This window comes from Chiloscyllium punctatum, chromosome 49 (assembly GCF_047496795.1).
Source record: "Chiloscyllium punctatum isolate Juve2018m chromosome 49, sChiPun1.3, whole genome shotgun sequence".
NCBI classification, from domain to species: domain Eukaryota; kingdom Metazoa; phylum Chordata; class Chondrichthyes; order Orectolobiformes; family Hemiscylliidae; genus Chiloscyllium; species Chiloscyllium punctatum.
In genome coordinates this window covers 46,829,463-46,973,641 of record NC_092787.1, presented here as the reverse complement: position 1 = coordinate 46,973,641, position 144,179 = coordinate 46,829,463, and the positions used below count along the sequence as shown (strand labels likewise).

General features: G+C 44.7%; 1 protein-coding gene across 3 annotated transcripts; it reads left to right on the top strand.

Annotated features, from left to right (window-relative positions):
* Positions 1 to 40,770: 40,770 nt before the first annotated feature.
* LOC140469679 (alpha-(1,3)-fucosyltransferase 7) lies at positions 40,771 to 107,113 on the top strand. Of its 3 annotated transcripts, XM_072566420.1 has the most exons (3): positions 40,771 to 40,885; positions 41,117 to 41,221; positions 102,317 to 107,113. In XM_072566420.1, exon 3 carries the CDS (start codon positions 102,415 to 102,417, stop codon positions 103,468 to 103,470), a length of 1,056 nt encoding a protein of 351 aa, XP_072422521.1. In that variant the 5' UTR covers positions 40,771 to 40,885; positions 41,117 to 41,221; positions 102,317 to 102,414; the 3' UTR covers positions 103,471 to 107,113. The 3 variants fall into 3 exon arrangements, with proteins under 3 accessions (XP_072422521.1, XP_072422522.1, XP_072422523.1); XM_072566421.1 differs by lacking the exons at positions 40,771 to 40,885; positions 41,117 to 41,221 and adding an exon at positions 58,201 to 58,288; XM_072566422.1 differs by lacking the exons at positions 40,771 to 40,885; positions 41,117 to 41,221 and adding an exon at positions 101,828 to 101,914.
* The last annotated feature ends 37,066 nt before the right edge of the window (positions 107,114 to 144,179 follow it).

The window sequence follows — 144,179 nt, the reverse complement described above, 5'->3', positions numbered from 1 at the left end:
ACGACAGCTCCGACTCTATCATCTCCTTGGAGCAGGAGAGGAAAGAGGAATAAAATGTTCAGCCAGTTTAGGGATAGGGAAGATGATTGTGGGAAATTATTCTTCATCAGTCAAGTTCCTGGAGATCACAATGACAGGAAGACCTCCACGTGCCTTTAATTAATGGTCCCATTGGCCCAGTTCATGATTGATTGTTTACAGTGTTGGCAGCATGTTACAGGTGTCGACTATCCACAGAGTCCCTTACTAACATTTACCTTGTTCCATATTTTACTGGCCCTTTCTAAACCTTCAGCTACATAAGGGTGTTGATGGCCTAGTGGCATTATCAATGCATAGTTCATCAGAGACCCCAGTAATGTTCTAAGGACTTGCATCCCAACATGGGTGATGGTGGAATTGGAATTCAACTTTTAAAAATCAGGAATTAAGAGCTGTATCGATTGTTGGAAAACGCCGTCTGGTTCACTAATGTTCTTTGGGGAAGGAAACTGCCATTCTTACCTAGTCTGGACTCGCAGCAATTGAGATTACTTTACTTTGGCCTCTGGGCAATAAATGTACTGCCAGTGATGTCCCCGATCCTGTGAATGAATAAATAAAAATTGACCAAGCCCTTGGATCGAGACCAATCTCTTTGTTATCTCAAAGACCTCAATCAAACTATGTCTCCAGAATTAGGAGTCCATCAGAATAAACTGGACTAATCTTTCGAGTCCAGTGACTCATCTTCAGAACTGAGAGTAGCTCAGAAAAGATGGTATATATTTTGATGGAAGGGGCTTGGGGGGGAAAAGGAGTGAGCGGATTGGTGGAGATGGAGCTCAGAGGGAGAGAACGACAGCTAGGCAGACAAAGGATGGATGATGGTCTGCCAGGGAGAAAGAGAAGCTGAGAATGGGGCCACGAGTAGGTGAGAATGGGTTGGTAGGTGCTGAAAGCTGGCTGCGTCATGGCGTGGCCTGGACTGTGGGAGTGGGGAAAGGACATGGAAGAAAGTGTTCAGGTTCTAAAATTGTTGAACTTGACATTGAGTCCAGAAGGTTGCAGAGCTCCCAAGTGGAAAGTGAGGTGCTATTCTTCCAGCTTACACTGAACTTCACTGGAGCACTGCAGCAAGCCTGAGACAGAGAGGTTGACCAGGGAACAGGGTGGTGTGTTGTGTAGCAGGCAACTGGAAACTCAGGGTCATTCTTACAGACAGAACGTGAGTGTTCTGCATAGCAGTCGCCCTGTCTGTGTTTTGTTTCCCCAATGTAGAGGAGACCACATTGTCAACAGTGAATAGAGTGTGTTGCTGGAAAAGCGCAGCAGGTCAGGCAGCATTCAAACAGCAGGAGAGTCGACGTTTCGGGCATAAGCCCTTCTTCAGGAATGAGGAGGGTGTGCCAAGCAGGCTAAGATAAGAGGTAGGCTTGGCACACTCTCCTCATTCCTGAAGAAGGGCTTATGCCCGAAACGTCGATTCTCCTGCTCCTTGGATGCTGCCTGACCTGCTGTGCTTTTCCAGCAACACATTTTTCAGCTCTGATCCCCAGCATTTGCAGTCCTCACTTTCTCCTAGTGAATAGAGTGGACTAGATTGTGTGAGGTGCAGGTAAAGTGCTGTTTCACCTGAAAGGTGTGTCTGGACTTAAAATGATCATTCTCTCCAAAGATGCTGCCAGACCTGCTGGATTCGGACAGCGTTCCTTGTTTTTATTCCAGCTTTGTTTTAATTTGCGATAAATTGAATATCAGTTTAGCAGCCTCCTTTCGAACCTTTTCCAGGACTGGACAAGGAGCTTGGCAGAATGATATTCAGATTCATCGAAAGTAGGGGCAAGTGGAGGCCATTCGGTCCATTAATCCTGCTTCACTATTCAACACGCTCATGGCTGATGCCTATTACGTTTGACTGCCTCATCCAAATTACCAGTTTATATTGGGAATAACGAGAAACCAAGAATTAAGTCCTGCGGCAGATCACCTTTCACCATCTTCCGATTCAAAAAAGATTCATTTATTTTTAGTCTGTGTTTCCTGTTGTGAATCAATTCTCAAACCACATGCGTAAATTACCACCAACTCTGTATGCTTTGCTTTTGCACACAAACTTGTGACATGGGACTTTATCTAAAACTTTCAGAAAATCCAATTACACCACACCTAACAGTACTAGGTAAAAACAATGACTGCAGATGCTGGAAACCAGATTCTGGAGTAGAGTGGTGCTGGAAAAGCACAGCAGTTCAGGCAGCACCCGAGGAGCAGGAAAATCGATGTATCAGGCAAAAGCCCTTCATCGGGTATCCCTGATGAAGGGCTTTTGCCCAAAATGTCGATTTTACTGCTCCTCGGATGCTGCCTGAACTGCTGTGCTTTTCCAGCACCATTCTACTCCAAAACCTAACAGTACTACCAATCTACTAGTTATGCCCTCCAAAATACTCCAAAACACTATTTCCCTTTCAGAAATCCATGTTGTCTTTATGTGAATCTGTTGGTATTTTATAAGGGCCCTATTATCACATCCTTTATTATAGACTGCAGCATTTTCACGATGACAGATGTTATGCTGACCAGTCTCAATTCTCTGTTTTCTCTCTCGCTCTCTTTTTTTAGCTGGTGGGGCTACATTTACCAACCTCCAATCTGCAGGGACTGTTCCATAATTTGTTGATCTTCTTTGCTTCATGCGGACCTCGTTGTCCCAGCAGTGATTGCAACAATTAAGACTGAGTTCCAGAAGGTACATGTCAGCATTAATAGCAATATGTGGAGGTATCTATTACAATTAGAACAGAAATTTATTGTCACATGTAATTTTACGTGAAAAGTGCAATGAAAGGTTTTATAAACCACCTTCCCACGACATCCACATCAATGACAGAAGTCTTCATAATAAATTAAAAATGTAAAATTAAGACAAAATTCATCACAGTTCAGTGAATGGTTCCTGGGCACAGGGAAAGCCGATTAAGGAACGATGGAATCCCCTGATGATCCAGGAGACAGGATGATACCAACATGCTGGGCTGAGACTGCCACTCCTGGACCACACCATCTACAGGGAAGCTGGACTATCTGGACACTGAAAACAAAGAAGACCTCCATACAGGGGTGAGACCTCCACGCCAGGATAAGACAGACACAAGGGAGACTGACACACTGGGAGACTTACACACAGAGGGAGACTGTCACACTGGGAGACTGACACACAGAGGGACAGACACACAGAGGGAGACTGACACACAGAGGGACAGACACACAGAGGGAGACTGACACACAGAGGGAGACTGACACACAGAGGGACAGACACACAGAGGGAGACTGACACACAGAGGGACAGACACACAGAGGGAGACTGACACACTGAGGGAGACTGACACACAGAGGGAGACTGACACACAGAGGGACAGACACACAGAGGGAGACTGACACACAGAGGGACAGACACACAGAGGGAGACTGACACACTGGGAGACTGACACACAGAGGGACAGACACACAGAGGGAGACTGACACACAGAGGGACAAACACACAGAGGGAGACTGACACACAGAGGGAGACTGACACACAGAGGGACAGACACACAGAGGGAGACTGACACACAGAGGGACAGACACAAAGAGGGAGACTGACACACTGAGGGAGACTGACACACAGAGGGACAGACACACAGAGGGAGACTGACACACAGAGGGAGACTGACACACAGAGGGACAGACACACAGAGGGAGACTGACACACAGAGGGACAGACACACAGAGGGACAGACACACAGAGGGAGACTGACACACAGAGGGAGACTGATACACAGAGGGACAGACACACAGAGGGAGACTGACACACAGAGGGACAGACACACAGAGGGAGACTGACACACTGGGAGACTGACACACAGAGGGACAGACACACAGAGGGCGACTGACACACAGAGGGAGACTGACACACAGAGGGACAGACACACAGAGGGAGACTGACACACAGAGGGACAGACACACAGAGGGAGACTGACACACTGAGAGACTGACACACAGAGGGAGACTGACACACAGAGGGACAGACACACAGAGGGAGACTGACACACAGAGGGACAGACACACAGAGGGAGACTGACACACTGAGAGACTGACACACAGAGGGAGGCTGGCACACAGACAGAAGCTGACACACTGAGAGACTGACACACAGAGGGACAGATACACAGAGGGAGACTGACACACAGAGGGAAGCTGACACACTGAGAGACTGACACACAGAGGGAGACTGACACACTGAGAGACTGACACACAGAGGGACAGACACACAGAGGGAGACTGACACACTGAGAAACTGATTCACAGAGGGAGGCTGACACACAGAGGGAGGCTGACACACAGAGGGACAGACACACAGAGGGAGACTGACACACAGAGGGACAGACACACAGAGGGAGACTGACACACTGAGGGAGACTGACACACAGAGGGACAGACACACAGAGGGAGACTGACACACAGAGGGAGACTGACACACAGAGGGACAGACACACAGAGGGAGACTGACACACAGAGGGACAGACACACAGAGGGACAGACACACAGAGGGAGACTGACACACAGAGGGACAGACACACAGAGGGAGACTGACACACAGAGGGAGGCTGGCACACAGACAGAAGCTGACACACTGAGAGACTGACACACAGAGGGACAGACACACAGAGGAGACTGACACACAGAGGGAAGCTGACACACTGAGAGACTGACACACAGAGGGAGACTGACACACTTAGAGACTGACACACAGAGGGACAGACACACAGAGGGAGACTGACACACAGAGGGAGGCTGACACACTGAGAGACTGACACACAGAGGGAGACTGTCACACTGGGAGACTGACACACAGAGGGAGACTGACAGACTGGGAGACTGACACACAGAGGGAGACTGACACACAGAGGAAAACTGACACACTGAGATACCGACACACAGATGGAGACTGACACACAGAGGGAGACAGACACACACCGGGAGACTGACACACACCGGGAGACTGACACACAAAGGGAGACTGACACGCAGAGGGAGACTGACACGCAGAGGGAGACTGTCACACTGGGAGACAGACATACAGAGGGAAACTGATACACTGAGAGACCGACACACACAGGGAGACTGACACACAAAGGGAGACAGACACACACCGGGAGACTGACACACAAGGGAGACTGACACACAGAGGGAGACTGACACACAGAGAGATTGACACACAGAGGAAGACTCACGCACCGGGAGACTGACACACTGGGAGACTGACACACTAGGAGACAGACACACAGAGGGAGACTGACACACACAAGGAGACTGACACACACCGGGGGACTGACACACACCGGGGGACTGATACACACCAGGAGACTGACACACACAGGGAGACTGACACACATCGGAAGACATACACACACAGGGAGACTGACACACACAGGGAGATTGACACACTGGAAGACTGACACACACAGGAAGACTGACACACCGGGAGACTGACACAGAGAGAGACTGACACACTGGGAGACTTACACACTGAGGGAGACTGTCACACTGGGAGACTGACACACAAAGACTGACACACTGGGAGACTGACAGACCGGGAGACTGACACACAGAAGGAGGCTGACACACTGGGAGACAGACACACACGGAGACTGACATACATGGGGACTGACACACCAGGAGAGTGACACAGCGGGTGACTGACACACTGGGAGACTGACAGACAGAGGGAGACTGACACACAGAGGAAAACTGACACACTGAGATACCGACACACAGATGGAGACTGACGCACAGAGGGAGACTTACACACACTGGGAGACTGACACACACCGGGAGACTGACACACAAAGGGAGACTGACATGCAGAGGGAGACTGACACGCAGAGGGAGACTGTCACACTGGGAGACAGACATACAGAGGGAAACTGATACACTGAGAGACCGACAAACACAGGGAGACTGACACACACAGGGAGATTGACACACTGGAAGACTGACACACACAGGAAGACTGACACACCGGGAGACTGACACAGAGAGAGACTGACACACTGGGAGACTTACACACTGAGGGAGACTGTCACACTGGGAGACTGACACACAGAGGGAGACCGACGCACAGAGGGAGACAGACACACACCGGGAGACTGACACACACCGAGAGACTGACACACAAAGGGAGACTGACACGCAGAGGGAGACTGACACGCAGAGGGAGACTGACACGCAGAGGGAGACTGTCGCACTGGGAGACAGACATACAGAGGGAAACTGATACACTGAGAGACCGACACACACAGGGAGACTGACACACAAAGGGAGACAGACACACACCGGGAGACTGACACACAAGGGAGACTGACACACAGAGGGAGACTGACAGACAGAGAGATTGACACACAGAGGAAGACTCATGCACCAGGAGACTGATACACTGGGAGACTGACACACTAGGAGACAGACACACAGAGGGAGACTGACACACACAAGGAGACTGACACACACCGGGGGACTGACACACACCGGGGGACTGATACACACCAGGAGACTGACACACACAGGGAGACTGACACACATCGGAAGACATACACACACAGGGAGACTGACACACACAGGGAGATTGACACACTGGAAGACTGACACACACAGGAAGACTGACACGCCGGGAGACTGACACGCCGGGAGACTGACACACTGGGAGACTGACTCACTGGGAGACTGACACACTGAGGGAGACTGTCACACTGGGAGACTGACAGACCGGGAGACTGACACACAGAAGGAGGCTGACACACTGGGAGACAGACACACACGGAGACTGACATACATGGGGACTGACACACCAGGAGAGTGACACAGCGGGTGACTGACACACTGGGAGACTGACAGACAGAGGGAGACTGACACACCAGGAGACTGACACACTGAGAGACTGACACACACAGGGAGACTGACACACTGGGAGACTGACACACACCAGTAGACAGACACACACTGGGAGACTGACACACAAAGGGAGACAGACACACACCGGGAGACTGACACACACCGGGAGACTGACACACAAAGGGAGACTGACACGCAGAGGGAGACTGACACGCAGAGGGAGACTGTCACACTGGGAGACAGACATACAGAGGGAAACTGATACACTGAGAGACCGACACACACAGGGAGACTGACACACAAAGGGAGACAGACACACACCGGGAGACTGACACACAAGGGAGACTGACACACAGAAGGAGGCTGACCCACTGGGAGACTGACACTCAGGGAGACAGACACACATGGAGACTGACATACACGGAGACTGACACATCAAGAAACTGATACACACGGAGACTGACATCGGGAGACTGACACAGAGAGACTCTGACACAGCAGGAGACTCACACACTGGAACAACACCGCCATGCTGGGTAAGAGACCAGCTTTTCATCCTTCAAGTGCCCAGGCCTACCTGTTGACCTGGAGCCTCCGCCTGGCCTGCAGGTCCACGCTGAGAGAGTCAGCCAGGAAGCTGTTCCTCGTTTGCTTAGAGAACCTGAGCTGAGGTGGAATTGTGTCTGAAAAGAAAAGAAAACTGAGAAGAAAAAAAGAAAAAGAGCAAAAGTAAAAAGAAGGCAAAAAAAGAGAAAGTAAGAGACTTGGAGTGGATGTGCCCTGTGCTCAGCCCCCCTACTCCGTCTTGCATGAATCAATTAGTGTGATGCTTGTTCGTAATTTGCAATGTTTCACCTGAGTAGGTTATGCTTTAAGCACAGTATTGATTTGTGGTTTCCTCATAGTTGCACTTCTCCAACTACGAAGTTGGCAACAAATTCACAATTTAACGACAATGCTTGATTTGTAGCAACGCTATTACAAATTACTCTGCGATTAAAAGAATTAAAGCAGCGATCTGCATCATGACAAGTTACCATTGAATCTAACGAAAGAGCAAAACGCAAAACCAAAGTGGCCCAAGATTCAAGCAGCAGGTGACCTCTGAGACCAGCTCAAACACAGGGACATCTTGTCTCAGGTTCCTCATGCTGAACACAAGAGGTTTCAGACCCGACTGCATTTGCAGGGGGCATGCTCAGCACTCATGCAGTCACAGCGCCTGGGATATCACTGACTCATCAAAGAATAGGTCCCCTGTGATGCAGGGGAGCAGGACAGCAAATGGGAGGGAAGCAAGCAGGGGTGAGGTGGGGTGGGGGGGTGGGGGGGGGGGGGAGCAAGTGTGGGCCGGAGAGGGAGGTAGCATGCAGGCTGGCGATCTGGGTGCTAAATGGAGCACAAGACAGATTAATAATGGAATCCAGGTTAGATTCACTGCTCATTCCTGATGAAGGGCTTTTGCCCGAAACGTCGATTTTCCTGCTCCTCGGATGCTGTGCTTTTCCAGCACCACTGTAATCTAGACTCTGATCTCCAGCATCTGCAGTACCCACTTTCGCCTAGATTCACTACCACCTTGCCAGTATTAGTTCAAACCACTGTTGTTCGGAACTATGTCTATTCGAATTCTTTGACAAACGTGGGAGCTGCCTGTTTGTAAAAGACACAAAATGGCCCAAATTTAAAAGCCTGCATCAACAGACAAAAATGGCCAGATTTTAAGAAAAGAGCATGCTTCAACGTAAAAAAAGGAATTATTCCAAGGATTAAGAAAACATGTGGAGTTTGTACGTTCTCCCCATGTCTGCGTGGGTTTCCTCCGGGTGCTCCGGTTTCCTCCCACAGTCCAAAGATGTGCAGGCCAGGTGAATTGGCCATGCTAAATTACCCGTAGTGTTAGGTAAGGGGTAAAAATGTAGATGTAGGGGTATGGGTGGGTTACGCTTCGGCGGGGCGGTGTGGACTTGTTGGGCCGAAGGGCCTGTTTCCACACTGTAAGTAATCTAATCTAATCTAATCTAATCTAATCTAATCTAATTATCTGAATGGCAATATTCCAAAGAACACGAATGCAGCAAAAAAAAGATAATAATAAAAAAAATTTGGTAGATTTGTAATGAATGAAACTGTAATTCAAAAACTTTGCAATCACTACATAAGCAATGAATTCTTATCTCATTAGTGATGTGTTCAGTTATAAAAACAGCAGCTAAAGATGTTTTGCAGATATCAGCTGGCTCTTTGAGGCTTTTTGCAATATCCATAAGATCTAATTAAAGGTTCTTAAACTAATCACAGAGGTAGATTTCAACATAGTTATAAAACACGTAAGAGATACCTTGCTGATTAGCTAAAAATTTTAACAATAGAAATTATTATAAAAACTATAATCATTATTAAAATTACATATCTTTATAATAGAATCAACTTTCTTTTAAGAGGAAATGGGATTTTATTCGAGATAGCCAGCACAATGAACAATAGAATGCAAGCAGTCCTTAAAGTTAAACAATAAGGGAATCCAACTTTGAAAGCTCCAAAGGCTTTCAATGTTGGATTACAATAATTAATAAACATCATAAAAATCCCAGCACTGTCCACAGAAGTGTCTATCATTGATCAGGTGTTTAACAAGATTGGTCCTACAGAAGGGCCACAGTACCACATTGTGTATGATCATTGTAATACAAAATGTATTAAAAGACTGCTTTGAGCTGTAAAATCAGAGCCCGTCATTTATCTCTCTTCTGATCTGAGTCGAAAGATACGAAAATGACTGAGTTTTCATGTCAAAGCCAGATTCGGTGAAGATCCTTTGGTCCTCTCTCGGCATTGCATGCCTGTTATCCTGTGTACCTCCTGAATCTTCAACCCTGGTTGGGGGAATCTCACTCCTACAAGAGATACAGCCAGTCATGGTGAATGGTAAAGGGGTTCATTACACACTGCATAGTTGCTAGTTTAATTACATTCTGAGATACACAAGAGCCCATGTTAAGACCTCAGGCTATACTCAAGGATAGGCATAGGTTACTGTTACTAAAGCACTCTGCTAACACACAAACAACAACTGCCGAAATATCTGAATGCCATTGTTTGGCTCATCCCAAGAACAGCTCTTTCCATCCTATAGTGCAGGAGTTACCTTGCTATCAGTTAACCCTTTCAGTATTAACTTATTTTAGATTCAGTCAGGGGATGTGGACATCACTGGCTCAGCCAACATTAATGCCCATCCTTAATGACCCAGTTAAGGGTTAACAACATTGCTGTGGGTCTGGAGTCACATGTAGGCCAGACCAGGTAAAGATGGCAGATTTCCTTATCTGGACATGAGTGAACTGGACGGTTTATTACAAAAAAGACCAAAAAACACTGGGACACTGTTAATTTGAAACAAAAGCAGAAATTTCTGGAAACAGTCTGCAGGCCTGACAGCATCTGTGGAGAGAAATCAGAGTTAACATTTCAGGTGAAGTGACCCTCCTGGTTTATTACATGCTCTCCATCAGACTATCTTAGGACTTCAAAGACCTCCACATTTTATTGGATACAGTTACACCTTCTGCCACGGTGGAGTTTGAACCCAAGTGCACAGGCCATTCCTGGATTACTAGCCCAGTGACATTACTGCTATACCACTGCCTTCCTGAAGGGGCTTGTTACAACAAGCAGGATGATGGGTAAGGTGGCAAACTAATATTGAGAAGGGCACTGAATCCAGCTTTGAGTGGGGCAGTGAGTGAGCGGCAGGGGGAAGTGTTCATCCGGGGTACTGTGCACATGCCTGTGGGCAGACTGGCCACCAACTTCCAGTTCCAGACTTTGATGGTATTGTGCTCCAGAGTGCTGATTGGAGATACAGCCCTCCAGACCAGGTAAAGAGGACTGCTTCAGCAAATCCGGTATCCACATTCGGTTTACCCTGTCAGTTCTCGAGAGTCTGATACGTTGGGTGGGCATGAGCCTGTGCCTGAGATGGGTGCAGGAATAATTGATGCCCATTCAGCCTTCCGAGACTGGGCCCTGCAGAGTATTAACAAGGACTTACTGTTGTAACCTTTAGAGAACCTCATCAAACTCCTCACTCACATTCCTCCCAGCAGCAAAGCAAAACAGGAACATTCCTCACATTTACTAATAAAATTATATCTAACATAAATTTCTTCAATTAGATTGTGTTCTGTGGACAATGAAATGTTACTCAATAGTGATGCCTGCGATATGAAAACAGTAAAGTAAATTTGAAACAAAATAGGTTCCGCTAAAACTATTTGCATTTTTTCCACCTCACTTCCCAAAACTGTCAGAACAGATGCAGAACCTTCCAAATTGTGATATGATAACCAATCTAATAAAAGTAATTCATATTTATATCGCCCACTCACACGTTTGTTCATGTCATGATCACGAGTCAGAACTCTGAAGTATCATGGACATTATTAACTTGCAATTCTTAAATGAGGTTTTTTGAGAAAAGAGCTGGTGCAGGCAGAATGGCTGTGGATTTAAGTTGCTTCCTGAAGACAGAGAGTTCATAGAATGACACACGATACCTACAAACAGAACTTCAAACAATGGCCCTTCAAAAGATTCAACAGGAAAGTCAGTACACACTGAACTGTAATTCCTTGTAACGGCAAGGGAAATGGGGTTCTGGTGAGGCCACACTTGGAGCACTGCATACAGTTTTGGTCTCCTTACTTGAGAAAAGATGTACTGGCACTAGATGGGGTGCAGAGGGTAACAATGTTCAATAAAATCATGGCTGATCTGTTCATGGCCTCAGCTCCATAACTGTGGCAGCACGGTGGCAGTGGGTGGCACGGTGGTTAGCACTGCTGCCTCACAGCGCCAGAAACGCGGGTTCAATTCCCGCCTCAGGCGACTCTCTGTGTGGAGTTTGCACATTCTCCCCGTGTCTGCATGGGTTTCCTCCGAGTGCTCCGGTTTCCTCCCACAATCCAAAAATGTGCAGGTTAGGTGAATTGGCCTTGCTAAATTGCCGGTAGTGTTCGGTGAAGGGGTAAATGTAGGGGAATGGGTGTGGGTGGGTTGCACTTCAGCGGGTCGGTGTGGACGTGTTGGGCCGAAGGGCCTGTTTCCACACTGTAAGTAATTTTTTAAAAAAGTAATCTTAAAAAAAAAGCCCTTAGTGCTTTTACTGCTCAAAAAACAAATACAAAAGGAATTCAGAGGCTATGAATACTGCGGTGAGTAACTCACCTCCTGACTCCCCAAAGCCTGTCACCATCTACAAGGTACAAGTCCCGGATGTGATGGAATACTCCCCACTTGCCTGGATAAGTTCAGCTCCAACAACACTCAAAGAGCTTGACACCATCCAGGACAAAGCCTCATGTTTGATCGGCACCATATCCATAAATATCGACTCCCTCTATCAATGACGCTCAGTCGGTTTGGTAGCATCTGTGGAGAGAGAACAAAGCTAATCTTTTGAGTCCTGTTTAACTTGAGAATGAGTCATACCAAACTTGAAGCATTGACTCTGTTTCTCTGTCCAAAGATGCCACTTGACCTGCTGAGTTTCTCCAGCAAAGTTTGTGTTTGTCTCATACAAACATTTTATATAATTATTGCATTGTTCATAGAAAATTAATTTAAGTCAGATTCATGCAATCAATGTGATAAATATTTTGAGCTTAATTGGAGTATAACATAGGATATGATAATGTTCAAGGCTATGGGGAAATGGGGGCAAATGGCAATAAGTGCTGCACTGCAAGAATTAGCTATAAATTCATAGGGATGTACAGCATGGAAACAGACCCTTCAATCCAACATGTCCATGCCAACCAGATACTTCAAATAAATCCAGTCCCATTTGTCAGTTTTTGGGGCATATCCCTCCAAACCCTTCCTATTCATATACCCATCTAGATGCCTTTTAAATGTTGTAATTGCACCAGCCTCCATCACTTCCTCTGGCAGCTCATTCCAAATACCCTCTGCATGAAAACTTTGTCCCTTAGGTCACTTTTAAATCTTTCCCCTCTCACCTTAAATCTATACCCTCGAGTTTTGGACTCCCTATCCTGGAAAAAAAGGCCTTGTCTATTTATCCTATCCATGTCCCTCATGATTTTATAAATCTCTGTAAGTTCACCCCTCAGCCTCCGATGCTCCGGGAAAAACAGCCCCAGTCTATTCAGCCTCCCCCGATAGCTCAAACCCTCCAACCCCAGTGAGATCCTTGTAAATCTTTTCTAAATCCTTTCAAGTTTAACAACATCCTTCCTAGAGCAGGGAGACCAGAATTGAATGCTGTATTCCATAAGTGGCCTAGCCAATGTCCTGTACAGCTACACCATGACCTTCCAACTCCTCAATTCAATAATTCTGGATTAGTGGTACTGGAAGAGCACAGCAGTTCAGACAGCATCCAAGGAGCAGCGAAATCGACATTTCGGGCAAAAGCCCTTGATGAAGGGCTTTTGCCCGAAACGTCGATTTCGCTGCTCCTTGGATGCTGCCTGAACTGCTGTGCTCTTCCAGCACCACTAATCCAGAATCTGGTTTCCAGCATCTGCAGTCATTGTTTTTACCTCCTAATGACCAATAAGGGCAAGTGCACCAAATGCCTTCTTCACAATCCTGTCTACCTGGGATTCCAACTTCAAGGAACTATGAATCTGCACTCCAAGGTCTCTTTGTTCAGCAACACTCCCCAGGACCTTACCATTAAATGTATAAGTTCTGCTCTGATTTGCCTTTCCAAGATGCAGCACCTCACATTTATCTAAATTAAATTCCATCTCCCCAATGCCTTTGCCCATTGGTCTGATTCTATCTGATAATACAGTATCCTTATATAAAGCTTTGATAAGTAAACAGATAAGTGGCTTAATTCACTGACAGGATGGTGCTGTCAAGGCAATAGTGAGATACAGCGTCAGCACAGTGCCAAGTGTGTAGAATGGAAGATCATATCAAACCACATGACCCTTTCCTTGCTTTCAGTGGGTGGCATTCCAATCATGCTCAACCAGTGCTTGCTTGCAAATTCCACACTATTCCGAGCATTTACAATTCTGCTACTGGACAATAATTACTGAATAATCCTGACTGTGCTCGGAATTACACAGCAAACCAACTTGAAATGATCAGTTAGGCTCATTGTGTGATACTTTTACACAAAGACCCATAGGGTCATAGAGCACGGAAACAGACCGTTCAATCTAACCAGTCCATGCAACTAAACTACTCCCATCTGCCTACTCCTGGCCCATATCCCTCCAAATCTTTCCTATTCATGTACTTATTCATGTTTTGTAAACATTGTAACTTTTACACATCCACCACTCCCTCAGGAGTAACACCCTCTGTGTAAAAGTTTTGCCCGTCATGTCTTTATTAAATCTTTCTCCTCTCACCTTAAAAATGTGCTGCCTGGTCTTGAAATCCCCCATCATAGGAAAAAGACACCCACAATTAACCCTATCTATACCCCTCATGATTTTATAAACTTCAAGCAGACCAACTCTCAACCCCCTGCACTCCAGTGAATAATATCCCAGCCTATCCAATCTTTCTTTATAACTCAAACCTTCCATACCCAGTAACATTCTGGCAAATCTCTTCTGAAGCCTCCCTAGCTTAATAACCACCTTCCTACAGCTGGGCGACCAGAACTGGACACAGTACTCTACAAGAGGTCTCACCAATGTCCTGTACAACTTCAACATGATTCCCAATTCCTCTACTAAAAGCAATGAAGGCAAGCATGTCAAACACCTGTTTTACCACCCTTTCTATATGTGATGTCAACTTCAAAATTATGTGTGTTCACATTCTGTTCTTTATGGTAACATTTGTTTGTACAGTGCACCTTTCTCCATTGAGAATAAGGTCGTAGAGACTCCTAATCCCTATTGGGGAAACACCCTGACCAATCACAGTCTACCTGCCTGGTTGACAACCTTTCAGCTAAGTTAAACAGTTGACAATTCCTACTGCATCGATCAGTTGTTTATGGTTTGGCTGTTCTACCTCCTGCTCTGACATTCCTGATGAAGTGCTTACACTTGAAACGTGAGTCTCCTCCTGCTCCTTGGATGCTGCCTGACCAGCTGTGTTTTTCCAGCACAATCACATTTGAGGTCTTATGGTGCAATGTGTAGTATCCCTGTCTCTGAGACAGATATACCATGGTCATGTCCCGCTCCAGGACTTGGTGGTCAGGGGTATTGTTTCCTGGGATGTGGGCTAGCATTTGTTGCTTGTCCTTGAACTGAACAGCTTGCAAAGCCATTTCAGAGGACAATTCAGAGTTAATCATCTTGCTGTAGGTACATGTCCATATAAACAAAGTGCATTATGATTGTTCTTTAACTTGCTTATCAAAGCCTTTTGCTGAAACATATATGTTGCACCAAATAGAATAGAAGGTGCCTCTGAAAACGTAATAAATCATTCAATGACATAATAGTTTGAGGTAGAATAGGAGAAAGTGAGGACTGCAGACGCTGGAAATCAGAGTCAAAACGTGTGGTGCTGGGAAAGCAGGTTTTTATAAATACATTAAGGACGAAACAGTAACTAGGGAGAAAATAGGACCCCTCAAAGATCAGCAAGACAGCCTATGTGTGGAGCCACAGGAGATTGGGCAATACTATACGAGTATTTTGCATCAGTGTTTACTGCGGAAAAGGACATGGAGGCTATAAAATGTGGGAAAATAAATGGTGACTTCTTGAAAAATTTTGATATTATAGAGGAGGATGTGTTGAAATGCATAAAAGTGGACAGATCTCCAGGACCTGATCAGGTGTACCCTAGAACTCCGTAGGAAGCTGAAGAAGTGATTACTGGCCCTCTGTTGAGATATTTGTATGATCAATAGTCACAGGTGAGGTGCCGGAAGGCTGGAGGCTGGCTAATGTGGTGCCACTATTTAAGAAGGGTGGTAAGGAAAAGCCAGGGAACTATAGACCGGTGAGCCTGACATCGGTGACGGGCAAGTTGTTGGAAGGAATCCTGAGAGACGGGATGTACATGTATTTGGAAAGACAAGGACTGATTCGGGATAGTCAACATGGCTTTGTGCATGGAAGGTCATGTCTCAAGAACTTGATTGAGTTTTTTGAAGAAGTAACAAAGAGGATTGATGAGGGCAGAGCGGTGAATGTGATCTATATGGACTTTAGTAAGGCATTCGACAAGGTTCCCCATGGGAGACTGGTGAGCAAGGTTAGATCACATGGAATACAGGGAGAACTAGCCATTTGGATACAGAACTAGCTCAGAGGTAGAAGACAGAGGGTGGTGGTGGAGGGTGTTTTTCAGACTGGAGGCCTGTGACCAGTGGAGTGCCACAAGGATCGGTGCTGGGTCCACTGCTTTTTGTCATTTATATAAATGATTTGGATGTGAACATAGAAGGTATGGTTAATAAATTTGCAGATGATTGGAGGTGTAGTGGACAGCGGAGAAAGTTACCTCAGAGTACAACGGGATCTTGATCAGATGGGCCAATGGGCTGAGGAATGGCAGATGAAGTTTAATTTAGATAAATGCAAGGTGCTGCATTTTGGAAAGGCAAATCAGGGCAGAACTTAAACTCTTAATGGGAAGGTCCTAGGGAGCGTTGCTGACCAAAAAGACCTTGGAGTGCAGGTTCATAGCTCCTGAAAAGTGGAGTTACAGGTAGAGAGGATAGTGAAGAAGGTGTTTGGTATGCTTTCCTTTATTGTTCGGTGTGTTGAGTATCGGAGTTGAGACATTGCAGCTGTATTGGACATAGGTTAGGCCACTGTTAGAATATTGCATGCAATTCTGGTCTCTTACCTGTCAGAAGGATGTTGTGAAACTTGAAAGGGTTCAGAAAAGATTTATAAGGATGTTGCCAGGGTTGGAGGATCTGAGCTACAGAGAGAGGCTGAACAGGTTGGGGCTGTTTTCCCTGGAGCATCGGAGGCTGAGGGGTGACCTTATCAAGGTTTATAAAATCATGAGGGGTATGGATAGGATAAATAGACAAGGTCTTTTCCCTGGGGTAGGAGAATCCAGAACTGGAGGACGTAGGTTTAGGATGAGAGTGGAAAGATATAAAAGGGACCTAAAGGGCAACTTTTTCATGCAGAGGGAGGTGCATGTGTGGGATGAATGGCCAGAGGAAGTGGTGGAGGCTGGTACAATTACTACATTTAAAAGACTTAAGGATGGGTATATGAAAGGTTTAGAGGGATATGGGCCAAATGGGAAATGGGACTAGAGTTGGCTGGTTGGATACCTGGTTGGCATGGACTCTATGACTCTAAGTCCATATAACCTTCTTAAGAACATCCCACCCAGACACACCCCCTATCCTATCCAATCCCTGTATTTCCCATGGCTAATCCACCTAGCCTGCACACTATGGTTGATTTAGCATGGCCAATCCATCCAACCAGCACATCTTTGGACTGTGGGAGGAATCCAGACCACCTGGAGAAAATCCATGCATACACAGAGAGAATGTGCAAACTTCACAGGAAGTCACCCGAGGCTGGAATCAAACCTGAGTCCCTGGCAGTCTGAGGCAACAGTGTTAACCCCTGAGCCACCATGAATGCACTTTGAGTTTGAAAAGTACTATGTAAATGAAAGTATATCATTCTAAAAGAGAGAGAGAAAATAGAGAGCATCAGTGAGGCAGAATAATCAGAAACGTACTGTTGTCTTTCCTTTTCAAGGAACTGAGTGGGTATTTTCAGTATTGCTTGATTTATTTAATATTCCAGTACATACTTTTATTTTCCTCTTCATCAAGTACACATAAAATTGGCCATTAGTTATCTAGTTACAAAAGCTAATTGTCATCCCATTGTATTTTAGCCATTAGTGTTGCTAAGTCTATTTCCTACTTGAGATGTATAAAGTGGACAATAGCCAGGATCTTTATGTCTTTCTTTACCTCCTGGCAGTTTGATTTGTTGACAGGATATCTGGGACAAAATTTATGCTGTAACCTTCCATTTCTATATCCATTGTCTTATGATTTCCTGGTATGACCTCTTGCTGAAAATGTGTCTTGAAGGATTGTTCTCCATCGATATGCATTTTTATGTATTTTGTATGAAGCCACTGCACTTGCCTTTTACTGTGGGAGTATTGCATTGACCAGCTATTCAGATCAGCCCAAATGAGCTATCATGGCCAGTATAAGACTGGTACCGCTGACATTGCAGCCCTCCCTCAGTACTGCACCACAGTGTCAGCCTGGATTGTGTATTCAAGTTTCAGAGTGCTACAGCAAAGTGCATACTTCTAAAGTTAGTGAGGAAGATAACATGAACAATTTAATTTGAATTGTTCCTGGGAGTGGGATGACACTAATGAGGTAGAATTTGTTTGTCATTGCTGCTTACTCTGAGAATAGCAAGAGAAAAGCATCAGGTCACTGCGAGTCATAGAGTCATACACAGGGAAACAGACCCTTGTGTCTAACTCGTTCATGTCGACCAGATAGCCTAAATTAACCTAGTCCCATTTGCCAGTATTTGGTCCAAATCCCCCTAAACCCTTCCTATTCATATACCCATCCACATCCCTATTAAACATCATAATTGTACCAGCCTCCACCACTTCGTCTGGCAACTCATTCCATACACGCACCACTCACTGCGTGAAAACTTTGCTCCTTAGATCCCTTCTAAATCTTTCCCTTCCTGCCTTAAACTTAGACCTTTTAGCTTTAGACTCCCCTACCCTGAGAAGAAGATCTTAGATAGTCACCCTATCCATGCACCTCCAGATTTTATAAACCTCTGTAAGGTCACCCCTCTACCTCCAACGCCCCAGGGAGGATAGGCTCAGCCAATTCTGCCTCTCCCGACAGCTCAAACCGTCCAATCCTGGCACCATCTTTGTAAATCTTTTCTGCACTCTCAATTCTAACAGCATCTTTCCTGTAGCATTAATGAACCAACTAAACTAGACTATAATTTGCAGTCATTTCTTCTGTTTCCAGCTCATACATCACCAGATTCATCGGCTTTACTCCTGGACATCTGATGTAATGGCACAGTACTGTTACCAACAGGTTACGGTAACCTTTTACTTGCTGTGTCAATCTTGTTGCCCCCTGTGGATTTATGAATCAATCTCCTGAGCAATTGGATTCTGCAGGTAGGCCCCCTTCACCAACAGTGCAGATAGAATTGAGATCCTGAAAATTGGCACTCTGATGTCAAGATGTTATTGGGTCAGGGTGGGTAGAAATCCATGTTGGCAGCATGGAAGGTGACCATGGTACTTACCATATTCTTGCTGAATCTTTGTCATGTGCTCAGTCCTGAACCCTGTGTCTTAGAGTCATCAAGTAATATCCTCTGCTTCAACTCTCTATCACAGTTCCTCTTCAACAATAAAATGGCTGCTACCGTGGACAATTCTTGTGATAAAGAGTTGAACAGTCCGCCACCCTTGGATATGCAGGAAGTTGAGAAGATAACTTGGATCAGGAACATAGAGTCATAGAGCCATACAGCATGGAAACAGACCCTTCAGTCCAACCAGTCCTTGCCAACCATAATCCTAAACTAAACTAGTCCCAACTATCTGATCCTCATAGCCCTCCAAACCTTTCTTGTTCCTGTACTTATCTAAGTGCCTTTTAAACAAAACTGTGCCCACATCCATCACTTCCACATGAATAACTCTCTGTGTAAAATATTTGTCCCACATGTCTTTTTAAATCTGTCTCCTCTCACCTTAAAAATATGCCTCCTAGTCTTGAAATCCCTTCATCCAAGGGAAAAGACCCCTTCCATTAATCATATCATTATCACTTATGATTTTATAAGGCTTTATAAGGTCAGCTTTCAACATGGCCCTCCATATGTCACTGTAGACATTCCTTGGAAAAATGGACTTCAACCCAATAAACATTGGTAGTTGCATTATCAAAGAGTTATGCTCCAGCAGGAATGGGACTATTCACTGATTATTTAACTGCTCATTCACAGTGAAGCAGCCACCAAGAGCACTCAGATAACCCGCAGACCTAAGCTGAGAGGTATCAGGGAACAGGCAACTCAAAGAAAAGTCAAGCAACACCCCTGGAACTCAATCGTGGTGTCAGTACTAAACCATCAACATCTTATAGAGTGTGAAAGTAAAATACTGCAGATGCTGGAAATCTGAAACAAACGCAGAGAATTCTCCAGCACCTTTTGTTTTTTTTTATAGAATCCCTATGGGAATTGGTTTAGCTCAGTTGGCTGGATTGTTGGTTTGCAGAGCAGTATGATGCCAACAGCATGGGTTAGATTCCCATCAGTGGTTTGAGGTTACCATAATGGACTCATCTTCTCTTGCCTGAGGTCTGATGGCCCTCAGGTTAAATCACCCTGAAATCTGTTATGAGAGTTCAGTCCCTATGGTCTGGTAAGACTATGGTGACACAGCAACTACAGAATCCCTACAGTGTGGAAGTAGGCCATTCAGCCCAATGGGTTCACACCGACCTTCCTATCTCCCTACCCTATAACCCTGCATTTTCCATGGCCAACACTCCTCACATGCACGTCTCTAGACACTATGGGCACAGCCAATCCACCTAATCTGCACATTGTTGGACTGTGGGAGGAAACCCATGCAGACACAGGGAGAATGTGCAAACCCTACATAGCCAGTCACCCAAGCCTGGGATGGAATTCAGGTCCCTGTTGCTGTGAGGCAGCAGCACTAACCACTGAGCCACTGTGCTGTCCACAAGAGGCTTGGTTTAGAACAAGGAATGTAACTGGATGAGTCACAATTACATTGGAACTAGAAACCAAGACAAATGCTGGGCACTGGATGGTAAGTAACTAACTGTGAAAGGACATTCTCAAGAAGGAAATAGGAGGGTGAAAAGGGTATCTGAGATAACCTGGCAGAAAAGGTTAAGGATAATCCAAAAAGATTCTGCAAGTACATTAAGGTCAAAAGCATAAGTAGAGAATTGGACCCCTTAAAGATCAACAAGATCATTTATGTGTGGAACCATAGGAGGTGGGAGAGATATTAAATGAATATTGTACGTCAATGTTGACTGTGGATACAGAAATGGAAGTTAAGGAACTTAGGGAAATAAATAGTGATGTCTTAAAAATAGTCCACACGACAGAAGAAGAAGTGCTGGAAGTCTTAAAAAATATAAAGGTAGATAAATCTCCAATACCTGGTCAGGTGTATTCCAGCACATGGTGGAAAGTTAGAGAAGAAATTGTGAGGCCCCTAGCAGAGATATTTGTATCATCTTTAACCAAGGGTGAGGACTGGAGGGTAGCTCATGCTGTGCCTGTATTTAAAAATGGCTTTAAGGAGGAGCCTGGGAATATAAACCAGTGAGTCTGACAGCAGTGGTGGGCAAGTGTTGGGCTTCTGAGAGGTGGGATGTACATACATTTAGAAAGACAAGGGCTCATTAAGTATAGTCAGCATGGCTTTGTGCATGGGAAATTGTGTCTCACAAACTTAATTGAGTTGTTTGATGACATAACCACAAAGACTGATGAAGGCAACGTGAGAGACATTGTCTACATGGACTTTAGTAAAGCATTTGACAAGGCTCCACATGGGAGACTAATTAGTAAAGTTAGATCACATGAGATTCAGGTAAGCTTACCAACTGGATACAAAATTGGCTTGATGGTATGAGAAGAGAGTAGTGGTGGACGGTTGTTTTTCAGGCTGGAGATGTGTGACCAGTGGTGTTCCATAGGGATCGGTACTGGGTTCACTTTTGTTTGTTGTGTATATAAATGAGTTGGATGAGAATTTAGGAGGCATGGTTATTAAGTTTATGGATGACACCAAAATTGGAGGCATAGTCAACAGTGAAGAAGGTTTTCTAAGACTACTAACAGATATTGACAAGTTTTGATTGTGAAGTGGCACGGTGGCTCAGTAGTTGGTGCTGCCTCACAGTGCCAGGGAGTTTGGTTCAGTTCCAGCCTCAGGTGACTGTCTGTGTGGAGTTTGCGCATTCTTCTCATGTCTGCATGGGTTTCCTCCAGGTGCTCTAATTTCCTCTCACAATCCAAAGATGTGCAGGTTATATGAATCGGCCATGCTAAATTGCCTGTGATGTTAGGTGCATTAGTCAGGGGTAAATATTGGGGGGGTGGGGTATTCTTCAGAGGGTTGGTGTGGACATGTTGGGCCTGTTTCCATACTTATAGGGAATCCAATCTAAAAGTGGCAAATGGATTTTAATTTGGATAAATGCAAGGTATTACATTTTGGTAAAACAAACAAAGGTGGGGTTTATACAATTAATGGTAGGGCCCTGAGCAGTGTTATTGAACAGGGAGACCGAGGGATTCAGGTACATAAGTGTTTAGAAATTGCATCATAGGTAGACAGGATGGTTAAGAAGGTGCTTGGCACTTTTGCCTTCATTGCTCAGACCATTGAGCATAGGAGTTGGGACGTTGTGTTGAGGTTGTACATGACATTGGCCAGGCTACTTTTGGAGCACTGTGTACAGTTCTGGTCACCCCCTGCTTTAGGAAGGATGTTATTAAATTGGAAAGGGTTAAGAAAAGGTTTACAAGGATGTTGCTGGGACTGGAGGATTTGAATTATAAGGATTGGTTGGATAGCCTGGGCCTTTTTTCACATGGAGTGTAGGATATAGAGAGGTGACCTTATAGAGGTTTATAAAATTGTGAGGGACATGGATAAGGTGAATAGCAAGGCTGAATTCCCTAGGGTGGGGGAGTTCAAAACTAGGGGCCATATTTTTAAGGTGAGAAGAGAAAGATTTAAAAGGGACCTGAGGGGCATCTTTTTCACACAGATGGTGGTTCGTATGTGGAACAAACTGCCAGAAGAAGTGGTAGATGCAGGTACAGTTATAACATTTAAAAGACATTTGAATAGGTACATGAGGAGGAAAGGTTTAGAGGAATCTGGGCCAAATATAGGTAAGTAGGCCTAGTTTCGTTTTGGAACAGGGTCAGTATGGACGAGTTGCATTGAAGGGTCTGTTTCTGTGCTGTGTGACTCTATGACTCTATAAGTTCCACTACCCATAATGCTTAAGTCAGGAGTATGGTGGGATATTAATGGCTTGCCTGAACGGATGCAAGCACGACAACATTTAAGGTATCTTGGCAGCATCTTGGACAATGCACTGGACTGATAGCAGCAGCACCGAATTTAATGCCCACTACCACCACCAGTCCATGGTGCAGTTTGTACAATCTCCAGGAGGCGCTGCAGTATCACACGAAGGTTAGTTCTGCATGACTTTCATCCCCTGTCACCTTTGTCATGAGAAATACAAGAGCATCAGTATTGTGGGAACACTGTCATCTGGACCTGCCCCTCTAAGTATCTCTCCATCCTGAGCTCAATACATTTATTGCCATTATCTTTTTTGTACACTGGATCGAAATAGAATCATTGAGTTGTACAGCACAGAAACAAATCCTTCAGTCCAACTCATCCATACCAACCAAATATCCGAAAATAATCTAGTCCCATTTGGCCCATTTCACTCTAAACCATTCCTAATCACATACCCATCCAGATGTCTCTTAAATGTTGTAAGTGTACCAGCCTCCATCATAATGAATACTTTGCTTCAGTATTCACTCGTGAGAGGGGCCTTGTCATTTGTGAGGACAGTGTGAAACAGGCTAACACATTCAAACAGATTGATATTAAGAAGGAAGATATGCTGAAAATTTTGAAAAACATGAGAACAGATAAGTCCCCTGAGCCAGACGGGATATACCCAAGGTTATTACGGGAAGCAAGGGAAGTAATTGCTGCTCCTTTGGTGACGATCTTTGCATCCTCACTATCCATTGAAGTAGTGTCAGATGACTGGAGGGTAGCAAATGTTATTCCCTCATTCAAGAAAGGGAATAGGGATAATCCTGGGAACTACAGACCAGTCAGTCTTATGTTGGTGGCGGGTAAATTATTGAAGATGATTCTGAGAGATAGGATTTATGATTACTTGGAAAAGCATAGTTTGATTAGAGAGAGTCAGCATGGCTTTGTGAGGGGCAGGTCATGCCTCACAAGCCTTATTGAATTCTTTGAGGATATGACAAAACACATTGATGGAGGTAGAGCAGTGGATGTGGTGTATATGGATTTTAGCAAGGGACTTGATAAGTTTCCCCAAGTAGGCTCACTCCGAAAGTAAGGAGGCACGGGATACAGGGACATTTGGCTTTCTGGATACAGAATTGGCTGGTCCATAGAAGGTAGAGGGTGGTAGTAGATGGAAAGTATTGAGCCTGGAGCTCAGTAACCAGTGGTGTTCTGCAGGGATCTGTTCTGGGACTTCTGTTCTTTGTGATTTTTATAAATTACTTGCTGTTGATATAAATGCTGGTGGAGTTGTGGGTACTGTGGAAGGCTGTTGTAGGTTGCAACGAGAAGTGGCAGATGGAGTTCAACCTGAAGTGATTCATTTTGGAAGGTCGAATTTGAATGCAGATTACAAGGTTCTATGATTCTTGACAGTGTGGAGGAACAGAGGGATCTTGGGGCCCACATCAATCGATCCCTCAAAGCTGCCATCCAGGTTGATAGGGCTGTTAAGAAGGCGTACACCGTGTTCACTTTCATTAGCAGTGGGATTGAGTTTAAGAGCTGTAAGGTTATGCTGCAGCTCTATAAAGCCCTGGTTAGACCACACTTGGAATATTGTGTTCAGTTTTGGTCACCTCTTTATATGAAGGATGTGGAAGCTTCAGAGAAGGTGCAGGGGAGACTTACCAGGATGCTGCCTGGATTGGAGGGCATGTCTTATGAAGAAAGGTTGAGGGAGCTTGGGCTTTTCTCATTGAAGCGAAGAAGGATGAGAGGTGACTCAATAGTGGTATACAAGATGATGAGAGACATAGATAGAGTGGATAGCCAGAGATTTTTTCCCAGGATGGAAATGGCTAACACAAGGGGGTATAACATTAAGGTGACTGATGGAAGGTTTAGGGGAAATGTCAGAGGTGGGTTCTTTGCACAGAAGGTGGTGGGTGTGTGAAATGTACTGCCAGCAGTGGTAGGAGAGTCAGATACAATAGGAAGCGACTCTTAGATAGGCACATGGATAACCGTACAATGAAGGGTATGTAAGTTAGTTTGATCTTAGAGTAGGCTAAAGATTGGCACATCAAGGGCCAAAGGCGCTGCACTATTTTATGTTTTATGTCCCTCTGGCAGCTTATTCCGTACACGCACCACCCTCTGTGTGAACAAGTTGCCCCTTAGGTCCCTTTTAAATCTTTCCCCTCACCTTAAACCAATACACTCTAGTTTTAGACTCCTGGAGAAAAGGAGCTTGGCTATTCATCCTATCCATGCCCCTCATAATTTTATAAACCACTGTACAATCCCCCCTCAGTCTCTGATGCTCCACAGAAAACAGCCCTAGCCTATTCAGCCTCTCCCGATAGCGCAAACTCTCCAACCCCAGTAACATCATTGTAAACTCTTTCTGAACCCTTTCAAGTTTCACCGCATCCTTCCTATAGTAGGGACACCAGAATGAAATGCTGTATTCCAAAATTGGTCTGTACATCTGCCACATGACCTCCCAACTCCTATACTCAATGCCTCTTTGCAGATCATTTCAGAGACCATCTCTGGGACACCCGCACCAACCGACCCCACTGCCCCGTGGCCTCCTATACCAATAAAGGCAAGCATATTAAACGTCTTCTTCACTACCCTGACTACTTGCGACTCTACCATCAAGGAACAATGAATCTGCAAACCAAGGTGACTTTCTTTGACAACACTCCTCATGTCCCTACTTATGAGTATAGTCCTGCCCTGATTTACCTTACCAAAGTGCAGCACCTCACATTCATCTAAATTAAACTCTATTTCCCATTCTCGGCCCATTGGCCCATCTGATCAAGATTCCGTTACATGGTCTTAACAATCTATATGGAAATTGTTGTGATACTCTTATGCTCAAATAGACAAGGTTATTCAAATTCAATGCGCTGAACAAACTAGACCAGGCTGCAGACAATGAGATCTGTAGGTCAGCATGAAACAGAACGTAGGAGAAAGTGAGGACTGCAGATGCTGGAGATCAGAGTCAAGAGTGTGGTGCTGGAAAAGCGCAGCAGGTCAGGCAGCATCCGAGGAACAGGAGAGTCGACATTTAGAGCATGAGCTCTTCATCAGGAATGAGGCTTGGCAGCCAAGGGAGCTAAGAGATAAATAGGAAGGGAATGGGGCTAGGGGGAAGGTAGCTGGGAAAGCAATAGGTAGATGAAGGTGTGGGGTGAAAGTGATATCTCAGAGAGGAGGGTGGAGTGGATAGATGGGAAGGAAGATGGACAGGTAGAACAGTTCAAGAGGGTGGTGCCGAGTTGGAAGGTTGGATCTGGGATAAGATAGTGGGAGGGGAAATGAGGAAACTGGTGGAATCCACATTAGTCTCATGTGGCAGAAGATAAAGCGTTCTTCCTTCAAGTGGTGGGTGGTTAGGGTTTGGTGATGGAGGAGGGCCGGGACCTGCATGTCCTTGGGGGAGTGGGAGGGGGGGGTTAAAGCGTTCGGCCACGGGGCAGTGGGGTCGGTTCGTGCGGGTGTCCCAGAGATGTTCTCTGAAATGATCTGCAAAGAGGCATCCTGTCTCCCCAATGTAGAGGAGATCACATTGAGAGCAACGGGATACAGTAAATGACGTGTGTGGAAGTGCAGGTAAATCTCTGAAGCTGTGGAAGGCTCCTTTGGGAAAGAGAGGGACATGCAGGTCCTGGGGCTCCTCCATCAGCAAACCCGAACCACCCACTGCCTAGAGGAAGAACGCCTCATCTTTTGCATTTGGGACCCTCCAACCACATGGAATCAATGTGGATTTCACCAGTTTCCTCAATCTTCCAACTCGGCACCATCCTATTGACCTGTCCTACCTGTCATCTTCCATCCCATCTATCTGCTCTATCCTCCTCTGCGACCACCTTCACCTCCACTTCCATCTACCTATCGCATTCTCAGTTTCCTTTCCCCCAGCCCCAACCCCCTCCCATTTATTCCTCAGCCCCCTTGGCCCACAAACCTCATTCCTGATGAAGGGCTTATGCCCGAAACGTCGATTCTCCTGTTCCACGGATGCTACCTGGTTGGCTGTGCTTTTCCAGCAACACTCTCTCAACAGAGAACAGAAAGTATTACTTGTGGAAAAAGCACAGCAGGGACTTAAGTGTTACTGGGAATATAGCAAGTCATTAAGATGGTTTTTGAGCAGAGGAAGAAAGAAGCAACAGGAAGTCTGAAGTAAACCACATTGTCAAAACTATTGAGCTTTCTCAAATTCCCTGAAACAAAAGACTGCAGGAAGCAATCGTTTGCACAATAAGGAACATACCACGTGCAAAAAAACAGAAGCAGATCACTACCAGTAAACACAATGATTTAAAAAGCAATCCAAACCATCGAAAGTGTTTAATTTTCAGAGAGGGGAGGAAGGATGTGCTTTGCATTTTAACAGTAAGAGAGGGACTGTCTGTTGTTACTTGGAATCAAACAGGAAGTGTGCTGTTTGCTTGCCAGTACCTTAATAAGATCTTGTCAAATAAAGGCCAGTTGGTGTTTCTCGGCAATTTCTGCCAGGCCAAAGGGAAACTCATGGGCTGAATCCCTGGGATGTGTGAGGCTTTACTGGTCAATGAGGGTATGTCTTCCACAACCCAAATTTTAAAAAAATCATTCCTGGGGCATCAGTGCGATGTAAAGCTGTGAATAATTTACACTTGGAACAGAACTCAAAATAACAACAACAAGGCAATGGACAAGAATGGATACTGAGAAGACATGGCACGAGTGTGACTGTTGCAGAAGGAAGAGTTTATGAGGAATGAGGTTTTTTGATGTTCCTCAGAATTGGCATTACAAAGTTATAGAACGAAAACAGACCCTTCAGTCCAACTTTTACGTATCGATCAGATATCCGAAATTAGTCTAATCCCATTTGCCAAAATTTGACCCTTTTCCCTCTAAACACCTCCCATTCATATATGCATCCAGATGCCTTTGAAATTGTACCAGCCTCCACCACTTCCTCTGGCAGCTCATTCCTTATACTCACCAGTCTCTGTGTGAAACAGTTGCCCCTTAGGTGCCTTCCCTTTTAAATCTTTCTCCTCTCACCTTAAACCTATGCTCTCTAGTTTTGGATTCCCCTACCCTGGGGAAAAGCCCTGGCTATTCACCTTATTCATGCTCTTCATAACTTTATAAACCTCTGTAAGGTCACCCCTCAGTTGCCGATGCTCCAGGGAAAATAGCCTCAGCATATTCATCCTCTCCCAAAAACTCACACCCTCCAACCCTGGCAACATCCTTGTAAATCATTTCTGAACCCTTTAATGTTTCGTAACATGTTTCCGATAGCAGGGAGACCCAACTGAATGCAGTATTCCAAAGGTGACCGAACCAATGTCCTGTACAGCCACAACAAGACCTCCCAACGCCTATAGTCAATTCATTTACCAATAATGGCAAGCATACTAAATGCCTTCTTCACTAGCCTGTCTATCTGCAACTCCACTTTCAAGGAACTGTGAACCTGCAACCCAAGGTCTTTTTGCTCCACAACACTCCCAGGATCTTGTCATTAAGTGTCTAAGTCCTGATTTGCATTTCTAAAATGCGGCATCTCACATTTATCTAAATTAAACTCCATCTGTCCCTCCTTAGCTCGCCAGTCCATCTGATCAAGGTCACATTGTACTCTGAGATAACCTTCTTCGCTACACCAACAATTTCTTTTGTCATCTGCAAACTTACTCACCATACCTCCAATGTTCATATCCAAATCATTTATATAAGTGATAAAAAGCAATAGAGCCAGCGCTGATCCTCATGGCACACCACTGGTCATAGTCCTCCAGTCTGAAAAGCAACTCTCCACCACCACCCTCTGTCTCCTACTGTTAAGGTAGTAATCCAAATGGAGTTAAGAAAGGGCATTCCAGCGGCAAATACCTTGAGTGTACTCAATGACTAAACATCCATCGTGCTCCAGGGTATCTGAACTGAAACCGTCCTCCTGTATCTGAAGAATTCCTCCTAATTTCAGCCTAGCTCTGACTTGGAAATTCTGGAACTCCATCCAGGAGAACCTTCCTTGGTGTATCAACCCTGCTGTGCTCTGTCAGAATTTGATATGATCGATATCAAATAATTAAGAGATACCTGAGGGCAATCATCGAGAGATGAAAAGTTATATGGCCTGCAAATGAAAAATGACGGAAATATGCAATGATTTTTGAGCTTCTCGTAAGTACATGAAGACCCGGCCGTGAAGTGTAAAGCAGTTGATCTCAAAATGAGAACAGGCAACTGGGTGGGGGTATGGAAAGGGGCTTGATTGCTCAGTACATTACGGCCTAAAACCAAAGATTGAAAATCTGCAGGTGAACCACAACTGAGATAATTCAAGTTCTCAACGAGAACAGACATTGAGTATACAGCAAGACCATTATGGTGGAGAAATCATACTTCTCAGTGCTGTTATGGTGAGCTACCCATCGGATTATAGAATCACTGAATGTTTATAGCACAAAAACAAGCTATTCAGCCCTTGGCGTGTTCGCTGGCTCTCTGGAAGAGCAAATCAATTCATGCCAAACCCACATCTGCACCCTGTAACTTTGCACTTTTTTCTTTTTCAGATAATATTCCAGTTCACGCTGGAATACCTCATTTGAATGAAAATGTCAGTTCTCAGTTTGCCATTGCTCCTTTTAGCCAATTACTTTAAATCTGTCTTTACAGAGGGAGAGACACAGGGAGGAACAGTGGAGGAGAAACAGAGAGGGAGAAGCAGAGACTGCAACACAGAGAGGGAGATGTAGAGAGGGGGAAATAGAGGTGGAGAAGTAGAGGGGGAAAATAGGGGAAGTAAAGGGGGAGAAAGAGATGGGGAGAAATAGAGTGGGAGAAACAGAGAAGGAGGAATAGATGAGGGAAAATAGAAAGGGTAAAGGGAAGTGGTGAAACAGAGCGGGAGAAACAGTCAGGGTGACATGGACAGGGAGAAAGAGGGGAAGAAGCAACTACTGATACTGTGCACTGGGCAACAAGTGTGAGTTAGAATTACAAGCATAAAGTGTACAACAAAGATTTCTAGAATATGCAACCAGCCCAGATCAGGTGAAATCCTCACTGACCATAGAGAAGGAACAGAGGGCAGCTTCGATTCATGTACAGCACACCAAGTATACCCAGAGAGCATGAGAAGAGCACTCTGACCATGAGGCTTGTGTGGTGATAGTGAATAACCACAATCAGGAGCAAGACAGCCAAGTTGTCAAACAAGTGCATCAGAGAACAAGGTGCATCTCTCCAGGCAGCTACATAATCACCAGCTCAGGACATGTTGTCAAACGTGAAAGCATTACATTGACATTTGAAATATTACACAGATCAATGCTACTTAATTGTGTTTGTATAAAAATCAAATTGATGACATCTACCTGTGTCCAACCATCTGTTTGGAATAATCAGAAGTCAAAGGGAGATGTTGGTTTTTACCTCGATGTCATTACATAAGTATACCTTTAGGAATCATATTCATGAAATCATCGTTGTTTCATGGCTTCTAACCTGAGGGTGTCAAAGTCTTGTACTCGATCTTACACTGGGATCAATTGAAGCACGATACACTGGTATATTTTAATAACTTAATGTCAGCATAGACACATACGCTATCTGCAGAATACAGGGTATACTGTTTGGTTACAAACAGTTAATGATAATAAGTGCCCATCGAATTCTTCCATACCACGACATCCCACATCCAATTTCTTATTCCATGGAAATAACAGTAGCATTTCCATTTCAGGCAAGTTGATAACATTTCTTTGGAGTCAAACTGGATAAATTCTGGAAAAGGACCACAATCTGGTGCAGCTGCTGGAAGATCAGGAATATAACCCAAACCCTTAATACTCAAAGCAGCCTCGACATTCACTCATGTTCCTCAGTAACATGGACAGCAATGCTATAGTTTACAAAGGCCTTCTTAGTGACTATCGGATAGTCAAACCTACATGTTATGTTAACAAGTTCATAGTAGCTACATCTCAACCTTGTTTAATTATATTTGAATGACCTGTTTGGAGTACTCTTTGAAGTAATGTTGACCATTTATTCTTAACCACACATTAAATTCTTTATCCCTTTCATGCTTTCACCTGCTGGATGTGAGGAGCTTTCAGTGTCTGAAATAGATCGTCATTACAACTGGTGAGAAGGAAAAGCATCATGTTCCCAAGGAGGGGATGAAGAAAAGCAGCAGAAAGCTGTAAGTGAAGGACAGCAACAAGAGGATGAAGCCAAAGTGATGAATCAGGTTCATCGACACCAGCATCTCCTCGAAGGCCATGAGAATCATGAACACATTCATCAATGATATTTTCAAGCAGCTTGTGGGGAATGCTGCCTGTCTGGCCCATTGAATCAGGAGCAGTGCCATCAGCTCCAGGGAGATCCAGACTGGCGTGTGTCTGCACTGCTCGGGAAACTGGTCAAACTTGCCATGTCCCGTGGGGAGAAAAATATTGGAATATATATTTCCAAGTCAGGATGAGTGAACTTGCCATTGATGGTATTCCCATATATCTGTTAGATTTGTTCTTCTAAGTGCATAATGGCACTGTCTAAGGAGCCTTAGTGAATTTTTCAGGTGTGTCTTATAGATAGTACACACTGCTGTTACTGAGCATTGGTGATGGAGTGAGTAGAATCTTCTAGGAGAAAGTGAGGACTGCAGAAGCTGGAGATCAGAGCTGAAAAGGTGTTGCTGGAAAAGCACAGCAGGTCAGGCAGCATCCAAGGAGCAGGAGAATTGATGTTTCGGGCATGAGCCCTTCTTCAGGAATGAGGAAAGTGTGCCAAGCAGGCGAAGTAAAAAGGTAGGAAGGAGGGACTTGGGGGAAGGGCATTGGGAATGCGATAGGTGGAAGGAGGTTAAGGTGAGGGTGATAGGCCGGAGAGGGGGTGGGGGCGGAGAGGTCGGGAAGAAGGTTGCAGGTTAGGAAGGTGGTGCTGAGTTCGAGGATTGGGACTGAGACAAGGTAGGGGGAGGGGAAATGAGGAAACTGGAGAAATCTGAGTTCATCCCTTGTGGTTGGAGGGTTCCTAGGCGGAAGATGAGGCGCTCTTCCTCCAGGCGCCGTGTTGCTATGGTCTGGCGATGGAGGAGTCCAAGGATCTGCATGTCCTTGGTGGAGTGGGAGGGGGAGTTGAAGTGTTGAGCCACGGGGTGGTTGGGTTGGTTGGTCCGGGTGTCCCAGAAGTGTTCTCTGAAAAGTTCTGCAAGTAGGCAGCCTGTCTCCTCAATATAGAGGAGGCCACATCGGGTGCAGCGGATGCAGTAAATAATGTGTGTGGAGTTGCAGGTGAATTTGTGACAGATATGGAAGGATCCCTTGGGGCCTTGGGGGGAAGTGAGGGGGGAGGCGTGGGCGCAAGTTTTGCATTTCTTGCGGTTGCAGGGGAAGGTGCCGGGTGTGGAGGTTGTGTTGGTGGGGAGTGTGGACCTGACGAGGGAATCACGGAGGGAGTGGTCTTTTCGGAACACTGATAGGGGAGGGGAGGGAAATATATCCCTGGTGGTGGTGTCTGTTTGGAGGTGGCGGACGTGACAACGGATGATACAATGTATATGGAGGTTGGTGGGGTGGTAGATGAGGACCAGTGGGGTTCTGTCCTGGTGGCGATTGGAGGGGCGGGGCTCAAGGGCAGAGGAGCGGGAAGTGGAGGAGATGCAGTGGAGAGCATCGTCGACCACGTCTGGGGGGAAATTGCGATCTTTGAAGAAAGAGGCCACCTGGGTTGTACGGTATTAGAACTGGTCCTCCTGGGAGCAGATGCGGCGGGAGACGAAGGAATTGGGAATATGGGATGGTGTTTTTACAGGGGGCAGGGTGGGCGGAGGTGTAGTCTAGGTAGCTGTGGGAGTCGGTTGGTTTATAGTAAATGTCCGTGTTGATTCGGTCGCCTGAGATAGAAATGGAGAGGTCTAGGAAGGGGAGGGAGGAGTCTGAGATGGTCCAGGTAAATTTGAGGTCGGGGTGGAAGGTGTTGACAAAGTGGATGAACTGTTCAACCTCCTTGTGGGAGAAAGATGCAGCGCCGATACAGTCATCGATGTAGCGGAGGAAAAGGTGGGGGGTGGTGCCAGTGTAGCTGCGGAAGATGGACTGTTCCACATATCCTATGAAGAGGCAGGCATAGCTGGGGCCCATGTGGGTGCCCATGGCTACTATCATCTCCCAGACCATCCATAACCTCATCACCTCAGGGGATCTCCCATCCACCGCCTCCAACCTCATAGTCCCACAACCTCGCACCGCCCGTTTCTACCTCCTGCCCAAAATCCACAAACCTGACTGCCCCGGCCGACCCATTATCTCAGCCTGCTCCTGCCCCACCAAACTCATCTCTGCATACCTCGACACGGTCCTGTCCCCCTGACTCAAAGCCCACTGCTTCTTCCTTTCCCGCCGTACCAACCCGTACTCTTCCACTGACACCCTCCTTCGACTGACTGAACTGGTCCTCACCCTGAACAACTTCTCTTTCCAATCCTCCCACTTCCTCCAAACCAAAGGAGTAGCCATGGGCACCCGCATGGGCCCCAACTATGCCTGCCTCTTCGTAGGATATGTGGAACAGTCCATCTTCCGCAGCTACACTGGCACCACCCCCCACCTTTTCCACCGCTACATCGATGACTGTATCGGCGCTGCCTCGTGCTCCACAAGGAGGTTGAACAGTTCATCCACTTTACCAACACATTCCACCCCGACCTCAAATTTACCTGGACCATCTCAGACCCCTCCCTCCCCTTCCTAGACCTCTCCATTTCTATTTCCGGCAGCTGAATCAACACAGACATTTGCTATAAACCGACCGACTCCCACAGCTACCTAGACTACACTTCTCCCACCCTGCCCCCTGTAAAAATGCCATCCCATATTCCCAATTCCTTCGTCTCCCATCGCATCTGCTCCCAGGAGGACCAGTTCCAATACCGAACAACCCAGATGGCCTCCTTCTTCAAAGACCCCAATTTCCCCCCAGACGTGATTATCGATGCCCTCCACCGCATCTCCTCCACTTCCCACTCCTCCGCCCTTGAACCCCGCCCCTCCAATCGCCACCAGGACAGAACCCCACTAGTCCTCACCTACCACCCCACCAACTTTCAGATACATCGTATCATCCGTTGTCATGTCTGCCACCTCCAAATGGACCCCATCACCAGGGATATTTTTCCCTCCCCTCCCCTATCAGCATTCCGAAAAGACCACTCCCTCCGTGACTCCCTCTCAGGTCCACACCCCCCACCATCCCAACCTCCACTCCCAGCACCTTCCCCTGCAACCGCAAGAAATGCAAAACTTGTGCCCACACCTCCCCCCCTACTTCCCTCCAAGGCCCCAAGGGATACTTCCATATCCGCCACAAATTCACCTGCAACTCCACACACAACATTTACTGCACCCGATGTGGCCTCCTCTATATTGGGGAGACAGGCCGCCTACTTGTGGAACGTTTCAGAGAACACCTCTGGGACACCCAGACCAACCAACCCAACCACCCCGTGGCTCAACACTTCAACTCCCCTCCCACTCCACCAAGGACATGCAGGTCCTTGGACTCCTCCATCGCCAGACCATAGCAACACGACGCCTGGAGGAAGAGCGCCTCATCTTCCACCTAGGAACTCTCCAACCACAAGGGATGAACTCAGATTTCTCCAGTTTCCTCATTTCCCCTCCCCCCACCTTGTCTCAGTTCCAACCCTTGAACTCAGCACCGCCTTCCTAACCTGCAATCTTCTTCCTGACCTCTCCGCCCCCATCCCCACTCCGGCCTATCACCCTTACCTTAACCTCCTTCCACCTATCGCATTTCCAACGCCCCTCCCCCAAGTCCCTCCTCCCTACCTTTTATCTTGGCCTGCTTGGCACACCTTCCTCATTCCTGAAGAAGGGCTCATGCCCGAAACGTCAGTTCTCCTGCTCCTTGGATGCTGCCTGACCTGCTGTGCTTTTCCAGCAACACATTTTCCGCTCTGATGGAGTGAGTAGATGCTTGCGGACTTGATGCAAATCAAGCCCGTTGATTGGTCCTGGATGGTGTAGATTCCCTACAGCGTGGAAATAGACCCTTCAGCCCATCAAGTCCACACTGACCCTCCGAAGAGTATCGTACCCAGATCCATTTCCCTCTGATTAATGCACTTAACGCTACAGGCAATTTGGCATGGCCAATTCACCTGACCTGCACATCTTTGGACTGTGGGAGGAAACCAGAGCACCCGGAGGAAACCCATGCAGACACGGGGAGAATGTGCAAACTCCAGACAGGCAGTTTAGAAGGATGAGGGGGTGATTCTGATTGGAACTTAACAGAATACAGAGAGGCCTGGATAGAGTGGATGTGCAGGAGATGATTCCATTAATAGGAGAGACTGGGACCTAAGGGCATAGCATCAGAGTAAAGGAACAGCCCTTTAAAACTGAGATGAAAAGAAATTTCTTCAACCAGGGGGTCGTGAACCTGTGGAATTCATTGCTGCAAGCGGCTGTGGAAGCCAAGTCATTGAGTGCATTTAAGACAGAGAAAGATAAGTTCTTGATTGGTAAGGGGGTCAAGGGTTACAGGGAGAAGGCAGAAGAATGGGGTTGAGAAACATAGCCGTGGAGCAGACTCAATAGTCTGAAGGGCCTAATTCTGTTCCTAAATCTCATGGTTTTATAGTCTGATTAGATCAGATTAGATTAGATTAGATTACTTACAGTGTGGAAACAGGCCCTTCGGCCCAACAAGTCCACACCGACCCACCGAAGCGCAACCCACCCATACCCCTACATTTACCCCTTACCTACACTACGGACAATTTAGCATGGCCAATTACACTGCTCATAACCAAATCGCTTAGTCGCTCAGACTTTGAAGTGCCTGCGAATGTAATGTACATATATACCAGGAATATTAACGAATGACTGTTGAATCTTTCAGTACTATGTTGTCCAGGGCTAGCTCTTACATTACAGGAGTTAACAGAAGGAGTACTGCATCATGACAAATACCTTGAAGTTAAAAAGCCACTATAGACTCCATTCTTTTCTCTGTCATCTGACTGAAGTTGACTTTGACCACCCATGTCTATAGTCTTATCCTTAAAACATCAGATGACCTTCCAGTCACATCACCATGATCACCTACTCCCACATCTGTAACATTGCTCAGTCTTGTATCCAGTCACACGTCACCCACTGTTAACACATCCACATAGGACTTTGTTCCCACATTCCACCCTCTGTTAACTTGAGATCTTCTAAATCTCTGCTACTTGCCCATCACACTGCCCTATTTCCCCATCACACTGTAGTCAATGAGCTACATCAGGACCTGACTGAGGAGCACTTTGATTTTAGAATTCTCATTCCTGATTTCAAATCCTTCCACTTGTGATGACCTGACCCTTGTTTCTGCAGTGCCCCCTTCACCTTTCAATCCTCTGAGGTAACCTATACTCCTCTCTTCTAATCCCTGATTATAATTGCTCCATCGACAGTGACCATCTGTCAGTTATCTAACCCCTAAATTCCTTCCCTAAATTTCTCCACTTGTCCTCAGGGACAACCTTTAACACCAACTCTTTGTCTACGCTTTTACCTGATGTTCCCTTTATGAAGCAGTGTTAGAATTTGCTTGGTAACACTCTCAAGACGAGTCTTGGTAATTTTACAACAATGAAGGTGCCCCATATTTTCAAGTTGTTGCTGAGTTGGCAGGTTGGTCACATGCACAGTTTTAGCATAAAATTAAAAGCTGGCACTTCACTGCCTTATTGAGGGAATGCTACACTATCAGAGACGCACACGCTGCATGTGACATTAAGATCCTCTTCTCTTCTCAAATCCAGGTTATTACGTTATTATTTAGATCTCAAGCCACCGTTTAAAGAAAGGCTTTGGGAGTTTGTGTCGTTTTCCTGGTCAAAGCTGCAATGATACCTAACAAAAGATGACCTGATCATTTAGTCATTATCTGTTTGTGAGCCTTTGCTATGCATACCTTGGCAGTTGTGACTGTGAGACCGTTACATGTAGGTGCAGAGGTAGGCCATTCAGTCTATTGAGTCTGCACTGCCAATCAACGAGATCATAACTGATGAAGCAATCCTCAACTCCACTTTCCTGCCTACTTTGCTCAGTTGGCGTGGCAGCTCAGTGGTTAGCACTGCTGCCTCGCAGCACCAAGGACCCAGGTTTGATTCCAGCCTTGGGTGACTGTGTGGAGTTTGCACGTTCTCCCCATGTCTGCGTTGGTTTCCTCAGGGTGCTCCGGTTTCCTCCCACAGTCCAAAGATGTGCAGGTCAGGTGAACTGGACATGCTAAATTGTCCATAGAGTTCAGGAATGCATAGCTTGGGTGTATTAGTCAAGGGAAATGTCGAGTACGAGGCTAGGAGAGTATATTAGTGTGAACTTGCTGGGCCTCCTTCTTTAAAGGCTGCAATTTCACCTTCCACGTGGTTGATGATGCCCTACAGTGCATTGAGTGAATCCTTAGAAGAGTACAAAGAAAGTAGGAGTATACTTAAGAGGGAAATCAGGAGGGCAAACGGGGACATGAGATAGCTTTGGCAAATAGAATTAAGGAGAATCCAAAGGGTTTACAAATATATTAAGGACAAAAGGGTAACTAGGTAGAGAATAGGGCCCCTCAAAGATCAGCAAGGTGGCCTTTTTGTGGAGACACAGAAAATGGGGGAGATATTAAATGAATATTTTGCAACAGTATTTACTGTGGAAAAGGATATGGAAGATATAGACTGTAGGGAAATAGATGGTGACATCTTGCAAAATGTCCATATTACAGAGGAGGAAGTACTGGATGTCTTGAAATGCATAAAGGTGGATAAATCACCAGGACCTGATCAGGTGTACCCGAGAACTCTATGGGAAGCTAGAAAAGTGATTGCTGGGCCTCTTGCTGAGATATTTGTATCATTGATAGTCACGGGTGAGGAGCCGGAAGACTGAAGGTTGGCAAATGTGGTGCTACTGTTTAAGAAGAGCGGTAAAGACAGGCCAGGGAACTATAGACCGGTGAGAACCTGAACTCAGTGGTGGGCAAGTTGTTGGAGGGAATCCTGAGGGACAGGATGTACATGTATTTGGAAAGGCAAAGACTGATTCGGGATAGTCAACATGGCTTTGTGTGTGGGAAATGATGTCTCACAAACTTGATTAAGTCTTTTGAAGAAGTAACAAAAAAGATTGGTGAGGACAGAGCAGTAGATGTGATCTATATGGACTTCAGTAAGGTGTTCGACAAGGTTCCCCATGGGAGACTGATTAGCAAGGTTAGATCTCACGGAATACAGAGAGAACTAGCCATTTGGATACAGAACTGGCTCAAAGGTAGAAGACAGAGGGTGGTGGTGGAGGGTTGTTTTTCAGACTGGAGGCCTGTAACCAGTGGAGTGCCACAAGGATCGGTGCTGGACCCTCTACCTTTTGTCATTTACATAAATGATTTGGATGCGAGCATAAGAGGTACAGTTAGTAAATTTGCAGATGACACCAAAATTGGAGGTGTAGCGGACAGCGAAGAGAGTTACCTCAGATTACAACAGTATCTGGACCAGATGGGCCAATGGGCTGAGAAGTGGCAGATGGAGTTTAATCCAGATAAATGTGAGGTGCTGCACTTTGGGAAATCAAATCTTATACACTTAATGGTAAGGTCCTAGGGAGTGTTGCTGAACAAAGAGGCCTTGGAGTGCAGGTTCATAGCTCCTTGAAAGTGGAGTCGCAGGTAGATAGGATAGTGAAGAAAGCGTATCGTATGCTTTCCTTTATTGGTCAGAGTATTGAGTACAGGAGTTGGGAGGTTATGTTGCGGCTGTACAGGACATTGGTTGGGCCACTGTTGGAATATTGCGCGCAATTCTGGTCTCCTTCCTATTGGAAAGATGTTGTGAAACTTGAAAGGGTTCAGAAAAGATTTACAAGGATATTGCCAGGGTTGGAGGATCTGAGCAACAGGGAGAGGTTGAACAGGCTGGGGCTATTTTCCCTGGAGTGTCGGAGGCTGAGGGGTGACCTTATAGAGGTTTACAAAATTATGAGGGGTATGGATGGATAAATAGACAGTCTTTTCCCTGGGGTCGGACAGTCCAGAACTAGAGGGCATAGGTTTAGGGTGAGAGGGGAAAAATATAAAAGAGACCTCGGGGCAACTTTTTCATGCAGAGTGTGGTACGTGTATGGAATGAGCTGCCAGAGGATGTGGTGGAGGCTGGTACAATTACAACATTTAAGAGGCATTTGGATGTGTATATGAATAGGAAGGGTTTGGGGGGATATGGGCCGGTTGCTGGCAGGTGGGACTAGATTGGGTTGGGATATCTGTTCGGCATGGATAGGTTGGACTGAAGGGTCTATTTCCATGCTGTACACCTCTATGACTGTATGACTCTATTTCTTCCACTTCCCGCACCTCTGCCCTCAAACCCCACCCCTCCAACTGCAGCAAGGACAGAAACCCCCCCCCCCCCCCCCCCAGTCCTCACCTTCCACCCATCAACCTCTTTATACATCACATCATCTGTCAACATTTCCACCACCTACAAACAGACCCCACCACCAGAGATATATTTCCCTCCCCTCCCCTAGCTGCTTTCTGTAAAAATCTTTCCCTCCATGACTCCCTTGTCAGGTCCATGCTTCCCCCTGGCACCTTTCCCTGCCACTGCAGGAATTGCAATACTTGCACCCACACCTCCATCCAAGGCCCCAAAGGAGCCTTCCACATCCATCAGAGTTTTACCTGCACTTCCACACATGTCATTTACTGTACCCATTGCTCCCGATGCGCTCTCCCCTACATTAGGGAGACAGGATGCCTACTTGCAGAGCACTTCAGAGAACATCTCTGGGTCACCCATACCAAACCAATCCCACCGTCCCACAACTGAACATTTCAACTCCCCCTCCCACTCTGCCAAGGACATGCTAGTCCTGGACCTTCTCCATCGCCACTCCCTAACCACCTGATACCTGGAGGAAGAACGCCTCATCTTCCACCTTGGGACCCTCCAACCCCACAGCATCAATGTGGATTTCACCAGTTTCCTCATTTCCCCTCCCCCCACATTATCCCAGTTCCAATCTTCCAACTCGGCATCACCCTCATGACCTGTCCATCTTCCTTCCCACCTATCCACTCCACCCTCTTCTCCGACCTATCCACATTACCCCCACCTCCGTCCACCTATCCCACTCTCAGCTACCTCCCCCCCCAGCCCTACCCCTTCCCATTTATCTCATCACCACCCTCGGCTCACGGCCTAATTCCTAATGAACAGCGGTTGCCTGAAACATCGATTCTCCTGCTCCTCGGATGCTGCCTGACCCACTGTATTTTTCCAACATCACACATGACTCTAACTTCCAGCATCTGCAGTCCCCACTTTCGCCTTGTCGGGCCAGATGGCCTGTTTCCACACTGTGGGGACTCTACGATTACAACATTTGTGTTCTAGCTGGCTGGCTGTAAATCATTTTGAGATGAACTCGGATTTTGAAAGGCATTAAATCAATGGAAGTCTTGTTTTACCATTCTGAATTGTTTCCAGCCATTTAATTTGCAGTGAGACCTCTCTGAACGCCATCTGTTTTACAATAACTGCCTGGGTGGACCTGGATCCTTCCTGGCTTGGAAAACCATGATTTTCTTTTGCATAAAATGTGCCTAGAGATTTCCCTCCACCCACTCTCACTTTATGCTTGGAACATCTGCGTGAGTGGTTGTTCTTTCGACAGTCAGGACCAGAGGGTGACGGGCGGTCACTGAACGTGCACGGGCAGCTGCATGAGGTTTATAAAAACTTGCAGCAGTTTCACTGTCTGCATTTGACAGACTGAAGAGCTTCGATGTGTTACATTTCCTGAGGCAATCACAGAAGGTAAGTATTCACAGTGAAAGTTCAAGAACAGTGTCCTCCACTGCCAATTTACTTTACTAAAAGTAGTAGTCACTTCTTATCAGAGCAGTTGAGAATCTAGCTTAGTTTTCAAATCAGCTTGGAGATTTAAGTGCCATGTCCTATCTCACTCTATATTGAGCTGAGACATTGGGCAACGGTTATTTCTGTCTCACAGTAAAGATTATTTCTACTGCTTTTATTTTCAAACAGGATTACTCTTCGGTGCAGTACACCTGAATGTGACCAGCTTCTGAACAGTTCATTGATGAAGTTTCGACCTGACAAACCTGATGAGCACTGACCACGTTTAAAGAAGTAAGTCTTTTCAGGAAGAATGCTTCAGTCTCCTCCACTGGCCTCACCGGTAGCACAGTGGTGTCTCAAAGCATTTGTCGCAGTTGTGCATTTATATTTCAATCCAGGGACTCCAGCATCACACTGACAGGGTGCTGCATTGCTCGAGGTGCCAGTCCTTTGAGTGAGTTATTAACATGAGGCTTAATTTGCCCTTTCAGTTGGATATTAAAGATCTCAAGGGCTTTGCATAATGTCCGGGCTGCCAATTATCCCTCAACAATCACAAGGCAGATTATGCGATCATTATCTCACTGCTGTTTGTGGTACTTGACTGTGGGGACTCTGTGTTTTCTGATGTATTAAAGTCCAGAGTGATTTGCAAAGACCTTGAGATTGAATAAGTGTTATATCAATGTTTTCTTTTCCTTCCAAAACACACTTTGGGGGCAGGCCATCTAACAGAAAGTCTTTGTATTTATGACAGGGAGTGTCAATTAGCATAATTTATACTGGAAAGCATTGCAGGATGTGTTCCACAAGACATTAGTAGCAGAAGTAAAGACAGTGTATTGGATGTAACCTAATGACATGAGTTGTTAATTGTTTAGGATGTAGACAATTTGTAGTAGCAATAAAAGGAATGTACTCAGACTGGGATACGGTGATGAATGGTGCTCAATAGGATCGACACAGGGACCCCAGCTCTCATTATGCACATTTTCTCTTGGGTCAAAGCTGATTTGTGATTTAGAATTAACTTCAATGTCATGTGCACTCAAGTCCAGGGATTAGTACAGGGAAAAGTGTACAATGTCACCATTCCCAGCACCATCTTAGACACAAGGGTACCTAGGTACAAAAATAGAAAAATAAAGTAATAAGTTTAAAAAATTATCACTCCAGTACTTTTTAGTATAAAGTAGAAAAATTAAATTAGAAATTAAACAGATTTGCTTGTTGATATAACACTCCTTCTTTGTTCAGTAAATCCTGGAATTAGATTTGAACATAGACCTTCTAGTCCAGAAACAGGCGCATTGCTGACTGAGCCCCAAGACTGACTTGAATCGATGTGAATAACTTGGTTAAAAGAATAGAGAGTTGTGCATCCTAATTTACAAATGAAACTGCACCAGTGGGTACGGTAAGTTGTGTAGTTCGGGAAGATATCTATATCAGCATTATATCTCAGTTGGGCAAAGCTTTTTATTTTGGGATACCGAAAGGTATGATTCAACAATTAAGAAATTGTACATCCTGAATGATAACATGAAATTAAGGAGGAAATTGTGAAAAAGAGGAAGAACCTGCATTTATTCGGCACCTTTCACAACTGCAAGGCATCTTATGGCATTTAATAGTCAATTAAGTTATGTTGCAGCATTGTCTTAGTTGGGATTGGGAAGCTAGTTTCTAAATGCAGGAATAAAAATAGTTCATCAACGTTGGCATTTGACTGAGGGATAAATGTTGAGTAGAGTATTCTCAGTATTGCCAAGGATTCTTTTATTTCATGGTGAACTTAGGCTCTTGATTTACTGCCTCATCCAAAGGAGGAGTTAAAGGTAATTTATCAGCAGGCAGAAAAATAAGGAACCAATCAGTGTGTCTTGCTAATAGAAGCAATGGGTATGGCTGAAGTTTTAAGTCTCCATTTTTTAAAAGAATTCTCACCATTGTATTTGAAACCTGCCATGGTATTCCCACATCCCAATTCTCTGCAACTCCCTCTGTCCTGCTACCGTTAGAGATACCTACACTCCTCTAATTCTGGTCTCTCGCACAGCCCTCGTTTCATGGGTCCACCAATGGCAGCTATGCCTTGGGTTCTCAAACCCAGCTCACAGCTTTCGGATAAGGATATTATGGATTTAAAATAGGGACACTGACCAAACCTAAGGAGGAAATAGACAGATTTTTAATTCATAATGGGTTGAAGGGTTATGAAGAAAAGGCAAGAAGGTGGAGTCAAAGCCGAGGTGAGATCAGCCATGATTGCGTCAAATGGTAGAGTAGGCTTGAGGGACTGAACGAAATATTCGTGCTCCTAAATCTGATGTTCTTAAATAGTCTGGGATTCCCTCATCATCCTCCTGCTTTTCTACACATTTGAGATACTTCCTAAAACCTAATTCCAATGAATATATTGGTCCTGAGATAACTTGTCTTTGAAGTTCGGGATGCGTACCTTAACATGCCACCTAAGTATTCAGGAATTATTGGTTCATCTCTTCCTGAGATGGCGATTTCCCTCCCCCAGCCCGAGGCGATGAGAAAATTCCAAATTGGTCAATGCCCTGACAGAGTCCATGTGCTCCAGGTAGGAGAATCCAGCCTTGAACCCCAGATGGAAGTGAAGGAGGTTAAGTGTTATCTGCTGGGGGGGGAGGTTCCTGGTGTTGGGAATGATGTGAAAGGGCTGAGCAGGAGGGTTCGGAAATGTGATAGGGAAATGGCTCTCGGAGGCTAACCCATTAGCTCCAGGTCTTGCTCAAATCAATACAGATCCTGAGAACCACGATCTCGCACGGACTGACAGACAACCTTTCCTTGATGTGGAGGCCAACTCTTTGTCACCTTGCCTGGAAACTAAAAGACTGGTGAGCCAGGCAGGATGGGCCCTTGAGGAACTGTTAATTTACAGCTTAGGTATCTCAATTGGCATCAGGCCAAAAGATGGACCATTGGCCTTTCCATCCAATACCTAAATGATGAGGCAGTGGTGCTATGGACCAGACCAAACCCCCTCAAAATCTATTCAGAAGATAGTCTCGATCTTAACTTTTTTTTTATTTTAAAGATGAATGTCAGGCATTGGATTCCAGATGCAATTTGATTGGTCAAACTACTCAACTTTAAGTAGAACACTATTTTTTACATGACAGTTAAAATACAGACAAAATAAAAAGAAAAGAAAAGAATTGGCTTAACTGTAACTCTGTCAAAATGTCTTTTCTTAAATATACTTGTATTGAAACATAGGTTTTTTATATTACAACAAATACAAAACAATACAAAGAAAGAACAAAAACATTAAAATCCCAAATCGCACTCATGTACAAATGTATAAAAACATATAACATATTTTAAAAACCCGTCCAACTACTTAAACTAAATAAATAATAACTAACAACAAACTAATCAATAATAATAATACAGCTCAGCAAAACAATATCGAGAGCATTAATTTTCATACATTAATATGTTCACAGCTCCCTGTCTCTGGATATTAGACTTGTCAAACACAATTGTTATGACTATATAAAAACCCTTATTAGTGTCATGATATGGAGTTGCCAGTATTGTACTGGGACATACAAAGTTAAAAATCACCAACACCAGGTTATAGTCCAACAGGTTTAATTGGTAGCACAAGCTTTCAGAGAGCCACTCCTTCATCCACAACTTCCTGATGAAGGAGCGGTGCTCCGAAAGCTAGTGCTTCCAAATAAACCTGTTGGACTGTAACCTTATTAGTGTGGCAGACAAATCTGTGTCCAGGTATTCCAAAAAGGGCCACTACATCTTATAGACATTCTCAGTTTTATGGAGTACCACACTTGTAAGAAAATCCAAGGGGATATGCTCCATAACAATCTTACGCCAATCCAACAAACCTGGAGGGTTTTCAGACACCCAACCTAACAAAATACCCTTTCTTGCACAGAAAGTGGGAAGGTTGAAAAGATTTTTCTTATGCACATCTACAGGGAATATGCTGGGCAGGCCAAGAAGAAGAGAGATCAGGTCCCCCTCCACCCTTACACCCAAAATTCCCTCCATTGCACCTGCCACAGCTCTCCGATATGTTTGGAGCCTGGAACAGGACCAGAGACAATGGTAAGAGTAGTCTTACTCACCTTGCATTTGGAACATGTTGAAGATACGCCTGGTTTAAATTTTGACAAACGATCTGGAGCCAAGTGGATCCTGTGGAGAACCATCATCTATAAAGCATGGGTCCTATTGCAAATTGTCATCTACTGTATCCGTTGTACCCAAAGTGGTCTCCTCTACATCGGGGAGACAGGATGCCTTCTTGTAGATCATTTCAGGGAACATCTCTAGGACACCAGCACCCACCAACCCCAATGTACCATGGCTGAACACTTCAACACCCCTTCCCAATCCATCAAGGACATACAGGTCCTGGGCCTGTTCCACCGCCAAACCGTTACCACCTGCCTGGAAGAGGAACGCCTCATAATCAGCCATGGGACCCTGCAACCACAAGGGATTAATGTGGATTTTAACGGCTTCCTCATTTCCCCTCCCCACACATTATCCCAGTCCCAAGCCTCCAATTCAACACTTCCCTCCGGGCCCATCCATCACTGCCCCCTCTGACCTATCACCTTCTCCCTCACTTTCATCCACCTATCGCTTTTTCAGCTACCTTCACCCCCTCCCCCCCCAAGTCCACTCCCATTTATCTCTCAGCCCCGTCCATAAGCTTCATTCCTGATGAAGGGCTTCTGCCCAAAACGTCGATTCTCCTGCTCCTCGGATGCTGCCTGACCCTGCTGTGCTTTTCCAGCAACACGCTGTCAACTCTGATCTCCAGCATCTACAGTCCTCCCTTTCTCCTGTAAGAAGCACGGTGCTCCAGGACTTCCCCTGTTTTAAGAATAAGAGAGACATTGACCTCTCCTAGAGATGGCGGGAGATGATCATGACTGTACAAGGCATTGATCATTAAGCATCGGGCCTGTTTATAAATTCTTTATAGAATTCACTGGGAAGTCCATCAGGACCAAGTGCCTTTCCACTCTGAAGCTGCTTCACAGCCTCCTGTTCTCTTGCTCTGATAAGGGGGCATTAAGGGTTACACACAGGAGCTCCAGATCCTTGAAAAAGGATTCCATCTTGGACGCCCATCCTCACAACCATCAGATTGGTATAATTCAGAGTAAAATCTCCAAAATGCCGCATTAATCTTTTAAAAATCACCGGTTAGGTTTCCAGCACCTTCCCTAATTGACGTGATGGCTTGAGGGGCACTCTTTTTCTTGGTGAGATACACTTGGTACTTGCCCAACTTGTCACCATGCTCAAACAGCCTTTGTTTTGCAAATGTGAGCTCGTTCTTTGCTGTCTGCGTGAGCACGGAATTCCATGCAGACTGCAGCTTGGCCAACAGGGGCCTGCCAAAGTAGGCCTTCTCGGCTGCCTTCAACCGTGCTTCGAGGAGACATTGTTGCTCCTCCTTCTGCCACTTCCTACTGGCAAAGTAGGAGATAACTAACCCCCTGGCATAGGCTTTGGCAGTTCCCCAAAGGACAGACAGGCGACTTAAGCCCGAATTAATGTCTAGGAATGCCCTGAATTCCCTAGAGAGGTACTCCATAAACTTATTATCCTTAAGGATAAAAGAATCCATTTGCCAGTGCCTCGGGCCCACCATAGCATCCTTAATCTTAACCAACAGGTACACTGGAGCGTGATCGGAGATGGTAATATTACCAATCATACAAGATGCCACCAAGTCCAGGGTTGTCATGTGGGTCAGAAAATCATCAATCCTGATGGGGCACCTGTGTGGATTGGAAAAAACCACAAAATCCCTGCCTGTAGGGTGGAGACGCCTCCAGATGTCCACCAAACCTAACTCCACATATATATCCACTAATTGTTTAGTTTGTACAGAGGGTATCGGGAGGCCTTTGGGCAACCTGTCTACCATGGGATCCATAAGACAATTAAAATCACCCTGATGATAATATGCCAAGATTTGAAGCTGATCAATTTAGAGAACGCATCTACCAGAAATGTGAGGGGATGGGCCAGAGACCAATAAACATTTAAAACACCATATTCTTCCCTATTTATCAGGGCTTTGAGGATTACGAACCTCCCGTGTGTGTCTTTAACACACTCTCATAACTTAAATGGGAGATTTCTCCTAACTAATATAGCCACTCGCCTACTTCTGGTATTAAAAGATGAAAAGTAAACCTGATCAAAGCAATTCTGCTGTAGTTTCAAATGCTCCCTATCATCCAAGTGCATCTCCTGCAATAAAGCAATATCTACCTTTTCCCTTCTAAGACTCGAGAGTACCTTTTTCCTCTTAGTTGGTCAGTGACACCCCATGATGTTCCAGGTACTCAATTAAGGAAGTCATTAGCCATAACCTTCTGCAGCAACATTTAGATTCCAGAGAGGAGGAACTTGAATTATAAATCACCAAGTCTTAGTGTCAGAAGATGCACAGAACATTAAAACTACACAAACTGAAACCACAACAGTTAACAAACTTACAAAGCGATCAAAGACTATATAGGGGCACTGGATATGGGAACACATCCCCTGCCCAAAGGGGGCATCTACACTAGAGCGTGATCAGAGATCCAGCTTCCCATCCCACTGCCAAAACAGCAGCAGGACATTTAAATACCTGAACTGGGCATAAACTTCCCATAAGTAGGCATCTAGCCATCCCAACCATTTTCCCTCCGCCTAGCTAGAGCCACACCAAAAACTCATGCAACAAAAAAAAGCACCATCAAATAACAATGTGAACAAAGTAGTTTAAAAAGAATAGTAAGTAACTATACCCATCCCTTGACATAGCTTAACTTAGAAGTTAAAGGTAAACAGCCCAGCCACCCCTTAGCACAGTTTAAACCAGATTATTACCAAAAGGAAAGAGAAAAGAAAACCTCACGTGGACTTCCTCTTTTTTAAAACAAATAGTGACATATCCAAACAATGCTACTATTTGTACATACTAAATTGCTCAGACTAAGTTAGTTGGTCCACAAAATCACTTGCTTTCTCTGACATGACAAAGAGATGTTCAGGTCCATTAAAGGTAAGCCATGGCACCACCGGATACCTCAGGGAGTACTGGATCCTGAGCTCCCTCATTCCTTTCTTGATGCCATCATAGGAATTCCTTTTCCCAATTACCACCGACGACAATTCCTGGACAAACGTCACCTTGGAGCCCTCATTAAGTAGGGCCTGCAGATCCTTCCCCTGGATTCTGGAAGCTTTCGTGATTCTCTGCTTATCACTAAAATGATGGAACTGCACCAAGATAGGACGAGGACATTGGTCCGGCCCTGACCTCTGCGCTATGACCCAGTGAGCCCCCTCAATCTTCGGATTTCCCATTCCAGCCTCCAAGTTAAGGGATTTTGGCAAACACTCCTCAATAAATTCCACTGGTCGCTCACCTTCCTTACCCTCGGGCAGACTGACGATACAAATATTTTTTTCTCCTGCCTCTTTCTCAAGGTCATCAACCTGGTCAAGCAAATTATGGACCTGTGTGTCCAGGGCCTGGATCACCATCCTTGGAGGGATCGGTATCAGCTTCCATCACTGGGACTCTGCCTTCCATCTCCTCCGTCCTTTTCCCAAGGTCTCCCAGCTGCTGTTCATGCTTCTGCTGTGCAATAGAGACCAGGGCCAGCTTCTCCCTGATCTGCTTACCCAGTATCTCATGAGATTTTGCGAGCTCCGTTACCAGGGCCTGGTAAGAAATTGAGTCCGAGGCTGACCTCGGGTGAACCCGCTCCCTTCTTTGGCATGCCTGAACAGTGAAAATAGAGGTAAGTATTTTTTTAACAGTTTCCTGGGCCTCTGCGACCTTTCCAGTGTCTCAGGATATTGCGATGACCCGGGTAGGGTGGGTTAGGGCTTTGTCCTGCTTGTGATGTGGTGCAGAACTCTGCAACACCATCTTTCTATCAAAATATTTAACAAAATAATTATATATACATATATATTAACTACTCTAATTAACTGTTCCAATATATTAACATCCTATAAACACAGCCTTAGCAAAGGCAAACTCAGTAAAATAGATTGTCTCACGTGCAATTCAGCAAAAGGAACAGAACCTCAGCTTTTAGCTGTTACACGAGAGGAATAAGTACTTCCACATCCAGCTTCAAGGCCCCAGGCATTGCAGAAAAGTAAAGCCTGGTGTTGTGGGAGCTTGACCCCACCCAGTCATGCCGCTTCTATTGTTCCAACATAAAAACAAACCCAAGGCCTCACAAGCTGTTCACTTTTTTGGATTTAAGCAGACTACTCGAGACCTGTACCTCAACCTTCCTTCATCAAAAAAAAGTCAAAGTACTCCTTTTAAGGCCATAGTACTCTCACAGGAGGAAAGGGAGTAAGGGTTGGTATCTCCCCTGTCAACCCACACGATTATGTGCCCATCCTGCCATCTTCCCCATTGCTTGTCAGAATGGGAAAATACTAGCTGTGTGAATGACTGTCCAAATTTGTTAGAGAATGCTCCTTTGAAATTCCAGGGGACATTTTACCACCTTTAAAACAAAGGCTATATAAATCCAGGTGGTTGTTATTGCTGAAGAAGTAACAGGAAGCATTAATAAGGGTTGTATGCTAATGACTTGGAGAAGATCTTTTAAAAGGCGTTTGATAAAGTACCATGGAATAGGTTGGTTAGCAAATTTAACATTTATGGAATTTAAGTGGTGCAGAACTTCTAAAAAATCGTCTTAAAAGCAGAATCTCTAAACTGAAAGAGGGTCAAATTCAATCAGCCATTGACTGGATCAATGGGCTGATTAGCCTACTCCATTCTCCATGTTCCTATGGCAGAGGATTCAATCAGAAAACAAGCAAACAAAAGACTATCCTAGTAAACTTATCATGGGGTAATGGCAATAGAATCATACAGTCATAAAGATGTACAGCACGGAAACAGGTCCTTCATCCATGCTGACCAGATATCCTAACCTAATCTAGTCACAATTGCCAGTATTTGGCCCATATCCCTCCCAACCCTTCCTATTCATGTACCCATCCAAACATCCCCAACCTATTCAGCCTCTCCCTATAACTCAAACCCTCCAACCCTGGCAACATCCTTGTAAATCTTTTCTGAACCCTTTCAAGTTTCACAATATCCTTCGGATATGCAAGAGACCAGAATTGCACACGATATTCCAAAAGCGGCTGAAGTAATGTCCTTTACAGCCGCAACATGCCCTCCCATCTCCTATACTCAGTACTCTGATCAATAAAGGAAAGCATACTAAATGCCTTCTGGACTATCCTATCTACCTCTGTCTCTACTTTCAAGGAACTATTGCAATCCAATGTCTCTTCGATCAGCAACAATCCATTGGATTTTACCTTTAAGTAGACAAAAGTGAGGACTGCAGATGCTGAAGATTAGAATCAAGATTAGAGTGGTTCTGGAAAAGCACAGCAGGTCAGGCAGCATCAGAGGAGCAGGAAAAATCAACATTTTGGGCAAAAGCCATTCATCAGGAATGAGACTGGGAACCTTGCATGTGGAGAGAACCACACTCTTGACTTTTACCTTTAAGTGTATAAGTCCTGCTCTGATTTGCTTTTCCAAAATGCAGCACCTCGCATTTATCTAAACTAAACTCCATCTGCCACTTCTCAGCCCATTGGCCCATCTGATCAAGATCCAGTTGTAATCTGAGGTAACCTTCTTCGCTATCCACTACACCTCCAGTTATGGTGTCATGTGCAAACTTACTAACTATACCCACCATGTTCACATCCAAATCATTTATATAAATAATGAAAAGCAGTGGACCCAGTATTGATCCTTGTGGCACACCAATGGTCACAAGCCTCTAGTCTGAAAGGTAACCTCCACCACCACCCTCTGTCTTCTAGCTTTGAGCCAGTTCTGTATCCAAATGTCTAGTTCTCCCTGTATTCCATGTGATCTAACCTTGCTAATCAGTCTCCCATGGGGAGCCTTGTTGAATGTCTTACTGAAGTCCATATAGATCACATCTATCATTCTGCCCTCATCAATCCTCTTTGTTACTTCTTCAAAAAAACTCAATCAAGTTCTTGAGACATGATTTCCCACGCACAAAGCCATGCTGACTATCCCTAATCAGTCCTTGCCTTTCCAAATACATGTACATCCTGTCCCTCAGGATTCCCTCCAACAACTTGCCCACCGCCAATGTCAGGCTCACTGGTCTATGGTTCCCTGGTGTTTCCTTACTACCTTTCTTAAATAGTGGCACCACTTTTGCCAACTTCCAGTCTTCCAGAGCCTCACCTGTGACAATCGATGATACAAATATCTCAGCAAGGGACCCAGCAATCATTTCCCTAGCTTCCCACAGACTTCCAGAGTACAACTGATCAGGTCGTGGGGATTTGTCCACTTCTATACATTTCAAGACATCCAGCACCTCCTCCTCTGTAATATGGACATTTTTCATGATGTCATCATCTATTTCCCCACATTCAATACCTCCCATATCCTTCTCCACAGTAAATACTGATGCAAAATACTCATTTAGTATTTTCCCCCCTCTCCTGCGGCTCCACACAAAGGCGGCCTTGCTGATCTTTGAGGGGCCCTATTATCTCCCTAGTTACTCTTTTGTCCTTAATATATTTGTAAAAACCCTTTGGATTCTCCTTAATTCTATTTGCCAAAACTATCTCATATCCCCTTTTTGCCCTCCTGATTTCCCTCTTAAGTATATTCCTACTACCTTTATACTCTTCTAAGGATTCACTCGATCTATCCTGTCTATACCTGACATATGCTTCCTTCTTTTTCTTAACCAAACCCTCAATTTCTTTAGTCATCCAGCATTCCCTATACCTACCAGCCTTTCCTTTCACCCTGACAGGAATATACTTTCTCTGGACTCTCGTTCTTTCATTTCTAAAGGCTTCCCATTTTCCAGCCGTCCCTTTACCTGCGAACATCTGCCCCCAATCAGCTTTAGAAAGTTCTTGCCTAATACCGTCAAAATTTGCCTTTCTCCAATTTAGAACTTCAACTTTTAGGTCTGGTCTATCCTTTTCCATCACTATTTTACAACTAATAAAATTATTGTCACTGGCCCCAAAGTGCTCTCCCACTGACACCTCAGTCACCTGCCCTGCCTTATTTCCCAATGTGTAGGTCAAATTTTGCCCACATACTGAATCAGAAAATTGCCTTGTACACACTTAACAAATTCCTCTCCATCTAAACCCTTAATACTGTGGCAGTCCTGGTCTATGTTTAGAAAGTTAAAATCTCCTACCATAACCACCCTATTATTCTTTCAGATAACTGAGATCTCCTTTCAAATTTGTTTCTCAATTTCTTGTTGACTATTAGGGGGTCTATAATACAACCCCAATAAGGCAATCATCCCTTTCTTATTTCTCAGTTCCACCCAAATAACTTCCCTGGATGTATTTCCAGGAGTGACCTCCCTAAGTACAACCATAATAATATGCCTTATCAAAAATGCCACTCTCCCTCCTCTATTGTCCCCTTTCTATCCTTCCTGTAACCTTTGTATCCTGGAACATGAAACTGCCAGTCTCTTTAAGGAAATGATTTATCAGCCACAGGCTAAGTGGTTTTGAGCAAGTTGGGAAAACAGGGAAAAGAAAACTAGAACTCAGTGAATGATGGGGAAAGCAGAGATTTTTAAAATTTATTCTTTGAATGTTGGTGTCACTGATAGGGCAGCATTTGCTGCTCAACTAATTGGCCAGGGGCAGTGTCAGTGGTGGCCAGTGATGATATAAACTTAGGCAGAATTCCAGACAGTGTCGATAGCATAACATTACAAAGGGATATCCGTGAAAGGGCAAAACTGTGGCAGATGAAGTTGTTTAGATTAGATTAGTTACAGTGTGGAAACAGGCCCTTCGGCCCAACAAGTCCACACCAACCCTCTGAAGACCAACCCACCTGGACCCATTCCCCTACATTTACCCCTTCACCTAACACTACAGGCAATTTAGCACAGCCAAATCACCTAGCCTGCACGTTTTTTTTTGGACCGTGGGGGGAAACCGGAGCACCCAGAGGAAACCCACGCAGACACAGGGAGAATGTGCAATCTCCACACAGACAGTTGCCTGAGGCAGGAATTGAACCTGGGTCTCTGGCGCTGTGAGGCAGCAGTGCTAACTACTGTGTCACCGTGCCGCCTCAATGTAAGAAAGTGTTAGGTTATCCATGTTGGACCGAGAAAGGACGCTTTCTAAAGGGTAGGAACTTAAGTACAGTGGATGTCCAAAGGGACTTGGGGGTTCAGGTGTGTTCATCTTTAAAATGTCATGACCAGCTAAAGAAATAGTCAAGAAATCTACTGGAATGTTAGCACCAATATCGAGAGAGCTTGAGGAAGATATGCTGCAGTTATACAAAACTCTGGAAGATCCCACTCAGAGTACTGAGAGCAAATATGGGTACCACACCTTGGGAAGGATATGATGGCCTCGGAGGTAGAATTAGAATTGGAATCCCTACAGTGTGGAACCAGGCCCTTCGGCCCAACAAGTCCACACCAATCAAGGTTGACAAGAATGATATGTGGACTTCAGGGGTTAAGTTATGAGTTAGACAAATTAGGCCTGCTTTCTCTAGAATTTAAAAGATCAAGGGGAAATTTGATCAAAGTTTTTAAAATATTAACAGGAAGAGACAGGGCAGATAAAGATAAACTATTTCTGCTGGTTGGGACTTTAAATCTGAGGCAGATAAACCTTTGTTTGGCAAAGGTTATCTGTCTCAGATTTAAAATTAATAGCATCAAGTGCTGCTTGTGGAAGGAAGTTCTAAACATCAGTCACCCTTTTTGTGTAGAAGCACTTCCATATGTTTCTGCTGAACAGTCTGGCCCTAATTCTCAGACTATGTCCCTGGCTCTAAAATCCCAAAGTGTTATGGTAAACGAGTGATGTTTTTCTCAGACTGGATGAGAATAGACAGTGTTGTTCCTCAAGATTCAGTTAAAAACCATTAAATTGTATTTAAAAATGAAAAGATTATTTGAAAATTGGAATATGTAGGAACGGTTCGAAATTTGACAATACCAAACCTGGCAATGCGGCAGACAGTGAGGATTATCAATCAACAAAAGGAGGAGTTAGGCGACAGTGAGGACTGTGGATGCTGGAGATCTGAGTCTAGATTAATGCGGTGCTGGAAAAGCACAGCAGGTCAGGCAGCATCCGAAGAGCAGGAAAATTGACAAAAGCCTTTCATTAGGAATGAGGCAGGGAGGCTCAGGGGTAGAGAGATAAATGGGAGGGGGGGTGGGGCTGGGGAGAAGGTAGTAAGAGGACTTAGACAGGCTAACATAGTGGTCAGCAAAATGACAAACTGAATTTAATACAAGGAAATCTGAGGTAATGCATTTTTGCAGAAGGGATAGAAAGAGTCAATATAATCCGGTCAGGCAGAATTTGATACATGAACTAGCTTTTTATATGTTATTATAGGAAGGAGAGACAGTTTAAGATTTTCAATCACCCCGCTAGTGAGTCTTCAGTAACCATGGTAATTAATTTTATAGCCATCAAAGTGATTGACGAAGTCATGTGACCCACACTCAGGCTTGCCCACTGCCTCCACTGCTTCCCTCCTCCCCCACCCCCCCCCCTACATTTGTAGATAACAGCAGACTTCACGTTTCATTTGGGGTAATGCCAGACACACCAAGCAGGATGTTTAATGAGCTCAGTGTTGCTGCTCGTTGACTGTAGCAGCCCCTCGGTCAGAGTGGCTGGCATAGGGTTCGGGATTGGGTCACCTTTCTGTAAAAACAAACTCCAACTGTTCGAGATTTTGACGGCTCATAACTTCTTCATCATTTCTCAGCAATGCCCAGAAATGAATAAAGAAGAAGTTCTGGTCACCCCATTTCAGGAAGGATGTGGGCATCTCTGACGAGTTTTATTAGAGTGGTTACAGGGATCTTAACTTTCTGGTAGACTGGAGATGTTGTTCTCCCGGTACCAAAGAAAATCAAGTGGAGATTTGGCAGAATTTGACAAGATAGACTAAGAAAAGCTATTCACATTAATGGATGGTACAAGGACGAATAAATGCAGACTTAAGGTTTTGGGAAAGAAATATGGGGCGAATATGACCTAGACCATGACAATGAATATGCTGGAAACAACGATGATGAATGATTTGACAAAGAAATTGGTTAGGTATTTCAGGGAAGTCAATTTGCAGTTTTTCTGGATCGAGCGAGGGAATAGGATTGATCTATGGTGAGCTGACAAATGCTAGACAACTTCGTTCTGCATTGTAATCTGACAGTAAATGACTCTATGGCATAAAACCTGGAAGTGTAGTAGGTTGGGAGGATGTCCAGGGTGAGGCAGGTACATTAACAACTTTTAAAAGGCATTTGGACAAATTCATGGAATAGAAAGTTATAAAAGGATATGGGTCAAGTGCAGGGAATCGGAGTTAGCGTGGATGATCATTTTGGACGGCACAGACCAGTTTGGGCGCAAGGGCCTGCCTCCGTGCTGTAAGACTCTATGACTCTATAACTCTCTGACAGTAGCAGAATAGGGCATCATTTGAAGTAATGAAATGGGCAGATGCATGGCAGATTAAATGTCATCGAGAGTCAAGAGTGTGGTGCTGGAAAAGTACAGCAGGCTAGTCAGCATCCGAGGAGCAGGAAAATCAAAGTTTTGGGCAATAGCCCTTCATCAGGAATGACATTACTGTCATCCAGAGACAAGTGAAGTGTTACCTATAGAGAGGACTAGTGAGAAGAGGCAATGTAAACTAGGTGGAAGAAAACGTTTTGTTTTACAGAAGAGTCAAAAACCAAAGGGCACAGATAATTGAGAAAAGACTCAGAGGATGAAAAACAGAAATCTTTTTATGTATTAACTTGTTAGATTCTGAGACACACCATCTGCAAGTGCAATGAAGCAGATACAATCAAAACTTCGTAAAGGAAATTCGATATATACTTAGAAATGAAACAAAAATCATCACCATTAGAAGAAACAGTGGATTGTTACTAATTAGAATTGCTTTTTCAAAATGCTGACACACATACAAGGAGCTAAATGAGCTCTTCCTGTGCAGTAAGATGCTACAATTCCAGCAGCTTGCATAGTTATTGCACGTACCTCACCATCGTGGTTTAATGCTTTTACATGATGCACAGATGCTTATAATCTATTATTGGGGCAATAAAAACAGGGTCTCTTTGTGTGAGAGTATTGCACCATTGAGCAGTGGGAGCCTTCACATCAGCCATGATCTCACTGAATGTAAAACAGGCATTGAGGGGCGATATGGCCTACTCCTGTTTCTCTGTTGTTATTTTGTTTGGCGCTGTGTCAGGGTGACTGGATGATGAGTCACACTGTGTGCACTTTCCAAAGACTGCATTTCACAGGAGCCTGGGAGCTGGTTCATTCATTGCCTTCTGTGCAAATGGTTTCTGCTCACAGAAAAATGAAGTGACTGAGCACTCACCACACTCACACACCCAGTGCGAAAGTCTCGAAACCTACTAGATTGGTCATTTAATTCTCACACTTGATACCAGCCTCTTGATGCAACTGTTCCACTCAGAATTTGGTTGTGGCAGGAGGCATCGGGAGGACAGTGGAAATACTTTAAGGAAGTCCTCAAAGAGGTCAAACATCCCCTCCAACTTATGGGAAACCTAGGCTTATGTCTGATCAAAATCAGGAAGCTTCATTCAAGGGAGGACTGAACATTGTAAAAGACTTGGCTGAGTAGCCAGACCTGTTGAGTTTCTCCAGACTTTTCTGCATTTATTTTTGAAAATTAAGAGACTTTGTCAGGAATTTTCAAAGTACCTCTCATTCAAGAGTCTCCTATTTCATTTTGGGAATGCTAAATGTTGCCTCACACTCCTGGTGTTACAGTAGTTCAGGATAACGGTAAGAGACCAAAGCTACTGAAACTGTGCAACACCTTCCAACTAATTGTGTTGGGATCTATGCTTCACTAATCCATTGGTGTCACTGCAAGTCATTCACCTCAATGGACAGCCTGACGGGTCAATGATAAATTTACTCATAGATGCAATGCTGGAAGAAATTTCTGTCTCTCTGGAACAAATGCTGGCAAATGGGATTAGATTAATGTAGGATATCTGTTCAGCATGGATGTGTTGGACTGAAAGGTCAATTGCCATGCTGTACATGTCTATGCCTGCTCCCCACTTCATGGCATGGCTGACTCATAACAACATAAGGAAACATGCACAGCTCAACAAAACAAAGGGTTAGTTATTTGAAACATATAGAAACCAACACTGAGACAGACAGCTTTTTGATGGACAAAGGAGTCAAGGTCAATAAGGGGAAGGTAGGAAAGGGACGTTGGGCCACTCTTGGATCAGCCATATCTTACTGAATGGCACAGCAGGCTTGAGGGACCGAATAGCCAGTCAAGCTGCTATTCCTTCTGTTTTTCAGGTGTTGCTGTTGAGAAGAGGATTATTAGACCTTTACTCTAGGAATAACTGGTGAATGTGTGTGAAAGGCGGGATGTTATATTGACCAATGTGCGCTCCAGGCTGCCTATTCGGAGATGCATGGATTTCCGATTCCGGACACTGCTCCCATGCACAGCTTTCGGATGTCAGCATTGCGTCAGGAGAAATTACAGGGAATATCACTAGTGTCATCAGATCTGAGTCTGTAAGATTCAGCAGAAGGTCCCCCCTCACCATGTCTTATAAATAGCTGTCTCGAATGAAGCCTGAGAATGTTCACTCACAACCGTGTAAATCTCACACTGCTCCATACTGCAGTGGCAGTTGCAGTTGGGTGATAGTGCAATGTAGGTATTATTGCATTGGCTGTCAGTTTCAGACCATGTACAAAACTCATTTTGGGTGACTTCACCAGGGCTAGTATTAAGGAAGATTGATGCAATCCAGATATGTGCCCATTCATCCATGTCCAATCTTGACCTTCAGTGTGACCTCTAACTGTAAAATAATGTATATTCAATGCAATAACACATTTTTATCTAGGTGCCTCATCGGCTATTCACACATAAACTACTGCCTCTCCGCTCCCCCCACCCAACCCCTGGTTTAGTTTGTCAGAAAGAAATTCTCCCTTCCCCCATTGCTGTTCTGTATGATTTCGAAACACTGACTTCCTCCTCGCTCTGAAATGTCACAAGATGCTTCTTCACGTCATAGCCAGCCATGATCAGCATCTCCGTCGCACTTGACGAGAAACTTCAAATGCCATCAAAGGTAACAAGAAGTCAGGTCCCAGTCTGACCCACTGGTCATGCCCATGTATCGCCGACCAACAGTGAGTGTGGTAGGTCAATTCATTTTCTCTCTTTCTTTATCCTGCGCTCTGAACCCTTTTTGTTTGTTCCAAGAGATCAGAGTAAAATAAGAGGTTCCCCAGTGTGCAGAAAGTGCTGAGTAAACAGGATGGAACACTAGGACCTTCCAACTGATTGGTGCCTGTCATCAATTCTCAGTCCATATTGCAATGGTCAAATTGCAGTAGATATTGGTGTTATTGTGCTCTCAACTTCAGTCTCTGGGCCAAAAGTTATAAGGAGATGAGAATGGATGTTGGCATCATCTCAGCTACTGCCCTATTCACTCTTGGGTAGCAACTGGTAACAAAGTCACAGGTTCAGACATAGCTGCTTAGGAAAGACCTGGGAGAGTTACTGAGCAACTGACAGGTCCTTTTACTACCAGCTACTGCTCATACCCAACCATGCACCTTGTCAGTATAGATCTTCCTAACAGAGCTGAGCATAAACTCATTGGATTAGTAGCTGATGTTTCCAATGTTGATGATACTGAGCATCTGCTCATTACCCCGCTGTTCTGGAATAAAACATCTATTTTGGAATGTGTGCAAGATGTTTATTGAACATGCAAACAGGAAACAAAAATGCCTTTGCCTTTAGGGCAGTGCCATTGAATGTGGTTTTCGCACCCGCTGTTCCCCCAAGCCTCAACCTAGGTCAGGAGCAATGTCAGAGAGTGGGGGGATGTGAGTCCCTCCATGACAGGATACTGGGCTTCAGAAGGACTGACAGACCCCAGTATTTGAGGTGTCCACAGTCAGGCACAATTACATCATGCATTATAACTACTGCCTCCATCTGACATCAGGTACATAAGGAGATGTCAGGACACACCGCAGGCAATGTTTCTGAACAGAGAGTGTAGGACATTGCATGGAGTTTGTGATTGCTATGGAGCAGGTATATCTCTCTGTCTCTCTCCCTCTCTCACACACTCTCTCCAGTGAGAACACCAGGGCAGCAATGGAGAATGGAGGAGTTAGAGCAACAACAAAGTGATAGTTTTCAATCACAAAGGAGAATGTGTTCTCAATCTGACAGGAATCCATGCTGGCAGGTGTCTACTGAAGGGGTGAAAGTAGGGGGCAGAGCCCCAACATAAGGGGCAGCAGATTTAGGACTGAGTTGAGGAGGAACTTCTTCACTCAAAGGGTTGTGAACCGATGGAATTCCCGGCCCTGTGAAGCAGTTGACGCTACCTCGTTGAATGCTTTTAAGGCAAAGATAGATATATTTCGAACACTAAGAGGATTAAGGGTTATGGTGAACTGAGTCCATGAAAAGATCAGCCATGATCTTACTGAAGGGGGGAGCAGATTCGATGGGCCAAATGTCCTGTTCCTGCTCCTATTCCTTATGTTCTTATCAACTCAAAGAATCCTCATGCAAAAGCAGTGCATAAAGATGCCTCACTTTAGAAATAGGCCTTGCTGCATAACCACTAGTTTCAGTTTGTGCCTCATCTCCCTCCTCCCGGGAGCTGGGAATGAACTTGGATCGGGAGGGAAAGTTAGCACTAACAATATTGCAAGGACAGGAAGCGAGGTTGGGCTGAAAGACTTCGAACAATTAGGATCTGAACAAAACCACAGAACGTCCAAGAGGCTAATTGCATTAATCAAGGGAAATGTAGAGTAATAGGGTAGGGGAATGGGTCTGGGTGGGTTACTCTTCAGAGGGTCAGTGTGGACTTGTTGGGCCAAATGGCCTGTTCCCACAGCGTAGGGATTGTATGATTCAATGATTCTATGGCTATCTCAGGATTACTGCGTGTAATAAAGACAAACTGTTGAAGGGTAAATACAGTCAAGAAGTTAAACGTGTGGCTTAAAGATTGGTGCAGATGGAATGGGTTAAAGTGTGTGGGAGACTGACACCAGCACTGGGAGAGAAGGGAGCTGATCTGCTGGAGCGGGCTTCAATCGCACCACGCTGGAACCAGTGTCCTGGTGAATCAAATCACTAATACTGTAGAGAGGGCTTTAAACAAATTGAGGAGGAAGGTTCAGAAAGGAGAGTGTAGGCCTTCAAAGCAAGAGGTATGGTGACACTGCAGGTTAATTATTTTTATAATCATAGCCAGAGTGGGGCAACAAAGGATGAGTGTACAAGTAAAAAGAAAAACTGTCAGCAGAGCCAAAGGGGAAGAAATGGTTAAAAGACAAAATTAATGGCTCTATTTAAATGCACACAATATTCAGAAGAAAATAAACAAATTAATAGTGCAAATTGAGGTTTATGGGTATGATGTTAAAGCAACCAAGCAGACATGGTTATAAGGAGACCAAACCTGGGAACTAATTATTCAGCAATTTCATATAGTCATGAATCATAGAATCCCTACAGTGCAAAAGATTAGATTACTTACAGTGTGGAAACAGGCCCTTCGGCCCAACAAGTCCACACCACCCCGCCGAAGCGCAACCCACCCATACCCCTACATCTACATCTACCTCTACCCCTTACCTAACACTACGGGCAATTTAGCATGGCCAATTCACCTGACCTGCACATCTTTTGGACTGTGGGAAGAAACCGGAGCACCCGGAGGAAACCCATGCAGACATGGGGAGAATGTGCAAACTTCACACAGAGAGTCGCCTGAGGCGGGAATTGAACCCGGGTCTCTGGCGCTGTGAGGCAGCAGTGCTAACCACTGTGCCACCGTGCCGCCCACAAAAGGAGGTCATTTGGTCCATACTGACCCTCCAAAGAGCAGCCCACCCAGATCTAGCCTCCTACTGTATCCCATAACCCTACACTTACAATGGCTAACCCACCTAGCCTACACATCCATGAGCAATACAAATTATTTCAGCATGGCCAGGGAGGCTGTTCAGAGGGTCAGTGTGAACTCAATGGGCTGAATGGCCTACTTTCAGACTGTAGGGATTCTACAATTCTAATAAATGATGTCAGAGTAACAGTCCTGGGGGCAGTACACATAACATGTTGCAATTATCCTTCAGTTGGAAAGTGAGCAATTTGGGTCAGAATCAATTATGCTAAACTTAAATATCGATAATTACATTGGGACGAGAGCAAAATTGGCTGGGGTGAACTGGAAAAGGCATTTAGGAATGAAGACAGTTCAGGAACAAAGACAGACATCTAAGACAATAACGAATCACTCAGAATAACCATATATCCCAGTGGGAGCAAAGATGTTTAGGAAGGGGATAAACTGACCATAGTTAACCAAGAAAGTTAAGGATAGCCTCAAATTGAAGGAAAAAAATACAATTTTGCTAATATTAGTGTTAAACCTGAAGATTGAACAAGTTTAAAATCCAACAAGCGATAACTTTAAAAAAGGAGAAAATAAACATTAAGGCAACCTTACAAGTAACATAAAAACAGATAGTAAGAGCTTCTTTAAAATATAAAAAGGAAGAGAGAGCTCAAAGTAAGTATAGGTCCCTTAATTGAATAAATACTTTGCATCACTCTTCACAGTGGAGGCCACTAATGGCATTCCAAAAATACTCAAGCTGCAATAAATACAGTAACTATCACTAGAGAAAAAGTGTGAGGGAAACTAATGGCATTAAAGACCAATAGGTCCCCTGGTTTGATGGGATACATCCTAGAATATTTTTAAAAAGTAGCTTCCGTGATAAGTGATTCAGTGGGTGCACTGGTCATAATCTCCCAAGAGTCCTTATATTCTGGAAAAGTGCCAGAGGATTGGAAAATTGCCAACATACGAACTTTATTGAAAAAGGAGGAAGATAAACAGTTGGTAACAATTAGAAATACATAATACAATCAAGCAGAGTCAACACTTCATGAAGAGAAATCATGCCTGACAAATTTAATAAAGTTCTTTGAGGAGATAACAAGTGGGATAAATAAAGGAGAATCTATAGGTGTAATATATTTAGATTTCCAAAAGGGGTTCAATAAGTTACTGCAAACAATGCTAACCAGTAAGAGTCCATGTGTTGGGAGTTGACATGGATAGAGGATTGACTAACTAATAGAAGACAGAGTTGGAAGAAAGGAGACATTTTCAGATTAGCAAACAGGAACCAGTGAAGTGTCACAGAAATCAGTGCAAGAGCCACAATTATTTTCTATATCAATCACTTGGATGAGGGAAGTGAATATACTTTTGCCGAGTTTGCGGATGACCCAGGAATAATTGGGAATGTGAGGATGACACAAAGAGTCTGCAGAGGGATATATACAGGTTAAGTGAACAAGTGAAAACTTGGCAGATAGACTATGATATTGGAAAATGTGAGTTTAGGAAGGAAGAATAAATTACTATTTAAATACTATCTAAATGGTGAACGATTGCAGAACGCTAGAGAACAGCAGGATCTGGGAATCCTGGTGCATGAAAAGTTATTATCCAGGTTTAGCAGGTAATAAGGAAGGCAAATTCCTTCAGAATTACTTCCAATAAGTTTCCTCCAACATCGAGGTTGACTGGCCTGTAGCTTCCTAGTTTACCCTTTGCTCCCTTCTTGAATAATGGTATCACATTGGCTGTCAATTGAGATCTCACCTGGGGCCAGAGTAGAATTGAACATTATTGTCAGCACGCCTGCTATTTCCTTCCTTGCCTCACTCAAGGCCTGGTTAAAACTAAACAAATGCATGAGTCAGACAATAGTGGAACATTTGAATACTCTGGCTTTGACTGTCCTACCTTTCCCTGCTCTTGGAAATGTTCTTTGACTGTATCTGAACTAACTCCTCTTTTGCCCGAAACATCGATTTTCCTGCTCCTCGGATGCTGTGCTTTTTCAGCACCACTCTTTATAATTCTGTCTGGCTACCATTCATTCCAATGGTGCTGGGAGAGATCCTTCCTCAATAAGTCCTTTCTCAATTACAGATTTCTAGCTTGGATTTCTTCTTGTCTTTTTCTAAAGCCAGTCTAATGATGCTACCTTTCCTGTCCCCTAAACATCCCCAGACTGACACGCAACACACTTCATACCCCAAAACCAGCTCTAGTGATGCCTCTTTCCTCACTTAGCCAGAAATGTAACGATCAAGAATTCTTCTGAATATGCTTCAGAAATTCTACTTTGTATTTGGCTTTATGCTATGGTAGGAAGAGCACAGCAGTTCAGGCAGCATCCAACGAGCAGCGAAATCGACGTTTCGGGTAAAGGCTTTTGCCCGAAACGTCGATTTCGCTGCTCGTTGGATGCTGCCTGAACTGCTGTGCTCTTCCAGCACCACTAATCCAGTATTTGGTTTTCAGCATCTGCAGTCATTGTTTTTACCTTTATGATTTGGTAGTCCTAGTCTATATCAGGAGAAAGTCAGGACTGCAGATGCTGGAGATCAGAGTCAAAAAGTGTGGTGCTGGAAAAGCACAACCAGTCAGGCAGCATCTGAGGAGCAGGAGAGTCAACGTTTCGGGCAAAAGGCCTTCATCAGGAACAGGCTAAATAAAGTTTTCCAGGATCATTAATCTACAGCTCTTACAATTTTCCTTTAAGGTATATTCTGCTATATCTTTCCCAGTAGTGAAATGGTAACTCTTGGCTGGAACCAAATAGATTCTGTCCTTGACTGGTCAGGACATTCTCTCTCTTTAGTGCTGTCAAATGCTCCTGACTCAATATGACATCGAGAACAAGACCTTGACCTTTGGCACTCACACTGTCCTGCCAGAGTTGCTTACTATGGAGCACCTCAACAATAACCCAGAACATCCAGTCACCTTTCATTTTAATTCTCCACCTCATTTCATGCTGACTTATACACAGTCAGCCTCCTGTCGTATTCTACGGAACTCAAAGTAATCTTGAGGAACTGACTTCATTTGGACATAGCATTTTAGACTCAACACAGAGTTTGATCATTTCTGAAAGTGGTCACTGCCCATTTTGTTTTGATTTTCCTTTATCGATTACAGTGTTACTTGCAGCGTTTATTTTGAGTCAGTACCAGTTCATCATTCTGCTATTCACACTTCCCTTTTCATTCATTTTGTAGAATGTGGGCTCCGTTGGCTGGGTCAGCATTTATTGCCCGTCCCTAGTTGCCTTTGAGGAAGTGCTGGTGAGCTCCTTTCTTGAACAACCTGCTGTGGGTTGATCCACAATATCATTAGGGAGGGAATTCCAGGATTTTGACCCAGCAACAATGAAGCAACAGTAATATATTTCCAAGTCAGGATGGTGAGTGGCTTGGACGGGAACTTGAAGGTGGTGGCGTTCCCATACATCTGCTGCCCTTGTCCTTCTGGATGGAAGGAATCGTGGGTTTGGAAGGTGCTGTCTGAGGATCTTTGGTGAATTTCTGCAGTGCATAGTACACACTGTAGATAGTATACACTGCTGCTACTGAGCATCGATGGTTGAGGGAATGGATGCTTATGGATGTCATGCCAATCAAGCGAGCTGTTTTTTATCCCAGATGGTGTCAAGCTTCTTAAGTGTTGTTGGGGCTGCATCATCCAGACAAGTGGGGAGTATTCCATCACACTCCTGACTTGTGCCTTATAGATGGTGGATAGGCTTTGGGGAGTCAGAAGGTGAATTACTCACCGCAGTATTCTTAGCTTCTGACCTGTTCTTGTAGCCACTGTGTTTATGTGATGAGTCCAGTTGAGTTTCTGGTCAATGATAACCCCAGGATGTTGATAGTGGGGGATTCAGTGATGGTAACACAGTTGAATGCCAAGGAGCAGTGGTTAGATTGTCTCTCAACTATAATGGTCATAGTCTGGCATTTGTATGACATTAATGTTACTTGCTGCTTGTCAGCCCAAGCTCGAACATTGTCCAAATCCTGTTGCCTTTGATCGCGGTCTGCTTCAGTATCTGAGAAGCCGTGAATGGTGCTGAACTTTGTGCAATTATTGGCAAACGTCCTCACTTCTGACTTTACAATGGAGGAAAGGTCATAGATGAAGCAGCTGAAGATGGTTGAGCCTTGGACACCATGCTGAGGAATTCCTGCAGAGATGTCTTAGAGCTGAGATGACTGACCTCCAACAACCACAGGCATCTTCCTATGTGTCAGGTATGACTCCAACCACTGGAAAATTTGCACACCCACCATCCCCCCAACCTCCCGATATCCAGTGATTCCAATTTTGCTAGGGCTCCTTGATGCCACACTCAGTCAAATGCAACCTTGATGTCAAGACCAGTCACTCCTACCTCCATTCTGTAATTCAGCTCATGTGTCCAGGTTTGAATCAAGGCTATAATGAGGTCAGGAGCTGAGTGACTCTGGTGGAACCCAAACTAGGCATCATTGAGCAGGTTCTGGATTAGTGGTGCTGGAAGAGCACAGCAGTTCAGGCAGCATCCAAGGAGCTTCGAAATCGATGTTTCGGGCAAAAGCCCTTCATCAGGAATAAAGGCAGTGAGCCTGAAGTGTAGAGAGATAAGCTAGAGGAGGGTTGGGGTGGGGAGAAAGTAGCATAGAGTACAATGGGTGAGTGGGGGAGGGGATGAAGGTGATAGGTCAAGGAGGAGAGGGTGGAGTGGATAGGTGGAAAAGGAGATAGGCAGGTAGGACAAGTCCGGACAAGTCATGGGGACAGTTACTGAGCTGGAAGTTTAGAACTAGGGTGAGGTGGGGGAAGGGGAAATGAGGAAGCTGTTGAAGTCCACATTGATGCCCTGGGGTTGAAGTGTTCCGAGGCGGAAGATGAGGCGTTCTTCCTCCAGGCGTCTGGTGGTGAGGGAGCAGCGGTGAAGGAGGCCCAGGACCTCCATGTCCTCGGCAGAGTGGGAGGGGGAGTTGAAATGTTGGGCCATGGGGCAGTTTGGTTGATTGGTGCAGGTGTCCCGGAGATGTTCCCTAAAGCGCCCTGCTAGGAGGCACCCAGTCTCCCCAATGTAGAGGAGATCGCATCAGGAGCAACGGATACAATAAATGATATTAATGGATGTGCAGGTAAAACTTTGATGGATGTGGAAGGCTCCTTTAGGGCCTTGGATAGAGGTGAGGGAGGAGGTGTGGGCGCAGGTTTTACAGTTCCTGTGGTGGCAGGGGAAAGTGCCAGGATGGGAGGATGGGCCTGGTCAGGTCCACGCCCCCCTACAACGACTCCTAGAGTGCTTTAGGGAACATCTCCGGGACACCCGCACCATCAACCACACTGCCCCGTGGCCCAACATTTCAACTCCCCCTCCCACTCTGCCGAGGACATGGAGGTCCTGGGCCTCCTTCACCGCCGCTCCCTCACCACCAGACGCCTGGAGGAAGAACGCCTCATCTTCCGCCTCGGAACCCTTCAACTCCAGGGCATCAATGTGGACTTCAACAGTTTCCTCATTTCCCCTTCCCCCACCTCACCCTAGTTCTAAACTTCCAGCTCAGCACTGTCCCCATGACTTGTCCAACCTGCCTATCTTCTTTTCCACCTATCCACTCCACCCTCCTCCCTGACCTATCACCCTCATCCCCTCCCCCACTCACCCATTGTACTCTATGCTACTCTCTCCCCTCCCCCACACTCCTCTAGCTTATCTCTCCACGCTTCAGGCCTCACTGCCTTTATTCCTGATGAAGGGCTTTTGCCCGACATGTCGATTTCGAAGCTCCTTGGATGCTGCCTGAACTGCTGTGCTCTTCCAGCACCACTAATCCAGAATCTGGTTTCCAGCAGTCATTGTTTTTACCTCATTGAGCAGGTTATTGCTGAGCAGGTGCTGCTTGATAGCACTGTTGATGACACCTTCTATCACCTTACTGATGGTCGAGAGTAGGCCAATAGGGTGGTAACTGGCTGAGTTAGATTTGTCCTGTTTTTCTTGTCCAGGGCATACCCGGGCAATTTTCTACATTGTCAGGTAGATGCCAGTGTTACAACTGTACTACAATAGCTTGGCTAGGGGAGCAGCAAATTCTGGAACAAAAGTCTTCAGTACTATTGCTGAAACTCTGTCAGGGTCTGTAGACTTTGCAACATCCAGTGTCTCCAACCATGTCTTGATATTATGTGGAGTGAATCAAATTGGCTGAAGACTGGTACCTGTAATTCTGGGGACAACTGGATGAGATAAATATATCTTTTATTTCTTTATTTATCCCGCAACCACTTTTTTTGGGTCTGAATCGTTAAATATTTTAACATTTACATTCCATTTTACAGGCCTTCCCTTTTTCCTTATTTCCCTAATTCCATATCCTCCCTCAATCCTTACACTTGCTGAAAAATTATTTAGAACATAGAACATAGAACAATACAGCACAGAACAGGCCCTTCGGCCCACGATGTTGTGCCGAACTTCTAACCTAGATTAAGCACCCATCCATGTACCTATCCAAATGCCGCTTAAAGGTCGCCAATGATTCTGACTCTACCACTCCCATGGGCAGCGCATTCCATGCCCCCACCACTCTCTGGGTAAAGAACCCACCCCTGACATCTCCCCAATACCTTCCACCCTTCACCTTAAATTTATGTCCCCTTGTAACACTCTGTTGTACCCGGGGAAAAAGTTTCTGACTGTCTACTCTATCTATTCCTCTGATCATCTTATAAACCTCTATCAAGTCACCCCTCATCCTTCGCCATTCCAACGAGAAAAGGCCGAGAACTCTCAACCTATCCTCGTACGACCTACTCTCCATTCCAGGCAACATCCTGGTAAATCTTCTCTGCACCCTCTCCATAGCTTCCACATCTTTCCTAAAGTGAGGCGACCAGAACTGCACACAGTACTCCAACTGTGGCCTAACCAAAGTCCTGTACAGCTGCAACATCACTTCACGACTCTTGAATTCAATCCCTCTGCTAATGAACGATAATACTCCATAGGCCTTCTTACAAACTCTATCCACCTGAGTGGCAACTTTCAAAGATCTTTGAACGTAGACCCCAAGATCCCTCTGTTCCTCCACCTGACTAAGAACCCTACCATTAACTCTGTATTCCGCATTCTTATTTGTTCTTCCAAAATGGACAACCTCACACTTGGCAGAGTTGAACTCCATCTGCCACTCCTCAGCCCAGCTCTGCATCATATCTAAGTCCCTTTGCAAACGACAAATGCCCTCCTCACTGTCCACAACTCCACCTATCTTCATATCATCTGCAAATTTACTGACCCACCCTTCGACTCCCTCATCTAAGTCATTAATAAAAATTACAAACAGCAGAGGACCCAGAACTGATCCCTGCGGAACTCCACTTGTAACTGGGCTCCAGGCTGAATATTTACCATCTACCACCACTCTCTGCCTTCGACCGGTTAGCCAGTTTTCTATCCAATTGGCCAAATTTCCCTCTATCCCATGCCTCCTGACTTTCTGCATAAGCCTAACATTCCCCCAGTTTCCTAGTGGAAGGTCACTGATCTGAAACATTAACTCAGGTGGACAATGGTACTCAGAGAATCATAGAAGCCCAAATTGTAGAAGCAGGCCATTTGGCCCATCAAGTCCTACCAGCCCTCTAAAAGGCATCCCACCTATTTGATGTCTGCATTCCCCATGCCTAACTGACAGGTCGCTGAACACCATAGCATGGCCTATCCACTTAACCTGCATATCTTCAGACTGTGGGAGGAAACCCACACAGATACTGGGAGAACGTGCGAACTCCACACAGACAGTTGTCCGAGGGTGAGATCGAACGCGGGTCTGAGGCAGCAATGCTAACCACTGAGCCACCAATATGTCTCCTTTACTGCCTATGGAACAGTCTAACATTTCTTTCTCAGTGCTCCTCCTGAAACCCTGTGGTTCTAAGCCAAACATGATGTTGTGGATTTGGCTCTGATTGAGTTCCCCAAGCAAACCCTCTCTCTTGACCAATGTTTCGAACTGAACGTGAGTCAGATGAGTCATGTACTCCTGGCCTTTCTGTATTCTGTAGCTGCCAACCCTTCACTGCCTGCACAGCCTTAAGCTGTCAGGTGACCTCATCCAACAAGATGCTGTAGATAGACACCCACAGTGACACCAGCCCAACCTCCAAACCCAGAGCTCCCTTTGCTGCAACTGACTACATTTCCCATACATGTTGTTTCCCATGAGATGATGGGCTTCTGGAGTCCCCACAGTGGACTGTAGTGACCTACCATGCTTACTGTCATTATATCATTGAGAATGAAGAGACGTACAGGGTGACTCCCATATCTGCCGAATCCTTTTCCACGGTTTCACTTACCTGTGGTTTACCACAGCCGAAACATATTACAGAGAACATTCCAGCAGCCGGGATCAGGGAAGCTACGTTGCCCACTTAAATGAAGGGGTTCACATCTATTCGTGGTTTCAGGTTTCTGCGGTAGGCCCTGGAACGTAACAGGTATGGGGCGGGGGGGGGGGGGAACCACTGCAAATTCAAAGTATTTATCTGCAGATTTATATAGTTCTTAAACCTGTCCGAGTTCACCAATCCTTTGTGTTGAAACCATGTTTCTTTTTCACCTTGATCGCTGACTTTCACATTTCTTCTGATGCTGATACTGAACACTTTCAACTCTCCCACTATTACATGATTGCCTCCAGCACAGTTCCCTCAGGCTCTCTGTCTCTGACTTATGCTGATTCCCTTCTGCCACTTTGACATGTTACACTCCAGTGCTGTTTTCTACTCAAGCTTACATTGTCGGCTGTATTTTTCTGGTAAGTCAGGACTCATGAAAGGCACATGACTTTCAGGGATAGTAGATGTTCACACTGATCAGAAAATGGAACAATGTCCACTGACCACTCTTTGACTTTGAAATCAGTAGCATTCCAACAGGAAGCAAACTAATGGTCGGAATTGCGCATAATTAGAATTCAAGCCAGCTGATGACCCAGAAACCAAGATGCCTAGCCTCTCTTTGTCGAGAAAGTTTATGGACTTCCTCAGTCTCACAGCTCTGTGGTGTCACAGCTGTCCCCTGTCTATATAAGCTCAAAGACATCGAAGAGCAGCCACTGATTTGCTGAATTTTAATGACTGTAATGAAACGTAACAATGTGACTGACAAGGAGAAAGTGCGGACTGCAGATGCTGGAGATCAGAGTCGAGAGTGTGGTGCTGGAAAAGCACAGCCGGCCAGGCAGCATCGGTGGAGCAGGAGAATCGACGTTTCGGGCAGGAGCCCTTCATCAGGAATATGACTGACCAGACATTAACATGGTGTCCCAAAATGGCAAAGGTTCTAAGGAGGCACTGAAGAGATTCTGAAAGAAGTGCACAACCCCATTAATAAATGATGAGTTAAATGCAAAGAAACACACCAATGCCTTGAGGCACTGTAGGACATTTTATGCCGCATTTGGATCCTGTTTAGGTCATCGATCTTGTGGCAAGTGTTTGGAAAGTGGTGCATGGGGTCTATGTGGTGTTAACTGTATATAATCACCATTCCCCTGCAAGAGAAGCATCATCTCCCTACCCCCAAAATTGTGCCCTTTATAGCTAGCCATTTTGGCTCATTCCTGCTCCAATGAATCATGTTCAGTTCAGGAAGCATGTCCAATGCTTGGTAGGCCATTGCCTTCCCTCAGAAACATTGGGTGGCTGGGTCGGTATTGTCTTATGTTTAGACCTTGCAGCAGGTCATTTGGCTAAAGTGCTCTGTTTGTAAACAAGCAAACTTTTTCTTACTTATTAAGTGAAACATTTTAAAGAATTCTTGGAGTGGGATGTGGCAAGGCCAGTATATGTTCGCCATCCCTAACAGTCCTTGAACTGAATGACTTAGTAAGCAGTCCAGAGGGCAAATAAGAGCCAACCATTATGCTGTGAATGTGAAGTCAGATGTCTACCAGACCACATTATGGTGATAAAGGGAATTGGTGAACGAGGTGTATTTTTACAACAATTGGGGGCAGCTTTATAATTCCAGATTTATTCATTTCAGCAGCTGTTGGGATTTGAACCCACATCCCCTGAACATTGACAGTCCATTGACTGTGTTATCATCTTCCCCTCTTCAAATGCTTGGTTGATTCAGCATGTAGCTCGCCAAGTCATAGAGTCATACAGCATGGAAACAGACCCTTCACTCCAACTAGTCCACACTGATCATGTTCCCAAACTATACTAGTCCCACCTAAAATTATAGAGATGCACAGCACGGAAACAGACCCTTCAGTCCAAATCGTCCATGCCAATCAGATATCCTGAATTAATCTAGTCCCATTTGCCAGCATTCGGCCCATATCCCCCTAAACCCTTCCTAATCATATACTCATCTAGATGCCTTTCAAGTGTTGTAATTGTACCAGCCTCCACCACTTCCTCTAGCAGCTCATTCCATTCACACACCACCCTCTGCATGAAAAGTTGCATGCCTGTTTTATATCTTGCCTCATGACTTTAAACCTATACTCTGTAGTTTTGGATTTCCCCTACCCTGGGAAAAAAAAACCTTGTCTCTTCCCCTTATCCATGCCCCTCATGATTTTATAAACCCCTATAAGGTCAGCCCTCAGCTTTCAATTCTCCATGGAAAATAATTCCAGCTTCTTCAGTCTCTTGCTCCAGCTCAACCTCCCAGCCCTGGCAACATCCTTGTAAATCTTTTCTGCATCCTTTCATGTTTCACAACATCTTTCCTATAGCAGGGAGACCAGAATTGAGTGTAGTGTTCCAAATAGCCTAACCAATGTCTGTCTGCACTTGGCCCATATCCCTCCAAACCTTTCCTATTCATATACTTATCCAAATATCTTTTCAATGTATTCGCATTCTTTTTTAAGTTTTTTTTGGACTAAAGAAGTTCTAAAACATGATTCAAAATTTGAAAAATCTTATGCTTCTGATATATAATAACCATAAGAAACCGACACGAATGCCTCCATCTCAGAGGCAGCTACAAGATCCACACTACTATCAGGAGAAAGTGAGGACTGCAGATGCTGGAGATCAGAGCTGAAAATGTGTTGCTGGAAAAGCGCAGCAGGTCAGGCAGCATCCAAGGAGCAGGAGAATCGACGTTTCGGGCATCAGCCCTTCTAATCACACTACTATCAGTCCACCATTTTCTTATCTCATTTGACTCATGTTTCAAATCCTTGCCCAAAGCCTGAAATTTCAGCCTGAGTTACACTGAAAACAAAAAATGCTGGAGATCACAGAGGGTCGGGCATCTGTGCAGAGAGAGCAAGTTAACGTTTTGAGTCTAGATGATTTTTCATCAGATTTGTTTCATGTGATTTCCAACATTTGTTGTTTTCAGTATGAATTCCAGCATCTGCAGTAATTTGCTTCCTACATTCAGGCTGAGCTTTAGTCATGGTTAGACAAGTTGTGACACACCTCTGGACCAGGTGTGACCTGAACCCAGACTGTCTGGCACAGAGGAAGGCACACTACCACTGTTCCACAGGAGCCCTAGTAATAAGGAAACTGCAGTATCTTGAAATTATGTCCAGGTTAACTGTTTGGAAGTCAGCTAAGTTCACACTATGACACCACCAGCAGTGACAGTGGTGTTTTAGCCTGTTATACACTTAACTCCCAAAGTGAGGAAGAAAGCACTGGAATTGTATTGTGTTATCCACAATTATGTTTTGCATACGCTTAGACAGCTGACTTGTGTTCCTGATCTATTGCACATTATCTCTGAGAGAAAGTGTACCAAAGTTACGATGTGCCAATAACAATGTATTCCTTATGTAGCATTTTCCAAATATCTTCATAAACACACTCCAAAAGAACACTTATATTTGAGTAGAAATATTGACTGCAGGAAATTGCCCACTCTGTGTACAATGTGGTTGACAGCTAATGCCAAAAGGAAGTTTTCTCCACTTGTCCAAGATAGTCTGTAATTAGCTCCTAATTCTTCATTTAATGGCAGGGGCCTGACCTGCGATGTGTGAACAACAAGTTATTGTGAATTAAGCAGACTTTATTACGGACCTGATAAAATATACTGAACAAAAGGCAGCAGTGAAGATGGTGTGGAAATATAATCCTTAGGGTCTAGACTCCCAACTTGTTGCTGGAGGTGATGACATCAGAGAATCCCTACAGCGTGGAAACAGGCCATTTGGTCCATACCGACCCTCTGAACATGACCCTCCCTCCCTCCCTCTGACCCTCCCACACAAACATGCCCATATCCCTGTAACCCTGCATTTCCCATGGCTAAATCACCTAACCTGAATATCCCTGGACACTATACGCAATCTAGCAAGGCCACACAGAGAGAATGTGCAAACTCCATACAGACAGTTGCCTGAAGATGGAATTGAACCTGGGTCCGTGCTGCTGTGAGGCAGCAGAGCTAACCACTGAGCCACTGTGTTATCCCCCAGTTTCTCCTTCCTTTTTCGACACTTGAATTCATCTCTAAGATTGTCTGAAAGAAGGCTTCTGCTTTCCAACTTTTACCTTCAACACCTCTAAATATATCTGTGGTATAGTTTGAAATTACAGGGCCATGTTGGCTGGGTTTGAGTGCCACCTGGTGGCACTTTACCTCCATAGTCCTTCAGCTCTTTGGGACATCTATCCTGACAATGTGTTCACTCAGACCCAGACTCCAAGGGCTACACTCCTTTGGAAAGATAACCTCTCCCTGTTCAGACAATGCTGCATTCTCTTAGCAATATCTCCTGCAGTCCACACACTTACCAACAACGTGCGAACTTAACACTGACACATCAGTAACTATTCACACAGGGCTTAAGTTAATTAAAACATGTGTTGCATCGTCATAACTTTTGGCAAGATACGGGGAGAAAGAAAGCACTTCATAATCCATGTAGAGATACTTCAGGCTACAGTTAATCAGACAGGGAGAGCTGTGGGATAATTCCACCCCCCATTCCTTTTCTCAACTCTTGGCTGACCACAACAGGATGTACTTTACTGGAGTATATTAACCCCTTGACTGTAAAGACAAGACTCAAACAGGTATCTTGTAGGGTTATAAGTAATGGAATGATAAACACTTATTTTTCACGGTACTTGAAATGTCATCATCATCATCAACAGCCCTTTCAGATGAGGATGACTCTCTTCCCCTCTCAGAGTGAGTCTTTAGGTGGTTGCACAGACTGATGGGGCTGTCACAGGCTCTGTTCCACTTGGAGCAGAAGGTGGTCATGGGAAGGGGTGGGTGGGGTGTTGCTATGGCAGCACACTCCTTACGTTGTTTTCCCCTGACTTCTCCTTTATCCTGATGGCAAGTCTCAAGGTGCTCAATGCCTGCCCAAATGCAGCTCCTCCACTTTGGGACGGGTCTTGAGCCAGTGATTCCCAGGTGTCTGTGGGAATGCTGTGCTTCCCCAGTGAGGTCTTGAGGGTATCCCTGAATCACTTCCTCTGTCCACCTAGAGCTCACCTGCCGCTTCGGAGCTGGGATAGAGCACCTGCTTGGAGAGTCCCATGTCAGTAATGCGGGAAACTTGCCCAGCCCATCACAGCTGATCCAGAGGGGTCAGAGCCTCATTGCTGGGGGATGTTGGTCTGGTCAAGGATGTTGGTGCTTGTGCATCTGTCTTTCCAGCAGATTGGCAGGATCTTGCATAGACAGTGCTCGTGGTACTGCTCCAGCACCTTGAGGCATCTGTGTAGAGCCATATAAGAGGTTAGGAACCACCACAGGTCTGTATACCATCTGCTTGTGTAAACCCAGCAACACTCGCTCCCTCCATACACAAGAACAGGTGGTCTATAAAGAGGCAATGTCCAGTTAAATTGTGAAAAGGTTTAAGAACAAAGGTCACCTCTAATCATACCTCACATTTGTAGTCTAAACATTGAACACCTAAAGGAATCTCTGCTCTGAAGAAGAATGAAGATTGAAGTGATGGATTCACATTGGTTCATCCCAAACAACAGTGAACTTCTGACTTCCTAGTTAAAGTTGATTGAGCCTCTGTGGTGAAAAGTATACTCTGGCTGGTATCAAACAGGTCCCAGAATTCTCCCTTATATATCATAGCGACTTGCTGAGATGCCCTTCAGAACTGATAAATTTCTTATCACAGGCCAGTTTCAATCATGTGATGATCATATTGATGTGTCCCATTATCCACTGAAGGGATTGAGGACAGATGTGATTGACACACAATGGGGTTAAATTTGATATCCTATCAATATCCCAACTGCGAGTAGCCTTTTAATTAGAATCCCTATTGTGTAGGCTATTTATCCCATCAAGTCCACACCAACCTTCCAAAGAGTTACCCACCCAGATCCATTCCCCTACCCCATTGCTCTACATTTCCCCTGACTAATGCACCTAACCTACACACCCCCAGGTGCTATGGGCAATTTAGCATAACCTGCACATCTTTGGACTGTGGGAGGAAACCAGAGCACCCGGAGGAAACCTACACAGACACGGGGAGGATGTGCAAACTCCACACAGACAGTCACCTGAGGCTGGAATGAAACTAATATCCCTGATGCTGTGGGGCAGCAGTGCTAACCACCGAGCCACCATGCTGCCCCTGAATGTCGTTATTTGAAATTACACCTTCAAGGGTCTAGGAAATCTTGGCAGGCATTGTCAGTTTAAACCTTTTCCACTGGAATTGTGAGGATTGTCAGCCAGTACCTGAGACAGCTAATTACATTTTAAGTACATTTTTGGAAAAATGTTCAGACATGTTTGTCTCTGCCTGTACAGTATTCAAACAAGAATTCACCTGGCTTTTTAGGAACCCGTTTGTTTCGGTAAATTGTAAAAGTAAGTTGTTCCTCTTTTTAATACATTTTATGAACACATAGTGTGACCATATTAGAGGTAATAAAAATACATGATCCTTGCTTAGCAAAATGAAGGCAAGACTAAAGGCTGGGGTAAGTTTCAAGTCAGGAATGGTCACTAGCTCGTGCTCATTTCGAGGAGCCTCAGTTGGAACAAGGACCTGGAAGAAAACGAAAGGTAATTGTCAAACCCAGGCACAAACTGTTCCAAGCTTGAATTCTGTCAGCCTTTGCTTATCAAAACGTTTTCCTATAGATATGCCTGATGACAGTCGCTCAACTCGGACAGCTTAACCAGCCTGCATTAAAAGAATTATAAAAGCAAAGTTAAAAATCGCACAACACCAAGTTATCATCCAATAGGTTATTTTGTTTCCCTGCTGTGTGGAAACAGGCCATTTGGCCCATCAAGTCCACACCGATGGAGTAGAAGATTATAATTCTGTGTCTTACGATCTTATACTCCGCAACCACCTGGTGAAGGAGTGGTGCTCCGAAAGCTAGTGATTCCAAATAAACCTGTTGGACTATAACCTGGCGTGGTGCAATTTTTAACTTTGTACACCCCAGTCCAACACTGGCATCTCCAAATTATAAAAACAAAACCTCACGTGAGTGAAACTTTCAAAAATTGATCAAATCATCAAAGTTTTCCCCTATATAAAATCCTGTCTTTGGTTATTCAAAGGCTTGGGACTTTGTTACACAAAGGAATATGTTTCTCCTTTTGTCATTAACCCACAGCCTCACTAAAATTAAATCCAAGTATAACGCTTACATAATATGAAACCACAAAACTGGAACTTCCTTCTCCGCAATTTCATCTTTGTGCCGTTTAGTTGGACTTATTGATTTCCTTCTTCCTACATCGGGGAGTTTCAGAATTATGTGAAGACAAGTTATTTACTACCCTGCCCCTTATAACATTTAACCTCAAGGGTCTGACCTCTAACAGAACACAGTTCCCTGGATACAGGTTACTCTCTGAACCAAGGCTCACTCATTCTAAGTCATTGACAATAGGTGGCGGTGAACAGCAACTTGAAATGCTGCAGTCCATGTGGTGGTTGTATATCCATAGTGCTGTAGGGAGGAAGTTCCTGGTTCTTGATTCAGTGACAATGAAGGAATAGCAATTGCTTCCAAGTCAGGGTGGCATTTGACGTGGAGGAGAATCTGAAGATGATAATGTTGTTCCCACAAACCTTCTGCCCTTGTCTTTTTTGGACCTTAAGATTAGGCCAGTTGGAAGTTTTGCTGAAGGCTTCCCCTTGGAAAGTTGCTCAACGTATCCTGTAGCTCAAGATTACAGTGGTACTGGAAAAGCACAGCAGGTCAGGCAGTATCCAAGGAGCAGGAAAATCAATGCCTTTGGCAAAAGCCTTTCATCAGGAATATATCCTGTAGATTATACACATGTCAACTAAGACATGTGAATGGTGCAAGGCGTAAAGGTTTAAGTAGTCTCATCCTAACTCAATGACATCTATATTCAATTCCCTCAACTGTGGCTTTCATCAGACATCTATGTAGTGTCTTCCCTAACTCAAAATCATGAAATACTTGCTGTACCCATAATGGCCACCCTGCTAAGTTATACTGAGAGTCCATCAGGTTTACTGAAACATATACTGCTGAGGAATATTGACTACCTAGATATATTTCCCAATTCTCAACACTACTCAACGCAACATTACAACCATTCTCTGTGGGACGCATTTTCTCCTAAATTCTCTGTTAGATTGATCATTAACTCTCTTCTACTTATGAAATTTATGACTTTTCTTTCCCTGACAAGTGCCTTGCGAAATAATTCCACAGAGGCTGGTCTCCTGTCACCAAGTCACCCTTTATTCACATGTGATACATCCTTAACATTGATCCAGCTCCCTCAGAGCCAGCTCTCAGAGTGTCAGGTTGTCTGACACCCCTGTTTTTATTTTTTTTTACTTTGTTTTTCTTTTGGGTCCAGTATTTGACAGAAGGATCAAATGAGTCAAGCTTCCCAAATAATAACATAATTCCAGAAATGCTTCCCCAAATCAAAGACAACGTTTGCAAGCAAATTTCTTCAGGAGCTTGCCTTTCTCTCGTTACCTCTGAAATAAATCTTCAAAGGCCAGTATTCTGTCACCTAGTCACCTTTTATTTCCATGTGGGGACTCATTGACACGGATCCAGCTCCCTCAGAGCCAGATCTCAGAGTGAACAGTATGTCTGACACCTCTGTTTTTAATCTGTCAGCCAGGGCTCCCTGTTTGGACCAGGTTGACAGCCCAATCAGAGAACTCATCTTCTATGAGGTCCACCTGGCTGACCTCATTATAATTGCTACATCCTTGCTTCTCTGAGACAGAGGGCGTAGGCTGGGTCTTTTCCTTTTGTAGCTCTTCCTGGGGTGTCTTAGCACCTGTTCAGGTTTCTCTGACTCAAGGCTGCGTTTAACACACACGAGCTCATCTCTTCCCACCGAGAGCACCTCAGAAGAAATTCACTCTCTTCTTCAGATAGCAAAGGTGTCTATGCAGACACATCCATCATGCCCATCTCAGATTCCGAGGTCTCTTCAACGGGTTCCGCCAGACTTTCCAACTGTTCCAAGGAGCCAAGCCCATTTTGTCCCTGTGCTGTTTGCGAGTTTGCAGCTTTTATGTGGTCCATGTTCCTGTTCAGGATCATCAGACCTCCCCAACCTTTAAACGTCTCTGGACCTGACAAGCCTCTTACCCAGGCAGGGTCATTTCCATGGTTCCTACACCAAGCTTTATCTTCTGTGTAGTAAACTGCCTCCCTCGTTTGGAGTCTGGGGTGTGGTGCTGGAAAAGCACAACAGGTCAGGCAACATCTGAGGAGCAGGGGAGTTCACATTTCAGGCAAATGCCCTTCATCAGAACCTTCATCATGGTGTCCTGCATTAGCATTCTAGATGCCCCATTTCACCTCTCCCCCCCAGGTCCAGGGAGGTCAGGTTTTCCCTTGATGTCTTCTCCCCATTAGCAACTCTGCTGGAGCTATCCCTGCAGTTGAATGAAGGGTGGTCCTGTAGACAAATAGGAACCGGGACAGTTTGGTATCTGGTAAAGCTGTGGGCTGTTGTTTCAAGCCTGCCTTCAAACTTTGGACTGCTCTTTCTGCCAGACCATTGGACAATGGATGGTATGGAGCTGTCCTTATTTGTTGAATGCCATTCGGTGTCGGGAAATACTCAGATTCCCTGCAGGTAAATGATGGCCTGTTATCTGTGACCAACGCCTCCAGGAGTCCATGTCATAGAATCATAGAGATGTACAGCATGGAAACAGACTCTTTGGTCCAACCCATCCATGCCGACCAGATATCCCAACCTAAACTAGTCTCATTTGCCAGCACTTGGCCCATATCACTCTAAACCCTTCCTATTCATATACCCATTCAGATGCCTTTTAACTGCTGTAATTGTACCAGCCTCCACCACTTCCTCTGGCAACTCATTCCATACATGCACCACCCTCTGCATAAAAGGGTTGCCCCTTAGGTCTCTTTTATATCTTTCCCCTCTCACCCTAAACCTATGCCCTCGAGTTCTAGACTTCCCACCCAATGGAAAAGACCTTGTCTTTTATCCTATCCATGCCCCTCATGACTTTATAAACCTTTTCAAATCTTGCCTCTCCCACCTTAAGCCTATGCCCTCTAGTCTTTGATTCTTCTACCCTGGAAAAAAAACTCATGATTTTATAAACCTCTATAAGGTCACCCCTCAGCCTCTAATGCTTCGGGCAAACAGCCCCAGCCTATTCAATCGCTCCCTCTAGCTCAAATCCTCCAACCCTGGCAACTTCCTTGTAAATCTTTTCTAAATCATTTCAAGTTTCACAACATAGCCATTGGGGACATTTAAGCACTGCTGGACATGCACATAGATTGCAGTGAGTTGAGGGGTGCATAGGTTAAGTTACTATATTTTACATTAAGATTAAATCTTGGTACAACATCGTGGGCCAAAGAGCCTGTCCTGTGCTATATTTTTCTATGTTCTATGTTCTAACATTCCTCTGATAGGAAGGAGACCAGAATTGCACACGATATTTCAGAAGTGGCCTAACCAATGTCCTGGATTAGTGGTGCTGGAAGAGCACAGCAGTTCAGGCAGCATCCAACGAGCAGCGAAATCAACGTTTCAGGCAAAAGCCCTTCATCAGCAATAAAGGCAGTGAGCCTGAAGCGTGGAGAGATAAGCTAGAGGAGGGTGGGGGTGGAGAGAGAATAGCATAGAGTACAATGGGTGAGTGGGGAAGGAGATGAAGGTGATAGGTCAAGGAGGAGAGGGTGGAGTGGATAGGTGGAAAAGAAGATAGGCAGGTCGGACAAATCCGGACAAGTCAAGGAGACAGTTACTGAGCTGGAAGTTTGAAACTAGGATGAGGTGGGGGAAGGGGAAATGAGGAAGCTGTTGAAGTCCACATTGATGCCCTGGGGTTGAAGTGTTCCGAGGCGGAAGATGAGGCGTTCTTCCTCCAGGCGTCTGGTGGTGAGGGAGTGGCGGTGAAGGAGGCCCAGGACCTCCATGTCCTTGGCAGAGTGGGAGGGGGAGTTGAAATATTGGGCCATGGGGCGGTTTGGTTGATTGGTGCGGGTGTCTCGGAGATGTTCCCTAAAGCGCTCTGGTAGGAGGCGCCCAGTTTCCCCAATGTAGAGGAGACCACATCGGGAGCAACGGATACAATAAATGATATTAGTGGATGTGCAGGTGAAACTTTGATGGATGTGGAAGGCTCCTATAGGGCCTTGGATAGAGGTGAGGGAGGAGATGTGGGCGCAGGTTTTACAGTTCCTGCGGTGGCAGGGGAAAGTGCCAGAATGGGAGGGTGGGTTGTAGGGGGGTGTGGACCTGACCAGGTAGTCACGGAGGGAACGGTCTTTGCGGAAGGTGGAAAGGGGTGGGGAGGGAAATATATCCCTGGTGGTGGGGTCTTTTTGGAGGTGGCGGAAATGTCGGTGGATGATTTGGTTGATGCGAAGGTTTGGAGGGTGGAAGGTGAGCACCAGGGGCGTTCTGTCCTTGTTACGGGTTGGAGGGGTGGGGTCTGAGGGCGGAGGTGCGGGATGTGGACGAGATGCGTTGGAGGGCATCTTTAACCACGTGGGAAGGGAAATTGCGGTCTCTAAAGAAGGAGGCCATCTGGTGTGTTCTATGATGGAACTGGTCCTCCTGGGAGCAGATACGGCGGAGGCGGAGGAATTGGGAATACGGGATGGCATTTTTGCAAGAGATAGGGTGGGAAGAGGTGTAATCCAGGTAGCTATGGGAGTCGGTGGGTTTGTAAAAAATGTCAGTGTCAAGTCGGTCGTCATTAATGGAGATGGAGAGGTCCAGGAAGGGAAGCACGGTGTCAGAGATGGTCCAGGTAAATTTAAGGTCAGGGTGGAATGTGTTGGTGAAGTTGATGAATTGCTCAACCTCCTCGCGGGAGCACGAGGTGGCGCCAATGCAGTCATCAATGTAGCGGAGGAAGAGGTGGGGAGTGGTGCTGGTGTAATTACGGAGATCAACTGTTCTACATAGCCAACAAAGAGACAGGCATAGCTGGGGCCCATACGTGTGCCCATGGCTACGCCTTTGGTCTGGAGGAAGTGGGAGGATTCAAAGGAGAAATTGTTAAGGGTGAGGACCAATTCGGCCAAACGAATGAGAGTGTCAGTGGAAGGGTACTGTTGGGGACGTCTGGAGAGGAAAAAATGGAGGGCTTGGAGGCCCCGGTCATGGCGGAAGGAGGTGTAGAGGGATTGGATATCCATGGTGAAGAAGAGGCGTTGGGGGCCAGGGAAACGGAAGTCTTGGAGGAGGTGGAGGGCGTGGTCAGGCTTGTGGATCTTGGGAAGGAGGTAGAACCGGGCAGTGCGGGGTTCCCGGACTATGAGATTGGAAGCTGTGGGTGGGAGATCTCCTGAGGTGATGAGGTTCTGTATGGTCTGGGAGATGATGGTTTGGTGATGGGGGGGTGGGGTCATGGTCGAGGGGGCAGTAGGAAGAGGTGTCCTCGATTTGGCATTTGGCTTCAGCGGTGTAGAACGCCTCATCTTCACCATGGATATCCAATCCCTCTACACCTCCATCCGCCATGACCGGGGCCTCCAAGCCCTCCGTTTTTTCCTCTCCAGACGTCCCCAACAGTACCCTTCCACTGACACTCTCATTCGTTTGGCCGAACTGGTCCTCACCCTTAACAATTTCTCCTTTGAATCCTCCCACTTCCTCCAGACCAAAGGCGTAGCCATGGGCACACGTATGGGCCCCAGCTATGCCTGTCTCTTTGTTGGCTATGTAGAATAGTTGATCTTCCGTAATTACAACGGCACCACTCCCCACCTCTTCCTCCGCTACACTGATGACTGCATTGGCGCCACCTCGTGCTCCCGCGAGGAGGTTGAGCAATTCATCAACTTCACCAACACATTCCACCCTGACCTTAAATTTACCTGGACCATCTCTGACACCTCCCTCCCCTTCCTGGACCTCTCCATCTCCATTAATGACGACCGACTTGACACTGACATTTTTTACAAACCCACCGACTCCCATAGCTACCTGGATTACACCTCTTCCCACCCTATCTCTTGCAAAAATGCCATCCCGTATTCCCAATTCCTCCGCCTCCGCCGTATCTGCTCCCAGGAGGACCAGTTCCATCATAGAACACACCAGATGGCCTCCTTCTTTAGAGACCGCAATTTCCCTTCCCACGTGGTTAAAGATGCCCTCCAACGCATCTCGTCCACATCCCGCACCTCCGCCCTCAGACCCCACCCCTCCAACCGTAACAAGGACAGAAAGCCCCTGGTGCTCACCTTCCACCCTCCAAACCTTCGCATAAACCAAATCATCCGCCAACATTTCCGCCACCTCCAAAAAGACCCCACCACCAGGGATATATTTCCCTCCCCACCCCTTTCCACCTTCCGCAAAGACCGTTCCCTCCGTGACTACTTGGTCAGGTCCACACCCCCCTACAACCCACCCTCCCATTCTGGCACTTTCCCCTGCCACCGCAGGAACTGTAAAACCTGTGCCCACACCTCCTCCCTCACCTCTATCCAAGGCCCTAAAGGAGCCTTCCACATCCATCAAAGTTTCACCTGCACATCCACTAATATCATTTATTGTAACCGTTGCTCCCGATGTGGTCTCCTCTACATTGGGGAAACTGGGCGCCTCCTACCAGAGCGCTTTAGGGAACATCTCCGAGACACCCACACCAATCAACCAAACCGCCCCGTGGCCCAACATTTCAACTCCCCCTCCCACTCTGCCAAGGACATGGAGGTCCTGGGCCTCCTTCACCGCCATTCCCTCACCACCAGACGCCTGGAGGAAGAACGCCTCATCTTCCGCCTCGGAACACTTCAACCCCAGGGCATCAATGTGGACTTCAACAGCTTCCTCATTTCCCCTTCCCCCACCTCATCCTAGTTTCAAACTTCCAGCTCAGCACTGTCTCCTTGACTTGTCTGGACTTGTCCGACCTGCCTATCTCCTTTTCCACCTATCCACTCCACCCTCTCCTCCTTGACCTATCACCTTCATCTCCTTCCCCACTCACCCATTGTACTCTATGCTACTCTCTCCCCACCCCCACCCTCCTCTAGCTTATCTCTCTACGCTTCAGGCTCACTGCCTTTATTCCTGATGAAGGGCTTTTGCCCAAAACGTCGATTTCGTTGCTCGTTGGATGCTGCCTGAACTGCTGTGCTCTTCCAGCACCACTAATCCAGTATTTGGTTTTCAGCATCTGCAGTCATTGTTTTTACCTAACCAATGTCCTGTACAGCCGCAACATGACCTCCCAACTCCTGGACTCAATACTCTGACCAATAAAGGAAAGCATACCAAACACCTTCTTCACTATCCTATCTATCTGTGACTCTACTTTCAAGGAACTATGAAACAGTACTCCAAGGTCTCTTTGTTTAGCAACACTCCCTAGGATCTTACCATTACGTGCATAACTCCTGCTAAGATTTACTTTCCCAAAATGCAGCACCTTTAAATTAAACTCCATCTGCCACTCCTCAGCCCATTGGCCCATCTGAACAAGATCCTGAGGTAACCTTCTTCATTGTCAACTACACCTCCAATTTTGGTGTCATCTGCAAACTTACTAACTATACCTTCTATATTCACATCCAAATAATTTTATATAAATAATGAAAAGCAGTGGACCCAGCAGCGACCCCTGTGATGCACCACTGGTCAAAGGTCTACAGTCAGAAAAACAACCCTCCATCACCAACCTGTCCTCTACCTTCGAGCCAGTTCAGTATCCAAGTGGCTAGTTTCCCCAGTATTCCATGAGATCTAACCTTGCTTACCAGTCTCCCATGAGGAACCTTGTCAAATGCCTTACTGAAGTCCATATAGGTGAAAATGAGGACTGAGATGCTGGAGATTAGAGTCAAGAGTTTGGTGCTGGAAACACACAGCAGGTTAGGCAATATCTGAGGAGCAGGAAAATCAACATTTCAGGTAAAAGCCCTTCATCAGGAATTTCTCTGATGAACAGCTTTTGCCCAAAATGTTGATTTTCCTGCTCCTTGGATACTGCCTGATCTGCTGTGGTTTCCAGCACCACACTTTTGACTGAAGTCCATATAGATCATGTCCACTGCTCTGTCCTCATCGATCCTCTTTGTATTGCAAGCATGTGTGCAGTTTTTCTCCCGTCACCCCAGTGTTTGACGAATGAATTCAGTGTGCGTGTCCAGCCACTTTGAATGGGAATCCACAATGTCTCAGAACATTGACCCCATAAAAGGCACTCAAAGTGAATGGTGTACCCTGCCATTCCCACGAATGTGGAGGAGCTTCGGCAGTAATTTTTGTTGGCACTCTGGGCACTGCCCCGCCAATGTGGCTATGTCTGCATCCAATCCCAGCCACCAGAGATAACATCTCACCAACATCTTCATTTTGGAAACCCCTGGATGACCCCGGTGTGGTTCAGCCAATATCTGGCAGTGACCTTTGCTCAGGGCAATCACTCTTGCTCCCCATAATAATATGCCATCCTCTACAGTGATCTGGTCTCTATGGGTCCAAAAAGGTTTCAATTCTGGTTGTTTACCCCCATCACCACCAGGTGTTTCAGTTTTGCCAGGATTGGATCTTTCTGTGTCCAAAGTCTGATATTGTCAGGTGTGACGGAAAGTGTGCCCAGAAAACTTAAAACCATTACAGATTCTTCCAATGGTGGGACACAGCTCAATGCATCTGCATTTGCTACTTGGCCTCTTGGATCGTGTTCCAACTTGTAATTATACACACTGAGTAATAAAGCCAACTGCTGAATTGGCCTGAGACAATGGGCAGCACTGCCTTGAACTCTTTATGTAGACCTGTCAAAGTTTGTGGTCTGTTATTATCACAAATTTATGTTCATAAAGGTATTGGTGGAACTTCCAGACTCCAAATATAATCTGCAAACTTTTCTTCTCTATCTTGGCATATTTACGCTCTGTATTAGCTGAAGTCCACCCATACGCTATTGGGTGTTCCTCTCCATTGAGCCATTAATTCTACCCCAATGCAGTACAGGAAGGCAACGCATGTTAATACCAGGTATTCTTTGGGAACGTAGTGTGCCTACACTTGAGAGGATGATAGCTGTTTCTGCATTCCCCTGAAAATTATGATTTGGAGGATTGGGCCTTCTTTTAACAGTTGGTGGAAAGGTACAGGATGGAGGTCAGGTTATGTATGAACTTTTAGGAGAAAGTGAGGACTGCAGTTGCTGGAGATCAGAGCTGAAAATGTATTGCTGGAAAAGTGCAGCAGGTCAGACAGCATCCAAGGAGCAGGAGAATCGACGTTTTGGGCATGAGCCCTTCTTCAGGAATTTCCTGAAGTGCCCTTTCCTGAAGAAGGGCTCATGTCCAAAACATCGATTCTCCTGCTCCTTGGATGCTGCCTGACCTGCTGCGCTTTTCCAGCAACACATTTTCAGCTCTGTATGAACTTTCCCTAATAATTCACCAGCCCAAGGGAAGACCTGAGCTCTGGCACAGATGTGGGAGCTGGGGCCCCTTTGATCACCCTCACTTTATCGTCCAACGGGTGTAATCCAGTCTTACCAACTCTGTCGCCCAGGTACGTCACTTCGGGTGCCTGGAATACACATTTTTCCCTTAAAGCACAGATCCCCCTTGGAAAAACCTCGAAGGACTATGTCTAAGTTCTCTAAGAGCTATTTATTGGTCTTCCCTGTTATTAGCAGATTATCTAGATAAATGGTGACCTGGAGTAGACCTTGCAAACTGTTCTCCATCGTCCACTGAAAAAGTGCACAGGCAGATGATGTCTCAAGTGGCACTCTCATACATTGGCACAAACCCTTATGGGTATTAATTGTAGCATACTTCTGGGAGTCCTCAACTAATCACAATTGCAAGTCCACATGGCTCATGTTCAGCTTCGTGAAGCTCAGCCCCCCACTGCCAGCTTTGTGTATAAATCATTTATGTGAGGGATTGGGTATTTATCCAACTGTGAGAAGCGAACCCATCCGTCAGGCTTCACAACCTTTCTTACACAGACAGTGGTTCATGTGTGGAATGAACTTCCAGAGGAAGTGGTGAATGTGGGTTCAGTTACAATGTTTAAAAGACATTTGGACAAGTACGTGAATAACAAATGTTTGAAGGGATCTGGGGCAGGACCAGGCAGGTGGGACTGGTTTAGTTTGGAATTATGGATGGCATGGACTGGTGAGAACGAAGAGTCTCTTTCCGTGCTGTATGATCCGATGATCTTTACTCTGAAAGAGAGGAAACCAGGTAGACCTGTATTAAAACAGCTGGAAAATCACTTTAACCAGAGCACCTGATCTATTGTTTGAGTTATCAAACGTATTTTTAAAACTAGGCGCAACAATCGAATGACTACCTTGATCTCCAGCATCTGCAGTACTTTGACTATATTTTAATGATCAAATTCGAAAATTGCCAGAAGTAAATTATCATTTAGACTCAAGTTGTTGAAATCAGACTTGAACGTGCACACCCTTCCAACACACGTGAATGATTCACGGTGAACAAACAAAATATTGCAACTTCTGAGACTCAAAGAAACATCTACAGTCTGGAAGTAGGCCATTCAGCCCATCGGGTCTATACTGACCCTCTGAAGAGCATCCCATCCAGACCTGTAACCCTGCATTTCCCATGGCTAATCCACCGAGGCTGCACATCTCTGGACACAATGGGGCAATTTAATGGCCAAACTACCTAACCGGTACATCTTTGGGAGAAAACCAGAGCACCTGGCAGAAACCCAAAAAAGATATGGGGAGAATGCTCAAAACTTTACACAGTCACCCGAGGCCAGAATCAAAGCTGGGTTGTTGGTGCTATGAGGCAGCAGTGCTAACCACTGAGCCAATGTGCCACCCTAAGGTGAGAAAAGTAGGTTAGATACGCAAGAACAATTGTATAGAACGTAAATAATTGCAATTGAAAAATAAGGTGCATTTGTATACTGAAAGATTTTATCTAACGGTGTGAAGTTATCTCTCTGTCATCGGTTATGAGTTGGGGAGGGGGTTATTTGTGAAGTTAGTGTCGGTTGAACTGGGTGTGTCATAGGTAGGAAGTTGGGGCTTCAATGAAAGACTTGTTATTTTCAAAGTGACTCAGTTCGCCGAACGGCACAGGAGGCCATTCAACCCATTGTGTATGTGCCCGTTCTCTGCAACGGCAACTGAGCAAATCCCACTTCGTTGCTTTTTCCTCCTCGATACTCTTTAGCACTCTTTATGATTGACCCTGTCTCCGGTCAGTCTGCCTCCTGCAAGTAAGTGAGAAGTACCTGGAGATGAGACACAAGGAGCAACAAGAGCTGACAAGACAGAAGGACCATCTCAGTGAACCCTCTGGACAGGCACCATTCAACAATTGTCCACTATTCCCCTCCACCCAGGGCACCCCTGCACTTTTGTGCCTGTCTCTACGTCTGCCATATTTATGTGTAAGGGGCATTTTACAATGGGGCTAGAATTTTAACTTGTAGCATGACATAGAATAGTTCTTAATTGTTTATCTGTATCTAGAATCTATTTACAGTAAATGCTCTGTATCCACCACTCCCAAATGCGCTAACCCTCATCAAAAAGTAAATAGCAACAAAATTCAACATCCATGGGTAAACTCGCGCATCCGTATTTTTTAACATATTCTTGAACAAGCTCCGCACTCGCGAATTTCATCATTTGTGGGTGTTCTCAGGAATGGAACCCTTGCGTATATAGAAATGACTGTGCTTGTAGGAAATAGTAATCCTTGATAATGATGGAAATCTGGTCCCTGCTCTCTGTCCACCTGTGTCTAAAAATCAGGTAAACTGGGGAATTTTATCTACTTACATGACAATTCCGGGAAAAGCAGGCTTGATTTCCAGTTCCTTACCCCGGAGGAACATAACAGAAGTTAGGGAATGTGATGGAAACAAAGTGGAAGAAAGGATTAAGTTGTGGAAAGTTTACTGACAATGGGTCGTGAGGTGGGTGAAAATTGAGTGAGAGAGTGGCAAAGGATTTCGAGGGGGAAGAGGAAGGAAAGTTAAGCGTTGCTGGGTTTGGAGTTGGAGTGATGCAAGGTGAAGGCTGGAATGGGACAGTGGGGCTCTCTCATCACTGAGTCCAAACCATGAAGGTCCGTACTGTCCATACTGACACTTCAATGCAGTTCTGTGTGGGCACTGAACTGTTACAATGAGATGGTTTAACTAGGATCCTGATGCACTTTCAAGTGTCTGGAAGAGATCACCTGGCAACATTTCAAACAACAGGGGAGATTATTGTCCTCGTCAACATTCATCTCCTACCTCCCTCCCTCCATCAGCAGGAACATTTGAAACGAAAGCACTTTATTTTTAATATTTATTCTACTTTCATGCATTAAAGAGATGTTTGGATTTTTTTTGTCTTGTCCAATATGTAGAGGAACACCCACCATTCCCTCAACCCCCTTCCCCTCTACACCCCAGTCTCTCAAACCCCTCCCCCTCCCATCCCCAGCTCCTCAACACATTCCCCCTGGACAGCCCATTCCCTCCCCTTCAAATCCCAGTCCCTCAATCCCCTCCCCTTCAAATCCCAGTCCCTCAATCCCCTCCCCTCCACAGCCCAGTCCCTCAATCCCCTCTCCTCCATAGCCCAGTCCCTCAATCCCCTCCCCTCCATAGCCCAGTCCCTCAATCCCCTCCCCTCCATAGCCCAGTCCCTCAATCCCCTCCCCTCCACAGCCCAGTCTCTTGAACAGCTCCCCCTCCACACCCCAGACTCTCAAACCATTCCCCTCGACAGTCCATTTCCCCCAACACACCCCAAATCCCAGTCCCTCAACCCCCTCCGCTCCACAGCCCAGTTCTTCAAACCCCTCCATCTCCACACCCCTGCCCCTCAAATCCTGCCCCTCAACAGTCCATTCCCTCAACATCCTCCCCCTCCAAATCCCAGTCCCTCGAACTCCTCCCCTCCACAGCCCAGTCCCTCAACACCCTGCCCCTCCATAGCCCTGCCCTTTAAATATCAGCTCCTGTGGTGATCTGTTATTCAATGTGTTGAAGCTTATTTATTTCAAGAAAGCTGATAGCAGATAACAAGCGTTGCTTTCAGACAAAACAGGAAAATAACATCATCCTCAAGTTCAGATTGACCTTTGGGTGCTGCAGGAAGACTCTGCATGCCTGAATGCTCTCTGCATGTTAACAAGCTCTGTAGCTTCCCTCTCTTATCAGTTGTCACTGTGTCTTCTGTGCTCTGTATCCATGAAGTTCCTGAGTTTAGTATGCCAATTGGTGAGTATTCCTGGGTATATTCCACACCTTGTCCACCTCTCCCAAGTCAAACCATTTGTTAGCTAATATATCCACCGTTGCTGTTGTAAACTAGAGGTTAATTGTATTTAAATGGAGTCCAAGTTCATATCTTTATAGAGTCAGAGAGTTGAAAACTTCAGTTCTTTTCACTTAACTACGCTCCATAAAACTCATCACTTATCTCTTCCAATATCTTATTATATTCTCCATCACTTATTCCAGCAAGTGTAACTAACAGTTTTAAGCTTTCAGCGAATCGATAAGCAAAATGTGTGTGTAATTTTAACGCAATTGACTTTTTGTCTTCTAAATTTCTACCACTTGATATCAATAACACTTGGAGCCATAGAGTCATAAAGATGTACAGCACGGAAACAGATGCTTTGGACCAACCCATCCAAGCCCACCAGATATCCTAACCTAATCTAGTCCCATTTGCCAGTATTTGGCCCATATCTCTCTAAACCCTTCCTAATCATATACCCATCCAGATGCCTTTTACATGCTGTAATTGTAACAGCCTCCACCACTTCCTCTGGCAGCTCACCTAACCAATGTCCTGAACAACTACAACATGACCTCCCAAATCCTATGCTCAATGTTCTGACCAATTAAGGAAAGCTTATCAAACACCTTCTTTACTACCCTATCTACCTGCGACTCCGAGTGGCAAGGTTATGTTTCATTGCAATAGTTTCCTGATTTTGTAAATTGCACATTCTCCGATTTTCCAAATACAACAAGAGCTTTGTGATTTTCCATATCCAGTTCCACCTGTGCTTTCTTCTTCAATGGTGCATTTCATGATAATTAGATGTTACGGTCACATGTACTCAAGGAGAGGGATACAGGAGTACAGTGAAAGGTGTACAATGTCACCAATCTGGGGAGATGATGGCCTAGTCATATTATCACTGGACTGTTAATCCAGAGAGGAGAAAGTGAGGACTGCAGATGCTGGAGATCAGTTTATAAGACCATAAGACATAGGAATGGAAACAAGGCCATTCGGCCCATTGAGCCCACTCCACCATTTAATCATGGCTGATGGCCGTTTCAATTCCACTTACCCTCACTCTCCCCGTAGCCCGTAATTCCTTGGAAGATCAAGAATTTATCAATCTTTGCCTTGAAGACATTTAACGTCCTGGCCTCCACTGCACTCCGTGGCAATGAATTCCACAGGTCCACCATTCTCTGGCTGATGTAATGTCTTCTCATTTCCATTCTAACTTGACCCACTCCAATTTTAAGGCTGTGCACATGTGTTAGTTTCCCCACCTAACAAAAACAACTTCCCAGCATTCACCCTTTCTTAGCCACGCATTATCTTGTATATTTCTATTAGATCTCCCCTCAACCTTCTAAACTCTAATGAATACAATCCAAGGAGCCTCAGCTGATCATCATATGTTGGGCCTATCATTCCAGGGATCTTCCGTGTGAATCTCCATTTCAGAGATTCCAGAAACCTCATTCCTGATGAAGGGCTTACGCCGACACGTCGATTCTCCTGCTCCTCTGATGCTGCCTGACCTGCTGTGCTTTTCCAGCACCACACTCTCGACTTAGTCCAGAGACCCATGTAATGTTCTGGGGACCCTGAGTTTGAATACAGCCATGGCAGATGATGGAATTTGAATTTAATAAAAAGTAATCTGGAATGAGAAGTCTAATGATGACCATGAATCCATTGCCGAAAGTTGGGCAAAACCCATCTGGTTTAATAATGTCCTTCAGGGAAGGAAGCTGTCCTTCTTACCTGGTCTGGCCTACATGTGACTCCAGACCCACAGCAATGTAGTTAACTCTTAACTAACTTTTGGGCAATTAGAGACGGCCAATAAATGCTGGCCATCTTAGCAATGAATGAATAAAAAAGAATTCTCCTGCGCCATCTTAAAATGCAAAGCCAGAATTTAATAAGAGACAAGAGAAGAAATGAAAGAAACAGAGCCAAAAGAAAAATGTCCAGATCTTAAACTCTTTGTCCAAAAGAAAACGTAAGGTCCTGGGGAGTGTTGCCAAACAGAGACCTTGGGTTGCAGGTTCATAGTTCCTTGAAACTGGAAACAGAGGTAACAGAACAGTGAAGGAGGTGTTTGGTGTGCTTGCCTTTATTGGTCAGTGCAGCGAATATAGGAGTTTGGAGGTCATGTTGCGGCTGGACAGGACACTGCTTAGGCCACTTTTGGAATATTGTGTGCAATTCTGATTTCCCAGTTATAGGAAAGATGTTGTGAAACTTGAAAGAGTTCAGAAAAGATTTACAAGGGTTGGAGTTGCAGGCAGAGGCTGAATAGATTAGATTCCCTACAGTGTGGGAACAGGCCCTTCGGCTCCACCGACAAGCAACCCACCCCCCTACACCTAACACAATGGATAATTCACCTGACCTGCACATCTTTGGACTGTGGGAGGAAACCAGAGCACCCGGAGGAAACCCGCACAGACAATGTGCAAACTCCACACAGCCAGTTGCCTGAGGTGGGAATTGAACCCGGGTCTCTGGTACTGTGAGGCAGCACTAGTAACCACACCACCCCATAGGCTGGGGCTGTTTTCCCTGAAGCATTGGACACTGAGGGATGACCTTTTAAAGTTTATAAAATCATGAGGGGCATGGATAGGATGAACATCCAAGGTCTTTTTCTCAGAGTAGGGGAATCCAAGACTAGAGGGCATAGGTTAAAGGTGAGAGGGAAAGATTTAAAAGGGACCTACAGGACAACGTTTTCACACAGAGTGTGGATCATGTATAGAATGAGCTGCCAGAGGAAGTGGTGGAGGCTGGTACAATTAGATTGTTTAAAAGGCATCTGGATGGGTATTTGAGTACAAAGGGTTTAGAGGGATATGAGTCAAATGCTGGCAAATGGGACTACATTAATTTGGGATATTTGATTGGCATAGATGAGTTGGATTGAAGGGTCTGTTTCCATGCTGTACATCTCTATGACTCTAAAAGGAAAAGTCTGATTTTAAAGTCTTATCTCCCAGGGCCTAGCCCTGGCCTAGAGTTTAACCCAGCCTTCTCCTGGGATATGCTCCACTGATCGCCTTTGGTACCACCGGTGCCGCCATGTATCACTGGAACGTGCTGCCTGTGTTGCCGCATCTACTGAGCATGCTCAGGAGGCCAGGCCAACCCTGGCCCTGCCAAAGATGCCAAGAAAGGATTTCAGTGAGAGAAAGAAAGAATCAAAGAAAAAGAGAAAAAAAAAGAAACAAAGAGAGCAGATGGAAGCAAATGAGCACTAGGCCAGGAGCCCAAGATGCAACTTCACCGCCATCTTGAAAAGATTTTAAAAAATAACTATAAAACTACATTATAACTGTCCTAATAAAATTACTGATTCTGGTTATTTTACAAGGAAAGTTTCTTCTCTCAAAAACATTAGTATGTTGTCATGTCCAAATTTGACCTCTCAAATCCCTGAAATTTATCCCAAACCTTAGTAGCATTTTCACTAGTCTATTCCATTAGATGTGAATCCACTGTCGAATATGGCACAGTTGAAAGTATCTGCCACCAACACAGTCTTCACTGGCCTGAAACTTCTTGTGAGAAGCAGGAGACAACAGCTTCGCTTCACTTGGAGGTCGCCACTGATGATGTTACCTATCCAGGTAATGAAACGTCTGGATATCAAACCTACAGCTCAGCGAGCAAATCTACACCCTAAACTTCTTGTGACCAATACAGTGTCCTCTTATAATGGTACCTGAAGCATTGATTGACGACATGTTGTTGTCATTGTAGTTTATTCTCTTATTGTAAATCCCAAATTCACTTTGCTTCCCACAATCATCAAATGTACTTTTGCCCTTATTTCGATCAATTATAGTTCTTCTTTTGTGCTGTCACCTGTGTCCTGGTCTAGAAAAATTAATTAGCATTACACCCTCCATTTTTTGTTGTATAGCTGAATATACCATTTTGAGTTAGGAATGCTGCTGGGAAGATATGCTTTCCTTGGAATTTTTGTTCCGATGCTTGTTCCAGCAGCATATTCTTCCACAAATATAACTCCCGACAAAATTAAAAGTCTGTTCATTCTTGATAGTTTAGCACAGTCAAGTAAGTTAAATACTATCAGAGAATAGAGAATTTCCAAATGAAATTTCTGTAGTCTTGACAGACGTACATTCCAGGTGTAGCATAGTGGCTCAGTGGTTAGCACTGGTGCCTCACAGTGCAAGGCACCCAGGTTCAATTCCAGCCTTGGGCTTCTGTCTGAATGGAGATTTGTACATTTTTCCCCGTGTCTGAATGGATTTCCTCCGGGTGTTCCAGTTCCCTCCCAAAGATGTGCTGGTTAGCTGGACTGGCCATGCTAAATTGCCCACAGTATTCAGGGGTGTGCAGGCTTGGTGGACTATCTGTGGGAAATAGAGGATTATAGGGTAAGGGGGTGGGTCTGATTAGGATGTCCTCCAGAGAGTTGGTGTGGACCCAATGGCTGAATGGTCAGCTTCCACTCTGCATGGATTCTATGATTATGGACTATATCATGGTACTATCTTCAGTCTTTCGAAACCAATCAAAATCTGACCATGCTTTGTAACTGGTCGATAAATCATCTTTCTGATAAATGTATCCATGAAAGTTAACAATCTTTCCAAAGTTTCATCTATATTTAAATAATCAGGCCCAAATCCCAAAAACAAACTGTTTCTTATCCTGCTTCTGTATTTTAATGGAGGTCACACTTCTTTTCCACTTTATTAAAGCAGTAACTGAGAACTACATACTTCAACTGTCCATGAGGCAGAACACCGGAAAGCTGGGGCGAGGGTTTCCCCAACACTTTTCCCCAACACTTTTCATTTCGGCTCAACCCATCCTCTGCTCCTATTGTTATTCACTTGAAGATGACTGGATTTAAACAGAGTCCAAGTCTACTCTTCAGAGGGAGCTTCGTTTCAGTTCAGTCATCACACTCCATAAGACGCACACCTACCACTTCTGACGTTGTGCCTTCCAACACCAATTGGAAAGCAAAAACACTCACAACCCAATTAGATGATGCTTGCCTATCAGCCAAACATGCTGTTAGTCTCCATTTTCAATACTTGTATATCTGTTAAATGCAAAAAGGCTAAAGAAAATTGCAAAATGAAATCTTTTTTAATGTCACTGGGTCATTTTGACAAAGCGTCGCACACAGCAGTGTCCTGGAGATTTCTCAGGTCAGTCCTGGAGGACTCAGAAGCTGTCTTTGCCAACTGTAGTTGCATTTCTCTTTTCACTGGGCAATTGCAAACAGCAGAGGACCAAGTCCCTGAGTATGAAGTACAGGTCAACAGTAACATTTCCTGCATGGAAAAATGCGGCAATATTCAGCAGGACTGATAGCATCTGTGGAGAGAGAAACCGATGTGAATGAAGTCGGTGACTTTTCGTCAAATGTTGCAGGGTTCAATGGGGAGGGTGTGGGGCAATGCGACTAACTGGGTTGCCAGCATAGACTCAATGGGTTGAATGGCCCTATTAGCTGGATTCCCTGGGTAAAAGAGATGTGGTGCTGGTGTTTGTGAAGTGAGTGATTGTGTAGAAGCTTCTCAAAGCATTCGGTAACTTACCATGGGAGTACATGGGAGTAAGTGTGGGATGTGCACATTCCCCTAACTGTAGACTGATAGACGGGACCTCAAACAGGCTTCAGGCCTCTCATACAATCGTGTGAAAAAAAGAGCAGGAACAGGCAGACCACAAAGGCCTGGTGAGCTCCAAATCCATGGGACAAAGCTCAAAGGCTGAAACAACTGGATCCTAGTTTGATGATTGAGAAAGGAATCAAACAGTGCCCATAGAGGAGTCAGCTCTGGGGTACTGTACGGAGGTCTGAATACAAATAAAATCTTTCATGAAGGAACAGCCAGCACTCAACCTCCCAACAGCAACTTGTGTTTGTCAAGATAATGTAATGGAGTTTATCGATAAACAAATCATTCTGAATATTGTATTTGGTGAGGCCACTTTTGGAATACTATATTCAATTCTAGTTTCCCTGCTATAGGAAAGATGTGGTGAAACTTGAAACAGTTCAGAAAAGATTTACAAGAGTGTTGCTACGGTTGGAGGATTTGAGCTATAGGGAGGCTGGGATTGTTTCCCCTGGAGCTTCGGAAGCTGAGGGGTGACGTTATGGAGGTTTATAAAGTCATGATGGGTATAGACAGTGTGAATAACCATAGTCTTTTCTCCAGGGTCGGGGAGTCCAGAACTAGAGGGCATAGGTTTAGGATGAGAGGGGAAAGATATAAAAGAGACCCAAGGGGCAATTTTTTCACACAGACGATGGTGCATGTGTGGAATGAACAGCCAGAGGAAGTGGTGGGGGCTGGTACAATTACAACATTTAAAAGGCATCTGTTTGGTTAAACATATAGGAAGGGTTTAGAGGGACATGGGCCAAGTGCTGGCAAACAGGACTAGGATATCAGGTCAGCATGAACGAGTCGGACCAAAGGGTCTGTTTCTGTGCCAAACATCTTAATGATCTTTAGATTTTTAGAATGACTCAAGAACATGCCTTAGGCTTATTGACAGGATTAAAGCACACAATATCACAGTCAAATAACTGTCAAAGGAAAGAAACTGGAACTGACAGTCGATAGGTATCTTTCTAAGAACAATAACCTGATGAGTAACAAAATTAGTTTCACCTGCATTCCACCTTTCCCCACCTGCCTCCCCTGCCAGCCAAACATCAGGAATATTGCTGTTTTCGAGTAGGAAGCTCAGTCTGTGTTAAAACATTAGCCACCACCATACTATAGGCTCAAAGTGGCCAAAAGTCCTTTGGTCTCGCTGGCATAACATCAAATCATTTACAAAGAGGTTAACTGTGAAAACAACTGTCTGCCCACATGACATGGCCAGATGAGTAATGTAGTTTCCTGCTTCTTTTTGGTTCTGAGAGAGTACCTGACATCAATCGTTGATGGTAAGGATGGTGTAGACAGAGTGGGGTGTGTGTGTGTGTTCGTTAAACAGCAGAGGCCTGTAGCGGCACACTTGGTTGGGGATTGCAATGCCCGCATGATACAGGAGGTCTGTAAACTCTGGAGTCATAGCAGAAGAGGAAGCTGTGGTCAGGAGCTTACTTTCCTCACATTGCTTCCTTTAACGCTGTAGGAATAGGCCAGGCCCTCCAAATCCCTTAAGCCTGCTCTTGCACATCCCAGCTGATCTGTACCTCGACTCCATTTACACAAAGCATTAACTCTGCTCCTCTCTCCACAGATGCTGCCAGACCTGCTGAATTTCTCCAGTGTTGGTTTCACAGTATTTGACCTTTCTCTATTTGCCTGCCCTTGTTCTATTATCCTTACTACCCTTTGGCAGTAAAAGCTATTGATTTGTACAAAGCATTTACAGCACAGACACTGAATATTCTTCCCAACTGGATGACATTTTCTCTCATGCAAATCTGACAGTCAGTCTCAATTCGTGCAGCTTTGATGCTGATGGTTTGGGAGTTCTGGTACGCAAGCTATACTGAGTGGAGAGATGGTGTACAGGAAGAGGATGTTGGCGTTCCTGCTTCAGGAGGCTAACCTCTGGTTGAGTGTATTTTCAGCAGCTTGGAGCAGTAACATTTCTTATTCATTCACGGGATATGGGTGTCACTGACCAGGCCAGCATTTATTGCTCCTTCCTGATTGCTCAGAGAGCAGCTAAGAGTCAACGACATTGTTGTGGGTCTGCAGTCACATCTAGGCTGAGGGTGGCATTTTCCTTCCCTAAATGAGTGAACTTTTTTTCCCTGACAATCTGCAACAGTCATCATTAGACTCTTAATTCCAGATTTAATTTGAATTCAATTTCCGTCATCTGCAGTGGCAGGTCTACAGAACATTATTTATGTTTCTGGATTAACAGTGATAATAATGGGTGGCACGGTGGCACAGTGGTTAGCACTGCTGCTTCACAGCGCCAGAGACCTGGGTTCAATTCCCGCCTCAGGCAACTGTCTGCGTGGAGTTTGCACATTCTCCCCGTGTCTGCGTGGGTTTCCTCCGGGTGCTCCAGTTTCCTCCCACAGTCCAAAAATGTGCAGGTTAGATGAATTGGCCATGCTAGATTGCCCGTAGTGTTAGGGGAAGGGGTGGGTTGCTCTTCGGAGGGTCAGTGTGGACTTGTTGGGCTGAGGCTTGTTTCCACACTGTAAGTAATCTAATAATATCGTTAAGTCATCACTTCCCGAAAGCAGTGACAGGTCCCCTATCATCCAATGAGGCAGCTATGATGTATGGGTGAGTGTGTACTCCCTTTGGCGTGCATATTTTCTGAAGAGATTCAAGCTGCAGAGCTCAACCCTAAGTTGAAAATTCCTTAGCTCGGTGGTAGATGCCATTTCAAACATTGTCCACGGCGTATGACCATTTCCAAAGTGCATAGTCTTCAAGGTTTGTTACACCTGCAGTGGAAAGTGCAGAAGGGGAAATGCAAATGGATGCTCAGGTTTCCAGCAAGGCCCATGGGGAATTGCTCATTAATTTCCCTGTGAGGATTGTTGAGTATGAGTTCCCTTGGTAACAGGCAATGGCCTACCCAAGTGGAGCTCATCACCTGAGCCCTTCATAAAGCAGACCCAATGGACAGAAAATGCATCTTGAGTTTCTAACATCATCGGCTACTTGGGGTTATTTTAGAGACATCCACAGAGGGTAACCTGGTTCTCACATCAGCTACCCACCCAGCATGTGGGTACCATGCCATTGATAGTGAAATGATGCTCCTGCTCAACAAATCACAATGGGTGTCTGTGCTAGAAGGCCACTGGGAGCTAACACAGAAGACTCCATGCCCACAATGGGCCCATCAGTGGTGTTTTGCCCTCCAGGAAAACAGCCACTCATTGAAAACTCTGTCTCTGAAGTAACTCCATTCACCCAACTGGAAAGGAATGTCATTTATCACAAAACACCAAAGTAGAGCCACTTCTCGAGGTGTATAAAGGCTAGGCCCAGCTCGGGGGACACAGTTCTACAGACACATCTCTGACTCTGATTTATTTTCGCTTTCTATCCAGAAGTGTTACACACACGCATACAACAAATTGCCTTTTCCCCATCACTAGATCACTATGACTCTTTTTTTTGTTTTTAACTATCATCTGCCGCTAGCAAAATTGGATATTTACACGTAAATATTACAGGCAATGCAAGTCATCAAAAGTGAGGCCTCATGGAAGGGGCTAAATTAAATTGGAATTGCAGAGGGAAATAAAGCACTGCATCCCCCATGGCACCCAACTCTCTCTGAAAGCATCATGGTCTGCTTTAAAGATATTTTCTTAATCAACATCTTTCAACAGTGGTAGGAATACTACCACTGCACCATCAGAGACTTCAGTGGGTTTACTTTATTTTTGTTGTTATAAATGAACCTGTTCAGACACGTGTCTGGGGCAGGTGGGACTGGAACTCAAGCCTGCCTGGCTCATCAAATCCCTACAATGTGGAAACAGGCCCTTTGGCCCAACAAATTCACACTGACCCTCCGAAGAGCAATCCACCCAGACCCATTCCCCGACCCTATATTTACCCATGACTAAAGCACCTAACTTATGTATCCCTGAACACTATGGGCAACTTAGCATGGCCAAATCACCTGACCTACACAGCTTTGAACTGTGGGAGGAAACCGGAGCACCCAGAAGAAACCCACACAGACACGGGGAGAACATGCAAACTCCACACAGAGGCTGGAATCAAAGCCAGGTCCCTGGCACTGTGAGGCAGCAGTGCTAACAACTGTGCCACCCTAACCAGCATGGAAACAGACCCTTCGGTCCAACTAGTCCATGCTGACCATATTCCCCAACTAATCTAGTCTCATTTGCCTGCATTTGACCCATATCCCTCCAAACGTTTCCTATTCAGATATTGATCCAAATGTCTTGTAAACTGTACCTGCATCCATCACTTCCTCTGACAGTTCATTCCAAACATACTTGGCCCATCTCATTTCTTAGAATCAATTCCAAAAGTGCATCCTTTCTCATTGGACTGGACATATGTTTCCTAAGGAATTTTTCCTGAACACAGTCAGGTGACGTAAAGTGATAGACATTCAGTCTACACCCAGTGAGCCATTATTTCTGAATATGAAGTTGCTGTGGTCCCATTTGAGAGGATCAACCCGCAGTGGTTTAATCAGAGGGTCACTGCACCTCAGACAAAGAGGAAGGTTGAGAAGGAGAGACTTTCAGGATAGCCTCAGATGGTGTTAGCTGTTAGCCTCACTCTATCACAAACTAGCTATTCAGCCAACTGAGCCAACTGCCAACCATGCAAGGCCAGTAGAAATGGAGTGAGCAGAGTCATTGCTACAGAGGAAGCAAAGGCAGCTCCATCCTAACCTCCATAAGAGCATTAACCAACTTGTCTGGACTGTCCCTTTCCTGCTTTATAAGGCAAGGTATAAACAGTCCGGAGTGTGAGTCAATGAGATAGTGTAGAAAGGCAAGTTATGTTGTTAGGCACTAACCTGTCACACTCATAACTGGTAATGTTCAATAGTTAAATGCAAAAAGGGAAATGCTTCCCTTGGCATTGCACTGACGCAATTTAAAACATAATAATAACGTGCTTTGGTACATTTTCTTTTTGTTGTTATAGGCCTCAGTTTGAGGCAGTTTCTAATCAATGGCCCAGTCCAGAGATTTTGCCCAGTTCAAAAAATATTCTTGTCCTGTCTAGTATTGACTTGGTGACTGCCCCTTTAACTCAGGTCACAATGCATGCTGGGAGGGATGGGTGAGAGGGATGAGACAAACTGATTTCAATCTTTACAGGAAGAACAAGAAATGATCGTTTTCCTGAACACAGTCAGGTGACATAAAGTGATAGACATTCAGTGTAAGAAACAAAAATGCTACGTGTATATGAATATAAAAGGTGTCCCAACAGATTAGCTCTGAGTTAAATTTAACCTTTTTGTTTGTTTTCCATTAGGAAGTGGATAAGTATTTCAATATATTGTTTAATAGTTTAAGCTTACAACAAGGTCTACTGTGTTCTGCAATTGTTAAATGCTGGAAAAAAGCATTTGATGTAGCAGCTTTCATGAACTCTACCCAGAGGCACTTTGCAACAAATGAGATACCTTTTGAAGCATATCGTTGTTATAATGTGGGAAATATGGCAGCCATTTTGTGCATAGGAAAATCCCACAAAAACAGCAATGTGATAGCAACCAGATAATCTGTTTAGTCATAAATATTGACAAGAACCCATGAAGAACTCTGCTGTTGTAGTTCAAAAGAGTACCATGGTATCTTTCATGTCCTGACAGTTTAATGTCTCATCTGATTGGCAGCAGCTCTATCAGTGTAGCAACGTTTCAGCGCCGCACTAGAGCATCAGCCTGGACTGTGTTCTCAAGTCACTAGAGTGGACTGTGAACTCACATCCTTTTGCCTCCAAGGTACCAGGACTCCCAGCATAGCTGCGAATTTGACTTAGCACCCCAAGATAATTGCAGTTGCAAGCAAATGAAATGAGATTGCCGCAGAAGATCTGCAAGGCACAGGTTGCAGAAATGGAATTGAGGTCTTAAGGACAAAATAGCCGCTCAACGCGTGAACTTGATTTGAGTTAGCCAACAGGTTCAGAGCAATTGAACAGGCCACCTTTCCATCAGCCGAGACCAAGTCCTGTGCGGGTGGAGTCAGGATGTGCCAATAAAATCAGGCTGAGATACAAAATGTTGGCAAAACTTAGAATGAGATGTTTCCTTTTCAGTCAAGAATGTAATCGTCATTGCTGATTGCAATCTTGAGATGATTCGATTTGAATGTTGGGTGAAAGCAAGACTATCTTGATGGCTCTGTCGCTGTCAGACCCGCTCAAGAAGGAAGGTTGTTCCAGTACATCATGTGTAAACGGATTTCAGCCAGCGCAGTAGTCATAATGCTGTACTCAGCACAGCCCCGTACTTTGGCCAATTGAGGAAGTGAATTGGGAGAGGAGAAATAAAATGAGCCAGGGACCAAAATGTTTGGTTGAATCTGCTCCCAGCATCAGGACAGGATGGGACTCAGCAGTGATGCCTCTGTGATGAAATTGCTTGAGTTCAGTTATGATGATTGCCCTCTTGTGTGAGGACACTTGAGGTGCTTGGAGCTGATTCCCAACCGAAATGAGGTAGGAGTATGGGTTTAGAAAAGAGAATTAATTGGACTGTGAGGTGGGGAGCCGACAGAAAAATCTGCTCCATTCTGCTTTCACTCTTTGACTTTCAGGGTCACTTCCACGTTCATTCGTGATTAATTTACAAACTAGATATTTGCTTTTATAAGTCAATTATTTGTTCCCTCTAAGCTTCACAAATGTTTGTAATGGACATTGTGAAGGTTGTGGTTATAAACAGATAAACTGAGCTAAATATGTGTTGTGTGAAGTGATCAATTAGTCTTAATGCCAATCTGAACTCTGGGTGAACTATGTATAGTAACTGCACTTCCTTTGCGTACTCGCTGAGTTGAGAAACTGGCACTTTCAAAGGCACAGCAAATTAACCACTGTCTCCCTGATGTGTTCTTACAGACACAGCTCACAAGCAGTTCATACTCAGCAGATGTCGGTTCGAAGATTTCGACAAGATTTAGCCTGCTGTTGCTTTTCCCTCATTGGCAAATCGACACATGGCAGTCTTGCACTTATGCACATTGAAGACTGGCAAAATCCTGGCTCCGCTAGTGGTGGTTTTGTACTTGCTGCAGCTTCTGATTAACTGTTACATCAGCCAAGTGATCTGGTCTGGGAAAAACTACAAGAAGATTCCAGAGCCTCTCATCATCTTGGTTTGGCATTGGCCTTTTCATGGAAACTCCACTCTGAGGGAAGATGCTTGCCCAGATTTATATGATGTTGCCAACTGCATTCTCACACACAACAGGTCCATGTTTGATCGTGCAGATGTTGTTGTGTTTCACCACAGGGAGCTCCAAGTCAAAAGCTCCAGCCTACCACAGCTGGCCAGACCTCCCAACCAGAAGTGGCTCTGGGTTTCTTTGGAATCACCAACCAACACAAAGAGGATCCATCCGTTCAATGGTCATTTTAACTGGACTATGACCTACAGGACAGATTCAGACATCTTCATCCCTTATGGAACCCTCCTACCAAGGAAACAAAGTGACCAAGTGACCAACTTCTTAATGCCAAGGAAGTCTCACCTTTCAACATGGGTTGTTAGCAATTACCACAAGAATAGTCTGAGGGCAAAGGTGCATGCCAATCTGTCCAGGCACATGCCAATCGATGTCTTTGGGAGAGCAGCTGGAAAATTCCTCCCCAGCGAAATGCTTTTGCCAACGATCTCTCGCTACGCCTTCTACATGGCCTTTGAAAATTCCATCCACACGGACTACATCACGGAGAAGCTGTGGAGAAACGCTTTCATGGCAGGGTCCATTCCTGTGGTGTTGGGGCCTCCACGTGCAAACTATGAAAGGTTTGTCCCACCGGATTCCTTCATTCACGTGAATGACTTTGCATCCAAGAAAGAATTGGCCAGGTTCCTAATGGATCTGAGGGAGAACAGCACTCGATATGAGCAGTATTTTAACTGGAGGAAAAAGTTTGTGGTCAAGCTGAACACAAACTGGACAGAGAGATTCTGTTCCATTTGCACTAACTTTTATAGCCTTCCTCCGTCAAAAGTATATCATAATTTACATGATTGGTTTCACCAGTGATAGACTTCTTTTCAATCTACCTCATAGAGCGACCGCTATTTCTTTAAATCAGTGGGTTAAAGAATTATTGCTGCTATTTTTAAATGTTCCTCTTTTGATGTTTTAGATCATTGTCTTCAATTGCTAAATTGTTCATTTGGAGAGGGTGCTGGGGAGCAAGGAGGTTTGAGGGACATCAGTGAGTGGAGGATTTACAATAATCCTTACAGCAGAGCAAGGTCATGGGAGATTCAAAGGCAGTGCTCAAAATTACATGCAGTTTTTGATGAGTAGATCAAGAGAAATATCTCAGTTTTCAGCAACCAAGGGCTACAGACTTAGAATAATTGACCAAAGAACTGGGGGCAAGCTAGATTAATTTATGCAGTGCGTTGTTCTAATTTGAAAGATTGACACAGATTGAGCAGTAATTTACAAAAGGGGAAACGGATATGCCCTTTCAGAGGAAAACGAGATTATTGATTTATTATTATCGCATGCACTGAGATACAGTGAAAAGTATTGTTTTGCATGCAGATCATAAACATGTCTGGGCCATAGAACAGAATGCAGAATATAGTGTTACAGCTACAAAGAGGTGCAGAGAGAGATCAGCTTTAATATTTGATGGACTGCGAAAAGCCTGGATAGTTAAAATGCACCAAATGTTCTGGAATATTCTTATGACTTTCACAAGAACCCAATTCTTGTCAGGTTAGCCAGCACATATTAGAATGTAGGCAGTGTTTTGATGAGTATTTGAAATGATCAATGAATTATTTGGACGGAGATGCTTCTAGTGAATCCTTTCCACTTTTCAGAACTAGATGCAAATTCAACAACTAATTGTGTAGGTAACATTTAATACTTATTACCGAGTAATTCGACTGGTTTTACCAGTCTTGGTACTGCCCAGTGATCTGGAGTGAAAAGCAGCACATTGGGTGGCTGCTGAGAAAGATCTGGGTCAGGCTTACATCCGATCTCCCACCTGACCACATCAAAGCAAATGAACTGCCTCCTATCATAATGAAAGCTGAAGCACTGTGCGTGTGTGTGTAAACTGCCGGATGTTACCACCCAACAAGGAATCAAACCCCAATATGAAGTAGCACTTGCAAGAGGCAAAGAGAGAGAATGTAGTGGGATGGGGATGGATGTTTCTATTTGTGTGGTGTGGGCGATGCAGAGGAGGCTGATACCTTGGGATGAGAGGTGTGAGAAGATAGCAATGTAATCTTTCTCCCTATACTATTCCAACTGTAGTACAATATCAGATTAGCATATCAAATCATCATTCTATCAAAGTATTAATATATAATCAGCATTCACAATATTTAAAGTCTCGCCTGAAGTCTATATGTCATATTTTACAGAATTGACTGCATGAATCACTCTAAGACAGTGTTTCAAACTTGAATTTGTATTTTTTGACAACTTTTTCTTGAAGGATATTTGTTAAAATGTAAATTTACATGTTGGTGCTGGTAATATTTTCTGATTTGAAGTAAGATCTAGTGTAGAGTGTTACTCTGCAGGCATACTGACTGGACCGCCAGTTCCTATATGGCGTGAGGGCTCACTGACCTTTATATGAGAACCCCCCCCCTCCAAGAACTCCAGTGTAAAAGTCTGCAGTGGGAGAACTTGTTAAAGAGATTTTACCTGGGCTCACTTGATGACAAGTTCAATGCAGATCATGTCTCACAGGATCATGAGAGAGATGACAAGAACTGGTGAATGTAAGTGTAATTATGGGTTTGTCTGAGGTATCGAGCTCAAAACACATTATTGGTGCTCACTCCAGAGAGCTGGACCAAGTATCTGGCTGATGACATTCTTACCTGCCAGCTCTTGGCACAGATCAAGGGTCAGTGTCCCTTCGCTGTTGGCTCCAGAGGAAGTGTGTGCTGGTCTCAGACACAGACTCATACAGCACAGAAACAGACCCTTCAGTCCAACCAGTCCATGCCAACCATAATCCCAAACTATCTCGTCCCACCTGCCTGCGCTTGGCCCATATCCCTCCAAATATTTCTTAGTCATGGACTTATCCAAAATGTCAAAATGTCCCCACATCCATCACTTCCTCTGGAAGTTCATTCCACATACAAACCACTCTCTGTGTAAAAGGATTGTCCCTCATGTCTTTTTTAAATGTTTTTCCTCTCACCTTAAAAGTCTGCTCCTAGTCTTGAAATCCCGCACCTTAGGGAAAAATAAGCTCGCCATTCACTTTATCCATACCCCTCATGATTTTATAAACCTCCATAAGGTCACCTCTCAATGTCCTGCACTCCAGTGAAAAATGTCCCTGCCTATCCAGCCTCTCCTTATTACTCAAACTCTTCAATCTCGGCAACATCCTGGTAAATCTCTTCTGAACCCTCTCCAGTTTGATAATATCTTTCCTAGAACAGAAAGACTAGAACTGGACACAGTTCTCCAGCAGAGGCCTCACCAACATTGCAATTGACCAATTGGCTTAGGGGGAAGTGACGGCAAGTGCAATAAGAAGGCAACCAATGGGACAGCTCCTTATCATTACACAGTAACTGCAACCCCATTCCCTTAGTGCAACCATTCCACCTCATTCCCTCCTCACCACCCCCCAACCTATCTCACACCCCATTGCTACAAAAGCATCTATGAGGGCCAAGGGAAGATGGGATGAAAGCCAATACCCCACTGTCCCCAAATTGACGGGCCTATACCCAAGGTAACAGAAGTAGACCATTCAGCCCCTTAAGCCTGATCTGTTTCTTATCCAAATTTACCCACCTTAGATATGTAAACCAGGTCTACAGCTGCATGAATCTTAGTTTGGCAATGTGCAGTTGACTCCCTGCCTCAATAGGCTTTAAAAACACAGGCCCAGATTGCCGTCGTCCATCATGCAAAGGTTTCTTTCTGCCTTCAACCTTAAATGGTCTAACTCAAACATTGGGACTCCCTAACTGCAGAAAATTGTTTCTCTTCATCTATTCTATCAGAAAATTCCAAGTGTGGAGACGTTGGTGTTGGACTGGAATAGACAATGTCTGAAGTCGCATGACACCAGGTCATTGTTCAATAGGTTTATTTGAAATCACAAGTTTGGAGCGCTGCTCCGTCATCAAGTGCTGACTTCATCTGGTGTTGTGTGATGTCTGGCCAAATAATTCAAACACCTCAATTTGATCTCACCTTAACCTTCTGTACCCAAAACTATAAAATGCCAAATGTGTGCAACCTGTCATCATAACTGAAAACTATTACCTCCACTTTCATTGGTCAGGGGACCAAACAATCGTATAGAATCCATGTCCCATCACTCTCCCCGAACAGGCTCTACAGCCCAAGTCAATGTGGCAGCACCTACCCTGGCACCTATTGTACTGCACACTCAATGCCCAGCGACCTTTACTGGCAAACAACATGGGAGGGGGTTGGATCCTAATTCCAGTGCTATACTTTTAGAGTGTGCTATAAGGTTGGGGGTGGGGGTGGTGCTCTGACATTGTGTTCATTGAGGGTGCATCTGACCTGCTGCTTGTGAATGTGAGATCAGTGACTGTGTACTGCGATCCCTCATTGATGTGGTTGGAATGTTTAAATCTCTGTATTGGTGCAATTGTTTCACTCAGTATTAAGTATACAGTATCAAATTTAGGAACAATGTTGTATTGAATGAAAAACAAGTACATTTAAATAAAAAATACATATGATACATTTGGGTGTTATTTACTCTGCGTGTTTCCTTTCAACATTGACCTGGAGTTGGACAATAATAATATTTCCTCTTCAGTGTTAGACATTCCCTCTCACCCACACTCTCCAGTTCGCATTGTTCACTGGACACCTCTCACACTTCCCATATAATTTGGCCAATCTTCATGAGTCAGCATTGACCACAAAAGTGGAGGGGGATTCGTGTGCAGTGATAACACCCCTTTCTTTGGGTCAGAAGGTTCCAGTTTCATCTCAGGATGTGAATGCTACAGAAAAGCATCATGATACGTCTAAAGAGGTCAATTTTTTTTAAAAAAAGGGATGCACTACAAAATTTGAATATTTAAGCTGAGACGTCATCGGTACTTGACCTCCTGCTATCTCGGTCTAGAGCTGTGCTGTGGGAGATTCTCCTGATTGGCTGAAGGTTGAGGTTGATGCATAATGTTAAGTCAGGACGGAGGGAGCTCCATAGCTGATTGTTGGAGTTCCTGATATAGGCAGGCCTGATTCAGTCCATCAGCGTTTTATCCCTCACCTTAAAAACCATGAAAATCACCCAACTGGCAAAACAAAAATAGACAACAGCAGTTTGAAATATGAAGATAACATTGACACCTACCAGCTGTTTCTACAAGTTACAAGTGGAGCACATTATAGAGTCATAGACATGCACAGCGTAGAAACAGACCCTTCGGTCCAACTTATCCATGCCGACCAGATATACCAAGCCAATTTAGACCCACCCAGCACCCAGCCCATATCCCTCCAAACTCTTCTTATTCATATACCCACCTAGATGCCTTTTAACTGTTGCAATCGTGCTAGCCTCCACCACTTCCTCTGGCAGCTCATTCCATACACCTATATTATTCCATACACATGAAAAGGTTGCCCCTTAGGTCTCTTTTATACCTTTCCCCTCTCACCCTAAACCTATGTCCTCTAGTTCTGAACTCCCCCACCCCAGGGGAAAGACTTTGTCTATTTATTCTATCCATGCCCCTCATAATTTTATAAACCTCTATAAGGTCACCCCTCAGCTCCAGGGAAAACAGCCCCAGCCTGTTCAGCCTCTCCCTGTAGCTCAAATCCTCCAACCCTGGCTACATCCTTGTAAATCTTTTCTGAACCCTTTCAAGTTTCACAATATCCTTCCGATAGGAAGGAGACCAGATTTGCACTCAGTATTCCAAAAGTGGCCTAACCAATGTCCTGTATGGCTGCAACATAACTTCCTAACTTCAGTACTCAATACACTGACAAATAAAGGAAAACATATCAAACGCCTTCATCACTATCCTATCTATCTGCGACTCCACTTTCAAGGAGCTATGAACCTGCACTCCAAAGTCTCTTTGTTCAGCAACACTCCCTAGGACCTTACCATTAAGTATATAAGTCCTGCTAAGATTTGCTTTCCCAAAATGCAGCACTTCTCCTTTATCTGAATTAAACTCCATCTGCCACTTCATTAGCTTTAAGAGTGCAAGGCTATCATATCAGATGTCATCCATTGATTTGTCACTTCACTGGGTGATGCTGTAATCCACAAGACGTGATTCTCAGGAAACCCCAGATATAATTTTCAGCCATGGCATTCCTGCGATGTGTTTCCCTCAACCCCCTGGTATCATCATCTGGGGAAAGGGAGATTGTCCCATTTTTAGCAATCTGGCCTATCCCAGCAAAACTGAATGTGAAACGAAGCACTTCCTGAACTTACTCCCCAACGGAGATTGTCGTACGGCCACTCAGCATTAAGTGACTTGCTCGGCCTTTTTGTTTAATCTTAGCAGGACTTCTACACTTAATGGGAAGGTCCTAGGGAGCGTTGCTGAACAAAGAGACCTTGGAGTGCAGGTTCATAGCTCCTTGAAAGTGGAGTCGCAGGTAGATAGGATAGTGAAGAAGGCGTTTGGTATGCTTTCCTTTATTGGTCAGAGTATTGAGTACAGGAGTTGGGAAGTCATGTTGCGACTATACAGGACAAAGATAGTATTACAGCGGTGGAAAGGAAGATGGACGAAGATTTGCCATCTGAGGTAGTTTGGGTTGAGGTTAGGAATAGGAGAGGTGAGGTCACCCTGTTAGGAGTCTTTTACAGGCCTCCTAATAGTCCTAGAATCGTTGAAGAAAGGATTGCGAAGATGATTCAGGAGAAGAGTGACAGTAATAGGGTGATTGTTATGGGAGACTTTATCTTTCCTGATATTGATTGGGAAAGCTATAGCTCAAGTTCGTTAGATGGGTCAGTGTTTGTGCAATGTGTGCAGGAGAGTTTCCTGACACAATATGTAGATAAGCCAACAAGAGGTGAGGCCATACTGGATTTGGTTCTGGGTAACGAACCAGGCCAGGTATTAGAACTAGAGGTAGGTGAGCACTTTGGGGACAGTGACCACAATTCGGTGATTTTTACTCTAGTGATGGAGAGGGATAAGTGTGTACTACAGGGCAAGAGTTATAGCTGGGGGCAGGGAAATTATGATGCGTTGAGGCATGACTTAGGATGTGTGGATTGGAAAAGTAGATTCCAAGGCAAGAGCGTAATTGATATGTGGAACTTGTTCAAGGAGCAACTATTGATTGTCCTTGATAAGTACGTACCTATCAGGCAGGGAGGAAGGGGTCGTGTGAGGGAGCCGTGGTTTAATAAGGAGTTGGAATCTCTTGTTAAAGGGAAGAGGGCGGCCTTTGTAAAGATGAGGCGTGAAGGTTCAATAGGGGCGATTGAGAGTTATAAGGTAGCCCGGAAGGACCTGAAGAGAGAGCTAAGAGCAGCAAGGAGGGGACATGAGAGGTCCTTAGTTGGTAGGATTAGGGAAAACCCTAAGGCTTTCTATAGGTATGTTAGGAATAAAAGAATGACTAGGGAAGGAATAGGTCCAATCAAGGATAGTAATGAGAAGTTGCGTGTGGAGGCTGAAGAGATTGGGGAGGCGCTGAATGAATACTTTTCGTCAGTATTCACTCAGGAACAGGACATTGTTGTCGATATGAATACTGAGGCACGAATAAGTAGAATGGATGGCTTTGAGATATGTAGAGAAGAGGTGTTGGAAATTCTGGCAAGGGTGAAAATAGATAAGTCCCCTGGGCCTGATGGCATTTATCCTAGGATTCTCTGGGAAGCAAGGGAGGAGATTGCAGAGCCATTGGCCTTGATTTTTGTGTTCTCTTTGTCGACAGGAGTAGTGCCAGAGGACTGGAGGCTAGCAAACGTGGTTCCCTTGTTCAAGAAGGGGAGTAGGGATAATCCTAGTAACTATAGGCCAGTGAGTCTCACTTCTGTTGTGGGCAAAGTCTTAGAGAGAATTGTAAGGGATAGGATTTATGAACATCTGGATAAGAATGATGTGATCAAGGATAGTCAGCATGGTTTTGTGAAGGGCAGGTCGTGCCTCACAAACCTTATTGAATTCTTTGAGAAGGTGACTAAGGAGGTAGATGAGGGGAAAGCGGTAGATGTGGTATATATGGATTTTAGTAAGGCGTTTGATAAGGTCCCCCATGGTAGGCTACTGCAGAAAATACAGAGATATGGCATTGAGGGTGAGTTGGAGGTTTGGATTAGGAATTGGCTCTCTGGAAGAAGACAGAGGGTAGTAGTTGATGGCAAAGGTTCATCTTGGAGTGCCGTCACTAGCGGTGTTCCGCAAGGATCTGTTTTGGGACCATTGCTGTTTGTCATTTTTATAAATGACCTGGAGGAAGGGTTAGAAGGTTGGGTGAGCAAGTTTGCGGATGATACGAAAGTCGGAGGAGTTGTAGACAGTGAGGAAGGATATGGCAGGTTACAGCGGGATATAGAGAAGCTGCAGAGCTGGGCAGAAAGGTGGCAAATGGAGTTCAATGTAGCTAAGTGTGAAGTGATTCACTTTGGTAAGAGTAATAAAAAGATGGATTACTGGGCTAATGGTCGGATACTTGGTAGTGTGGAAGAGCAGAGGGATCTTGGTGTCCATGTACACAGATCTCTGAAAGTTGCCACCCAGGTAAATAGTGCAGTGAAGAAGGCATATGGCGTACTGGCTTTTATTGGTAGAGGAATTGAGTTCCGGAGTCCTGAGGTCATGCTGCAGTTGTATAAGACTCTGGTGCGGCCGCATCTGGAATATTGTGTGCAGTTTTGGTCGCCATACTATAGGAAGGATGTGGAGGCACTGGAACGGGTGCAGAGGAAGTTTACCAGGATGTTGCCTGGTATGGTAGGAAGATCCTATGAGGAAAGGCTGAGGCACTTGGGGTTGTTTTCATTGGAGAAAAGAAGGTTTAGGGGTGACTTGATAGAGGTGTACAAGATGATTAGGGGGTTAGATAGGGTTGACAGTGAGAACCTTTTTCCACGTATGGAGTCAGCTATTACAAGGGGGCATAGCTTTAAATTAAGGGGGGGGTAGATATAGGACTGATGTTAGGGGTAGGTTCTTCACTCAGCGAGTCGTAAGTTCATGGAATGCCCTGCCAGTAGCAGTAGTGGACTCTCCCTCTTTATGGGTATTTAAGCGGGCATTGGATAGGCATATGGAGGATAGTGGGTTAGTGTAGGTTAGGTGGGCTTTGATCGGCGCAACATCGAGGGCCGAAGGGCCTGTACTGCGCTGTATTCTTCTATGTTCTATGTTCTATGACATTGGTTAGGCCACTGTTGGAATATTGCGTGCAGTTCTGGTCTCCTTCCTATCGGAAAAATGTTGTGAAACTTGAAAAGGTTCAGAAAAGATTTACAAGGATGTTGCCAGGGTTGGAGGATTTGAGCTGTAGGGAGAGGCCGAACAGGCTGGGGCTGTTTTCCCTGGAGCGTCGGAGGCTGAGGGGTGACCTTATAGAGGTTTACAAAATTATGAGGGGCATGGATAGGGTAAATAGGCAAAGTCTTTTCCCTGGGGTTGGGGAGTCCAGAACTAGAGGGCATATGTTTAGGGTGAGAAAGGGACGATATAAAAGAGACCTATGGGGCAACTTTTTCACACAGAGGGTGGTATGGAATGAGCTGCCAGGGAAAATGGTGGAAGCTGGTACAATTGCAACATTTAAGAGGCATTTGGATGGGTATATGAATACGAAGGGTTTGGAGGGATATGGGCCGGGTGCTGGCAGGTGGGACTAGATTGGGTTGGGATATCTGGTTGGCATGGACGGGTTGGACTGAAGGGTCAGTTTCCATGCTGTACATCTCTATGACTCTATGACACATGTGATGTGGACATCTATGGTTAAGCCAGCATTTATTGCCCATCCAGAGTCACCTTTCAGTTTCAGATGGCAGTGGGTCATTGCTGTGGGTCTGGAATCACATGTAGGCCAGACTGGGTAAGGAAGGCAGATTTCCTTCACTCCACGACATTAGTGAATCGCTGAAAGTTTCACACTCATTATCACTGAGAGTAGATTCCATGTTTCAGGAATTTCGAAATTCCCACCTGCTGCCCCGGTAGGATTTGAACTTACATCCTCACAGCATTAAACTGGGCCTCTGGATTACCATTCTGGTGAAGTTATCACTACATCACAGTCTACAACCTTACCTTTGTTGATTATCACGCTAGCTGAGGGTCTCACTCTAGGCAGATGGAAGGTTTATGTAACAATTGAAGTGGTGATCTGATGTCCATGGACACCGCGACAAGATCAAGGCTAAATATCAGGGGGAGTCTCACCCCGATTACAGTCCATGAGCATACATATCAGACTGGATACATCTCAAACTGGGTACATAATCAGAATAGATACCAATCAGAGCGGGTGTATATAAAATCATGAGGGGCATGGACAGGGTAAATAGACAAGGTCTTTTCCCTGGGGTGGTGGAGTCCAGAATTAGAGGGCATAGGTTTAGGGTGAGAGGGGAAAGATTTAAAAGGGACTTAAGGGGCAACTTCTTCACTCAGAGAGATTGCATGTATGGAATGAGCTGCCAGAGGACATGGTGGAGGCTAGTACAATTACAACATTTAAAAGACATCTGGATGGGTATATGAATAGGGAGGGTTTAGAGGAATATAGGCCAAGCGCTGGCAACTGGGATTAAATTAATTTAAGATATCTGGTTGGCATGGATGAGTTGGGCTGAAATATCTGTTTCTGTGTTGTACAGCTCTATGACTCTATGACTCTATATCAGAGCTGAAACATATCAGAGTGGATACCTGCTGACTGGCCAGAAAAGGCTATGATAAGTTTGAGAAATAAATTTGAAACAACTCTGATCCATCATGACCTTGGTACCTGATCGTTTCTGGCCTCATCATCCCCTGACAGAGTCTCCCCTGCAGCAGCCTCCTGCCGGGAGAGTCTCACTCCCCCTGCTGGTCAGGTAGGATGCTGCAAATTTTCACGCTCGTACCAACCAATGGACCCCTGGCTGTCCCTGCCCCTCAGTGCTTCAGGATTTACCTACACTGTTCCTGCCACCCCTCGCTTCTTGCAGCCAACATCAAGATTCACAGACTCAAACATCACAGAGGTGGCCACTCAGCCCATTATGCCTGTACTGGCTCTTTGAATAGCTATCATTCGACAAAGTCCCTCATGGTAGGCTGGTCCAGAAGATTACGTCACGTGGGATCCACAGTGAGTTGGTAGATTTGATGCAAAGTTGGCTTGATCATTGTTGTGTTGGAGTGTTTTTCTGACTGGAGGTAAATGACCACTGGGGCTCCGTATGGATCAGTGCTTAGATATCTGTTGTTTGTAATACAAATGACGTGGATGATAATGTAATTGGACTGATTAGTAAATCTGCAGATGACAGGATAGTCAGTGAAGTTGTGGATAGTGGGGAAGATTATCAAAGAATACAATGGGAATTAGATCAGCTGGAACGTTTGGCAGAGAAACAGCAACTGCTGTACAATCCAAACAAGTATGAGGTGATGCAGTTTGGGAGGTTAAACGCAAGAGGAGTGTATATAGTAAATGACAGGACCCTTAGGAGCATTGATATACAGAGGGATCTTTGGGTGTAAGTCTATAGCTTCCTGATAGGGACAGCAAAGTGGGTAAGGCAGTAAAGAAGGTGTACGGCGTGCTTGCCTTCATAGGTCAGGGCATTGAGTATAAAAGTTGGCAAATCAAGTTGCAGTTGTATTCAGTTAGGCTACATTTGGAATACTGTATGCAGTTCTGGTTGCCGCACTACAAGAAGGATGTGGAGAGGGTGCAAAAATGGTTTGTCAGCTTGTTGCCTGGGTTGGAGAGATGGGACAAATCAGATTGTTCTCTCTAGTGTATCGGAGGCTGAGAGGTAACAGGACAGAAGTATGAAGTGAAAGGCATTGATAGGGTGGATAGACAGAGACTTTTTCCCAGGTGGGAAATGTCAAATATGAGGGGGTGCAGGTTTAAGATGAGAGGTGAACATTTAAAAGAGATGTGAGAGCCAAGTCTTTTATGCAGGGGGTGGTGGGTGCCTGGTATGCATTGTCAGGGGAGGTGGAAGAAGCATGTGTGATAGCAACGTTTATGAACTGGTTAGACAGATACATGAACAGGCAGGGAATAGAGGGAGTCAAGATTACAGTGGTGCTGGAAAGGCACAGCAGGTCAGGCAACACCCGAGGAGCAGGAGAATCGACGTTTTGGGCAAAAGCCCTTCAAAGGGCTCGTGCCCGAAGTGTCGATTTTTCTGCTCCTTGGATGCTGCCTGACCTGCTGCGCTTTTCCAGCACCGCACTGATCTTGACTCAAATCTCCAGCATCTGCATTACCCACTTCTGCCTCGGGAATAGAGGGATATGAACCACGTGCAGGCAGATGGGATTAGTTTAGAATGGCATCATGGATGGCATAGACATGGTGGGCCGAAGGGATTGTTGATAGGAAGCTCGGGAAGAGAAGGTGCTAATGGGGACGATGAGTAGGTGAAACTGGGTTGGCTGTGCTATTTCATGACAGGATCCATGGTCCTGGGGGTTGGGTAAAAAACATGGAAGGAGGTGTCTCAGATTATTGAATGCAATATTGAGTCCTGAAGGCTGCAGGATCCCCAAGCAGAAAAGGAGAGGGTGTTCTTCCAGCTTGCAAGGAACCTTCTGGAGCAGGGCAGGACAGGAGGAGCACCGGCCTGGCCCTCAGTGTCTTTGCACTTGTTCTTAATTACAAGATGATTCTCAGCAGCGTGATCAGCAAAATTGGGAGACTAGACAAGCAATAGCCTAATATAATCATACTCACGGAATCATACCTTACAGATGTGACGATGCTGTCACTTTAACAAGGTTATTTTGTCCTTGCTTTTTTTAAGAGAGGATGGAAAGGCAGAGGCGCTGAGGAGTCGAGGAAGAGCCTGGTTTAGCAATGGTAGGGGAGAGGCCAGTTCTCCCAGTTCAGCTTTTTATTCTGGTGTTATTTAGCTGCGGCAGTCACAAGGTCCAGGAAGGTTGCAGATTCAGCGACTGATTCCTGACCTACTTTTTCTCTGAAATCTCTTTGGATGTTGTTCCCTCCTGCCTGTAAGAGTCTGTGTTTGAATTTACCCTTTTGCCAAGATGCGCGTTTATGGGATGTTACTGAACTGGAACAGTTCCTTAGTTAATTTGCTGTGTTGGGTCGGTTAAGTTTCCCAACGGTTAAGTTATTCTAAATTCCATTTTCTTTTGTTCAGGTTTCAACTGTAGTGTTTAAATAAATTCTGTTTTGTTTAAAGCCGAGTGGTTTGACCAGCTGCATCACACCTGAAACATCCACTTCACATCTACCTTTAAAATAAGAAAATGTTAGGGTCTGGGTTACCTTCTTAAAATATTTTGAGGGGGGGTCTGTCCTGGTCCATAACAGTCTGGGGGCTTTTGTCGAGATTGATTCTATAATTCCAATCTGGGTTTAGGATCATTGGACTCAAGGACAGTGAGTGGTAGGTGTTAGTGTATTTTGTTCTGGGTGTTGGACTCAGTTGGTTTAAGCAGTTCCTTGGAGTAGTAATGGTTCTTTAGGTCATAAGAGTTTTCTGGGGGGGGGGTTGGAGGAAGTTTGAGGGGTTTACAAAAAGTGAGCAAGGCAAAGCTGCTGGATTGTGGCTGACAAGATGGAGTTCAGGTTGCCTTCAGCCGTGACAAAAAGGAGACAACGACAACGACAATGGCTCAGCCTTTACATTCGCTAGAAATGCCATCAGAATCGTTGGAAATGACCAGAATTCAATTGCAGATGAGGCAGCTTGAAGATGAAAAAGAACTGAAACTGTTTGCAGTGCGGTTGAAAGCAGAGGATAGGGAAAAAGAACACATCACCCAGCAGAACCAAAGGAAAATGAATGAATCACTTTGGCACAACAAAAAGAAAAGGAGAGGAAAGCTCTAGCAGTGGAAGGGGAGAGAAAGAAAGAGTTTGAACTTCATAAATTGGCACTTAGACAGGAAAGATGTGGTGCTGGAAAAACACAGCAGGCCATGCAGCGTCCGAGGAGCAGGACAATCGACGTTTCAGGCACAAGCGGGCTTATGCCCGAAACATCGATTCTCCTGCTCCTCGGATGCTGCCTGGCCTGCTGTGTTTTTTCCAGCACCACATTTTTCGACTCTGGTCTCCAGCACCTGCAGTCCTCACTTTCTCCCGTTTCGACAGGAAAGCCAGCTTAAAAGGATGAGGTGAAAATAGAAGGTCGGCTGAGTGAGGAAGAGAGTCAGGATGGGCAGCTCCTTCATAACCAAAGGCCCTGTGGGGATCTGTTTAAATATATCTACGCACTGCCTAAATTTGATGAGAGGGCTGTAGAAGCCTTTTTCATCTCATTTCACAAAGCAGCTAAACAAATGCAGTGGCCAGTGACCAATGTGAGTTTGGTTGATCCCAAACAAAGCTGGTAGGCAGAGCTCATGAAGTATTTGCATCACTATCAGATGAGGTATCTGGGGAGTATTGAGCAGGCAAAGAAAACCATCTGAAATCAGATGAGCTTGTGCCAGAAGCCTACAGACAGCATTTTAGGAATCTCAGGAGGGACCCTGGTCAAACCTAAATTGAGTTTGAAAAGATCAAAGAAAATAATTTTGGTAGGTGGGTAAGGGCATTAAAAATAGATCAAAGATATGACGCTCTTAGAAAGACTATTATTTTGGAAGAGTTCAAAAATTCACTTCCTGAGGTAGTGAGAACTCATGTGGAACAGCAGAAAATAAAATTAGCAGCTGAAAAGGCTGACAGTTATGAGATAGTTCATAAATCAAAGTTTGGCTTCCAACCTCAATTTCAATGTGTGAGGGATAGAAATTGGGGAAAAGAGAAATCCTCAGGAAGTAAGGGAACAGTAGATTTCGCTGAAGATCATAAGGATAACTCATCACAGGGTAAAATGTAAACCCTTGAAGGGGATACAGAAGTTAAAAAGCTCCGGTGGTTTCACTGCAATAAAGTAGGCCACATGAAGTCATGGTGTTAGGGGATTTAGAAAAAGCACTGAGAAGACAGTTGTAAGAAAACAGGATAAGCCAGTGAATTTTGTTGGAGTGGAGTGGTAACAGAAACCACAGTGGAAGCTAAAAAGCTGCACCTGGATGTAAAATTGGTTGGAGGTTGGTTGAGGAATAAGTGCCAGATCTTCTTAAACCATTTACATACAAAGGTGAAGTTTACTCACATAGGCCAGGGACAGTAGGGAAAGAGGTTACAATATGAAGAGATACAGGATCAAGTCAATCTTTGACATTGAAAAATGAGGAGCTATGTAACTTAGAAGGACTACCACGAGAAAAATTGCTAGTGTGGGGAATTCATTGTGAGATGGGAAGTGCTCCATGATGTGGAGTGAGGTTAGAGTGTCCAGTGAAGAGTGGAGAAGTGGTGGTAGGGCTACTGGAAAATCTCTCCGCTCCAGGAATACAATTTGTCCTTGGTAACAATATGGCTGGGCCACAGATAGGAGTGCTGCCTACTGTGGTTGAAAAGCCAATGGAAAATCAGGCAACTGACGTATTACAGGAAGCATATCCTGGGATTTTTCCTGATTGTGTGGTAACAAGGTCTCAAAGCCACCAGTTGAACCAGGAGGAGAAATCAAAGAATAGAGAAAAAGAAGTTGAAGGAGAATGATCAGAAACCATATTTGATCCAATAGTTGAGACAAAATAGGAACAGGTGGAGGACTTAGTGGACATTTTTAGCACAGAGAAATTAACTGAGTTACAACAGAAAAATGAACAATTGAAGCAATTGTATCAAAAAGCGTATATGGAAGAAGAATCTGAGTATATCCCTGAATGCTGCTATCTTAAAAATGAAGTCTTGATAAGGAAATGGAGACCATCAGATGAGAAACAGTTATGTGTGGACAATCGCAAAGTCAATGCAGTTACAAAGTCTGATTCATATCCAATTCCACATTTGGAAGACTGTATTGAGAAGGTGGGACAAGGAACGTATATTTCTAAGTTGGACTTACTCAGTGGCTACTGGCAGGTACTTTTTCTGAAACAGCAAAGTCAATTTTGACTCTCGTCACACCAAATGGACTGCATCAATTTAAAATTGGTATGAAAAATGCGCCAACCACATTTCAAAGACGAATCAATAAAGTTATTACTGGATTGTGTGGCATACATTGACTAGCTGGTGATTTTTAATCCGACATAGATGGAATATTTTGCAGAGTTTATCGGAATTATTCGATCAACTTTGGGAGGCAGGCTTGGTGATAAACCTGGCTAAAAGTGAATTCGCCAAAGCCCAAATCACCTTCCTGAGCCATGTTATCGGACATGGGTGCACAGAATGTGAAAACAAAGGTTACTGGGGAATTTCCAATACCATCAGTGAAGAGAGCAGGGCTACGATTCCTAGGATTGAAAAGGTTTTATCAGGTATTTGTACCAAATTTTAACAGTGTGGACGCTCCACTCACTGAATTACTGAAGAAATGCAGGAAGTTTAGGTGGACGGCAGACTGTCAGAAGGTACTTTCTGGATTAGTGGTGCTGGAAAAGCACAGCAGTTCAGGCAGCATCCAAGGAGCAGTAAAATTGACATTTCGAGCAAAAGCCCTTCATCAGGAAAGAATCTAGTTTCCAGCATTTGCAGTCATTGTTTATACCCTGTCAGAAGGTATTTGACAGCCTGAAAGATTAGATTACAGTGTGGAAACAGGCCCTTCGGCCCAACAAGTCCACACCGACCCATACCCTTACATAACACTACGGGCAACTTAACATGGCCAATTCAACCAACCTGCACATTGTTGGATTGTGGGAGGAAACCAACGCAGACACAGGGAAAACGTGCAAACTCCACACAGTCAGTCCCCTGAGGCGGGAATTGAACCCGGGTCTCTGGTGCTGTGAGGCAGCAGTGCTAACCACTGTGCCACCGTGCCGCCCAAGCTGTGCTAACCAATGCCCCAGTATTAGCCTCATCTAACTACACAAAGCCATTCAAGGTGGCTATTGAAGTGAGTGATGTGGGTGTTGGTGCTGTACTCTTACAGGAAACTAAACATACATCAGCAGAAATATTCAACAACTGAGATGGAGACCATGAGCCTGGTGTTGGTGTGACAGCATTTCAATATTTACGCTACCACTAATGTGTTTGAGACAATCATATATACTGATCATAATCCATTACGTTTTTTGGAGAAATTTGAGGACAAAAATTCCAGACTGTAAAGCTGGAGCTTATTATTGCAGCCGCTCACTTTGATAATTGTACACATAGCAGGACAAGAAAATGCAATTGCTGACGTGTTGTCAAGACTTGGATGAAGAAAGACGGAGGTGTTCAGTGGCAGGAGTAAACAGACTGAAGTAGAAATTGGCAGTGAATGTTTGCATGATGATAGTCAATGTAATATATAAGTATTGGCGTGTACTAACAGTGTATTGGCGTGTACGAACAGTGTATTGGCGTGTACTAACAGTGTATTGGCGTGTACGAACAGTGTATTGGCGTGTACTAACAGTGTATTGGCGTGTACGAACAGTGTATTGGCGTGTACTAACAGTGTATTGGCGTGTACTAACAGTGTATTGGCGTGTACGAACAGTGTATTGGCATGTACTAACAGTGTATTGGCGTGTACGAACAGTGTATTGGCGTGTACTAACAGTGTATTGGCGTGTACTAACAGTGTAAGACTGAGGGGTTTAAAATGAAGCCGTCTTTGTATATAGATGGTTTTTTTTTTTAAGGGGTGAGGTGTGATAATGCTGTCGCTTTAATAAGGTTGCTTTGCCCTTGGCTTTGTTTTAAGAGAGGCCGCAAAGACAGAAGTGCTGAGGAGTCTAGAAAGAGCCTAGTTTATCAATGGCAGGGGACAGGCCAGTTCTCTCAGTTCAGGTTTTCTCTCGTTTAGATTAGCTGTGGCAGTCACAAGATGTTGGGGTCCAGGAAGGGTGCAGCTTCAACAAATGATTCTTGACTGACTTTCTCCCTGAAATCTTTTCGGACATTGTTACCTCCTGCCTGTAAGAATCTGTGTTTCAATTCACCTTTTACCAAGTGTGTGTTTATGGGATGTTACTGGATCGGAACAGTTCCTTAGTTAAGTTGCTGCCTCGGATCAGTTAACGTTTCCAATACTTAAGTTATTCTAAATTCCATTTTCTTCAGTTTGTGTTTCAACTATAGCGTGTGAATAAATTCTGTTTTGCTTAAAGCTCAGTGATTTGACCAGCTGGAATATCCACTACACATCTGCCTTTAAAATACGAAAAAGTTAGGGTCTTCTTCAAATATTTTGAGGGAGTCTGGCCTGGTCCATAACACAAATAATGTCCCAGACACCACCATCATCGTCCCTGGATATGTCTTGTCCCACTGGCAGGACAGACCCAGTAAAGGTGGCGGCACAATGGGATACAGTCAGGAGGGAGTTCCCTTGGAGTCATCAGCATTGACTCCGGACCCTATGAAGTCTTGTGGCTTCAGGTTAAACATGGACAAAGAGGCCTCCTGCTGATTACCACGTACCGTTCTCCCTCAGCTGATGAATCGGTACTCTGCTATGCAAGGCACTGAGGACACAAAGGTACAAACTGGATGGGAGATTTCAATGTCCACCACCAAGAGTGGCTAGCAGCAGCACTATGTTGGAACTGGTCAGGTCCGAAAGGGCATAGCCACTAGACAGGTCTGCAGCAGGTGGTGAGGGAACCAACAAGAGAGAAAAACATACTTGACCTCATCCTTACCAATCTGCCTGTTGCAGATACATCTCCTCAGCAATAACCTGCTTCGTGACAATCAGTTTGCGCTCTGCCAGGGCCACTCAGCTCCTGACCCTGTTACAGCCTTGGTTCAAGCATGAACACAATAACTGAATTGCAGAGGTGAGGTGAGAGTGACAGCCCTTGACATCAAGGATATGTTCGACTGAGTCTGACATCATGTAGCTCTAAGAAAACTGGGATCAATGGGTTTCAGGGGGCGTACTCTCCACTGGTTGAAGTCAAACCTTAGAAGATGGTTGTTGTTGTTAGAGGTCAGTCATCTCAGCTCTAGGACATCTCTGCAGGAGTTCCTCCATGGTCGTGTCCTAGGCCCAACCATCTTCAGCTGCTTCATCATTGGCATTCCCTCCATCCAAAGGTCAGAAATGGGGATGATCGCAGATGATTGCGCAGTGTTCAGCACCATTCATGACTCCTGAAATACTGAAACAGTCCATATTCAAATGCTGAAAGTGTGTTGCTGGAAAAACGCAGCAGGTCAGGCAGCATCCAAGGAGCAGGAGAATTGACGTTTCGGGCATGAGCCCTTTCTCCCATCTTCAAATGCACCAAGATCTGGACAATATCCAGGTCTGGGCTGACAAGTGTAATTTTCCACAACTGCCAGGCAATGACTACTTCCTATAAGAGACAATCTGACCACTGCTCTTTAACATTCAATGATGCTACCATCACCGAATCACCTACTATCTACATCCTGGGCGGTTACCCATTGACTCACTGGACTCACCATATGAATACAATGGCTACAAGAGTCAGTCAAAGGCTAGGAATATTGTGGTGAATAACTCACCCCCTTACTCCCCAAAGCCTGTCGACCATCTACAAGGCACAAGTCAGGAGTGTGAGGGAATACTCCCCACTTGCCTAGATAGGTGCAGCTCCAACAACACTCAAGAAGCTTGACACCATCCAGGACAAAGCAGCCAGCTTGATTGGCACAACATCCACAAACATTCACTCCCTCCACCACAGAAGCTCAGTAGCAGCAGTGTGTACTATCTACAGAATGCACTGCAGATCTTCCAAACCTATGACCACTTTCAGCTCGAAGGATCAGTGCAGCAGATACAAGGGGACAACACTATCTGTAAGCTGGCTTCCAAGTGACTTACAGTCTTAACTTGGAAATATATTGCCACTTCTTCAGTGTCACTGGGTCAAAATGCTGAAACTCCCGAACTAACAACTCTACCAGTAGCATGTGGACTGCAGTGGTTTAAGAAGGCAGATCACCACCACCTCATGAAGGGCACCTCAGGATGGACAATAAACTGCTGGCCCAGCCAGTGGCCTGAAAACTCATGAATCAATTTTACCAGCACATCCAGTTCTGGTGGAACTTGTAATTATGGAAATTAAACGAGTGCAATTGACATGAGGTTTCTTTTGTTATGCATTTGTTTTAGTACTTTACAGTGGGACCAGGAAACACAGAAAAGCTCTTCATTCTAATAATATTTTGAAGCTTGACCTTTTTGGTGCAATATCTAATATTTTGGATCCTTCTCTCATTCACATTCTCAATCCTAAAGAGAAAATGTACTGACTACTTCTTGTTGGCATCAGTCGTTCAGATCAAGAGTTGCCTTGCAAAACCACAATCCAAATTATTACAATTTATTACAGCGACTGGTGCAGTACCCATTTACAGATTGTTCAGTTGCAGTTCCTCATTGTTGAAAGGAAGAGCCACAGTCAGAGCATTGTCAATCGACAGAATCTAAAATATGAATGGATAACTTGAATTGATAATTATTGGTTAATAAATAGGCTTGAGGGATAACACAAGACCTTCTTTAGACACAGCAAGGAACAGTGAATCAGCTTCCACTTTCTGACCTGCCTCATTCTCTTATGCACTGAAGTGCACACTGATATTTTGGGACTGATGTGACTCCAATGATTGCACCATACCCTCAAGATCAACGAAAAAAAAAGAATATCAAGCCTGTCCCACTCTCATGATGACTAAGTACTTTCTCACCTCTTTCATACATCATTGGAATCATTAAGACAGTTATCATGTCAGCGTATTACCTGTATCCTGATTATCTTAGTTTCAAATAGTTTATTGATACTCATGTTATTTGGTTGCACAAAACTTGAGTATTGCTGAAAAAAATGTTGTCAAAAAAAACATTTTGTCAAATCTTTACATCAGGCTTGAGGAGCTCCCTGATTTGTGAAAGACCAACATACAAACACTTATACTTATGAATGCAATCTTGGAAAGAGGTCCACAATTTAAAGAATCTGAAATACGAAACATTTCCTGTACTTACAAATGTCTGTTTTACATTGTCCTGCATTGTGTTCCAACTGGGGAGCAAATCAACTTGCAAATGGACTGCGAACTCCATTCACAGCCCAGGAGTAAAGGCTAGTATCCCATCACCAAGTCACCCGTTTTTTTCCATGTGCATAGTACTTGACATTCATCTGGCTTTCTCTGAGGCAGAGTGAACAGAAAGAAAGACAATCTCTCCACACCCTTGAGGATGATGAGTTTGAAGACACAATGCACATAGGAACTGTACAACTGCATAAAGGATGAGGGAGTTTCCAGAGAAATGGAATGCACACTAATATTCAGATCAGGAAGAGGGTGAGAATAAGCCCATAACCATAAATATGAAGCTGAACATCAATACTGGAGCACTGAGTCACATCATCCCACTCAGATTCTATCAGAATGTATTTCCTGACAATTTGTATCAGTTACTCAAAGAAAGGTGCTTTGTAACTGAACAATGTCATACGATCTATATATAGACTCATTGATGTTTATAGTAGAGAAGGAGGCCATTCAGCCCATGGTGCTCAACCAGTTAACAAAGATCTGATGACATTAATCGCATTTTCTATGTTTGGTTTATAGCCCTGGAGGTTACTGCAATGCAAGAAAATATCTAAATGCAGCTGAAATGTTACGAAAATTTCTGACTCAACCACCCTCTGTGTGAAAATCATTTCTCCTCAATACTCATTTTCGTCTTCTCCCTCTGACATCTAAATTATTCCCCATGTTACTGACCCCTCTATCATGCAAACTCTGCTTTCTGATACTTGTAAACTGAGACTAAACAGTGAGGAATGACAGAAATCATAAGCATGTACAAAAGAAAAGAGGTTAACTGTGTGCTCTATATCACACAGACAGATGATCCTGTCTCCTGGGGACTGAAGCTGACCCCAGTAAACCCTGGAATGAAGAAGACATCACAGCAGATTGAAGGCTGTATTTTCATTGTAAAAACTCTCCAAGTAGAAGCAAGAAAGTGTTTGCCAGAGACACAGATGTACAAACTGTGCGAATTTCATCAGGACGAGAAATAGCTGGAAAACCAAATGATTTCTCAAGGCCAATACTGAAAGGCAGAAAGTGTTCTTGTCAGAAAAGGGAAGTGACCAACTAAAGTAAGTTCAGGCAGCTCACAAAGATTTCCAGGCGCTTAAAGCACTTCTAGTTGAAAGGATACAACTATAGAATAAACTTGCTGACCTACAAAGACCGAAGGTTAAGCAGGACATAATATGACATGTTGGAAAAGGGCACGTGGAAGTGAAATTGCAAGCTGCACAGTTAACAAACTGCAGATCAAACTTAAACACCAATTGCTTCAAATAGGAACAGTGAAACAAAAATGACATTGCTGAGTTCAGGCAGCAAAATAGGAAACTGTAAGTGCAACTCAACACTGTTGGGGAATGATGTGATAAATGCTGGATTATGTCAAAGAGGAAAGATAACGTGTAAGAAGCCAAGTAGAGTGGTCACCACAGGAAGCTGACAGACTGGGGGAGGATGGGTGTACAGAGGGATTGGAAGAGAAACATAAGCTGCAGAATCAGAAAGCTGAGCTAGAGGAATAGCCCTGTCTGATCCAATCGTGACAGCAGTGTACTGCTGTAGCTTAGTGAAGAGGCACCTGATTCGATTGCCTCAATGATTCCATGATTGATGTTCTTGCTATAACATGCTGTAAAACCTCTTCAGGGTTTTTAGTTAATCTGGAAAAGTTAATTATTAATTCTCTTTCGACCTAACACACCAGACATAACAGCTTAAGAATTGTAACAGATACATTGATATTGAGGCTTTCTTTTTAAAGAGGGGTATATTTTCTTCTTGAATTCCTTTACGATCTCGGAACTACAGCTGCAATTTCCCTTATTGGAGCAAGATGTGGAGGGAGGTCTGTTGACTGAGAAAACTTGTCCTATCACCACATTAGGGGCTGAATATGGGAGTAATCTGGCAATGACAGGTCTCCCTTTGAAAACCTACCCCTCAGGATATCCAACAGTGAGCTTCGCAGAGGGTGAGGATGGGTGGGGTGGGGGGAGGAGGGGGGTCACAAAGAGAGGGGTGTTGGGGGTAGTCAGAGGGAAGGTGGGCCATAGGGAACACTCCCTCCTCCCACAACTCGTCAGGCAGGTCGGCCTGTTTACCCAGTCGGAGAGCCAGCTCCTTTCCTTTCCACCAGGACAGAAGGTCATTGTGGAGCTGGAGGATTGAGACCTTCATGTGATTGGTCACTGATCACTTACACTCCTGAACTGAAAGGCTCCAATGGACTTTATCATCCAGAACTTCATTGGTGAGGTGTTGAGGGGAGTGCAAGCATCTCTGTAGGGCCAACTCACCCAACTACTACTCCATCTTGCCACATCTCTCACAAGCCCTGGGGGTGGGGCTAAGTTCCCTCCCTACAGGGTCATGCATAAGTATCCAGAATTATCACATAACTCTCTCCTGCGTTACAATCCATGCAGCAAACTAACACCGTATCTATCCACAATGGTGGTTGATGTTATTTGGTTTAGTTTGAGAATTTCTTGCAACAACTACTTGCATATTACAGACCTTCCTGTGTCACATTTGGAAACATAGTTACACAACTTTGTACTTAACTGAGCAAATCACAGTTTGTCATAGCAAGGCATCGTGGCATGTATTGTCCATCAGACTTGACTTTGTTTGAATAATTTTGAAAGTAACAAGTTGCTTAAAGTACCAGAGTAATTGGTAATCTGGAACCTGAGTGAATGGGGTAAACAATTGTGGATCTCCTTAACCAATAAGACTGATAGTTTGTGAAATGAACAGGTCAAGGACTGTTCAGTACATTCTTCATGGAGTAAGCTAAAGAATGAGAAATAAAGAGAGGGAAGAGAGGGAAAATTAAGTGGGTTTAAATGACAGAGAACAATGAGACTGAGGACAATTCCATTTTAATTTAGCATTTTTTAAATCTCCAACAATAATAAAATGCTAATGGTAATGACATTTACTAATTTGTGGTTTATGTAGTTTCCTTTATGTTAGTCTGCATAACATGTACCACAGAGAGCTGGGTCCTCTTGAGTCAGACATCTGAAATTATTTGCATCTTCTGTGTAAATAAAGCAACTTCAAACTAATTACCACTTTCCTGTTATGAGGTAGTGTGTTTTGCAAAACTAACCATCAAGCAGGACAATGCAGACAGCAACTTTCGTGGTTTGTTGCAAATCACTTGCCTGTTGATGTTGCTTTGAAATTTCCACAGAACTGACGGCAAGTGCTATTATCTCCAACTCCTGAGAATAAAATCCATCCCTTTATTCCCTTGGATGCAATCAAATACAGTACCATCTGGACCATCTTAAAATAGGGTGGTATTTATAGGAGGTTGGGTTGTCAAGTGGACAGCAGTCTAATAATAACACACAGTTGGGTTGGGTTTGGGGTGTAGGCATGAGCAGGTGTGAGGCTGTGGGTGTTGGGGGGGTGGGTGGGTGGTACAGATCATGCTGCTGATCAAGCTCCAGGTGGGAAGGGTGAGGGCAGCCTTGCAGCCCAGAAACAATTTCATGCCTTTCTGTAACCACCTAAAAGCCACTTAAAGGTCTCCTCCGACTGGGATTTTAACAGCTATTGGCAAGAACTCACCAGCAAGAGCAAACTGTTGGGTTTTCCTGGAACTTAATCAGGGAGAAAATGTTCTCTCCTTCTCAGCTGCTCTGTGTCCGACTGAGGGACTCAACTGGAGGTGACAGGGCTAGGTGAAAACCCATTAGCTGTGACCATCCCTGCTATCCTCATCCTGTCCACACTCCCCTCTCTCTGCGGTTTCAGCATTTATCCCTGTAGTACCGGCAGTGGTCAGCAGTCCTGTGTGGCACCCTGTTCTCAGAGCGAGATACTTGACCTCCTTGGGCTTTATATGGTGTGAGGCTTCAAGCTATCCAGGTAGCTGCTGTGTTTTTGATTGGGCCTCCTGTTATGATGGCAGGCACAAAACACAAATACCACGGGTGTTTTTAGCCCTTCCTTCCAAAATGTGTGTGTTTTTAAAAGAGAACCATTACAGCGCCCAAATGACAACAAGTACAAATTCAGTGGTTGCCTGGCAAAAATTGCCTCTTGCAAACAAATTTATGGTTTCCTCCTCCAGCAGTATAAAAAACAGAGTTGCATCATGAATTTGCGTGTTAGTATTAGACTGCTGTTGACTTGGGAATGTTTAATAAGCTAGAAAGTTGCAGATTGATATCAGTCATTAGCACCCCTACGCTGCAGGTAAAGCAAAGAAGAAGGATATTTCTCACTCAGAGCGCTGTAAACCAGTTAGGAAAGGAATCAGAATCTCACAAATCAACTGTGCAATAGCTGATATCAATGTTAGCTTTACAGCACAATTACAACCACAATATCATCTTACCTGCGCTTCACAAACAATTCAGAGTTGGTCCATATAATCTCTCTGTTTATTCCCCCCTTCTTATTTCTTATCTTTGTGTATGTGTTAGCATTTCTTCTCCCAGTTAGTAATGAATAAATTCATTTTATATTTTTAATTCAAGATGTCTGGTTGAATTGATTCTTGTTTTTAAAAAAATAATTGTCACATTTGTGTCTGGGGGAATTGTATCCGAAAGGGAAAGCATAATTTTACAAGTAACCTTGTTGCAACCAATTACGGAGTTGTATGACTAAAAAAGGGGGAGCCAGCTTATCCCTTTTCTCACAGTAACTTAATATTTTCGGTTATTGTCTCAAGCATATGGCACTGAGCAGACATTGCAGAATCATGGCATTGCTTCCTGTTCAAAATGATGCCACAGAGACTGATATCCCTTCACCAAGTCACCCTTTATTTACATGTAGAGAGTCCTTGACCCTGATCCAGCTCCCTCAGAGCCAGCTCTCAGAGTAAACAGGATGTCTGACACTCCTGTTTATATTTGTCAGCCAGGGCTCCTTGATCGGACCAGATTAACAGCCCCAATCAGGGAACTCCTCTTCTATGAGATCCACCTGGCTGACCTCATTATAATTCCTACATCCTCCCCCCTCTAAGTCCAGGCTGTGGGCCCATTCTTTTACCTGTAGCTGTTCCTGGGGCGTTTTCACCCCAGTTTTGGTTCGTCTGACTTTGTCTCAGATATTGTCGGCGTGTGCCAGACCAGAGCCTGCCCAGACCATCTCAGCCGAAACTCATCTTCGTGTTCATGTGATAACGGCAGAGAGGCTGTGACATCAGGCATGTTCATCTCTTCCTCAGAGTTCTCTTCAATGCTAGTCACAGCGGGAGAACCCTTGCTGGTTGCTCTGTGGGGCTGGCTCTGTTTTAGTCCAGCTCTTATTTCCAAGGTTGCAGCCTTCATGTGTCCACCTGCTTGTTCAGGACTGCCTCACCTCCCTGATCTCTGTTCGTCACAGGATCTGACCTCGCATTGACCATACCTGTTATCCATGCAGGGTCATTCCCAAGGTTTTGACACTGAACTTCGCACCCTGAAGTAAACTGCATTTCTTGCTTAGAGGAGTTTTGTGTCTAGCATTGGCCTTCACCCACACATTCCCCTCCACGCACGCACACACACACAGACGCACACACACACACATCCCCCCCCCACCACCCACCCCCATCCCCCCAAGATCTGGGTTAACCTGATGCAGTCTTCTCCTCATTAGCAGCTCTGTTGGAGTTGTCCCTATAGTTGTGTGAGGGATGGTCCTAGGAACTGGGACAGTTTAGCATCGAGTGAAACTACAGGCTGTTTCTTTAAGCCTGTCTTCAAAGTTTGGGCTGCACTTTCCACCAGACCATTGGACGATAGATGATATGGAGCTATCTGAACATGCCAAAAGCCATCTGAATTTAGGAACTACCTGAATTTCTTGTTGGTAAATGATGTCCTGTTGCCTGTGACCAATACTTCCAGGAATCTGTGTATTGCAAAAGATGTGCACAACTCTATGCAGGTCCAACCACTTTGAGTGGGCACCCCCAGTGACTAAACTCATTGAGCCCATGGAAGGGCCAAAATAGTTGAGTCCAGGGTTTACCCAGCCATTCCTATGAATGTGGCGGTGCTCCTGGTGATAATGTTTTTCCTTGTTGGCATTATGGGCATTGACCTACACATGCGCTTTACGTCTGCATCCAATCCTGGCCACCAGACATAGCTTCTTGCCAACATCTTCATCTTGGAAACCCCTGGATGACCTTGATAGCATTTAACTAGTATCTGGTGGCTACCTTTGTTCGAGACAATCACTTCAGTTCCACATGGTCTTGTGCCATGCGCTGTGTGAGCTGGTGTCACCGGGTCCAGAAAGGTTTCAATCCCAGCTGTGATGGCCAATTTCTCCCCCATCATCAGCAGCTCCTTCAGTTTTGCCAGCACGGGGTCTTTTTGTATCTACACTCAGATATCGTTCGTGCTGACCAGAAGGGTGCCCAGAATGGATTCTTCCAGTGGTGGTACCACCTGCAGAGTAAGCACCAGTGGGATGCAGCACAAGGCATCTGCATTTGCCACTTAGCCTCCCGGGCGATGTTCTAGTTTGTAATTGTACATACTCAGAATTAGAGCTCACTGCATCAATTTAACCTCAAGCTATGGGTGACACTGCCACATCCGCTTTAAGTAACCCGAGCAGGGGTTTTGGTCCGTTACTATCACAAATTTATGTTCGTAAAGGTTTTGGTCAAACATTCTTACATCAAAGATGACCACCAAACCTTCCTTCTCTACCTTTGGCATCAGCCAAAGTCCAGAGTGCATTCACCATCGGGCGTTCCTCTCCGCTGTGCCACCAGTGAGGCAAAACTATCCCGATGCTATATGGGGAGGCTATGCATCACAGCCCCACCTCTCCCTTCAGATTGTGGTGGGCCAACACCTTAGATAAGCATGGTGGCTCAGTGGTTAGTCTGCTACCTCACAGCACCAAGATCCCAGGTTTGATTCCAGCCTCAGGTGACTGTCTGTGTGGAGTTTGCACATTCTCCCCGTGTCTGCGTGGGTTTCCTCCGGGTGCTCCAGTTTGCCCATAGTGCTCGGTGCAATTAGTCAGAAGGAAATGGGTCTGGGTGGGTTACTCTTCAGAGGGTCAGTGTAGACTTGTTGGACCGAAAGGGCCCTGTTTCCACACTGTTGGGAATCTAATCATCATAATACTACAGGAAGCAACGCATCTCAGCCCCACCTCTCGCTTCGGATCATGGTGGGCCAATACCGTAGACAACAATAGTTGCTTCATCACTTCCCTAAAGGCTACATCTTTGCAATGAGACCATTTCCAAGGCTGACCCTTGTCCAATAGCAGATGTAACTGTGCCAGGTTGGAGGAAAGTTTATGTATGAATTTTCCATAATAATTCACCAGCCCAAGGAAAGCTGTAAGCCCCAGTGCAGATGTGGGAGCTGGGCCACCTTTGATTACCCTCACAGTCAAGTTGACTGTGAAGCCCAATCACTTGGAGCACCTGGAACACACATTTTCCCCATCTAAGGTATTCCCTGTCTTGGAGAAATGTTTAAGGACTATCTCCAAGTTCTTTAAATGTTCTTTCTTGGTCTCCCTTGTTATTAGCACATCATCCAGATAAATGGCAATCCGCGTCGACCTTGTAAAATGTTCTCCATGATCCATTGTAAAATGACACAGACTGCTCATACCCCAAAAGGCAGGTGTATATATTGGTATAAACCCTTATGGATCTTAATTGTAACACACTTCTGGGAATCCTTGTCTAACCACGATTGCAGGTATGCATGACTCATGTCCAGCTTTGTGAACAGCCCTCCTACCAGTTTTGTATATAGTCCTCTATGTGAGTGATTGGGCACTTATCCAGCTGTGAAAATGTACATCATTTGTTTGAAATCCCTACAAAGGCAAACCAACCCACCAGGCTTCACAATCAGTCTAACCAATTCTGCCCATTCCGCAAACTGGGCTGGTTTGTTAATTCCTTTGCTTTATTGCTTCCTGATTTCTGCCTCTACTTTTGCCCCGGAGGCACTGATCAGGCCTGGCAGAGTCATGGAATCTCTTTTGGGTCAAAAGGTGAGGTAGCCTTGACCTCTTTGATAGTCTGTAGACCTCCCTGAAAAATTCCGAGGTTTTTATCTAGGACTTGACTCCAGCAGCCATTGCCTTAATTGACAAATGCTGAGCCAATCAAGTTGAATCTTTCCCAACCATTTATCCCTTATCAAGCTTGGGCCTGGGTCTTTTACTATAATCAGTGGTAATTAAACCAACTGCCTCTCATAAGAGACCAGAACCAAAGTTTTACCCTTAATCTCCAGAGATTCCCTGGTAAAGGTTCTCAGCCTGGCCGAGGTTTTATGCAAACATAAAGACTGGAGTCCAGAGCGAATTTTGTTAAAGGCTGGTTTCTGCAAACACTGACATAGCCGTGCTCCTCTCGACCTCCATTGGAACTGGGTGACAATTTAACCAGATATTTATTTTGATTGGTTCTGATTTGGATGCTGCTAAGCAATCTAACTGTTCCAAAACCAGACGTAGAGGGACTTTCCAGAGTGGGGACTCTACTGGGTACCAGCCTATGTGTTCTCTTACTCCATTTGAATCTAGTGGGACTCGATTCCTACCTCGGGTCCGCACGCCAGCAGCAGGACAATGCCTTGCCGGCCCAGATCCTGAAGAAAACTTTAACCGTTTGGCTGAGGCTTCATTTTCTTTTAGTGTTTTGCTGTGAGCTGACCTACAGTCCCTCTGTTCAGGATATGTCCTGAGTGATGCTATGCAATTGCTTTCCCCCAAATGGGTGTTCCTCAAGCTTGGTCAGGCTGGCAAGGCTCTCCATTTCCATCAGAATACCCTTCAACTCATATCTCCATTTGTCACATTTTCTAACAACAAAGCAGTGCCTTTTTGCAGACTAGTTGGGCTTCAACTAGTAGGTACTTTTGAGTGGTTGTATCATTAATCCCATTCTTGTCTCCACTGAAATAACTCCAAAGAGGCTGGTATCCCCTCACCAAGTCACCCTTTCACATACATAGTACTTAACACTGGCCTGGCTTCCTCAGAGCTGGGTCCCAGAGTGAACAAACCCTCTGACACACCCGTTCTTTATCTATATTCTCTTTTTTTTTATTTCCCCCCACACTATGTCCTAACAGCTGCAGTGCTTCTTTTTCCCCTGCACCCATGTTGTGTGTGTGTGCAGGTGTCGGACACAGTAAAGAACAACAAGTGTGTACATCTTTATTTATGTTCCACCACCAGGAAGATAGGGAATACCCGAGTGGCCAGTGACAAGCAGTGCCCTTCACATCAAAGGGCAATGCTGTGTGATCAAACAGTGAAGGGGAGGGCAGGGATTAAATCAAAATAGAGTTGGAGGGGGAAATAATACACTCCACTCCCCGCGGCGCCCACCTCTCCCCAAAAATGACACTCCTGTTGTTTTTTTTAAGGTTTTGGCATAGCTGCTTTCTGTGTTGCAGAATCCCACAAGCTCTCTGGGTGAAGACTGTTTCTCCCCCTTCTCAGTCCTACCCACGTCCTTAGACTGTGACCTTCCCTGGTCATAGACTCCCCCCCCCCCCTCCCTGGTCATCGGCAACATCCTTTACTCCGTCGAGTCGAGAACGCAGGAGAATGGGGTTTGGAAATGTGTCAGGCACAATCGAGTGGTGGAGGAGATGGGCCAAATGGCCTGTTTCTGCTCCTTATTTATGCTCGTCGTCCAGTTTTGTGACTGTTCCTCATGGGCCACTCAGTGAAGCCGGCTCCCCTCCCCCACCTCCGTCTCTGTGATTAAACGGATCGGATGAAATCCGTGCCCCTTACGCATTTCAGGGCAAGTTGTCTTCCCATTCCTGGACCCCTGCACCTCTGACTCAGCTCCACCTCCAGGTTAACAGCCCCCAGTCGGGGAAGTCATGTTCTAGGGAGAGCCATCTGACTGACCTCATTACAATCACGCACTGGTCAACAAGTAAGGTGGCTTTAGCTCCTTTGATAGTGCCTAGACCTGCCTGAAAAACATCTGGCTATTGAATAAGGACCTTTCTCAGGCAGCAATTTTCTAATCAAATCTGGATGGTCCACCTGGTTCTACAAGATCCACCTGGCTGACCTTGTTACAAACACTCCCAGGTGCAGCTATATCTGTGCAGCAGGGCAAGGAGCAGATTCCCTTTCACCAACTACATTAGTTCAGAGCTAATCCAGAACCATCTTGTTTGGTGTATTTTCTCATTTTACTGCTGGTAGTCAGTGTGAAAGGATTGCTAAATGTTATAATAAAGTATTAAAACACTGACATTGTCTGACTGGCATGTCCTCTTACACCCACACAATAACTGAAAAGTACTTAGATTCACTCTTAGCTTATAAAAGTGTGTCCTAAGCAGAGTGCAAGGATTTATTGCTGTATCTGTATACCACTTTATATTTGTAACAGGTTTTTACCTAACACATTCTAGCTAAAGTACAGATGACTTGCCTGTGGAAATATGAACGTATGCACTTCAACCAGACCAATCTAAAAAAGAGAACAATATCCTTTATATAGAAATACTCTGACACAAGGGGAGTGAGGAACACAAATGATTCATTCAACTCCTTGAGCTTGTTTCAATATTCAATTTCATTGTAGTTTATTCATATCTTAACTACTGAGAAGCTCAAGTCAATCAAGATGTAGACACATAGAAGGATGCTATCTCCCCTTCTCATTCCACTTGAACTTAGCCCCCCCTCTCCTCTCCCTTGCTTTCAGCGGTCTTCATTGGCCTAAATGGGCTTTACATTTAAGCCTTGGAGAAAGTGAGGACTGCAGATGCTGGAGACCAGAGTCGAAAGTGTGGTGCTGGAAAAGCACAGCAGGTCAGGTGGCATCTGAGGAGCAGGAGAACAGATGGTTTGGGCAAAAGCTACATGAAAGTTATACAATTGGAAAATATGGGTGATTTATTCACGGTGGTTAATAGATGAAATACTATTGGCGATTCAGTGATGGAAAATAAAGAGATTGAGTTGTGTCTAAGAGGACTTCTGGATCTACAAAACACATCGGAGGATCCGAAAAACACACAAAGACTGATGAGGTGGTGGTGGGAAAGGCAAGAGCAAAGAGGAACTCAGTGTATCGCATCAAAGAGAGAAAGGGAGGATATTTTGGTCACATCATCAGATCAGATGGTCAATGGGTGAATTATTGAAAGAAATGATTGACAGAAAAGGCAGGACGAAGAAGGGAAAATGGCTTGAGGAAAGAATGAAGTTGCCCAATGGGGAATGTGTAAAGGCAGTAAACGACAGATAGAAATGTAGATCTACAATGAATGAACATACTCCATTATCCTACTCTAGTTCCATATCCCTTAAAACCCTAATCATGCCAAATATTTTCTCAAGGACAATTGGAAATTAACAACAAATGTGAGACAGAGTGAGGGAGTATGTTGCTGGAAAAACACAGCAGGTCAGGCAGCATCCAAGGAGCGGGAGAGTCAACGTTTCGGGAATTAGCCCTTCATCAGGAATGAGATATCCCATAAAAGAATTTTTTTTAAAGGATCAGAATCAGTTTTCAGATTTTCAGTTGACCTTTAACCTTGTTAACTCTTTGGGGGAGCCAGTGCCAAATTTCCACGGCACGTTATAAGAAGACCTTGCTGCCGTTCATGGTCAGACTGGTCCTCCTAACTAACTCAAGAATGTGAGAAGTCAAACAACACCAGGTTATAGTCCACCATTAGGTTAGAGTCCCTACAGTGTGGAAACAGGCCCTTTGGCCCAACCAGTCCACACCAACCCTCTGAGGAGTAACCCACCCAGACCCACTTCCCTCTGACTAATGCACCTAACACTACGGGCAATTTAGCATGGTCAATTCACCTGACCTGCACATCTTTGGACTGTGGAAGGAAACCCACGCAAACACGGGGAGAATGTGCAAACTCCAAACAGTCACCCGAGGCCGGAATCGAACCTGGGCTTCTGGTGCTGTGAGGCTGCAGTGCTAACCACTGAGCCACCGTGCCTGGTGAAGTCACTTGGTGAACGAGCAGCACTCTGAAAGCTTATGATTTCAAATAAACCCGTTGGACTATAACCTGACGTCATGTGACTTTTGACTTTGTCCACCCCAGTCCAACACCGGCACCGCCACATCAAGAACGTGAGGCAGCTGACTTGATCATTATTGATTACACCTGTTATTATAACTTGCAATCCATTCCCCTTCTCGGTGACTGTACGATGCCATTTTGAAAGAGGATTTGGACGTAATGCTAGAAATTTTGCTTTAAGCCGGATCCAGCGTTTAACTCTACCATGTAGTAAAAAAGAAATTTTCAATTTCTTGGCTAAAATATTCTTTTATGGAATATGTGTTACATTTGTTGCTCATTATCAATTGTCCTTGAGAAGGTATTTGCTAATATTAGGGTAATAAGGAATATGGCACGTTGGTTAGCACTGCTGCCTCACTGAGCCAGTGACCTGGGTTCAATTCCCGCCTCACGTGATAGTCTGTGCGGAGTTTGCACATTCTCCCTGTGTCTGCGTGGGTTTCCTCCCACAGTCAGAAGATGTGCAGGTTAGATGAATTGGCCATGCTAAATTGCCCGCAGTGTTAGGTGCATTAGTCAGGGGTAAATATAGGGTGGGGGAATGGGTCTGTTCAGAGGGTCAGTGTGGACTTGTTGGGCCGAAGGGCCCATCCTGTTGATAAGCTAATCTAAAAAAAATGGAGTTCATTCATTTGACATTTCTGTCTGTGTTATACTGCCCTCATACATTCTCCATTGTCCAACTTCATTCAATCCACAGTCCATTATCCCTCCTATGTCCCTGTCCTGCCTTTTGAATTGAATTGAATTGCAGTCAGTTCTGCTATGTTGCGGTAGTTCCATTGCCATCCCATGTTATATGAAAATCACATAATAGCAGCACCGTTTAACCTAATGGGGCCAGAATCACATTATAATCAATACAATTCAAAAGTTTTTGTTTTAGAAATAGTGTCCCCAATTTGTCAATCACATTATAGCAAATTCGCATTAACGAAATGTGCATTCTTGCAGAACGATCATGTAGCTTTATTGTCACATGTACTCACATGAGGACAGTGAAAAGTTTACAAATCACCAATTATGGCGCCATTTTAGATACAAATGTATGGTAGGTACATCTTCTTTTCTGTCAAACTTTTCTAAAGCTTGATGATTGTCATCCTCTAGTTCTGTACCGGGACCCAAATTTAATAGATTTTCATCTCCACCAATCATATATCTCAATTACTACTTTTACAGAGAAATTAAGTCAAGCTCTTCCAGTCTGATGTTATAACGTAATGCCTGAATTTTCCGATGGGCATGAGGCCTGTGCTATAAAGAGATCAGAGGGTGGTTCCTGAGACCCGAATTGCTGATGGCAAGACTGACCCAACAGTTTTGACCCCCTCCTTTGCTTCTTGTGGGACCCAGCTCATTGAAGATAGCTTCAGGTCGTCGAAGCAGCCAGTCCAATCGAATGGTCAGCAGCTCTGAGGTGACAGCCGCATCCATGATCAACGGAACCCTCACTCACGTGAGCAAATGCAGCAGCTATTGTGTATGCAGTAAGAATTCACGGGACAGTTAGGGGCACAGAAAGAGACCGTTTGGTCCATCATTCCTGCACTAGCTCTTCAAACAAACATCATTACCAAGTGCAAATCTCCTGCCTCTTCCCCATACTCTTGCATATTATTTCTATCCAAAAAAATCAACCAATGAGCCTTGAATGCCTCAGTCAATGGTTGTAATGTTTCAGCAGTTTTTGTTGAGAGCGAGGGAGAGGGAGAGAACCTGAGAGAGGGAGAAAACTCTGTATCACCATCCCATTTTACAACTAAGTAAATGAATGACAAAATACAAGTTGGGTATTTAAGTTGCTGGTAAAAGTGGAAAGGAATATATTCTGTTTGATAGTTTATGGATAAATTGCCTAAGAAAAACAAAATGATTACTGAAAAAATAGTGTTTTGCCTTCAATCATCGATACAGTAAAAGGTCTTTCAAAATGGGATATCTTACCATGCCATCCTTTCAGTTAATAACTGGAAGTTCAGATTTCTCTTTAACCTGTAAGACCTCTGCCCAGAGACGGTAAAACCGCGTGAAGCAGCAGAAGAAATAAAAAACGTTTTAGTCTGTACTTCCAAATTGTAAGTGGTGTGAAAAAAACAGTGTTACAGCAAGCAAAGTCACTTCTCGGAATAAAGACACTTGCACCAAAGGACACTTCTTTAACTTTCTAAGTGAGATATTACTATACGCTGTGGCTTCACACCCAATATTTGCAAAATTATCAACTCAACAGCCATTTATTCCATTTTTGACTTCACCCCAAAGACATCTTGCAATTGCTAACTGAAATCTTTGAAAACTCCACTGGTTTTCCACTGAAGGGTAGCATTTTAAGGTCACATTTTAAAAAGAAGTGAAGCTTAGAAAATGCTGACACAGTTCACTGTTCAGTTGCTCGTGTTGCATTCTGTCCATTATTTTAGCAGAGATACTATCTGAATGATGGTATAAGCTACACATTGCACACCTTCTTATACTTTTACTCCCTTTGAACCCAACGTAACATGGTCAGACGATTCAAGATAACCTAATTAATATAATTGCACTAAGACAAGACCCATTCATTTTGATAAATGTGAGGTGCTGCAATTTGGTAGAGCAAATCAGCACAGGACCTAATGGTAATGTCCTAGGGAGTGTTGCTGAGCAAAGAGACCTTGGAGTGCAGGTTCAGAGTTCCTTGAAAGTGGAGTCGCAGGTCGACAGGATGGTGAAGAAGGTGTTCGGAACGCTTGCCCACTCATTTTGTTGAAGTGGTACATCTTGCGATATACACGTGAAACTTAAATAGATTGCTAAAGCGATGACTCATTTCTGCTGTTTTTTTCTGATTTTCTTCTGAATCACTGTTTCGCAATTGAACTCTTTTGTTGAGCGTGATTGTCTGGTCTGACTGACTGAGCTGAGGGAGCTGGATAAAATTTGGTATTTTGTGACTTGTTGCAGTCTGAATCTCAAACCTCCATGCGGATAGGTATTGAAGGACAGTCACAAGTTCGTCAGGATTGCCCTCAACATCTGCAGGAAATGGAAATCACCCTCCAGGAAACTGACATTAGCAACCTGGGGGGAAAAGCCAAAGGGCAATCAAAAAAGAGTATATACAAGGCATTTCTAAAATGGCTGAGCTTGTGGATTTTGGGGACTGGTGGGGAGTGAAACTCCGGGGAAAATTCATGCAGGTTAGGAAACCTGTCCTGCAGCATATTATTCTGAACATTGCACACAGAGAAGAGAACGTCAATTTCAATTTCAGGCCAAAGACAGCGATGTTGAAGTGGTTTGTACTTTGACATTGGCCAGGCATCCTAAAATTAGCCAGTGAAAGTTAGGAAGATTCTAACCCCTGGTCACTGCCAGTGTGGGGTTTGCATGTTCTTCCTGTGTCTGCGTGGGTTTCCTCTGGGTGCTCTGATTTCCTCCCACAGATGTGCAGGTTAGGTAGATTGGCCATGCTCAATAACCCCATAATGTCCAGGGATGTGCAGGCTAGGTGCATTTGCCCTGGGATATGCAGGGTTACAGGGACAAAGTAGGTGGATGCTCTTTGAAGGGTCAGTGTGGACTGAATGGCCCAAATGTCCTGTTCCCAAACTACATGGATTCCATGCTATGAAGCTCTGCTTTGTCTGTGTGTTGAGGATGGTCTTCAGTGAGCTACAACTTTCTACTTGATCCTCCCTTTCCTGTGGAGCTGCAGATCTGTGAGACCTTGGGGGTAGAGGTTCATAGCTCCTTGAAACTGGAGTTGCAGGAAGATAGGATAGTGAAGACGTTGTTTGGTATGCTTGCTTTTATTGGTGAATGCATTGAGTATAGGAGTTGGGATGTCATGTGGCGGCCGGAGAGCATATTGGTTAGGCCACTTTTGTAATATTGGTCACCCTGCTATCGGAAGGTTGTTGTGCAACTTGAAAGTGTTCAGAAAAGATTTAGAAAAATGTTACTGGGGTTGGAGGATTTGAGCTATAGGGAGACGCTGGGGCTGTTTTCTAGGGAGACTGAGGGGTGACCTTATAGGGCTTCATAAAATCATGAGGGCATGGGTAGGGTAAATACACAATGTCTTTTTCCCAGGGTAGGGAAGTCCAGAACTAGAGGGCATAGGTTTCGAATGAGAGGGGAAAGATTTAAAAGAGACCTCGGGATAACATTTTCACGCTGAGGTTGGTGCCTGAATGGAATAAGCTGCCAGAGGAAGTGATGGAGTTTGGTACAACTGCAACATTTAAAAGGCATCTGGATGGCTATATGAATAGGAAGGGTTTGGAGAGATATTGACCAATTAGATTAGGTTAGGATTTCTGGTCAGCATGGACGAGTTGGGCTGAAGGGTCTGTTTCCGTGCTGTATAACTCTATGACTCCATAAGAAGGCAGAATGAGGGTCCTGGGTGATTTAAGGAATGTGCCACCACTCTCAACTTTCCTGTTTGGTTCATTGGTTAATTCCCTTCATAGAGCAAAAGGTGGCATCACATTGCGGCAGCAAACTCCAAACATATCTTCCTGGTGTTGTTATGACTCATGAACCTTATAAGGTGGTTATAGTTTAAGCTGTCTTTTTCAATTCAAAGTTAAATGGAGCAAATGGAGTAAAGCATGTGATCTCGTGTTTGTTCTGTCCGATGATAACCTAGCTGACCTCAGCTATTTTGAGACTGTGGAAGCTAGGGCAAGACATGATGAAACCCAACTTTCACACTTGGGCACAGAAGAACGTGCACCTGGTTTTTGTAATGGGTCAACTATCAAACTCTGAGGTGATCTGATTCAAAGACACTAGACAGAGAGAGACAGAGAGAAAGTGAGAGAGGGGGGAAAATAGCAGCTGTTGTGGGCTACAGGAAAAAGGATTGTTCTCTGCTGGCTGTCAAGTAAAATACAGTGGGGGCTCATTTTCTAGTAAAAAAATATGGGAATTTTAATGGAGAAGGGAGGAGTCACCCAGTGGGCCTTGCTGTTGGATGTTCCAAATGCCAAAAGGACAAGCCTAAGCAATAGGAACAGGAGTAGGCCATGTGATCCAACAAGTTGGAGAGATTAGAGATTCCCTACAGTGTGAAAACAGGCCCTTCAGCCCAACCAGTCCACACAGACCCTACAAAGAGTAACCCACCCAGTCCCATTTCCCCTCTGACTAATGCATCTAACACAATGGGCAATTTAGCGTGGCTGGTTCACCTAACCTGCACATCTTTGGACTGTGGGAGGAAACCAACGCAGACACAGGGAGAATGTGACAACTCCATACAGCCTGTCGCCCAAGGCTGGAATCGAACCTGGGATCCTGGTGCTGTAAGGCAGCAGTGCTGACCACTGAGCCACCATGTGAGGACTGCAGAGTGTGGTGCTGGAAAAGCACAGCAGGTCAAGCAACATCTGAGGAGCAGGAGAACCGACGTTTTGGGCAAAAGCCCTTCATCAGGAAACTTGATCCCCGGAGCTGAGACTCCCCCCCAGAGCAGACTCCCAGCCTTGAGGTGAAACCCAGCACGAACTGAACACATGGCTCAGTGTGCTCCAGGTTGGAAGGCCTGTTATTGATTAGATTAGCTTCCCTACAGTATGGAAACAGGCCCTTCGGCCCAACCAGTCCACACCGACCCTCCGAAGAGTAACCCACCCAGACCCATTCCCCTACATTCACCCCTGACTAATGCACCTAACACTATGAGCAATTTAGCATGGCCAGTTCACCTAACCTGCACATCTTTGGACTGTGGGAGGAAACTGGAGCACCCGAAGGAAACCCACGCAGACACGGGGAGAATGTGCAAACTCCACACAGTCAGTTGCCTGAGGGGTGAATTGAACCCAGGTCTCTGGCGCTGTGAGGTAGCAGTGCTAACCACTGAGCCACCGTGCTGAATTCTTTTATATTTTTATTTTTCTAATGAAATTAATTTATTCCTATGATTTTGTACTTTTGTAGCTAGGATAGCATGAAGGTCTGTAATGCTGGACTTTTCATTTCTTTATTTTTCTCATTTTTCCTAAGAATTTGTACTGAAGAATCTGTACCTTTGTACTTAAGATGGCACCATACGTGGTGACATGTACTCATGTGAGCACGTGTTGACAAAGCCAATTCTAACTCTAATTCTTCCAATTGTAGATTATGACTCTCCAAGTATTCTGCTATTACTTCCTTAATAATTGATTCAATACTTTTCTGACAATAGATGCTAGGCTAAACAGCCTGGAGTCGCTAGCTTTTTACTTCCCATCCTTTTTGATGATAGGTGGCATATTGGCAGTTTTCCAATCCTCCGCTACTTCTCCAGAATCCAAGGATTGTTGGAAAATTATAACCAATGCATCCTTTATCACTGCAGCTGCCTCTACAATGCAAGGCAGCAAGGCCAGGAGTCTGATTTGCCTTTAGCCCCATTAGTTTGTCTAATGCTGCTTCTCTAGTGGTAGAGATGGCATTTAATTCCTCCTCTGTATTCGTTAGCATTAATGGGATATTTGAAGTCTCTTCCATGCTAAAGACTGATGCAGAATATCTAATTAACTCCTCTGCCTTTTTCTTGTTACCCATAACATTTTCATTTTCGAAGGAACCTATGTTCACTTTGATCTTCTCGCTCCCTTTTTATATGTCTGAAGAAGCTCGTATTGTCAGTTTCACATTGCTCACCAGTTGGTCCTCATATTATACTTTCTATCTCTTTATTTTTTTTTTCAGCTGTCCTTGGCTGGATTTTGAAGTTATCCAGTCTTTGGGGCTATGGATGACTTTTGCTTTCTTTTTTAATCAACTTCACGCTCTCCCTACCTTCCTTGGTTATCCACGTTTGGTTTATCCCTCTCTTAGAATCTTTCCTCCTTACTGGGATGCATTTTTTGTTTAGAGTCATGAATTATCTCCTTGAATATCTGCCACTTTGCTTACAGTCAAATCTGTCAATCTGTCTGGCCAGTACACTTTAGCTAACACTATCCTCATTTCATTGTAATTCCCATTATCTAAGTTAAACATAGTCATTTGTGAGTTAAGTTTCTCACTCTCGAACTGAGAGTTATGATCACTACTTCCTAGGGAATCTTATACTCTGAGGAAATATGGTAAACCTGCCTCATACCCATTATGAGGATCTGAGGGAGGGTCACGTGACCTGAAACGCTAACTCAGGTTTCACTCCATAGATGCTGCCACACCTACTGCACTTTTCCAGAAAGTTCTGTTTGTATTTGTGACCAGATCCAAGATAGTCTGCTCCCTGGTTGGCTCTATGACAAAGGAAACTACCCCGAATGCACTCTGTGAATTCATTGTCACCCTTTTCAATTTGATTAACCCAATCGACATGAAGATTGAAGTCACCATAACTATTGCTCTATTCTATTTACATGTCCCTACTATTTGATGATTTATAGTCTTTCTTAGGGGTATTTCCACATCTCGTCCCAACGCCTTCTTTCCCTTGCTGCTTTTCACCTCCATCCAAAAGGAGCATGGGTTATCCCTCACAACTGCCCTCACTTCACCTCTTCTTAACAGTGCTGTCCTACCACCTTTTAGATCTCTCCTGTCTTTTAGAAATACCAAACGTTCCTGAATGCTAAATTCCCAGCTTTGATCTCCTTTTAATCATATTTTCCTTTTGGCTATGAGATCATATATATTTACTTTGATTTCCATCATCGGTTTGTCCACCTTATTCTAAAAGCCTTGTGCATTTAAGATATAAAGCTTTTAAGTTTGTTTAATTATCAAATTTCCCTACATTTTTACAGCTTTGGATAGAACATGACATTCACATATTCTGGTCAGAAGCAAGCCTACTGGAAGTTGGGGATCACTTTAAATTAGTTCCTGAAAAGGCAACAGTTCTGTAGAGAATGGTGTAGCATATGAGTATAATGTGTAAATGTTGGTGTGTTAAGAACTTAAGGGGGAATGTCTTTTCTGTGGTTTTGTATATTAGTTTCAGAATAAGTAATGTTTAATTGCTGCTGCTTTTAGTGTGTTTGTTATTGTAAAATACTTAAAATAAAAAGAGAGACTTGAATTTCCAGGGACTGACTCAAAGGATTACTTTATAGGATTTCACTTAGTAAGAATTTAGTTATCATCTTTACAGAGATTGCGACTATATCGCCAGGAAGTTTCATAACCTGTTATTACTGAATCATCACATCTTCCAGATGCTCATTAAGGGAGGTGTCATAAATTGGGTCACTCTTTAACCTTCTTGATCCATTTACTGACTTCCTTCCCCTTTCCTCTTAACCCTACTGCCTTCAAATTTTCATGAAGCAAGTGTCTCTTTAAATATTATTCCTGAAATCACATCATATGTTGCCATCATGACTGCTGACAGTAATTGGGCAGATCACTTGGAAGTGACACAATAATTCAGTGGCTAGATTTAAAAAGAGTCACTAAAAAACTTTCACTGATTTTCTGGTTTCCTTTTTTTCTGAATGACTCCCATCCTGACTC

What these genes read in the sequence shown, in the direction of transcription:
- LOC140469679 (XM_072566420.1), top strand. Translation starts at nt 102,415, where the DNA reads ATGGCAGTCTTGCACTTATGCACATTGAAGACTGGCAAAATCCTGGCT.